The 115,073-nt window shown below is 37.2% G+C and overlaps 8 protein-coding genes and 1 non-coding gene across 16 annotated transcripts; 1 reads left to right on the top strand and 8 right to left on the bottom strand.

The window, feature by feature from the left end:
• The first annotated feature begins 10,353 nt into the window (after positions 1-10,353).
• On the top strand, positions 10,354-22,822 carry LOC113058389 (autism susceptibility gene 2 protein homolog). 5 transcript variants are annotated; one of them, XM_026226246.1, is made up of 15 exons: positions 10,354-10,865; positions 10,952-11,671; positions 11,983-12,030; positions 17,764-18,051; positions 18,135-18,328; positions 18,448-18,492; positions 19,227-19,322; positions 19,617-19,688; positions 19,798-19,827; positions 19,927-19,998; positions 20,107-20,236; positions 20,742-20,822; positions 20,938-20,991; positions 21,089-21,299; positions 21,554-22,822. In XM_026226246.1, exons 4-15 carry the CDS (start codon positions 17,955-17,957, stop codon positions 22,668-22,670), a joined length of 2,199 nt encoding a protein of 732 aa, XP_026082031.1. In that variant the 5' UTR covers positions 10,354-10,865; positions 10,952-11,671; positions 11,983-12,030; positions 17,764-17,954; the 3' UTR covers positions 22,671-22,822. The 5 variants fall into 5 exon arrangements, with proteins under 5 accessions (XP_026082031.1, XP_026082025.1, XP_026082026.1 ...); XM_026226240.1 differs by having other exon boundaries at positions 10,357-10,865; positions 18,135-18,349; XM_026226241.1 differs by lacking the exon at positions 11,983-12,030 and having other exon boundaries at positions 10,357-10,865; positions 18,135-18,349.
• Positions 22,823-22,845: 23 nt separating this feature from the next.
• LOC113058391 (histone H4 transcription factor-like) lies at positions 22,846-28,494 on the bottom strand. 2 transcript variants are annotated; one of them, XM_026226247.1, is made up of 10 exons: positions 28,218-28,494; positions 27,799-27,955; positions 27,430-27,656; positions 26,418-26,529; positions 26,189-26,341; positions 26,000-26,074; positions 24,769-24,889; positions 24,535-24,673; positions 23,888-24,012; positions 22,846-23,799 (listed from the first exon to the last, which is right to left on the bottom strand). In XM_026226247.1, the coding sequence occupies exons 2-10, from the start codon at positions 27,947-27,949 to the stop codon at positions 23,391-23,393; spliced, it is 1,512 nt and encodes a 503-aa protein (XP_026082032.1). In that variant the 5' UTR covers positions 27,950-27,955; positions 28,218-28,494; the 3' UTR covers positions 22,846-23,390. The 2 variants fall into 2 exon arrangements, with proteins under 2 accessions (XP_026082032.1, XP_026082033.1); XM_026226248.1 differs by lacking the exon at positions 28,218-28,494 and adding an exon at positions 28,037-28,190.
• A 935-nt stretch (positions 28,495-29,429) lies between these two features.
• Positions 29,430-37,456, bottom strand: LOC113058388 (microtubule-associated protein 6-like). The gene is made up of 3 exons (XM_026226239.1): positions 36,068-37,456; positions 35,109-35,325; positions 29,430-30,932 (listed from the first exon to the last, which is right to left on the bottom strand). The coding sequence occupies exons 1-3, from the start codon at positions 36,787-36,789 to the stop codon at positions 30,726-30,728; spliced, it is 1,146 nt and encodes a 381-aa protein (XP_026082024.1). The 5' UTR covers positions 36,790-37,456; the 3' UTR covers positions 29,430-30,725.
• A 1,277-nt stretch (positions 37,457-38,733) lies between these two features.
• Positions 38,734-44,622, bottom strand: LOC113058387 (52 kDa repressor of the inhibitor of the protein kinase-like). Its single transcript, XM_026226238.1, has 5 exons — positions 44,372-44,622; positions 42,514-42,634; positions 41,845-41,952; positions 41,637-41,673; positions 38,734-41,415 (listed from the first exon to the last, which is right to left on the bottom strand). The coding sequence occupies exons 1-5, from the start codon at positions 44,458-44,460 to the stop codon at positions 39,527-39,529; spliced, it is 2,244 nt and encodes a 747-aa protein (XP_026082023.1). The 5' UTR covers positions 44,461-44,622; the 3' UTR covers positions 38,734-39,526.
• Positions 44,623-46,367: 1,745 nt separating this feature from the next.
• trnap-cgg (transfer RNA proline (anticodon CGG)) lies at positions 46,368-46,439 on the bottom strand. Its single transcript has one exon. It is a non-coding gene; the product is annotated as a tRNA-Pro (tRNA).
• A 1,951-nt stretch (positions 46,440-48,390) lies between these two features.
• Positions 48,391-63,179, bottom strand: LOC113058386 (dual specificity tyrosine-phosphorylation-regulated kinase 1A-like). Its single transcript, XM_026226237.1, has 11 exons — positions 62,677-63,179; positions 53,977-54,173; positions 53,506-53,598; positions 53,095-53,283; positions 52,682-52,829; positions 52,277-52,563; positions 52,044-52,190; positions 50,821-50,961; positions 50,397-50,700; positions 50,162-50,286; positions 48,391-50,071 (listed from the first exon to the last, which is right to left on the bottom strand). The coding sequence occupies exons 2-11, from the start codon at positions 54,094-54,096 to the stop codon at positions 49,481-49,483; spliced, it is 2,145 nt and encodes a 714-aa protein (XP_026082022.1). The 5' UTR covers positions 54,097-54,173; positions 62,677-63,179; the 3' UTR covers positions 48,391-49,480.
• Positions 63,180-66,459: 3,280 nt separating this feature from the next.
• LOC113058385 (CD166 antigen homolog A-like) lies at positions 66,460-87,434 on the bottom strand. Of its 2 annotated transcripts, none has more exons than XM_026226235.1 (16): positions 87,233-87,434; positions 74,984-75,090; positions 74,495-74,699; positions 74,319-74,383; positions 74,006-74,093; positions 73,496-73,669; positions 72,847-72,971; positions 72,606-72,735; positions 72,407-72,519; positions 72,150-72,276; positions 71,901-72,019; positions 70,308-70,437; positions 69,246-69,275; positions 68,332-68,449; positions 68,112-68,225; positions 66,460-67,665 (listed from the first exon to the last, which is right to left on the bottom strand). In XM_026226235.1, exons 1-15 carry the CDS (start codon positions 87,285-87,287, stop codon positions 68,132-68,134), a joined length of 1,680 nt encoding a protein of 559 aa, XP_026082020.1. In that variant the 5' UTR covers positions 87,288-87,434; the 3' UTR covers positions 66,460-67,665; positions 68,112-68,131. The 2 variants fall into 2 exon arrangements, with proteins under 2 accessions (XP_026082020.1, XP_026082021.1); XM_026226236.1 differs by having other exon boundaries at positions 68,332-68,446; positions 87,233-87,433.
• A 14,393-nt stretch (positions 87,435-101,827) lies between these two features.
• LOC113058993 (zona pellucida-like domain-containing protein 1) lies at positions 101,828-105,940 on the bottom strand. Its single transcript, XM_026227231.1, has 10 exons — positions 105,731-105,940; positions 105,394-105,614; positions 104,939-105,123; positions 104,194-104,266; positions 103,997-104,094; positions 103,826-103,906; positions 103,092-103,260; positions 102,865-102,973; positions 102,709-102,729; positions 101,828-102,623 (listed from the first exon to the last, which is right to left on the bottom strand). The coding sequence occupies exons 1-10, from the start codon at positions 105,822-105,824 to the stop codon at positions 102,484-102,486; spliced, it is 1,191 nt and encodes a 396-aa protein (XP_026083016.1). The 5' UTR covers positions 105,825-105,940; the 3' UTR covers positions 101,828-102,483.
• A 1,533-nt stretch (positions 105,941-107,473) lies between these two features.
• Positions 107,474-114,623, bottom strand: zpld1b (zona pellucida-like domain containing 1b). Of its 2 annotated transcripts, XM_026226234.1 has the most exons (11): positions 114,124-114,623; positions 113,895-114,008; positions 112,805-113,025; positions 111,474-111,655; positions 111,271-111,343; positions 110,198-110,295; positions 109,862-109,942; positions 109,479-109,650; positions 109,286-109,391; positions 108,399-108,428; positions 107,474-108,124 (listed from the first exon to the last, which is right to left on the bottom strand). In XM_026226234.1, the coding sequence occupies exons 2-11, from the start codon at positions 113,998-114,000 to the stop codon at positions 107,961-107,963; spliced, it is 1,233 nt and encodes a 410-aa protein (XP_026082019.1). In that variant the 5' UTR covers positions 114,001-114,008; positions 114,124-114,623; the 3' UTR covers positions 107,474-107,960. The 2 variants fall into 2 exon arrangements, with proteins under 2 accessions (XP_026082019.1, XP_026082017.1); XM_026226232.1 differs by having other exon boundaries at positions 113,895-114,623.
• Between the last annotated feature and the right edge of the window lie 450 nt (positions 114,624-115,073).

Here is a 115,073-nt window from a genome sequence, read left to right as displayed (position 1 = left end):
GATTCTCTCTTTTGTCGCCGGCGCTATGTTGTGGAGATGCTGTGTTTTTCATTGTGAAAGCAAAACTACTTTGTTTGGACTTCAAGAAGAGGATGATATTCACTTCGTCATGCCTCGTCAGCTGATCCGTGCTGGTAGCTGAGGAAATACTTCAACTTCGCACTGTGAATAGCTGGATCGGCTTCCATCGTGGACAAAGCGGAGTCCAGCCCAGGGTCATCACATGTGGTTGCCTCAAGCTTCTTCGTCGAATCCCCTGGGCAATCACAAATGCAGATTCAGGATTCATTCATATGGCCGCTGTCGTCTTGCAAACATTTTGAGCTTGAGTCTGCGCAGTAGTGATCATGAGGACGAGCTGTGGTATCAAAGTCCCATTCAAACTCCCGTAGACTCAATCACAAGATCACAATCATGACAACACACCCTGTTTTTAATAGCATCGAATAACTAAGAGCAAACTTATTAGAAAAACAAACACTTAAACATTCATTAGTTTGACAAGAACTACCTATTATAACAGAAACCATCTTTGGGAAAAATTTATTTGAAGTGTAATTTGATTATTTATTTTGGCAGTTTATATGACCTATACTCCAGCCACCAGATGGCGATCAAAATGTAGTAGCTTCACTTTTCTGGTCGTGTACGCCACACTTGTAGCATAATACAGTGTTTTTAGTCATATTCATGGATCTGTGTGAATGGGGATCATTTTGACAATGTCTGCACATGAACGTTTTCAAAAACGCAAAGGAAAACCGTTTGCATTTTTTAGTACAATCATTGTCATATAAACATACTATATAATCTTAACAGTAATCATTCTTGATGCGAACGCACCTTTTGAGAATGATTTCTAGCAGCTGATGAGTGATAAAAGCATTTACAATTTATAAAATAAATCCGCAGTTCAAGTTTATAATAAACAATTCACACAATGTTATTGTGCATTGGTGTGACGCTATACTGTATAGTAAACATTCTTAGTGTAAACAAGCCTAAACTGGCAATATTGCATCTAAAATGTAATTTACTCTTTATTATCTTGTTTTTTTATTGAACTGTTAGTGTCTTGTTTATTGACTGCACAATATTACAATAAATATAAAATATAGTAATAACTACTAAATGTATAATGGTATTGAACTGAAATTCATTTGAAATATTGCCCAATCCAATCCCATTAGGGAGCCCCGGTCCAATAATACATTTAGTCTTACCTCCTTCACAGCTAAAAAAAAAAAAAAAGAGATTGGTGACCTTTACCATAAAAAATGAAAAGGATCTATAGAGTCAAAATATGACCCACAGATGAATAGTGGTTTGCTGTAATCTGGCCAAATGTGTTATAAAAACTGTGTGTGGGGGGACGTGATTGTCCTGTCCTGTCTTTTATTGGCTGAGATCATGTTTTATCAGGTAACTGGCAGCCGTGAAGCTTGAGCATTAATGTTATCTGAGACAGCAGTTTATTTCCTAATCCCTGTTATCCTCCCCAATTCGGCTTCACCTTGAGCTGACAGGCTCGCCGAGGAAACCTCTGTGATCTCTTTTGATGGTGGCTCCTTGGAGAGAGGTGAAATGAAAAAGTTGCACGCTCGAAACGGCCCCGATAAGACCTAATCAGCCGTTGTGGCGACTTCCATTTAGCACGCGGTGTAACAAATCATCTGTCACTAAGCCGCTGTGCAGCTCATGTCATTCTCCATATTCCTCCACTGAACACATCATTTCTCCGCCAGCGCTGGATTCATATCCCTCGTGAACCCTCCTGACAGGTTTGTTATCAGTCGGCCTGGCTGGCAAACCCCAGGGAGATGGAGCGTAGCTATTAAAGGACAGGAATCAGAGTGTGTAAATGTCAAGTAAGCTGTCATCCGTGGATTTCATTGCTTCCACGGAAGTCAAAAGACATCGGCTCATCTTCAGGGTGTTAAACACGGTGACAGTTCTCACCTGTCATGAATAATTGGCTGACACCATTTGGTGGAGCCGATAAAATCGAGAAGACAGGGTTTTTTTTTTTGTGAAGGACGCCATCCTTGTCTGCACTCAGACTGAAATGCTGGGGTGCAACAACAGATTTCAAGAACATATGGAGTTATATTGACACATCAACCGTGACCATCAGCCTTGGAAATTCTATACTGTCACTGTTGTTTTTGTCTTAATTTCTCTCAGTGAGAAACCAGAGGTAATAAAGCCTTTCTTTCCACTACATTGAGCATAAGGAGCCACTGCCACCCGCCATAAAGCTGATGGATGAACTTGGCTGATTCCTGGCCAAAAATTGGCACAAATAAGGGTCAATTGTTTAATGAGAGTCAAACTCAACTCTGAGTAATTCCCTCTCTGACCAATTTGACCATGGTAGTCAACTCATTCCTAAGGCTCTCTAAACAACACATGCATTGAAGGTAGTAGGTATTTCATGTGACTTTATATAATATAATGTATATATATATTTACATATACAGTGATCCTGACAACAATTGCTATTTGCTATATTACTAGATTAAACTAGCGCAATGTCATTCTTGACTTCAGTGTCTAAATCAATGTTTATTATTATTATTTATGTACGTTTATACTATTTATTAATAATTTGTAATAGCTTGTATTTTTATATTTTCAGTTTTCATTTGAATTTTCATTGTAAGTTTTGGTAATTATGTGCTTTTGTCATTTGTATATTATTTCTATTTATTTCATTTTAAATATCGGTTTCAAATTTAGTCATTTTCAATCTTAAAACGTATTTTATTTTAGTTACATAGCATCCCATATTTATTTTAGTTACATAACATATTTTGTTTTATTTTCGGCTTTATTTAAAAAAAAGTTTGTTTTGGTCGACAATAACAAAACTGGCCTAAACACGCCAGTTGTTGTAGCTGTCAGCCATAAATAAACAAAAGTAACACTCCAGTGAATGATTATTGAATTATTAACCTGACTAGTAAGCATAACATAGTAAAAAAAAAACGGAAAATACTTTCTTTTTTCTGAATTGTCTGCTGTCTCGCTTTGTAATGCAGTGTATCTGAGCACAGTGATGGGACTGCCAGATGGTAAGCATCCCAAGGACGTTAGTGAAGCCAAGACTCATGCGGAGCCATCGCAGAATACAATTTGTTTCATTGTAACAGCATGCCAAGGCAGGCTCAGCAGTGGGGTGGTGTGCTCTATGCTCTCATAAGTATGCAAGAACAGAATGAAGCAAAGCTCCATCATACATAAAGTATGCTTATGAAGACAGATCTCTGTAGCCAACATTAAGCAGCATATGCAATGACACAATAACGGATTATGAGTCTTTTCCCCTACAGATTAACGGAAAGAGAGGTGGTCATCTAGAAAGGGTTGTTTTAACCTGGATAGGTGAAGCATCTTTGCTTTCACAGATGGTAAGTGGAAACAAAGCGTTAAGTGGTATTACATGTGTTGCATGAAATATGAAGTAAATGAGTGCCAGAAATAATATTTCGTTTGTGCTCTCTCCACTGTTTATAATGGAGAGCGGTGTCATAGCAGGGGAGCAGTTACCCACAACAACCCAATTGATTCTTTCCGTTTAGAAAAGCGGAGTGCGTTGGCAGTGTTTTCCGGATCTGTCTCTGCTCTCTCCATAATGTATGAGGTGCTGGAGGAGCCCTTCATTAGTCTCTGTTGGGCCGGCTGGGCAGACTGGAGATGACTCCCGGGGCAGTGCTGGACAGAGCTGTAAATTGGATGGCCTGCCCCTGCTGAGCCAGCAGCCAAGACTGCGTGTGTGAATTAGGGAGTGTGTGCCAGAAAGCAGGCGGCGGTGTTTGAGCTCTGTAGGGAAGCTCATGGCTGTCAATTACTCTGCGCAAATGGAGCCCCAGCGCTGGCATGGTGATGGACCAGTCCACCGCTGCCATCATTACCAGCTCCAGTGGACTCCCAGCCCTCTGCCATATGCGCCCACTCAGGGGTCTCCGTCTGTTCAGCGTGGCAGGGATCAGGGATGAGGAAGTAAATGGACCTTGAAATTGATATTGGGTGGTAGAACTCACAAGCTCCTTTATTCTCTTCCCAACATCCACAGGCGAAATTTGAAACTAATTCATGGAGGATTTTTGTCATTTTTTGCATGGAAATAGCAGCCTGTTATTACAGTAAATGATGCATAATAATGGATACTCTTCATCAGCCGCGTGTTTCTCTTTGGTTATTAATTATCAGGGGATTCATTTTCCAAAGGCAATGAGAATGTGAAGAATGACCATGCTGCTGTGCCTTTAATTGTAAATTCTGTTGCATTACATAGGAGCAGCACGCAATAAAAGGTCTGGTCCCGCTGGTTATTAAACCATGTTATTCAATCCTCATATATATCATATCATATCATATCATATCAGTAGTAATTCAGTTTAATGTTTACATTTGAAATGTACAGAAAAGCATTTTATATTGAATACACCTTCTCCACTGACACTCCATTATTGGTGCTGAAATCATAAATGTGCATCATACCATATTCATAGCTAACTTTTCAACAGTACTTTTTCCAAAATATTAGATTATTATTATTATTATTATTTTCAAAATTGGAATAATCAGTTATTGGCATTTAAAATAAATATGAGAGCATTACAAAAAAAAGCAAGAATGAAAAAAAGTGATTAAATCTAAATATGAATATCTGTGAAAGATTTGGAAAAGAAAGTATAATGTACATTATAATCTATTTTTATATTCATGATTTAAAGTCGTGTTTCCATCTCTGCAATGCCATGGTCATGGGTTCAGTTTCCAGGGAATGCAAGCGCTGATAAAAATGTATCCCCTGAGTGTAAGTTAGTTGCTTTAAATAAAAGTGTCTGCCAAATCCATAATTTTAATAAATGTACTCTATATAAAATATATATAAAACTCGTTTACACTAAGAGAGTTGAAATGGCTTAAAAGCACAGATGGCAAAGCTCTTTGAGGTGATGATATTTAAGCATGGAGAAAACAAGGATATACTGATGAACGTAACCACCTATTAACAAATACAAACATTGAAAAACTGCCAAGATTAACAAAAAATATCAGAAAGGGCATAATTGGCTGCTAGCATATTATTAATTAATTAAAGCTCAATATAAAAAAAATGTATTTTCACAAAACGTATGTTTATAATGTATAACAATTAACTAGATTCAGATAAACAATGATAACTTGTCTTGTTGATATAAAAAATAATATGATATTTAAAAATTAGTGATAGACTATGGAAGACTAAAATGTTATTTATGGAAAATAAAAAAGGTAGTGAATTTTTATCTTGTAATATTAAGTTTATCTCTCAATTTTTTTTTTTTTATTTCCATGTTTGAGCAATTAATCAGAATGACAAGATATTAACTCAGAACTGCGAGATGTAAATTCAAAGTTACCTATTATTATGATTATTTTTTTATTCCATTGAAACGGGCTTCTATAATAAACCGCAAAATCTGAAGATTCCATTTCATGTCTGTCTTTGTTGGGTAAATAATCGAATTGCTCAAATGGGGGGAAATTAAAGTGCACAACCTTTCCTGTATATTTGCTTCTGCTCGACAGCAAGCGCAAGTGAACTTTAGCATCCTGTAGGATGGTGATTTCTCAGGTGGGTTTTTATCTGCGTTACACTGGGGGGCATTGTCACTGATGACATATCACCATCTCCGCACTAGCATAAATTTTTTTTTGCTAGTAATTTAAATGTGCGGAGCGGACGGTAATTTGTTCTTCATGGATAATATGACCCTTTGCTGAGCAAGATCATGGGTCGGCTGAAGTGATATTTTCTGGTAATGACGGTCATACATCATTCCTGACAGTGTGGGTTTAGAGGCAAACACATCACTGCCACGTCCTCTGGGACTCGCTGCCATAAACAAGTAAGACACGAGCACCCTGTGGAGGGCCGTGCAGTTTTTACAAGCTTATCCTGAGCCCTTGGTGGTAGGGGGCTGAGCCTCTCACTGTCGTGGTGATTAATACCTCTGAAGTCCTCTCATCTTTCTTCATGGTCCACTACTGGGGCACTACATTAGGGCTGGATGTCCTCAAGGTGATCTGCTGCAATCATTCTCACCATGTAGCAGTTGAGGACAGCCTAGAGTTCTCTGAAATATACTAGTGCAAGAGGAGCAATAGGTTTTCAACTTTGTGAGGGGTCGTATTGCTACAGAACGGTTGTAACTCTTGTAAATAGTGTTGCAGGTTCAAAAGCTGTCGACTTAAAGATGACAAACATCAGTTATCCAGGAAGGGTTGGTTTTTAAAGGGATAGTTCACCCAAAAATGAGCATTGTGTTATCATTTACTTACCCTTAAATCGTTCCAAATCTGCATGACTTTATTTCTTCTGTGGAACACACACACACACAAATATATTTTAAAGAATGTTTCAGCTGCCTGTGCAATGGAAGTCATTAGGGTGTAAAACAAATTTTTTTGGGGGGTGAACTATCTCTGGAAGTCATGGCTGGCTTGTTTATTGTCCATCTAAAAAACCTTTGGATCAGTAAAACCCCACATGCATCTTGGAGAGTGTTCTTGCTAACAATCGTAATAATAACATAGGTTTGAGGGTCAAGATTGCTTTAAAATGCAGAGACTTGTCGGGGGGTTTCATGAGCTGTGATTTACCTCCACTTTTGAACAGACTTTTATAGAGTTGTCCTGTTATATGGCGTGAAAGAACTAGGTCAGGCTTCACAAATGAGCTTGATAAATGCATGTTTATGGGATTGATTGTCTGGTCTAAATGATCTGTTATTTCCCTTTAGACATGAACAGACTTTGTAAATTAGGTGTCGGAGTAACAACCAGCATGTAATAAAAGCTGTTCACATTATTCTTCCAAGATCGCTAATAGAGAAGGTGCCTAAATCACCCCCTGCCATTTAATCTTGGAGCCAATGAGGAAAATGATTTGAAACCACAAGAAACATCCCATCTGCTTAAGTGTTGTCGTCATTTCTACAATTGTCTTGATTTGACAGAACAAATAGTCTAGTATATATAAAAACGATCAAAATTTATTTGATTAAGTGACTAATGAGGATAATCAGTATTAGTTTTTGTTTTGTATTGACATTGAAAATTAATGTTTATTAATAGTTCAGGATTTAGAGATTACGTAAGCACTAGTCATTTTTCTTAGAGATGCACAATATATCTACCGATATAGAGATTTTTTATTTTATTTTATCATATCGCTCAGTATTGGATTTACTTTACATGCAAATTTTGCCTATTTATACTTTTTGATTGCCTTTGTTGCCATCTCACTCAATGGTAATTAAATTAAATGATTTGATATTAAGTTAAAAATTATCATTTGATAAAACTGTCAATGCAATCTTTATTAAATCTCAAAATGAATATCCATTTTTTTATAATCTAGGCTACATTACAGTGTCATGATGCCTAAATTGATTTATAGCATTTATATTTAAACAAAATGTTATTTTAATATCTGTATACCATTAATTTGTTATCAGTTTTTCGGTATCAAGGCCCTTGTTTTTGCACGTGCAGCTCCCTAAATTACATGGGAATTTAATCATAATCTTTAAAGGCTTCGGTTCTAAAGAAAACCTTTTGGCTTTTGAGTTCGCCTGCACATAAACAAAGCTGAAGGAATGCACTTTGCCCCGTTTGATAGCTCTTTACCCACACTCCTCCTCCATCTGCACTCACGACTGCAGTGGGAGCCCGGCGATTATGATGGAAATCTCACAAGCCATTACCATGAAGAGGCTGGGCCCGATGCAGACAGCTTAATGGACTCATTTGTAATTGGTAGGGGGCAATGGCTAAGCTACCGTGGCCTTTGTGTGATCGAGTATAGAGGCATGCATGCAAATGTGACAAATGAATAGGAATTGAGCCTCTCAGGTTTTGTGCGGCTTTCTCCAGCTCTCCGTTCAGCCAGCGTGACCTTGAGAGGCAGTGCAGTAGGTGTTAAGAATCGTATAAAGAAGTGTTAACACTGGGCGCAGTGAACGGAAAGAAACAATTCATGAAGTCTGAAGTGGCAAATTCATTAGCTGCCATATGAATTGGTTTGGAAGGAAGCTGTTGTGCGAAGCCGCGAGGTACACATTGGTTATGAGCACTTCATAAGTGGCATCCGAATGCTCCATGGGCCTATTTATCGCCCTGCTAAGCGAGTATAAAAGGGCACTTTCTGTGCTCCCTGTATGTGCCAGCTCTGCGCAAGACCTTCAATCAAATCTCAAGACTTTTCATTCAATGGAAAACAAGTCCCCACAGGTGATCGCTGCAGTTTTGTAAGATTGAAGATGATTTGATATGCAAGTGCATGACATATTTTAGATGTTTCCCGAAGCCATCAACGTGAGCTTCATTGTCCTTGGTGTTTTCTGTGCAGCATTGGGAAGAGAGCCTGTTCGTCACAGATGTCCAGGGAAAATTACACAAGTGCCTCATTAATGGATGGCTCAACAGTCTCTGGAGGTGGTCTCAGAGGCAGCTCTTTAATGAGCTGGGAACTCAAACACTGCCAAAGTTTACCTCGACCCTGCCTCTTGCGCTCGGGTCAGTCGGAAGAGCAATTCAATTCAGGGCCACTGAAGCAGAGGGGAATGGCCTCACGCTGATTTCTCTCGCGCGGCTCCAAAGGCAGGAATAATACACTTTTGTCACACGCATCCTGGGGAATTACAGCTCCTAATTTGATTAGGGGAGATTTGATTAACTGGAAAATGGGGATTTCACTAAAACTTTCACATGCTTAATTTATCCCTTGCCGAGCAGATGCAACATTGTGTCATCCCAATGAAAGGGCGAATGGGAACCCTATTCAGTGGTTAGACACTCTTTGAAATCCAAGAATATTGGTCTTTCGCCATGGCTCTCACAAGTCAAATGCCTTTGATTATCTCTCCCTGGAAATAGCAGCGGCTGTCATGAGAGTTTGTGTATGCTCGCTTGCGAAGACTACGTCGATCTGACAGCGCGACAGCATTTCTGTTTATGGACTAAAAACTCCTGCAGTGTGGAGTCGTTCCATTCCATGAGCAAACGGATCACACATCTTCCAGTACATTAAGATTATGTATTTCATTTCAAGGCCAATTGGCCCTTAGTAATAGTCTCAGAAGGAGCTTGCCAATACAGACCGGTGGTTATGGAGGACAGAAGATCTTCCAAAGGGCAAGTATGGAGGAATTTATCCCCATTAAAAATGATCTAGTTAAATCAGCTTTCTCTCTCAGGGCCATCGGGCTAAACCAGCTCTTTGAAATTAATAGCCAGACTGGAGCTGAAGGGCTTCGGCATCAATTTACTCCTCCTTCAGACAGAAAATCAGTGAAAACAACCAGGCCAAATCTGCACTAATGACTTTGCCTTTGAGGCGAGTATGCAAGAATCTTTCGGTGTTTAAAAGAAGACAGACGAAAAACTTGGGTGTGCTAATTCTTCATTTGATTTCTTGGTGCTTTAGGGACTTGGGGTGTGGCTAAAGCTGGGACAGATGTACGTACGATATCGTAAACCGATTCTTTGTCACAATAATTACACAAAATGATTTAGAATGAGCTACGAGTTAATACAAGCCCTCGTTCCACAACTCATCTTCAGTAATCACATCTGAGTCCAATTATCTGCCTTTGATGATGATGATGATGATAATGATACAATTTAGCAGTGATTTACTATTTTGTTAGTTGTACACACTGTGCGTTGGTAATTATGGTTTATGGAAATTACTTAAACTGTAGTGGGACTGTTTAAATGTTACATTTTGTCTAAATGAGATTATGACGGAAAGTCGTGTGCAGTAATTCAATGATTTAAAACCTCGTCCCGAACAAAGTCCAGTTTGGGGGAAATTAATGTTTGATGTTATTTTTTATAAAAGCTGTTAAATACTGCGATTTGGGTGAAAATGACCATTCCTAACTATTAGCACTGGTATTGAAAATATTCATTTTGTAGTTAAAAGTAGGACCTGTATAGACAGCAGTATCCCATAATCTTTTAACTTGCATGTGATACAGAAAGGTCTATGAATATCAAACATTTTGAATGACACATTGCCATAGCCAGGATAATAAAGCACATCTATAACATCAGGCTCAGCTAGAACCAGTAGAAAGTGCATTGGCTTTTATTTGGAGCTTATAAATTATGAAAAGAGACCACCCCCAATCTTCTTCTGTTTGATGATATTTGATGGCCTGCATACGATTTGAAATCTCTCGTGTAGGTCTGTATAAATTTTTTTTAACTCAAGCCCACACATCTGCCTCCAGACCCACAGATGGAGACGGATAGTGTTGCTGCCACTCGCATATTCATCCTCCTATGAGCGCCCCAGCGCGTGCAGTCAGAAGAAGGAAGCAGAAACTGTTTTTCTGGCAAGCTGAAGATCCCCATCCCGCTGAGGAGTCGCAAATCACAGCCACGTCCCAGCAGGAGGACCCGCTTCAGCTTGAACAAGGCCTTGTTTTGTTCAGGGCCTGTGAAATGCAATTAGAAACTCCCTTAGGGCCAACGGGGCAACGGGTGAATGAGACCTCCCTGCGGTCCTGGCGGGCCGTGTACTTTGAAGTCTTCTGCTATCTCCCCAAGAGAGCCCATCCCCGGTTCAGAGAGGACACCGCATTAGCAACGGAAGACATGAAGCTGAAGAGAGCAGGAGCGTTCACGTGCCTCCTCCCATGGGAGTGTTGACGCTTCTAATAAGTTATGTGATACATCTGTTGTGATAATACCCCGTCTTGTGATTTATCATCTCACCATGGCCATTTCCCGCTGACATACACAACCCTCTGTCCGATGAAGAGTTTACGATTGGCTGATCTCACCAAGAATCCCGCAGCACGGTGTGCATGACATACACATTTATGTGATGCGTTTATACAAATGCAACTACTGCATTAAATCTCATTGTCCTTTTCTCACCCTACAGAAGAAGCAGGATGGCGTACCAGCACAGAAGCATTAATTGGAGCCGACACCGTCACCCAATAAGAGTGAAGTCTCATTTTTGAGGTGGAAGTGTCTCATCAGCATTGTGAACATGTCGCCTGTTCCCTCTGGTTATCCTGGGTCTGTAATTAAGAGGATGACTGTCTGTCCGCATGGGTTGAGCAGAGAGGAGGAGAGTGTTGTAATTGTTCTGTCACCAGGGTGCCGCTCTCAGGGCTGAGGAGGCGGTGGGAGTGTCCGCTGAGGGAGGGCTCAGGGGAATGCACGGTTCGCTACTGAGGGAGCATTCTCGAGCCGAGCTGAGTGAAGCCGGACACGCTCTGGAAAGGATCTCCTGTATGATCACAAACCTGCTTTGATTGGATTTGCGCTTAATCTGTTGGAGGTGAAGCAGCTCAAATCATCACATTTACTGTGTTTGGAGGATTTTACTGGATACTGATTCAGTCTTTGGAAAGGATTGGCTCGGGACGGACATGTTCAACATCATACATGCCCTGATATTCAAAGGGTAAAAATAAACACTCCTAGATTTTGGAGGGACCTATCTTTTTTGTTTATACATGTAAGGAAGCAACTTCTGATACTGGAGTGACTGAACTCTGAAAAGCGTTGGATAGAAAATTGCATTATTTTGGATGACACTGAGAGGGACAAGAGAGTTTATCATCCTCTTTTTATCGTATCATTGGTGTTTTGGGTAAGTGCTTCTAAAAAATCTAATAAAAAGGTCTTCACTAATGTAAGATTTGATTTTAGGTTGGTTGTTCTTGCTGTGTATTTAGATATTACAGAGACAAATGAGACATGCCTAGAAACATTCGTGTGTTTTCTTTTTGTCCATGTGTTTGTTTCATGTTATGAAGCATGGAAAAAATTTTTTGTGCATTTGCTTTTAAAAAGCATTGGGGCTTTGAAAGAGTAAAGCAGCTCGTCAGGTTCTGCGGTGGTGAAACAATGTCCTCTTGTGGTTGATGACAGAATTTTTACTGAAAATTATTAATATTACAGGTTGCTCTGACAAATAGAGACAGCCCCCATCCCTCCCTCCAAATGAAGGTCAGTAAACCTCTTCACATTTCATAACAACCCCATTACTAAATATGCCTTTAGCATTGTGTTTATTTGCTTGATTAGTAGGCATTATATATATATAACACATATTGATAGGTTTGATAGATAGACTCAATTAACCAATGATAGTGTCATCACATCACTTCCTATTCCAATGAGTCAGAATCCTCTGGGAACCTCTAATGGGCATTTGTATGTCTACTTTTCTCTTATATTGTGTGTAGCTCTTATGTATTGGAAATAAATCTACTGACTTATGCAGCTGAACTGGTGTTGCATTCAGTTAGATCACACGTGATTTGTGGTGCATATCTAAACCTCGTCACAAGAAATATAAACTAACTTTCTGGATGTTAAAGCTTGTCATATATTTTTAGATATCTGATAGGTGCAGTTCATTGCTTTCATTTTTTCTATGCTAAGAATGTTTCCACATTTAAAGATTCACAGCATTGTGACATTTGTGTTCTGATATATGATGAATCACAAAACAAAACATATAAAAGAGATGTTATACTTGCATTAGGCAGATGGCATGATGAGAAATCCTCTGGACTGAGTGTAGGATTTAAACGCAATACCCTTAGTGCCAATTAGCCTCTTAATAACTTGGGGTGGGGGGTGGATTCAGGCCAAGTACATGCGGTTGATCGTTTCCTTAACTGGATAGATTGTCGATCACTCCCGAGCCAGCCAGCCCGCCCAAAAACAAGACATTATCTGTCATGCACTTATTTTTATAGGCACACTTACACATTTCAGTCATGAAGCATTCATGAAAACCACTTTTGTTTCTCCCTATGTCACTCATCACCATTTACTTCATGCAGTTTTTGCTTCTTAAGAGTGCTGAAATCAAATTGGAGGCACTTAAGAACTTAACCGGATTACTTTCATACAGGCCCCAGCAATAGTTAATGGAATTTATTTCTTTTAAGTCAGGGTGGCTGCTTTGGAGGCTCCTGTCTAGCACCTTTTTTGAGCATGGGCCTAGGTTTGGCCACCAGTTTTCTGGACCGATGGGTCACGACCTCTGTCAAACTGCTGCTGTGTACAGAGCTCCTCATGTTCAATAAAGCTTTATGTTTAAGCACTGATCTTAAATGAAGGAATTTTTAGACTTTTATTCAGCTAAATCTGCAATATGATTGGCTGTCTAAGATAACTGAAGGATGTGAACACAAAATGTAGCAATGTTTTGAGAAGCCTGTTAAGCCTTAAGCCCTAATTTCCCTCCCTGAAGAATCACCCATATGCACTCGACTGTGTTTGGCCTTCTGTTGTTATGGCTGTGTATTGTAAACGCTAATATGAGCAGGATCGCTGAGGAGCTGAGTAATCTGTTCGCCCAACACTCGGCTGTCAAAAGTTGACAGCGTCCCTCAGCACTCACAGCCATAACATGTTCCTGCCAGGAATAACTGAACTGCTCTTCACAGAGCTGTCTTTGCTTCAGCCCACGATTCTGACCGATGTGCAGTGACTGGCCTGGATAGAGGGTTTTTCACGTTCTGGGGATGCTTGTTAAGGCTGTGTTAAGATGAAATGCTATACAGGGCCTAGAATGCATTTCACAGCCATGATCACTTTCAAAGTAGAAGTGAAACTATTCAAGGCCGAAGTATAATCTGTTCATCCCCTGTCCGTTAGACATAGGTATACATGTTAGTACAACGAAGTCTGTGAGATATGCAGTCAGAACAGAGTTGGCATTGTTCGCAGGGTAACCCGAGCCGGGACGGGCCCGAGCATCGGGGGATCGTGTTTAGCCGAGATCGGCGCTGTTGAGAGATCAGCGAGACAGCTGACTGTTTGGAGCTTTCAGCACAACTCAAATAAACACTTTGACTATCCAACTTTAGCATTCACTTTGCCCCCAGCTCTCACAGACGTCACCGCCGTGACTGACCACTGTGATAAGATTTACAACAAGCCCTTTATCATCAGTGATGTTGCGTTAAGAGTCTGTTATATATCTGAAGAACGGAGTATCTACTGTCCTCCACGCCGCTGATTGTTTAACAGGGGTTCTCAGAAGCAGGAGGAACAACACATCCCACAGACATCAGGAGAGATCCCCATCACTAATACCAGACTGAACGAAACCTGAGCGCTGAATAACGAAACAGGTCTACGCCGAGCACCACCGCCTGTTGTACTGAGTGTGGGAGAACGCAGACGTTTAGCTCACAGCATTTTATACATCCTTAGCCTGTGTCCTGAACTGGCCTTCCTCGTCATCTTTTGTGAAGCGATTACGTTATAATAACAAGAGATGACTTGATCAAATATGGCTGGAGTCTGTCATATGCTTTATATGGCCGATGAAATGTGGTTTTGGAGGAGGAATTGCACTTTTTTACAAGCTATTTGGATATAAAGCTTTAAAACTGAAGAGAAATGACAGAGGGGTGGAAATATCTGAAAATATTTCTGAAAAAAATGAGATTATTATAAAATAAATCCATGGAATCACATATTCACTAATAATTAAAAAAGTTTTCCCTTGGTAAGCTCCTAATTTGCTGTTCATTAATAGTTAGTAAGGCAGTTGTTAAGTTTATGGGGTAGGACTAAGGGATCTAAAATATGGTTTTATAGAATAAGGCATTCTATGAGCTTTATAAGTACTAATAAACAACCAATATGCTGGTGATATGCATGCTAATTTCCAACTAGTTAATAGTGAGAATTGGTCCTTAAAATCAAGTGTTACCAATTCCATTTATCCCAGAGGAAATACACTTTTATGGGTCACGGGATGTAATGAACATCTCGGTTGCATTCCCTTTAATTCTAAGCAAGCCCTGAACCTCTATGTGCACATATTTTAATGTTTCGCTAGAAGAAACCATTGAGACGTTGCAGAGATGTCATTTTTCCTATAAAAAGCACAGAAAACACATCATTGGCATTATGGTGAACTGTTGCCAAGTAGTGTTTATTGCTTACCTTTTTTGTTAAATAAAAATACTGAAACAAAAAAGATGTGTATCCCACTTTCATAGCTAAAAATTAGCCGTATTACTGATTTCATCTATAAAATCATAGTAAGCATGAAAATCCTGTGCATACCACCCTAGTTGGCTTTCTGCTTTGATGTTTTAACTGGAAGCGAGAGAGACAGACGGATAGAGAGTAAGAGAGAGAGCCCGGCCGTAGAGGAAGTGTTGGCTTAGTCCGTGAGATACCCAACACCACAGACTGTGATCCTGCAGACAGACCGGCAAGTTGAGAATACAGAGAGATACTGTTCCCCTGTGTCTTATTCAAGAGCTGTTGAACGCCTGCTGAACGCTGCACCAGAGACAGCTCTCTAAACCCGCCAGACTACAGCCTGGACCGCCTGCAACGACACATTTCTAGTTCCTACACGACTCAGAGGTGTGGACCTATTAGAGTGCAGAAACACAGAGGTAGGAGCTTTTTTAGCTGTTTTCAGTTGATGACTAATACTGAATGTAGAAGTTTGAGTATTTGTCTTAGCGCACTTCAGCGATACAAACCCACACTGATGAAATCTAACCACAAAGTGGTTTCTTTTGTCGAGATTGTTGAAGTGCCAAAGAGGTGCAGCCGAACAGATGCACCTTAGCTGAGTGGGCTTCGTTCACGGCAGGCTAAAAACTGTGTGGGAACCTGTCAGCATATAAGAACAACTGTTTCTCAGTTTGAGTCATCTGCCAACTGTGCCCTAGCAATAACGCACGTGACCCTTGATGCCACCGGATGATTTATGAGACGTCTCCCGCCATCTGTGAGCGCAAACCACAGCAGGACGGCTACGGTAAACATGCTCATGGTTCGAAGATTATGAGTCGTTTTTAGGAGGTCTTACCTGTGCTCCGCCTGAGCCGCGCTTGTCTACTTTTGTATGCACACAAAGCTCCCTCCAAATTCTCCTTCACGAGATTTAGAGCTTTCCCCTGGCACACTGTCAAGGACAACATTTAAAGAACCCGAGTGTTTAACCTCCAGCTAATCATGTCTTTGTGAGAATGGCGGGATTAGAGCATTGGTTTCTGCATGCCTGGAAGGGTTAGGCCAGTAATGGGCTTGATGAATGACAAAAATGGCTCGGGGAAGGGATCTGCCAACTGACACAGGAAGACAAATGTGCTGGTGGCCTGACAGCTCCGAAAAGAGGCTTAGCTTAATTCCTGACCTGCATCAAAATAGAGCATTACCGTGCCATGACACTAATTGAAAACAAGCAGTTTAAGCGAAACCAATCTTATAAACACAGGCCACACGGTTTCATTTCTTCGTTGTTATTGCATCGTCTGGTGGAAGGGAACCGCAGCACACGCTGTTCACGCTTTGATTAAACAGGATGCAAATTAGATTTAAACCCCAGCGCCATTATGACCCCAGGGTCTATTAAGGACTCTCTGTGCTTATTATTTAGCTTTACTCAATTAGTCTGTAACCAGTTGTGCCATGTGGCCTCTACCACTCATTACCGACTAGTCTGTTCTCCTCTCTGGAGACTTAAAGTCTCCTCCAGCATTCATCTCATTACAGATCTGGAAGTTTCTGAAGCATTGCATTCTGCAAGCTCCTTTAAACTTTTTTGGGATTCATGTTTAATGCGTTTCTCCACACATTTACTGTTCCCAGCGTTTGAATGACCCCTGCAGCTGTGTCATCCTGTTCAATACAAACAGGGATTTGGAGCGAATAAGTTGCTCCTTGTGTTTCCCTCCTCCGTGGACCCCTGGTGTTCAGGAAAGGCGGTCTACCCCTTGGAGAAGCTAGCAATCCATTATGGGCTCTCAAAAGACCTTTCACTATAGATACAGCAGCACTGGAGAAAAGGCCCAAATTGACAGCTCTACACAAAAGAGATTTACAGCTTTGCTTTATGTGCATGAGTGCTGTTCAAAAGGAGGTAATTGCAGCTTGTATAGACGGGCGAATCCTTAAGGGATTTCACCCCTTTATCACATTTGCATTCACTATTAGCGCCCCCGCCCCTGGGGGATCAATAAATGTCACAGTGAATCCAACATCATTTGCAGTATGGCAGTCATGAAAAGGCTAATGCTGTAAAAGTAGAGATATCCCTACTCTAATTTTATTTATGTTTTTACAAGATCTGCTTCCCTTATTTTACACTGTTGTGTTTTTTTGACACACTAACTGCAAGCTAGTGTGTGCTGTGCCACTGTTAATAAACCCCTGTTCCAAAGTTTTGTTCTTGAGTGGATGCTCACTAAAGTAAAAAGAGAGATATTGTGAAATATTATTACAATTTAACATACCTTGTTTTCAAAATAACAGTATTTTATTTCTGTTATGGTAAAGCTGAATTTTCAGCATCATTACTTCAGTCTTCAGTGTCACATGATCCTTCAGAAATCATTCTAATATGCTGTATTTGCTGCTCAAGAAACATTTCTTATCACGGTTGAAAAAATGTTTGCTTTCTTTTTTCCCCGAATTCTTTGATAAATATACAGTAACGTTCAAAAAAATTAAAATAAAATTGCATACATTTTTTCCGAAAGTGACTTTTCTTTTCGTGTGTGTGTGTAATTTGTCTTCACAGATTGAAGTGGGCACAGAGTGTAGCATTATGACAGTGAGGTTTGCCAAGGCAATTAACGTAATCTTCTTGTACTCAAAGTGACTGAAGCGCTGTTGAGTATGAGGATTCTCTAACGATCATCTGGCCTAGTCTACCGTGTGTTGACTCAGTATTTTTTTGACCTGCAGGTCTTGCTGATGTCGCTAACACCACAAAGGCGAGAGCAGAAAACAGTGAGCACAATGCCACGAGGAGGAGACATTTAGAACCCAAGAAAGACTAAAGGAAACCTGAAAGAAAAAGCTGTTTGTTATCACTTTTGGGAACTTGGAGTGCATCTGGACAAGTAAAGAAGAACATCGTCTCCAAACACCTCGCCATGTTTGCCCCGACGACAGCCCTGCCTCCTCCTCCTCCCCTCTTAACAGGAAGTGCTCTGCCAGTGCCCAGTGCACCATCAACTGCTCCCTACACAGGTACAGCTGCAACAAACAGTCTGAAAAAATAAATCACATATTTTCTAGCTGTGCTCTGATTTGATGTGCCGCGTGCCCTCTAGATCATGACCTACTGCGGCAGGAGTTAAACTCTCGGTTCCTGGCCTCCCAGACTGTCGATCGAGGAGGCGCACCAGGTCCCCAGGCCTACCTGCGCACGGAATTTCACCAGCACCAGCACACACACCAACACACACATCAGCACACCTTCTCTCCCTTCTCCCATTCCATCATGCCCAGCCCAGCAGCACCACTGGTGCGTACCCCTGCCAGACAAGTGAGGAGAAATACTCATAATAATCAGGGTTTCAAAATTCTACCAGTTGCAGTGTACAAAGTTGCTAAGTTAAGGTCTCTTTATCGCTTTTCTTACAGTTTGACAAATACCCCGCTAAAGTGGACACCTTCCATAGACACAATGTAAGTTATATTTCTTGTGCACATAATGGCCTTTGATTTGAGTGGCATTTTTCTTTTACTGAATTAATAAAGAATAAAAAAAATATATATAAAAAAAAAAAAAAAAACAGGTAATTGACTTTTTCCTCACAGTTCTTTTTTTTTTTTTTTTTTTTTTTTTTTTTGCAATTCTGAGAAAAGGCCAAATTGTGAGATATGAACTTGCAATTGCAAGGGGAAAATGGTGGAATTGAGAGTTGTGGCTAGGCTTTAAAAAAATAAAAAATTAATAAAAAAGAAGAATTGTGGGATGTAAACTCAGAATTTTGAGGAAAAACTGTCCGAATTGCAAGCTGTGAACTGAATTTCAAGAAAAAAGTCAGAATTCTGAGTTTAGATCTCACAATTATGATTTTTCCCCTCTTAATTACGAGTTTATATTTCATAACTCTGCATCTATATCTCACAATTCTGACTTTGTTTCTCACAATTCTAAGATGAGACAAAACCTGCAATTGTAAGAAAATTATTGTGAGTCATTACTTACCATTGTAATTTTTTATTCGGTGACAGAAGTTTAAAAAAAACTGAACTGAGAGATGTAAACTTGAGTTCAACATTGTGCTTTACTGAAATAGGGCCAATTTTGATTTCACTTTAAAGGCCAGAAACAGACATTCTTTTGTGTCCTAAATTAGCATGAACAGACTTTTGTTTCCTGACATTAATGACATTTTCCCGCTGTTTCGCTACAGTTGGTCCCGTCCTATCCGTCAGTAATGACTGGAATACCTCCAATGGTTCCACCTGCTGGACCATTCAGCTCTCTCCAGGGAGCTTTTCAACCCAAGGTTAGCCTGCCACTCTGTCTCTTAGCATTCTGTTTTGTTCAAAACCCACCATTCTTAAAAGGCCTTGACAACACTGATAGAAGCCTGTGAAAAACTTGATTTTTCTTGAGTTGAGATGACCTCCCACAAAGAGCGAGCAGAAAAAATAAGTATATGGTTGAACCAGCCACACTTATTACTTGTACAAGAGAGAATGTGGACTGAGGAAGAACAGCGCATCTTATGGATTTGTGATGATGATAATAATAATTTAAATAAATATGGATGCAATATTCACAAATTTTGTATTTGCAGGCTTCCAACCCACTAGAGGTGGTGCCAAGACCAGGATCAGTGGCACACCAACTTTTACAGAAGGACTCCAGAGTAAGTTTCCATGGGTCAAAATCTGAGCCACACAAATCTTGAAATATTTACAGCTGTTCTGTCTAACATTGTGAAAATATAAGGATAATGTGTTTTTGGTTTTTTTTAGCTTCTTGACCCCATGTGTCCTAAACCAAAGGTAATGTTTGCATGTGATTATTCAACTTTATTATTAAACTTGTAAATCAGAAACTCAATTCTTTACCCATCATTCACTGCTTTTTTATATTTTTCTCAGAAACCTGGGAAGTGGTGTGCAATGCATGTCCACATTGCATGGCAAGTTTACCATCATCAGCAAAAAATGAAGGTAAGCACAAAATAAACGATTGTTCTTTTTCAAGATGTGAAATATGTCTAGTTTTGGTCAAGTTATCTGTAATCTGCAAGTTACCATTTTCTATTCCTGGGGTTACAGAAGCAGATGGAGCCACATAAGTTTGACTTTGGGTTTAAGCCTGAGTTTCAGAACAAATCACCTGGCTCAAGCTTCATGGGATTGCAGCCATGTGATTTACCCCGTCCCTCCACCATCCTCTCTAATGCAGGTAGGAATTACAGCATGGATCAAACCCACACTAGTCACTGTAATTTAGCCAAATAGGATGTTCTTGGATCGCCAAGTTGTTGGTCCTAGAAACAACATCCCATCAACCAATTAGATTATATGGTTATGGTTTAACACTAGGTATATTCTTATCAACCTGCTCCTTTCCATTGATTTGAAGGTAGTACAGTCCTCCTGCTAGAAGGCCAATGTCCTACAGAGTTCAGCTCCAGCCATAATTAAACATCTGAACTAATCAAAGACTTCAGGATTACTTGAAGGATTACTTCCAGGTATTTTAGGGAAGGTTGGAGCTATATTGTGCAGAACGCTGGCCCTTCAGGAACAGGACTGAGTTAGGAACTACTGTCAGTGTCAACATTAATGAATGCCCATAAGTGAGCAGTGTCCTCTGGTTATATAAAACATCAATTTTATAAGCTTTATAAGAGGAATTCTGACAGAAACTGGACTGTGCTCACCAGTATCTGCATCTGTCTTGTTAGGTCCCACACACCCTTCAGTTTCCCCCTATGGATCCCCACCGCATACCCCAAACAATCTCAACAGTGTAGTCCCCAATCATGGTAAGACTAAATCTGACTTCAGAATTCAAATCATATTAGATCAACATTATTGCTCAAAATCAAAAATGTATTCCTTGTTGTGTAGAGTCTCTTAATAAGCCACTCACCTTTGCAGGCCTAAGTATACCGAGTTCATCTGCCTTTGGAGGACTAGGAAATCCATCAATAAGTAAGGACATCATTTATCCTCTCATGAAAGGATCTGCTTCTACTGTAGTTAAAAAAAAATGTAATCTTCCTCTAACTGATGATAAAAACATTCACAGCACCGAGTGCAGCACATGGGACTAAAGATGGTAAAACAGTGCCAACTTCAAGCGGACCACCAGAGTCCTGGAACAGACTGCAGCAGACACCCCCATCCTTCCCGACGCCCCCTCTCTGTTCAAGGCCTTCTGAAACTGAGAGAGCTCCCTCCATACTAGACAGAGCAGCAAATAAGAAAGATTCCCTAGAGAACAAAGATGACAAGGAAAGGTACGTACCAGCTATTTTTTCTAGTCTGACAGAGTTTATCTTAAACGCCTAAAAGAGCTAATTAAGATCTTCAGGATTACCTTAGGATCCTCTAGGCAAGTGAGTTTGGGCAGGTTGAAGATAAACTCCACAGGACATTAGCAGGACTGGAGACCACTGGTCCTAAATAACCTACCTGGTCAGGAATTCTTGGAGATGACCTCCTGATCAAGAGTTCAAATAGATAATGTTTTTTTGTTTTTCAATCATTGCAGGGAGCCTAAAGAGAAATCAAATGGAACAAGACAGCATTCGTCCCCCATCAGAAATAGTGCACTGGACAACAAACAACCAACAGAGTCCTTAAAAAGTTCCATTCGAAATGATCCCAAGGAAGAGGACCAGCCAAGAGAGAAAACACAAGCCCAAGAGCTTCCACAACAAACTCAAGAAACTGAGGAGCAAAAACACAAAGAGATCCAAAGTGACAAAAGAGAAAAGGACGTGAAAAGTGAGCAGCACCCCACTGATGACAAGCCGGCAGAAAAGGAGAGTTCATCACCCAAGCAGCAGAGAGAGGATCTCAAACGGCCAAACAGTGATAGCCAACCCTGGGAGCCAGCTGAGAAGAAGATTAGAGTCGAGTATGAAACCCATGCCAAAAGCAGCAAGGTGAGAGTGAAGGAGGAGAAGAAAGACGACCAGGACCGTGAGGTTACAACACACCAGAAAGTTTTGGAAAAAACATGGCAGGATTCCAGAGCCTCTGCTATTAACCATTCACCTCTTTCAACTATTCATTTGCCATCCTTTGGAATCGCAGCTGGCCACCCTGGTCTTGACAGAACTAGGCTGGTGTCACCTTTTCTGGGAATGGGACCATTACCTGGTGCCGAAAGGCTGCCTTACTTGCCTCAACACTGGGAGTCTATGCGGAATGTTTACCGGGGTTTAGATCTTCCTCGTAGGGACTCCTTGGGCAAGGACCTCTTAATAAGAACCGACCCCCTGCAACGTACCATGATGGGGCACCCTGCGTACTCACGAGAGCCCTTTCTGCAGTCCATGGTCCTGGAGCAAAGGAGTCAAATGGAGGAACGACAACGCCTGGCCTTCCTGAGAGAAGAGAGCGAGCGATGCCGCCTACTGGCTATGCATCATACTGCACTGGATCCTCAATTACTGCCTCCAGGACTCTTCGCAGCCGCTTACCCCAGCACAGGGCTCCTACATTACAGCTCGCTCAGTAGGACTCTACCTGCTGCTTACGTACACACCCAACCACACCCACTTTTCCCAATGCTGGCAGCACGTCCAGGGTCTCCGAGACGGATGACCCCTCTCACAGACAGACCTGTTTTCCACCCGCACAGAGATACTGAGACTCGGTGAACTGGACTTCATCAGAATCTGATGGACTCGTGTATGTCAAGCACTTCATGTGAAACAAAGTGTAGTCATGAAATGTACAGTGAAGGAAATGTTTTTTTTGTTGAGTTTTTTTCCCCCCAAAACAAAAAATGACTTTATTAAAATGACTTCTGAGAAAAAACGACTTTACTTGTTCTTTTTGAATGTTAATGATATATTTGAAATTAAAGGGATTAAAAAAATATATAAAAATACACAACTATTTACAAGAATAGCAAGGAAACAATGGAACAATACAGCACAATATACAAATTATTTAACAAATATCAACACAAATTAATTATATGTTAGCTATTTATGTAAAAAAAACTCATATTGTTCTTGATAATAATAAAAAATACAAGCAAATTACAATATTTTAAAACAGAGCTAGAAATATCAAAAGGTAAAAATTTTGTAAAACACTAAAAAATAAGTGTGCTACATAGAGCTTTCAGAAAGAACATTTTACAGATATGTATTAGACACCTGAGATCATGTAAAAAGCTAAAATAAAACACTAGCAAAATGCTAGAAATAAATTAAAAAAAGATGATGATGCCATACATCATCCTCTAAACTTTGCATTTTAGTTTATAATAACATAGATCAAATTTAAAATGCTTAATCTACTGAGGTTAAACAGGTTGTGTATTCCTACACAGATTATCTCTGATGAAACTGCATTTGATAGGTATGAGATTATACCACATCCATACCTAGACCTCTAGCCACTGCAGTCAGAGCTCTAACGGCCCCTGATGGCCCACCGGGCAGGGCCTCTTCCTCTGGATCCCCACTGACTTCAGTCACAGTGTTCAACACACAATACACAGATGTTTCATCACCTTTTAATCCACTGCCGTCGGTACACTCCAGGAGCTCTGAGGTTGAGGAAGATGAGGAAGGAGACGAGGGTGAGGAAGAGTGTTGGGGAGTGCTATTCCCACTGTCGGGATGCACTATGGGCTCCTTGGAGTGATTGGTTGTACCAGAGACCTTACGAGGGGTGCGTTTTTCAGCCATGTTTTTGATCAACTCTTCTGTAACCTCTACAGTTTCATAACGCACCATGTTGAGCCGCAGATACCCATCCTCGTCCTTCTTGTACCTGTTCAAAAAGCAATTTTTAGTACACAAAGGCAAATGAATAGCTCAGAAGAAAGTAAATACACTTGAAGATACTATTAATTGAATACCTAAAACGGGAGTGTCCAGATGGCCATTTGAGTTGATGCTTCTTTCGAAGGTGGAGGGTGAGAGTGTAACACCAAGAGAAGGTCTTGTCACAAAGGTGACACTTATACCTCGGAACCATGTTGTCCTATAGCAGACAGATATCACACGTTATTTTAAGGTAAGAATAAAAAGGGAAAACCATGAAAAACATGTTCATTACTCAAAATATAAACTAAAATGTGTATGTGTAAAAGATGATTAACACAATTGAACATCAACACACACAAAAAAAGTAAACAAATCATTTTTACAATGTATACAAAGAGAAAATGTCAGTAAGTGAAAAAAAAAGCAGAAATGCAAAGCTTATTATTAAAGCACTAAAATAAATCAGTAGAAAATATTTTGATTTTAGCTGTACAAGTGCATAAACTTGTAAATTAAAAAAAAAAACCCACCTGGTTATGTGTTACCGACACAATTAAGTCTTTACACATAAAAGGTCATTAGACACCATCACACTAGTTTTATACTTCGTTATGGATATGGCAAAATTATTTCCTGTAATAATCAACATTTTGAATCAAATGCTGTCAGCAGCGCTCAAAACGGTTCCTTTAAACATGAAACATGGCTGGGGTTATGGCACCCTCTGCTGCTGGCTGACCTCATGTACTCGTCTGTAGTGCTGGCTCATGGTGTGTGCCATGCGTGAAGAGTATCCACAGCCCTCTACTGTGCAGCGGTACGCTGCTCCCTCATTGTGTGTTTCCATGTGTCTCCGCAGATCATGCTGGTTCTTGAAGCTAAAAGGAAGGAGTCAAACCATTACATGTAAGAAATGTATTCTTCAGCACTTCACTGAGTGTATGTGGACAGTGTGCGAACTCTGAGCAGCCACCTGCTCTCACAGAAGTCACATGGGAAGGGCCTCTCATCGCAGTGACGGAATTTGATGTGGATCTTTAGGGTGGAAAGAGACGTGCAGGTCATGTCACAGAGAGGACATTTGATATGATTCACTGCAAAAACACAAACAAACAAAAAGGTAGAAGAAACTGAGGATTATATATAACACAACTGACACTACTGGATGTAAACAAAGCTGAGCTGAATAAAGACATTATTAAAACTGTTATTTTCTATCTTTTTTTCCATGTCTATCTTTAGTATTTTCAATAATATTCAATAATTCAACTGTATTCATAACTGAGGCAGTCCATCTGTTTTGTTGTTTGTATGTTTTTTTATTTTTATTTTCTTTCTGTCTGTTTAACAATACTTTTAAACCATTAATAAAATAATCAAAAAATACTGTAATTTTGCTGTTTTGAAACAATCTGTACTGAATAAAGCACTATATAAATAAATATGACATGATATACAAATCATCTTTAAATAACAAAACTATTTTTCAGATGTCTATTTTTATGAAGCATCCTAAATTTAGGGATGCATGACATTCTAATAATCATAAACTGATAATTATTTTCATCCTATAGCTGATATAAAAATATCATACTTAATAAATAAAAAATAAATACAGAACATTGAAACTAAAATGTATATTTTAGAATTACATTATAATGTACATTACATTATAATGTAATGTAAAATCAGGAAATGTGCAAGCACAACTTCATATCCAATAAATTTAAAGGGGTTATGACTTGAGAAATCTAACTTTCCTTGATCTTTTGAAGTTGTTGTACTATAAAAACATCCTGTAAGTTTAAGAGCTCAAAAAGTCCAAAAACAGCTTTTATTGAAACCAAGCTCTGAAATGAATCGTTTCAGATTTTGCCATTTTATTACGTAAGTGCAGTGAAAGACCACCTCTGACCACAGTAAACACTTTTACTGTAAGACACCAATCTGACAAGACTACCACAACATCTTAGTAACTGTGTTCATTCTAATGCTTAATCTGCGATCACTTCTATGTAATGATTCATGTACAGTCAGATGTTCTTTGTCTCAAAATCATTTATTGCTGTTTATGCGTCATCAAATCAAGCCAGTGACTACTACACACTGTTTCTCTTAGTAGCATGAAAATACTGTTATTTAAATTGAAATTAAATTATATACAGAAAACGTATCAAATAACGCTCCCTTAATAATTGCCTCACCATGCTGACGAACATGGTCTCTCAGAAGCCTCTCGTTGGCAAAAGCTTTGTCACAATGTCCACATGTAAGAGAATCTGTAATAAAATATAAAACAACTACAGACTTAAGTGATATTTAATGGACATTCTTAAACATCGGAGTTGCTATATGGTCAGCGAGTGAAGAGACGCTATCCTTAATAAACTGACCTTCTGGTTCTGCTTGTCTCTGGATATGGTCGAAAAACTTGGTATTGCTGGAGAACATACAGCCGCAGGTGGGGCAAGCGACCAGCCGCTCCTGTGTGTGACTGCGCAGATGCTCACGTAGGCGGTACTTGATTTTAAAGAAAGCATCGCAGCCTGAAAAAAAAAGTAAAAATTATTGACATAGGAACATTTGAAACGCTGGTGAAACCTTCCTGCTTTCAGCGCCTACCTGACCAGCTGCAGAAGAGAGCCTGCTGTCGATCAGGAAGGGGCTGGAGCTCAGTGCAGTGTGCATGCATGTCAACATGACGGTAGAACCACTCAGGGTTATTAAAGGAGCTCTGATAAAGCAAAATAAATAAATAATAGATAAACTCATTGTATAACGTCTACGTTAAAGGACTAATTCAACCAAAGATGAACATTTGCTGAAAATAGTCAACCTCAGGCCATCCAAGATGTAGATGAGCTTGCTTCTTCATCAGAACATTTTGTAGAAATTTAGTATTATATTCAATTCAAGTTTATTTGTATAGCGCTTTTTATGATACAAATTATTGCAAAGCAACTGTACAGAAAATTAAGTTTCTACAATATTCAGTAGTACCGTAGCTTATAAGTGGTGACTGTTAGTTTATGTGAATATGACAGGAATTTTCAGAAAAAGTAATACTTACTTTATATTATTTTCTCACCAATGGATCCTTTGATGCGAATGAGTGCCATAGAAAACATGTTCATCTTTCATTTTAAACCCTCAGTTCGGGCAAAAATACCTGTACATAATCCATAATAACATTTCATCCAGTGGAGAAAGTCCCTCCCCTGTTGTCCTTTCAAATCAAAATCCACTAACATATTTATTTAGGACTGATTTTGTTTGCATTCGGCACTTAAAACGTGCATATTTCTCTAATGATTCAGACATGCCTGAATTTTTTTCACTTGAGAAATCAACATTATAGATATAGGACTTGATGGATTGGAGTCGTGTTGATTACTAGTAGACTGATGTGAGGTTTTTATCAGCTGTTTGGACTCTCAATTTGACGGCACCCATTCACTGCAGAGGATACAATGCTGAGCAAGTGATTTCTCTAAATCTGTTACTATGAAAAAAAAATATATATATATAATTTACCAACATAATGGATGGCCTGAGCACATTTTCAGCATATTAAAATTTTTTGGTACACTATTCCTTTAACGTAAAACAGAAATCAATGTGCTACAACACTAACATCACAGTGCTGCCACTGACAGACGAATCCCTCAGAAACATCCGGGACTAGGCTGCTGCTGTGAAGGTCCTGAGTGCAACTAGGCAGTTCGGGGTGGGATTCGAGAAGCTGAGTCCCAATGTATTTCAGCTTGCTGTGGAAGATGTGGAAATGGGCATGAGCGATCAGCTCACTTTGGCTTCCCATCGCCAGGAACTCACAGCCCCTCCATAGACACGGATAATCCTCTATAACAGACAAGATATCATACAAAATCATCCTAATACATATGCACTGACTACGATTTTAAACCAATTCAAATGTTGTCACAGACATTGCATTAAAGATCTGCCTCATTTGCCTACATATGCATGCATTACAATGTCCTACCCAGTTCCTCCATTGCATCTCCTTCCCCAAGATGCTCTTTGAGATGTAGAGACATATGATCACTCAACTCCTCCATGCTTGGACTCTTGAAAGTACATGATGCCCACTCGCATGCCACCACTATTTTGGAGACATTTCTTCTTTTTGCCATCGTTACCTTTGAGAAAGCGAACAACTACATCAATGAAAGGCTTCAGTATACTAAAGATATTGGATTTGGTAATGACAACACTCTTACCGTGCCTTTAAAACAATTAACGTGACAAGACGTCAGCTCGTACGATGTAAACAAACGTTTAATTGCTCGTGATGTAAACAAGGTCGAGTTCTTGTTGTTTACTTCACGCTACACATACTAACAAACCTCATTACAACAACGTAATACACCAGAGAGGTTATGAATGATTAAAGTCACTTACTATGATGTTAATGAGTCACAGGCTGGTTTGAGGATCAGTTGCTAGTTCAGTTTCATTTATTAACTGGTGAAGATTTAGAAGCGCGAGCACACGTTCAAGCATCAATGTAAAGGAAACTCACATAGTTTTAAAATATACTGAGAAACCGGCCTCTGTTCATTAAAACTGCTTCGTTGTTTGGAAAAGTAAATTGCCTACAACTTCACGTCCGTAGAGCGGAGAGAGGAACGCGCGTGATTTGTTTGTTTGAGAGACGCAGAAGCTCGTGACGTGTGTTTCCGTGTCAGAGACAAAATAAAAGCCTGCCTGAATTTTTTTTTTTAAATTAAAAAAGCCTGCCGAATCCTTTGGTTGACATGGGGATTACAGAAATATTCGAGTAAATACAGCTTTACAACTGTGTGGCAGTGCATTGCAATGTATTTTGACAGAACATGAAAAAACACATTATGCAATTATTAGTAGTATTACTGGAGTTCAAAGACATAAAATTAATAAAATAATGTTAATTAAAATATGATAATAAGTAGTTGGAATTAAAAATGTGACTTTTTTGTGCTGTTCTCTAACTTTAGAGCTGGGATGTTGTACATTTGAAGAGTTTTACATTAAGAGTTCAGTGGAACAACTGTGTAAGAATATTTTTTTTAATTTGGAGCTACATTGTCTCATTGTCTTCATTTTCACAAAACCACACCCAGACAGTATTGTGCAGTGACTTGAATTAGCCAACACTATGCAGAGCTGGGGACTTGAATTATTTATTGAATTTTGTGAGGATGACCGAGTAGCTGCTTGGAGTTCTGTCCATCTGCAATGTTTCTTTTCTGACAATGACAGCAGGCAGCACAACCATCCCCATCTATGTTTTTAAAGTATAAGATTCTTACATAAACTCACATATATGATTTTATTATGTCTCTTTAATATATATATATGTGTGTGTGTGTGTAGTGGATCAGTTTTTCACAAGTGTGCTTCAGCCATATGTAGAAAATTCCCTTAAGTCAAAGAAACAGTTTTTATGTGGACATATATATGTATATAGTATAGTATAGTATAGAATAGTATAGAGATATATTTATGTTTTAAATAAATAATGACAATTTCCTGTTCTTTTAAAAGATTTATATTGCATGAGGCCATTTTCCATTAAAGGATGATTTATCATCCATGAAAGTTCAAAGTCACAAACCACATTGCAAATATATTGTTTTTACGATTTTAATCAGTTTCATTCAGTGCAAGCTCACACACAACACAAGCACATCACACTTAGAATTATCACTTGGACATCTGATGGCCCTGTGTTGCTCAATGTACAGGCACTACTGTTATGGAAAGCATAGCTTGAGGATAGCACCTAGAATAGTGTGTTCAGCACGTGTAGGACAACCCAGGAGGAGCTCGGGACCAAGAGGCTGGAGATTTACACTGAGAGGGCTCTCACCGCTCCAGACCAGATCGAGTCAGAATGATGATTAACATACAGATGACTATGAAGGGCATGCTTCTGTATGTCAATCACATGGACCTCAGCTGTATGCTTAGCAGCATTCTTCCCGATTCAATCATCCATATTACAGCATATGCAAGGAAAGCAGGCAGTTTTAGGTTTACATCAGTAAATTCTCTTATTACAAAGCATGATGCATATGAGAGCACATCTGAATGTTGCTTTATTGAGAGCAGAGCAAGCTAACCTTAAATATGTCTCCATAGCATAAAGCTCTACACCACATGGTTACAATAACACTTTAAGAGAGACCATGCCTTAGTTTTTTTTATAAATGACTGGCACTGTTGTCGAAAGATCTGAAATACTCTTTTTGATTCTTAAAAGTGAAGCTGGATCATGTTCATTTGTTGAACATGGTACTCTTGTTGACTTGTTAGGCTCCTAACTGCTAATTTCAAGTGTAACACTGTCACACAACCTTTAAACATGCAGTTTTAGATGTTAAGACATTCTAGCGTTCATTGTTGACCATTTGTGAGGAATACAACATTGTTATAATCCAAATGTGTAATGACAAATATTACATCTTAGTGTATGAGCAATGCTATTGATGCATTTAATTAGAGTGGTTCTTATACTTTAAATACAGTCCATATCACATTGCTTGAAAGAAAATATCCTTATTTTTGCACTAAATATTTTTGAATGCAAGAAAAAGCAAAAACCTTATCTTTTATAATAAGGCATTTTGGCCGTTTGCTCAGAGGCAGCATGCAACAAGGATCCGTGAATCATCTTTGCCACAGAGAAAGCTATTGATGTACATGGAAAGGGAGCAGACACAGGCCAAAAGCAAAGATAGATTCATAACAGACTGGACAGTGGCCACACAGTCAAGACAAATCAAGCAGACAAACCTTATTCCACTACAACACGTAGGTAACGACACCATCAGAGTCGGGCCATTAGAGTAAGGTCATGAACAAGGGGATGAGAGTCCTCTATTCCATATTATAGCCTCCTCAACCCCCCCAAACACAAAAGTGCACTTAATCTTTTGTCTCAGCTAGTCTGTTGATCATTTCTTTGCTTTTCTTAGTGACCCCTCCTTCTGGCTTTGGCTCCCGGTTGCTCACTGAGGTTTTCTTCTTGTCAGCTTGACTCCCAGCGATTGGCTTCTCCTTTGATTTTTTCACTGTTTTGCTATGGCTTGTTGTCTTTTTTGGTTTGGAAAGTAATATATTATGCTTCTCCACCTACAGAAAAAAATTTTTAGACAATTGTACATTATTTCAAACTGATATATACATACATACATACATACATACATATGCTATTCCTGTTTGTTTTTAAAAAGTAAACACGAAAAATAAAAATGTACTTTACTTTTACCATATACACTACAATTCAAAAGTTTGGGGTCAGTAAAATGTATTGATTGATTGATTGACTGATTCACTGAGAGAAAACTTTTATCAAGCAAGTTGATCAAAAGTGATATTTCTATTTCAAAAATCCAAAAGATTTCTGTTTTTCATTTGAACTTTCTATTTATCAAATAATCCTGATAAAATATTGCATGGAAAAATGACAACATTAGAATGATTTCTGAAGAATTGTGGAACACTGAAGACTGCAGTAATTGCAGCGGAAAAGTTTTGCCATCACAGGAATAAACTGCATTTTAAATGGAAAACAGTTACTTTGAATGATAATAATTCACAATATTACTGTTTTACTGTAGTTTTTTATAAAATAAATGCAACCTTGTTGGACATAAGAGACTTAAAGTATTTGAGTTTTTGAACAGTAGTGTAATGTAATTTGTCATTTTTACCCACAAACCTTAAGCACCTTCTGACCTTCTGACGGGCCATAGAGTTAGGAAACAAATAAATAAACAGGAAAATTGTGTAATTTACAGTCATAACACGATCACTGGCTCTCCAGTGCACACTGTACATTTACAATGTCAATAAAATAATTTAGAAAATGTGAATCATGATTCAGTTAGTACTGTGGCATCCAAGTTAGTATCTCATGACAGAAATACGTGTTAGGATGTGATTGTGGACCTTGAATGTGCTAAATGCAGATGATGTGTTTAAAACAAAATGTAATTTGTTCTACAAACTCAAAAAAAGAGATGCAGTCATTTGTGATGAAAGCTTGTGTTTAAGCCAAGTCCTTTAAAGCAAGCTATCAAAATTTGTCACAAAGGTTATATAGCATATATAATATGTGACTAGTTAACCTTCACTTTCCAATTATAGAACATTTCTGTTGTTTTGCAAGGTTTCCATATTCTAGCAATGTTGTGCTTTGCACAATAGCATTACCACAGTGGTCAATGTGAGCTTAGTTTTGATACTAATGGAGTGGAGCCCTATTAGTATCTCTTGGCACTCAACCACTTCTGCTCCATGTTTCTGAAGCCAGAAACCTTGCACAAATAATTTCTATACACTTGCAATGCAAACCAAAGAGAGCCCCTCTTGATAGTGAAGATACTACCGTTTCATGCAAAAGAAAAAAAACAGTGTTCAGAAAATCCTCATTGTAAAGGGGATTTAATCAGCAATGGTCCCACTGAGGATCTCTGTGATGGGGCAGCTGTATGGTGAAATACTCTAGATCCATGCTGTCCAAAAGAATCACTGAACACACCTGACTACAGAACAGAGCTTCTGTCACTGTCAGAACAGTCCTATGAGAGTGAGAGAGGGAGGGGCTACATCAACACATTACATGCACATCAACACTAAAAGACGGTCCTAGTTTAACATATTTGGTTTTCCATTAAAAAGGAATCATTTTAACCCAAAATGAAAAATCTGTTACTTTTATTTCCAAACTAGTATTACTTTCTTCTGTGGAAGACGACTCAAGAAATTTTGAAGAATATACTACTCAGGACTAGGGCTGTAAACAAATATTCTAAATTTGAATATGTATTTAAAAAACGAATTTCGAAGGTGAAAGTTAATATTCGAATAAAAAAAAAATGTGGGAAAAAAGGCCCGCGGTAGAAGAGGCGTGGTTGTCCGCTAGCGCGCCTGAGGGTTCAGGGACAGGTCACAGCCTCAAAGGAGTTGCACTGTCTGGCACAGCATCACTGCTGAAAGTTAACGCGTCTTCATTGAAGATGCTCGCAAGTGCAGAGCCCAACTCGACCGCAGCAGAGAAAGTGAGGTAAAATTGTTGGCCCCGCGAGATAAAGTTGTATGCAAGCTATTTAAGATACAGTTAGCATACCATGCTTCGACCACTAGCAAGATGAGATCACATCTCAGAAATGTGCACCTAAATGAGCATGGCATAATGTGTGGAACTCCAGCTAAACAGTCACGTCTTGACACTTAATGTTACTTTGCATCGCCCGCCGCAAGCTCTTTGTCTGCAACATGACAAGAGGCCATAGATAAAATAATTTCGTTTATTTGTAAGGACATGAGACCGATCAGTATCACGGATGGGGCACGCTTCGGGGAGTTCTGTCAAGCAATGGATCCGAGGTTTGATTATTTATCGTTTCATGTCAAGGAAAAGTTCCATGTTTACCACAGCACAGCTCACTCGGAGCATTCAATGTCAGTTCTATATGCTGTAAAACTTCAATTAATGTTAATAATATTTGTTTCAATCACTGAATGAAGCCTGCTATATTTGGGACAACAGTCGTGACCTTAAATTGCTTGCACAAAAATTTGTTTGTTCATTTAAACAGTTATGCGCAGAGAAGGGTGAGAGAGCGTGAGGTCTGCAGTCTTGGCCATTAGTTGATTTCCTTGTTTTTGTGTAGGTAATACATTGTCATATATTTGTTTATACTTAAATACACTATCTTTACAAGTAGTAATGTCTCTTTGTATTATTTTGGCCTGTTATTGACGTAATGCGCGTCATTGACAACATGCACAACCAGATGTTCGAATAGTTTGAATATTTGTGTATTTTTTAGAGGGAATATTCGAACATCATTTTTGAGTAATTTTGACAGCCCTACTCAGGACACAAACCTTAATCTATAAATCTTAATTCTTTACTTAATGTACTGTATGTAGGATTAACACAGAGTGGTTGAACTAGGTATTGGAGTCCAAATTAAAAATATTGGAGGTTTTTTCCACCTGGCCCCTCCTCCTCATATTTGACGGAGGTTGCCAGATTGACACCAACAGGAACGAAGGCACTTGACGATGAATGAAATGAAATACACTGTGTTTTCTGCCAAATGGCAACCCGGGTGCCGAGATACAATTGGGTGAACTGCCAATGGGTGAGTTTCACAAACCAAAACAGAGACCGACTTTCAGGCCCGGAAAGCACATTTTCAAAAGAGAATAACTGCCTGTAGCATTCTTTTTCAGATAAACAAGTGTGTTAACTTAGCATGTTTCTTAAATATCTGCAAACATATTATGGTTTAGTAGAGTCAAACTTACATACAGCACCTTTAATATTCAAAATGTTTTAATGATAGAGATTCTGAATAATAAAGCCCCTGATGTCCGTTCCATGAACAAATCGTTTCTATAAAGAAATAGTTCACCCAAAAATGAACATATTTACTCAACCACAGGACATCCATGATTAAGACATAGATTTGGAGAAATTTGGAAGTTTCTTACAAACTTTTCAGTTTTTTTTTTGTGGGGATTACTTGTGGATTCTTGTGATGTCTTTATCAGCTGTTTGGACTCTCATTTTGACGGCACCCATTCACTACGCCACTTTTTGTATTTTTAAGATGGAAAGTCCCATACCCATGGGAGTTAATGGCATTGCAAATAGCAACCAGTACAATTCTTCAAAACGTCTCCTAAGAAAATTAGTCATGCAGTCAGTGATGTTATTGTTAACTAAAACTATTATACATTTTTCATTAATTAAAATACAGTTTGAAATATAACAAAATTAAAGTAAAATATTAGATGAAAAACGTAAACATAAACAAATGCTTTGAAAAGAAATTTTGCCTCCACAACTAACTGAAATATAAGTTTAGATTGAAGAGCTAAAAATACTTAAAACTAAAATTAAAACAAAAATATAAAATAAAATAAAACTATATAAATTTTAACAAAAAATAATAAAAATTACAAAAGCACATTAATTACTTAGAATTAAATCTGAAAAGAACTTTAATAGTTTACAAATAATACTCAAATAGCACTGCATGGAGTGTTATGGGGTAAATTAATGGATGAACTATCCCTTCAAGACTTCGTTTTTCTATCTCAGAACTGATGGCATTAGAGTGACAGATGTTAGAGGCTCATATTAATTAAATATTTCTGAAAAATTCATAATCTTGCATTACAATTTCACCTCTCACAGTACAATTAAGTTTCTGATGATAGCCCTCATATCTGAAATTATTGAGTTCATCACTATGGTAATAAAACAGGGCACCTGAGAAAGCATCCTACCTTGCTGGACTCTTTGCTTGGTTCACTGTACAGACTTCGTATCCGACGGCGATCCAGCAGCTTGTTGTCTGTGGCATGAGGCTTGACCTGCTCTCCTTTATAGGTGGCACTGTAACTGGTCTCCAGGTAGGTCTTCTCCTCCACTAGGGGTTTGTACTGAGATTTGGCTTTGATGGGTTTCACTGGTTTGACATCTCTGTAAGCCTTGAACTCCCTCCTGGAGAAACACAGACATTTTGTAAATTAATCTTAGGCTTAAATAACTACACATAGTGTAATCATAAGTGGTTTATGGTTCATTGTCAGAAAACTAAAACAAATAACATGACTAAAGATAACAGATCAGCAACCATAAGGTAATGTATATGCTTTGTTTAAATGCCATCAAAAATTGAGGTACAGATCTATTTAAAGAGAGTAAAGTCAATATTCAGCATAATTACCCAACCAAAACAGATGCCTTGTAAAGAAATCAGGACAAACTAATTGGGACATTGAGGTCTTGTATTACAGCTTCATGCAGAGTGAGTGTGCACAAAATCATCTGAAGACTCTAGAATGACTTGACATATTTTGGTGTTAAAAAAATAAAAAAATAAAAACGCTTCAGGCACCCACTTAAGAGGAAATTACACTGGTAAGTTGCTGATAAAATGCAGATACACAATGCAACAATTAAATGAATGCAAAAGAATGATGCACACAAAACTGCTGAAATGAACAGTTTCATATAATATTTACTAAAAATTAATGTAAAAGTGATTAGACAAGGACATTGTTAGCAGATGCTGAAAACTAACCTTAGGATGTTCTGGGAACCAAAAATTGCTAACTAGGAATCAGCCAATCCCAATAAGATAGATATAGCCAGATAAGATATATATTGCCAGGCAATATGACCAGGTTTACTTGACAATGACAAAATTCATAAAAATGAAACAGATTTGTATTATATCTACCTATATGAACTTCCAGATGTGACTTCCTCCTTAATCTGCCTGTTGACAACATCTGCAGCAGACCTCCTCTTTCCCTCCACAGGAACATCTGGCTGCATTTTGATCCCCTCTGACACATGCTCTTTTTTGTCTAACTTCTTTCTCCTTTCTTTACTCTCTTTTTCGTGCTGTTTTTCTTCAATCTCACATTTTTCCACACCGGTCTCAACCTCTGAAGTGGACTGCTCCTGTTTGGAGAACTTGCTCTCCGCCTTACAAGGTGCAGCAGGAGTGGGTTGTTTGGGGATCCACGGATGATCTCCTCTTTTCGGAACGGGCCACGGTTTGTAATCTTTCTGGTACTGAGTCAAGTTGTTGAAAGGGGTCTTTGATGGCTGATACTCGTTTCTGGGTTTGCAGCTTCGTTCCGGACGCACACTCCATGCTTTGAAATCCTGGCGCATCACAGAAGCGCCTGAGCCGTCTTGAGATGCTGCTGCAGCGGCATCAACTGCGGCGAGAGTCGCTCTGGTCAACGCCTCGTGATGAGCGCCATGGGCAGGCTGGGATTCTGTGATGACCGGCTTTTGTGATATTAATGGTTTGGGTTGAGGGTGCAGATGTTGCACCTCGGCCACATCTGAATACTTCGTGTATACCAAAGGCACTGCAATGTCACCTTTGTCGAACTCACTCCAGAAGCGGTTGATGCAGCAAGCCCTGGTGATACAGGGCCATGCCATGATCGATAACGACGAGGCGAAGTCTTGAATCTTACGAGAAACGATTCAGAAATGAGGACTACAACGCATACAATCTTTTTTTTTTTTTTAAATCAGAACAACTATGCTGTTTCCATTAAATGTCCCTTAAAATAAGAGAAATCCGTCCAGATTGTAGATATTCCCTGTATCGTAGCGCACGCGCTTGCGCACTTCTCTCGGCGAGTAATTTCGACGCGCTTGTTTTCTCTCAGTTACGGATGTACATTAAAGATTTCTTTATAGAAACGACACCGTCCAGGCGAGTCCGTTGGCAGTTGTATGACAAGACACCGCCCCGGTTCCCGTGTTTCCTCGGAAATCGCTCGTGGTCTGCGGAGAGAACTATCACCTGCAGCCGTCAGCGTCTGTCCAGCATCGGGTGGAGACGCCGCTCGTTTAACCATTTCAAGACTGGAACACCTCCACATCCACCCACGACTTAAACCATTTCTACCAGCGAACGCTACATGTTTTTGGGACTTGTTGATCTGAAGACCGGTTAATAGCATATTACATGATATAAGGGTCTAAAATTAGTTGTTGGTGTATTTCACAGCTGTGAACTATAAAAACATATCATAATAAAGATACAACTGCCATAAACAATATTTAAAACTTCTATTATTGAGATTTAATAAAATTGAGCACATGTGCTAAAGGGACAACGGTGTCGATTTTAACAAAACGTATTACTTAATAAATTAAAAACACTTACATGTACAAAATATTCCCGCACTTATATGCAAAATGTATGTCATATACAATATCAAATTATGATATTGTATTGTTTGCAATTTTTTATTAGGTGTTATGGGCCAATTAAACATGACATGCATGTATAGTTTTAAAATCTGGGGTGGATATCGGACCCACCCTGCATGAATGAAGCTACATCCACTTTTCTTTTGTTCTTTTCATTCTTACATGTGTACAACATACCATCTAGTGGTGCCTGCATTGATAGCAGCATGTGTTGCATGTGGATGTGTTTCCTTGTGTGTAACCCATGGGGTGGGGCCCAGTCAGCTCAGTGCATATATCAGTGATGCCGTCAGTGCTCTGCATCTAACTTCCATTGCATCCACAATGCATGGGCAAACTGCAAAGTAATACCTTATCCCAATTCAAATACCATGTCAGAAATTTCAGAAGCAGACAAAGTGGCAAAAGTGACAAATAAGAAAAAAGAACTGACATCATAAACCTTAGTGCAAGCCTTTCTAATGGATTTCTTGGATAAGAGATTATTTGCACACATGCACAATCTGTTTGGCCTGCTGTTCTGTCTCCTCAAATTTCCTCTCTTTTGTCTTTTCCCCCTAATCAGTGGTGGAATGAAAAGTAAGGCAACAACATAGATTTTGCAGTTTTTTTTTTAGTTTGAGTGCTTTAAATTTGCATGGATACAAACCCTCTTGAATCAATAAGAGACCTGTAGCAGCTCCTTGGGTATTTCAGGTTTGGTACACTCTCATTAACAAACTTACAGTATGTATTGTAATTGAACCCACCCATCTATTGACGCTAGTTAAAAATCCTATAATTGTTTTAAGAAAATACATACTTGCAAATGCTGCTCTCTTCGGGAGCAATGTGGAATTGACTAAATACAAACCAACAGATGTTATCCATGAACTATAATGTTAACATCACTTTTCAATTTATCTTATGCATTTAGCTTTTGCATTGCAAACAGGATTTATCGCATTTACAAAATATTTACTAAACATTAATAAAGACAGTGATCCCGCGAAACCGATGGTGCTCACAAAATACAACAGAAGACAGAATGCTGTCTGCATGAAGCAGTGCTCTGCATCTTTTGTATTTTTATGCAAAACTCTTTAGTTGGATATCTACTGGAGCAAGACTAAAATTGATCTGGTTATTACCAACAATATTGATACATGAATGTCAAATCTGTTTCAGTTCCTGTTTTTCATAGGAATAAATATACCACTACATTTCCAAAGAGTAAATGGTAATGCTTCAAGTTTCATTTGTTGAAACTGGATATATACATTAGTCAGCATGAACTAGCAATGAATAACAAATGCTGTATTAATATTAACTAATGTTAATTTCAATGTTTACTAATACATTTTTTAAATTAAAAGAAGTATATTTTGATATCTTATGGAGCTATTAATATTTAATGGACCTGAAGAACTAATAAAGAACAGTTGTATTTTTAGTAAATAACACTTAAGGTGAACAAATACTGTACCAAACGTTTTCTTACTTTTATTAAATGCATATCTAAAGGGATCTTTTTGTAGCCACCAAGTAAATATAAAATGGTCTAGCCGCAGTAGTGTACACCTGTGACATTAGAAAGAATTTACATCCTTATAGAAGAAGGCATCAAAAGTGCTTTCATTTTATTTACACTTTGGGCCACTTTATACAAAAAAAAAACTTGTATTTAATGGTTGATTTTCAAAGTTTTTCTTCCGTCATTTATCAGTGAAGTCAAGAAAGTCGAGCAAACACAAAGCAAGACCACTCTGCAAATTGCAGATGCTTAACTGGTGAATCTTTTGAAGGTCCTCACAAATGTAAAAATAGTACTATATTTCGCCATGGGGGGAAGAGAAAATAAACAACTGGCATTGTGATGAAAAACAAAGGGTAATTTCAAATTAATTACACAACTCATTTCCAGCTTAAAGATTTTTGCGGTTGAAAACTTGGAGAGTCTATACATACACACACGTTAATCACTCTCACTTTCTTCTGGGTAAGTTTTTAAATAACACTGAACCATTTCTTCCAGGTCTGTTTTTATATGATAATTGATATTCAGCACAGCCAGATTCTTACATCTTTGGTTTACCGTGGTGTCTGTGAGGTAAGCTTGTAAGCGTCGTTGGGCGGTTTCACAGTGATTCCCATCTAGCTTCAGCACTGGCAACGTGGCTAATATTTTCAAAAATGCATTAACATTAGGGAAGAACTTGACATCAGAGTGCTGAAGGGTTTTGTGAATGGTGCATGGCAAGCTTACTTCCTTCCCTCTGTGTTTCCATTTTATCCTCCAACAATGTAGTTCAGCGGGCAGTGTGTCTGGATGGGGCAAATCACTCCTGTAAATGTCGGCATGGGTCTCCTCGGAAGTATTAAACCTCATTTGGCCCATGACTGCAGGGACGAGAGACAAGCACTTGAGCGCCTTGAGTTGATTCTCAGAGAAGACGTCCTTGACCTCCTGCGTGATGTACTCCATAACCGGCAGAGTAAGATACTCCTTAAAGAACGACTCCGCCTGTATTTCCATGGTCTCCAGCACCTGTTGCTTCCGAAGGAACAACCTCGGGACTTTCACTGGGATCTCCATTGCAGTCGCCAAACTGACTGCCTCTTCAAACCAGAATTCATGGTACACTTCAAGATTGTCCAATACCTCGTGCAATGAATGAAGTACAGCTGTTAAGCTGTTGGCCGCGAAAAACACATCAATGGTTTCTCCTTGTAGGTTCTTACCAAAAGCTCTGGTAAAAGACAATGCATTCTTCAAAATAACCAACGTCACAATGAACTCAAAGTCCGCCAAGGCCTCAGCAATGGCGTAAGCGTCACTGGTGATTTGGTCATTCCACTTCAGATCCTCATTGTCGTGTATGCTGTCCATGCACAGCAGAAGCGCCTCCATCAAATCGACGGCCATCTCAAACACATTATGAAGATCAGTCCAAGTTGAACGCGAGTCCTCTTTGAGAATGTTTTCTTTTTCTATGTTTCCCTGACACAGGATGGAGATAGCATTATCAAGTTCACTCTGCAGCAACGGAGATGCTTTAAAAAACGCATTCGTCTTCTTCAGAATGGACATCACATCTTGCACTCCAGTCAGTGGCATGCCGTTAGCAAGATGAACATTGAGTGCACAGGTGGAAGTGGGCGTGATCACCGCCATGGGATATTTCTCCTTGAGTTGGCCAGCGATGACCTTCATCTTGGTGCCAAGTATACCAGATCCCACATGCGCTTGTCCTCTGCAGTGCTCCATACTCAAGCCCCATCCCTTCGTCAACTGAGTCTCCAATCTCTCAGCAACGGTGACCTCCTCTCCTTCAAACGAGAGGAACTCTATGAATTCCTCTCTAAGAGTGTTTGCCTGGTCTACAAAGCGCAGGAATATGGGAAGGTGCTCTCCTTCTGGGAACTTTACTAACGCCCCTGTGATGATGGAAAAGAAGCGGCATTCTCGGACTTGCTGAAGGATCTCTTCACGGACAAATCTCTCGCAAACCTCCAGCAGCTGCCTCTGCTGGATGACCGAACAATATTCCTCATTAACAGCCGCTGCCTCAAACCTCCTCCGAAGATATTCATCACCTGCATTGATACGGTTCTCAATTAGCGCTTGAAAGTTACTATTAGTCAAATGCCGTTCCTCCTCCTTAGAGCGCATCTCATCTTCTCTTGCATTACTGAATGGAAAGTGCTGCCTTCCTATCAAAACCATGACTTCAAAGGAAGACCTTAAGAACTCTCTCAGGTCTTTTTGCTCAGGCGTCAGCTGAGGGATGGCGTCGGCTTTCTCGCTGTCATCCTGAGCATCACAGTCTTTTTTTGAGAGCAGCTGTTCAATTGAAGACTCCACTAAAGAAACAGACACACAAATGTTCAAAGCAATGATCATTCAGAGCTACATTTTTAATCAGGTTAATCAATTGATCAGTTTCAGCTTCACAGAGTGATACACAGTGGTGCCGTAGGCAAAGGCGAATATTAAAAATTATCTGCCCGCTAAATGTTGCAACTGACCAATCAGAATCAAGTATTCCACAGAGCGGTGTAATAATCAACGATATCTTACTCACATCTTCTTTCTTTGATTTTCCGAACCTCTTCATCTGTCTGAGTAAAACAGGAATGGAAAGTGTCACTTTATCACTACCATGCTAATTTATAGTTACATTTATTAACTTATTAAGAATGTGAAATATACTTTGGACTTTGAAATATGACACTTTTTTTTCGTTAAAAAAAAAAGTTTAATAAAAACAGCGATGATAAAAAAAATTCTACCAGAACTTTGATGCGTTTGCGATGTCTGCTGTGAGGATTGCTGAGGTGGCTGGTTAAATCAAAAATCGTGGGAATAGCAGTGTCCCTTAGTACTGTCCTGTAAGGGCTCTGAAAAAACAGTAACAATCATTATGGATTTTGACAGAAAACAAGACCTTTAAAGGGTTAATCCATCCAAAAATGTCGTTGCAAACCCGTAAAAGTTTTGTTCGTCTTCGGAACACAATTTAAGATATTTTGGGATGAAAACAGGGAGACTTGAGTCCCATAGACTGCCAAGTAAAAAAACAGTGTCAAGGTCCAGAAAAGTACGAAAAGCATCGTCAGAATAGTCCATCTGCCATCAGTGGTTTAACCGTAACATTATAAAGTGACAACAATACTTTTTGGACAAAAATAAAATAAAAATAATGACTTTATTCGACAATTCCTCTCCTCTGGATCTCTCCAAATCAGTGTAGCGCCAAACTATCTTAAACTGTGTTCCAAAGATGAACAAAGCTTTTACACGTTTGGAACGACATGGGTGATTAATGACAACATTTTTGGGTGGAGTAACCCTTTAAGTCTTTAGAGATAATATGAGAAAACATTAAGGTTTCTGTACTAAGAGTAACGTTAAATGCTTATAATCAAAAACAAAACAATTGACAAATTACAGTGCATTACAGTTTTGCATATCATGGCTGGTTCAAAGTGCTTGGCACACAGTCGGTAGTGCTTGTTCAGCTGATCCGGAGTTTTCTCCTCCAGATCTGCCCGGCGACAGTTCTCCACCCACAACCTACATCTGTGCAAATAAAGTTTTAATAAATACACAATGACTCATTTCTTGCATAACGCTTTTTGTAGAAAACACTTATTCACTTATTAGCCAGGAGAACTGAACAAATGAAAAAACACTGAACACTGCTGACGTTTATATTCATATGCTTTGTTGATGGAAACTACGGTAGCTGCTACATCATGGTGTTTTTCTCTCTCCAATTTAAACACTGGATTTTGATTAACAATATATATTTGTATTACAAAGTTAGAAGAGGTGAGATCTATTCAACACCTGCAATAAAACATCATAGTATATTACTAATATAATTTATCCAAATGGTATAATATCCAAGATACACATTTCTAGTAACTGTGCAGTTAATTCTCATATTGTATTTTCAGTTTTGGTATATTTGTCCTACTGAAAATAATAATAATAATTTAATTAGAAAAGTTATACTGACCTATTAACATTTTGTTTATATACATTGTGTGTGTGTGTATAAATCAATAATTACAATTTTAAGGATATTTCAAGTATTTCAGGTGATTTGTGGTATTCTGAATCCAATTTTTCTTTGTAAATGGCAAAACGTTCATCTTACTGATTTCAAAATTAAGGATTCATTAGAATATACTGAATTTTACAAAAAACTATCTTCTTAGTTGATAATTAAGTATAGTTATTTTTGACAAAACATCCCATGTTTCAGTTGTGACAGTAATGCTTTGGTAGCGACCAGATCACATGAAAGAATTGTACCTTGCATACTAAAACATTACTAAAATACTAAACTGCATAACTGTACTGAAATTTAGCTTATTGTCCCCAAATATGAGGATTATTTGTTCCTTTTTTTCCCACTACCGACACAATGATACAGAAACGCCACCAAATGTTTCGGTAGTGACAATATCAGATCATTTTGAACTTTTGATCTCAAAGATGCTAATCAGCACATGGTTAGCTAGCACAGTTCTAAACAGTTGTACACACATAAAAATGACAGGATATGGAATAACTCTCCAAAAAGTGTGCTTAACTGCAGGAAAAAACAGTGTTTTAGAGGTAAAATTAACTTAGCCAATGGACTAAAACATTCACTGTTTCGGTGGTAACATAGAAAACGTGGGACACTTTAACACAGTTTCATAATTTACAAAGAAAACATAAAATAAATATATATATTTTGTAACTTCACATTTTAAAAGAATTAAAAAGATATTTTGAAAAACAACAATGGGAAACAATTTAATTTTCAGAAATTGAAATGAAGGGGTTATGGTTCGGGGCAGCCACCTCCCAATAGAACGTATGCAATAAATAATGATTATTTTTATATATATTAAGCTTATTAATATTTTCAATATTTAGATAAAAGAAGGATCTTAATAAACATCTAAAAACTTAAATGCTTTTTAAACGTGTTTTCTGGTGGTGGGACAGCATTTTGGACAGATTTTGTAGAATGGCCCTAATTCAAAATGTTCAGTTAAGAGCAGAAGAACAGTCTACACTATCTAAACTTCTGTTAACAAGTGATTCACCAAAAACTTTAGCGAATGACATTATATCATCACGATGTGAGTGAGAAGCCTTGCACTGATCGTGTCGAGCACTAATTGCACTTCAGCTCTGTCCGAGAGATCTTCAGCAGCTTCAGGAAGTACTTTCATTTCAGTCGTCAGGTTTAGTAAACGCCATCTAAACACAGAACGATAATATTATGAAGCTGTATATATATATTTAAAGCCATACCTCTCCGGGTCCCTCGGAAACCTAAAGAAAGCTAAATCGGACTGTGTGCTTTTCCTGGTACAGTTCGGAGCGGCACAGAAATTTGGCATTGTGCATTTAATATCTGATGAAAACCTTTCAAATCTTTGTAGATACTCTATTAGTTATGATGCCATTAATACAATCATCTCAACATTACACAAATGAACAAGGCGCGCAAGAATGAAACACTAGTATTTGTTGGCGTGCCAACCCACAATGCAATTCGTTTCGATCCCATAATGCACCAGCCATTTGGTAGCGATTAGCGAATCGTTCATTTGAGTCGGATCTTTTCAATGATTCGGTCGAATCCGTTCACAAACCTGATTCGTTCGAAACGATTCTCGAGTGAACAGCTCTCTCTAATAATCATACTAATATCAACATCTCGTGAAGTTGTGGATTAAATATACATGGCGCTAGTATAAGATTTGTAGTGTCGGATTTACTTTGACGTGAAAACTACTACAACATAGTACAACTAAACTATTATATCATTTTAAATGTTTCTTGTACCTAGTTCTGTCTTTGTTTCTCTTGTTTGAAACACAAAATTATCTTTTTTCTACATTAACAGTTCATGTTACTATGTGTTGCATAATCTATAAGTTCGAAACTCTTTTAATCAGATGTGAATGTTTTTCACACAGAAATAATGACTACACGTTAGTTATGTTATACAGAAATAAACATTTCTGTATTGAAACCGTTATAGAAATAGTTATATAATAATAATAATAATAAAAAGAAGAAGATTGTTAAAGCAGCTTTACAGTAATCAGAATATATGTATGTATATGACTCACTGTGCCGTTTTCACATACTTTTCTTATAGCATACTAACTACTAATACATTTCTTCCGAATGTGTAGTTTTACAAGTTTACTAGCTAATAAAACTTAAATTGTGTGTTCAATAATTCAGTGTTGTTTAAAAGATTGTCATTCCTGTTTTAGGAATATTATTTCCCCAACAAATCTAAATTAACAAACAAAAATATATCTTTGCTGAGATGTGCGTCGTGATTATGTAATGACGGCATCGCGCAATGACGTCACAACATTGTTTAGCAAAAAAAAAAAAAAAAAAAAAATCCACCTTCCTTTAGCAACTTCCTCTGAAAATAAGTTGGCAACAATTGATTCTCTCATTAAAGCCGTGTATCCTGTAGATGGCAGCATCAGAGACCGGACAATTATAAGCTCTTAAAATAACCTATTTTCAATATTTTGAATAGTTTGTTTGAATATTTTGATGATCTCAGACATGTTTGTAGCAACCAAACCATGTCTCTGTGCAAGATTCAATGGTCATTTGTGATGTTTTTGAACATTATTTTCTCCTCAAATTGTATCTAGATTTGGCAAAATAGAATGTTACTGTTCTGCAAATATGTGTGGATCGACAACAGCCTTAATTAACACAATGATTAAACGTTATCAAATTAAACACTCGTACAAATATACAAGATTGAATAGCGGTACTAAGCATAACGTAACCACAACGCTAACACTATGCTACATTGTTGATTTGAAGACCAGTGATTTAAGCTCTTTAAATATGCCGCGTGATTTCATAACTACGTCATGACGTAAAGAATCACTGAATCCGAAACGATTTTTTAAAAAGAACTGTTCGAAAGAATCGATTTCATGCTCAAATTATTAACAGTCTCTAGGAATAAAAATAAGTCAAACAGCTATATGACACGCGTAACGTTACTAGAGGCGTTAGAATATGCTCATATTAAATGCTACAATCACAGATTCTCTCCTGTTTTCCGTGTTGTACAAAAAAGGTTCCCTGCAATGGAGTTTAAACTATAGAAAAAGAACACTGCTCATTGTTTGCGTGTTAAATAATTGTTTGTAGTATATCTACTAATCAAACTGTATTTGTATATTTTGTATCCAGAATTCATCACGGCAGATTTACACTGAACGCTGTGAGTCAATCAATTATTGAAAGAAAACTTGGGCTCGTCCGGGATTTGAACCCGGGACCTCTCGCACCCGAAGCGAGAATCATTCCCCTAGACCAACGAGCCGCGCATTATATAGACAAATTACCGCAATATACACTATGCAAACTATAGTGCAAACTTGATTTAACACGTTTGTCAAATTTTTGTAAGAGCTACAGGAAGAAGTGCTGAAGCAACAAGGGGGGAATGAAGGAAAAAACCAAGAGCGCATAAATTAAGTTATTTTTATATATCATACATAAGACTGTTTGAATATAATACAAAGGGCATTTTCATATACACAGCAAAGTCTTGACTAGATCTTACAATCTGTGGACACGTATCCTTTCCCCATGGTGTTGAATTACATAGCGCATGTTGCATGAAAAGGGTCAAGAATATCTGAAAAGAAAAAGGCAGAAGAATGCTGAATTAAAATCCACGATCGTGTGCATCTGTGACTGAGAAAGGCGGAAACAGACCCAGCACACCATGAGCAGCAGAAAAGGTGTGGACATACATGAGTCAGGCCTTGTGTAAAGTTATAAACCCTACCTTTTAATGTTGTCCTGTTGATGGCAAATGCCTCTGACTAAAAGCAGTTTTGGTCCAATGACCAAGTAAGACAAGAAGGGTTTAAAAAATAAAATAAACAGATAAACAAACACGTGTCAAATGTAATTGACATACCAGCAGGAGCAATGTACCGAGTTCTATACTTCCTTTATTTAAAAAAATATAAATATATACATAAATTCTATTTCAACTATTAAAAAGGGGCTGCATTTCATGTAAACTGCACTAAATCAAGTCTCATTTAGTAACAGCTGAAACAAGTGCACGCTTTAAAAGTTTCTGTAATGTTTAGATTTTTTGGAATGTTTGTGTCAACTTCAGCAAACTGCACTCGAGTGTTTGTTTATACACATTTTGAAATCAAGCTAACATTCAGGTCAACTTTTTCATTTTTTATTTTGATTACCACTAGCCACTGTGAGATTTGTAAATATACTAAACATGATTCTGACTGAAAGTGATGTCTTTGTGAAAAGGAAAAATCTGCGAATGTGAACGCTGCACACTTTCTGGCAGGATAGTGTCCCACGGTCTGTGAAAACTGCTAGATTGAAAGTGACAGCAAACAGGGATCCTTTGAAGAATTTCGACCTAAAGTTAGAAACTAGGTGGTGGCGGGGGTCTCACAACCTCAGATATAAAAATCAGAGTGAGCAAAGCTATCCTTAATGTGACTGAATGGTGACTAGAAACACTTATCCTCTTCAGAACATGCATGTGTGGCAGGCGTCACCTCTAGTTTCCCTTTGAATAGTACATCTGATGCAAGCATCCAACCAATCACTTGATAACAAATTCAACTCAGACTCCGAGGTCACAGTAGCTACAGTAGACTGCCTAAATAAATAAAAGTAGCCACTTAGATTTAAAAAGGTAGAAATTAGCATGTTCATCAAATTAGGTATAAAAGGCAGCATCACTGACTGATCAGGTAAATACAAATCAAAAGACTTTTCTCTCCTCAGAATAATTTGTGATCTCTCAGCTACTCTGTAGCCTGCAGAGTAACCTTCAGTGTGGCTTCCCTCCCCTTGACAGGAAAAACTAATGAAAAAGGTAACAAACCGGGGAGGTTTATCCATATATTAAACCAATTTCAGTATTTTGTTAACATCAAAACACGAAGTTCATCAAAAGTTCCAGTTTGAGAGAGTATACAGACTAATATGGACTTTGATGAACCTTGGGCTGAAGTGGTGAACTGCTACATTATTTCTTACAGACACCTAGTGCTATAAAAAAAACTGCTTTGGTATATATATAAAAAAGAAAGACTGCAATTAAAAAAAAAAGTAATGTGTGTAAAATTCACAGCATAATTCAAGAGGAGAAAAAAAGGCAGTCAAATAAATCTCATTACATGTCTTGTGTTCAACACAAAGAGACAAATTTATGCAATGTATTTTTCAATGGGAACCACATGCTTGACGGGAAATAAAAAGAGCAAAAAAAAAAAAAAGCCAATTAATGGGATTTAATACCTTCTGTGTGAAATCCAACCTCTGCAATTCTAGGAAGTCATGTTAGGGATGTTTGAGCAAGACCCTGCAATTTGGAGTCCCCTAAATGAGAAATCTGCTAAATAAAGGCCTCTGATTAACCATTCTCCTTCACCTTCTCGAACCAATTAAGGACTCTTTAAATGTTAAAAATAGAGGACAGCCATCATCTCTATTCCACACTAAAGTCCAGCTCCTTTTCAGTCAGTGTCCAAAAGTCATAAGGCCAAAGGGTTCTCGACAACAGCCCAAGATCCATCTGGATCTGATCCGGATCTGTCCCCCTCGTCGCTCCTCAGCGCACCTCCTCCTCGAGTTGCTGTATGTAGTCGAAGTCCTCCGGTCTGGAGGGCTCCAGGCCTGAAGAGTACTGCACCTGCCGGTCTAACACCCGCTCCTTCTCGCCGCTGGAGCTCCGCAGCTATGTGCTCCCTCTCGAAGAGTTACACGATACAGACAACACCAAATATCACTGCAAGTTCTGCTTCCTTGACACGCTACAGGTTTAAACACACACAGCTCTTTAGAGAAGTTTCACTTAAAGGGTGAATAAAAGAACGACCAGCCAAATTATAATGTCCAATGTATCACTTGCTTGAACTAAAATGTTTTGCATTGCTTCACATAAAAAAGCTGTAAAACAGCTCTCAGCTCTGAAATGCTCACTGTATTGAATGAAAATAAGGGACAAATGGAAACAAATCTCCTAGTTTCCGATGTAACAGATGGTAAATAAGTACTGTACGCAGGCGAGTGAATCGGCAGATGAATGTCTCAGTTTCACCATGGTTCTTTTCAGTATTAATAACTTATCTAGAAATACACAATGTAAAATTATGGAAATACATATACTTTTTAAATACTCTTCAATTTGTAGCGGCTCAGTGATATCTCCCCTCAGAAGTGAGCAGCTTTTATTCTCTATGCACCTTTTGAAAAAAACTGAAAAAAATAAAAGAAAGAAAACAGGAGAAAACGAAAATACGACCGTAAAAAAAAGGGGAAAACAAAATAAGAAAAAAAAAAAATTCACACCCATTTCTGCTAAAGTCACGAGCTGGCCAGCGAGCTCTGCTGAACACAGACTCCAGTCATCGGAGAATCTTCCCTATCGATGCCTTGTCTCATGCCCAGGTGTCCCTCTGCTATAAAGTGACCAGGTCCTGTGTTTGTGGCAACAGGGTACGTGGGTTGCCCGGCCATACCAGTCTCTTGGCGAGGATTTGAGAAGGCACCCAAACCCATTCTCATACTCCCATTTTGACTAAAGTTCAGGGTGCTGGCAGGAAGCTGGCGGAGCTGGTAAGCCTGGTGGCCTTGGTGTCCTGTGGAAGAGGAAGATGTTGAGGAAGAGGATGCTGAGGAAGACAGGGATGTCATGGACAGATGACCGTGCACCACCTCCATGGAATCCTGGGTGGAGGCGCTGTTGCTGGGCGAGTTGTAGAGTCGCGGCCGTGGTCGGGTTGCTATGACCTGTCCATGGTGATGGTGATGGTGATGGTGAGGGGGGTGCAATGCTTTGGGGTGCTGGGGAGGCACATGAAAAGTGGTTTCCTGGACTGGATGAGTTTCTACAGGGACAGGTTCTGTTCCTACGACTCCAGGCCATACTACTGGCGGGTGATAAGGCGGTCTCGCCTGTACAAACGAGGAAAAACATTGTACAGTCATGAACGCCAAACTTTGATTTGTTTTAATTACTTGACAAGATTAACCAGGTGGGCTCACCTGAGGGCAAAGGTTGTCACAGTCTATGGCTGGCATGGCTTTGCCAAAATGACCGCCGCTGTGCCGGTGGTGATGAGATGGATCGGATCTTGCTCTGCCACTGGTGCTAGTTCCAGTCGATCCTCCTGGAGCAGAGCAAATGAACTGCGTTAAGCTTTAATCGACAAACACACTACTATCAAGCCAGTTACATTCAAGAGCTTAGAGACCAGAACAGATTCAGTTGTAGTAAAACCTGAGCTTGAGGATGTACTAGAAGTGGTCCCTGATGACTGCGACTGCTCGAGAGCAGGACTTGTTGACACACTACTGCTTGTGTTGGTTCCTTCATCCGTGGTCTTCTTGAAGAAGCTGTGCTGGAGGGCATAGTAGGGCTGAATTCTGGTCTTGGGGTCGTAGTCCAGCATTCTGAGAATGAGGTCCTTGAACTTCAAGTAGTCAGCTACTGCGTGTCCGGATTCTCCCACCCGACGACTGCCTGGTCCGCCACATTCAACTCCCAAGATGACTTGGAGCTTTCGAGACGCTGGAGGTTTGTACTGCTCACAGAAAAACAGAAAGATGTTCTAGCACAACAACAACAAGCATTCCCAGAAAAGCTGCATTAAAACTAAATTCTCACAGCAGTGATTCTACTTTAAAATATTGATGACACATACCCTTTTTCCGTCTTTGGTCTTCTTAATACTCCATGTCCCATCTGACAACTTCTCAAAGAACTTCCTGGCTTTTGGTGCTAGGTCCATAATGTGATTGGGTGGGATCCCAAGTACTTCAACAATTTTGTTCATTTGGTCCACCTTTCATTAAAAGAATAGGCTTGTTTTATCAGACTGCATTTTTTTCTATAACAGTCCTTATGTAGAATCTGACTCCTCTTTTCTGTACATACATTAAACAATAACTTAGGGGAGGGGTTTAATTTGTTTACAATATGCAAAATGTAAACACTTCAACCCATTATGTGTGGAAAAAGGTGACAGACGACCCATGGGTATCTCTGTTAATGCGGTCTCTCCAGAACTGCTCTGAGACACTTCATGAGCATTTGACCGTTTGATTTGATTAAAACTAATGTCATATCACATACACAGAACTGTAAAGGTATTCACGTCAACCCGTCAAAATAAAAGTCTGGCTTAGTTTAAAGACAAGTTTTTGCCAGAAATGTATTACTACTGTTCAGCAGAATGTACATAGCCTATTACTACTAAAAAGAAACAAACAAACATTATTTTAAAGAAATTTAATAGTTTTAATTTTAATAGTAAATCCTCTTTGTTTACCAAAAAATAATGTTTGCTTAATTTTCAGTAATTAAAAGATAAATTAAATGAATGTTTTATGCCTTCATTTTATATCTAGAAAAAATTACTGTAAGAAAAAAATTATAATATAAGTTTTTATGCTTTTAAATAATTAGACATGCTAAAACACAAAATTAAAGTAGCAATAAAACAAAGAAAAAATTTCATTTCATAGGGCCAACATGTAATTTTTGTTAAACTTGTAATAAATTTGTGAAAATTTATAAGTTTCCTGATTTTAATTAATTCAACATGCTTTTTGATTAATAACATCTTAACCATAAAAAGAAAAGAAAAGAAAAAGTAAAAAAAAAAAAAAACTGATAAAAAACGGAATTTGGGAAAAAAAATTAATGGATTTCATAGGGCCCTAAATGCGGGGCGGGGGTCCTTGAAAATGTTTCTCTCCTGTAAGGGGTCCCTGGTTCCAAAAAGTTTGAAAACCCCTAACTTAAAATTTAAATGTAGTTGTCACTCCTAACACTTTGTATTTATGGAGTTTAAGGATACAGGAAACATAAAAATTATATTTGTTCTAATCATAAATAATAATAATAAATCATAGCGCTCATTACCTCATTGGCTCCACTAAATAGAGGTTCTCCTGTATGCATTTCCACCAGAATACATCCCATAGACCACATATCTATGGCCAGGTCATATGGCATTCCCAATAACACTTCAGGGGAGCGGTAGAATCGACTCTGGATGTACTGGTATATCTAATGGAGAAGGAATACGGAATTAATAACTTTAAGCATTCTGTGACAATTTCCACGCATACAAAAAATAAGACGATTCACAGTACCCTTTGTCCCAGTTGGCAGGAGCTCCCAAAGTCCACTATTTTGATGGCACTTCTCTTGGGGTTACATAGCAGGATGTTCTCTGGCTTAAGGTCACAGTGGATGATGCTGAGCTCCGGTGTAGCGAGAAACAGTAGCGCTGTACACAACTGCTGGGCGAACTTCCGCGTCAGATTCAAAGAGACACCTCTGAAGTTCGTGTTCCGTAACAAGTCATACAGGTTGTACGACAACATTTCAAATACTAAGCAAAGATGATTCCGGAACATGAAGTGCCGTTTCAAATGTACTGAGGCCAAAAAAAAAAAAAAAAAAGAACAAAAAAAAAAGTTTAGATTTAAATTTGAAACAATGCAATGTATGCAAAGATTTTGAAATTCTATCAAAGACCTGAACAGATTCCTTACCTATATAGTATTTCATCTCTGTGTCATGTTTGTTCATGAGCTCGAGAAGACGTACTTCAATCTGAGCTTGATTCAGAAAGGCCTTCTTGTTCTTGATAATCTTAATTGCTACCCACTCTTGCTCAGCACGGTCGTAAGCTTTTACAACCTAAAAAACAGCCATCAATTACATTCATAAGACAATACTTAAGTTTTGTTTACTTCCAAGATATTCAAAATACTCTGAAATAATGAATACACAGTGCATTATTTTGGCAGCTATGGATTTTGTGTTCTAAGTCCAAAACAATAATTTAGCCTCTATTTTGTCAGGGCAAGCGCTAATAATATCCCCATTTCCTACCATTTAAAATCTTGAAATAAGTTTTCTTCCTTTCCAAAATAAACTACTTAAGAGACTCTTGACGTCATACCTGTCCAAATGACCCTTTTCCAATTAAAGAGTCAATTTCATAGCGGTCCATCCATTTTTCCCCATTCTTGACAATGTAGTCATAGTTCTCATCATCGTAGCCATCGTTGAAGACTTTCCTCTCTTTCTTGTGGCTGGAGTCCTCACCTTGACCCTGTTGATGCCGTCGTTTCTTTTTTGCATAATACACCTAAACAAAAGGAGAGCAAGCAAGCTTCACAACATTAGACTCAATACAGAAGTCACTGAGCATTGTTGTGCTCAGAACTTTATCATTAATTAGTGTTAAAACTTGCTAAAATACTTTTCAGATAAATGTCTACTTATGATCAGTTATCATAATTTTGATCTTTTTTACTACTTTAGCTTTATTCTATACTGTAATACTGCAAGGAAAACAAAGAAACATTACCTCATTGATGTGTTTGTAGGTTTTGATCAGGTCTATGGAGAGTTTCCTCAAAGGAGCTAAAGTGGGATCACGAAAGCTCTGGGGCATGTGCCTCTGCAAAAAAAGAAGGGAAAACGTGGATTTTAAATGTGACATACATATATATATATATATATACATATATATATCTATATATATATATATATATATATATAGATATATATATATATATATATATATATATATATATATATATATATATATATAGATAGATAGATAGATAGATATTTTTTTATTATTATTATTATTATTTTTTTTACAAATCCAAATACTTTTGATTAAGAGGTAAAATAATCCAAAGGCTAAGCGTCGAGTAACAGGAAGAATTAATTTTACAAAGTGCAATAATTGAGCGTACTTCAGCCATGTTTATTCACAATGCAAAAAAAAAAAAAATACTAAGTGCATAAACAGGAGCGGAGCATCCAGTACCTGGCTGGCAGTGAGTGCTTGTGCCTGATCACTGTATGGCAGTACAGTGACAGACTGGTCTGTACTCTGCTGTTGACAGTCACTGTACTGCTGGTGTGAATGAGGCATGGGAGCAGCCATCTGAAGACCAGCAGCATGGAAAGAAAGAGAGGGTGCAAGCCGGACAGACGAAGGTTTGCATGCTGAGGTCTCTCCCCCTAAAAAAAAGTGAAGCTAAATTAGTGTGAGTGTTAGAACTAAATTCTCCTCTCTCTCCCTGTGATCCTTTGAACCGCAAACCTCTTTCAGACTATCCTTTTCTCTCTGTTTTAGGAGAGCAAAACCATCTCAGAGATTTTTATTAGGGGTGTAATGGTACACAAACATGACGGTTCGGTAGGTACTTCGATTTTGATGTCACGGTTCGGTAAAGTTTAACTACAGCAGGGGAACATTTTTATTTTATTTTTAAACAGTGGTTTACTGAACAACTTGCTCTTTCTTTATATAAACTCAGTTTTAATTAAAACTCTACAATTAAAAAATTGACCTCAGCTTATGCCCTAATATAGTGAGCTTTTTATATTAGGCCTACTTTAAGGTTACATTTAATAACAGAGGCAAAACTTAAATTTGATTGCTATCTATTTCTTTAACAAAGGTCAGAACTCCTGTTATAATGTAGATTTTTGAGGGTGCACTCTTGTCATACATTAATCTATTACTTTTCCTACATAATTTTTAACAAAAAACATTGGTAAAATATATATTTTGGATTCTTAGACCTTTCCAACGATACATAGTTTGTCAAGATTAGATTAGATTTCATTGTAATATAGTGAAGTAAATGTAGGCATCCCATATACGGGACGGGGTGACAGTTAAAGGGTTTAAAAAAAATAAAAAAATAAAAAGGCTTCTTCATTGCCTTTTTCTCCATCATATTTTTGAAATCATCAGAAATTATTTTTCTAAAGTAGAACTTGCATACACATTTGAAAAGCCAGAAGTAAACGTCAGTTCTGCATTAGGATGATTATTTTTATTTAATACTTAATTTGATTTTAAAGTCACCTGAAATCACCTAAAAAGTGTTTCATTCATCCAATTAAAAAATTTTAAGGTAATGATTCACATATATATTTTAAGACAATAAGTTATTTATTTTTAATTGGCTCAAGTAAAAAAAATATAGATGTTAGGGCTGAACGATATGGACAAAATTTCATATCTCGATATCGATACGATATGACTACGTGTTCTTTTGCTAAGCACGACCTGCACAACACGTCACTCTGGTTTACATCGTCTTTTCTGAATCCAAAATACTTCCAAATTATGGATGATTTATGTTTTGGCACCAAGTCAGATTCTGCACTGCCACCGGCCGTATTATCTCCCGCACGCATTTCTTTCTTTCTAATTTATCCACTGTCTCTGTACAGTGTGCATAGATGTTGGAACAGGGGGGGCTGGGGGGGCGGCCAGAGACAGGCGCGCTCAGAGCTAGTGCTATCACTTTTGTGAAAAAAATCATTTTGGATTTTTAAGACATACGTGTTCATTGAATCGATTGTAAAATCGATTTTCCATGTCAAAAAAAAAGGTTTCCTTTTTCAACGTCAAATAACGGACAAACTTAAAGAGAGCGCTGGAAACACAAGAGTCAGCAATATTTCTTATTTATTGGCATGAACTTTCATGAAGAATAACAAACGGCAACAGGAGTGCAACATTCTCGAAAAAATATATATGCAGAGGGGACGACTGCCATAACAAAAGAAAAACATCACTGCAGGCTTCATTTATGATTTAGGCAATTCAAAAATCTCCAAGATTATTTTTAATAATTCAATCCATTTAAAAACACTGTTCAAAAAATGAAACTTTAAATGGACTTGAGAACAGGCCATGCGTGTTTTTTTTATTGAACGTAACCGACACTAGGTAGGCATATTGTAATGCACAAAAAGGCGCAAAATAAAGCTATTACAAATTCATTGGACAGGAAAACAAGTCGATCAACATTTTCGGAGTCCAGAGCAGAGCGTTTTTTATTCACTATATGTCCAGCTGTTTAGAAGACGTGCTCCGACCGCACTGATGTCCCAGGGACACTCAGGTACAGCTGCGCAAGGTGGGGGTATTACTGCCAATTTCCACCACAAAAGCCGGTCGCTCTCAGGTCCTATTCATAACTCATAACTCGTCTACTGCACCGCAAGACTTTACATTGAAATCATTCGCGCGAATCGCGCCAGATGAAGAGGTCACAACTTTTCAGTGTTTTCAAACACATACTGTTTATTTTAGTTTTCAAACAAATAAATTCACATAAGTACTAAAAAACTATACATTTAGAGTTTATAAAATAAACACTGATGTCAATGGAAGAGGTAATAATAATCCTTTCTATTATAATTTGAGACGTTTTATTTGTGTAAGTAACTTCAATGTTTACTCTATTCTATTCCCAGTTCACCAGCCACTTACTTTTAAGTATTTCGGGATAAGTGGATGAATTCACATGTTGTAAACATAGAGGTTGTAAATCCAACAGATCCGATTCTCTGAACTGCGTCTGCGGCACAAACGGCGGCGCCCATCGCGCATAGAGCTCAACTAACGCGATCGTTATAAAGGTGTTTAAACAACAATATACTTCCACTTGCATGTATTTGACAATCGGAATATCAGATATTTCATGCCATAACTAACACATTTGTGAATATTCTGAATAAAAAAGGAAAAATGATATAAAAGCAGATCATCATTCATTCAGAGCTGTTGTTGCTGCAGTGTGTCACGCGACAAGCAATGACGCGTCACCATGGAAACGCCGCCCCCCCCTCTCGTGTGTGCGCGCTGGCTTTAGCGGTGCATTCAAGGGCAATCGTAAAACTGATGTTTGTTGTGACTGCCAGAGTTGTATGCAGGGCGAGCGCGGAGAGGGGAAATCTATACTGTCTATATCGTTGCTTTTTTCTATATTAATATCTTGAAAGTTCATATCTAGATATAGATACGATAACGATATATCGTTCAGCCCTAATAGATGTGAATCATTACCCTAAATTTTTATTTTTTTTATACTGGATAAATGAAACACTTTGCATCTTTGATTTATTTGCACCAACATTATTTTATTTTAACATTTGGAATAATGTATTTAAATAGCATACTTTTATTTAGTCTCACTGGTAAAGACCAGCTTCCCCCCGATAAATCAGTATCGGAATCGGCCATGAAAAATCGTGATCGTACATACCTAAATTATTTATCAACTGAAAACTTAAAATCTCAAAATTCATCCTTTAAAACCAGACATTGCATTACCATTACATCAATATCATGTTACAAAATGTTTTCATTCATGAATTATAAAAATGTAAGTTTGGAACGTGCACTATAAAGTCTTTGTTCAAAAATGTGAGTGACAGTTTAGGGGTTTATAATATAACAAGCTACACTTGTAAATGTAACATGTAAATTAACCATAATGCATCTCATCAGTAAAGACGCTCCTTTAATTAGAAGTATATCTCCAGCACTCATTTTCTTGTCACATACAGGGGTAAATGCAATGAAGTCAAAACTTTATTGTCAGGCGTTTACAGAATTTACAAAATATATGGTAGCATATACTGGCAATATAATATTATATAATATAATTCTAACATTGTTATTATCATTCTTATTATTATATACGGTTAGCCTTTATAATGATAATAATAGCCTAATATACACAAATATTACATAAAAGACAAAATATTTGATCAATCTCTGATAATCTCAGGTTGTTATGGTCACATGGTTTTGTTTATACTCTTGGATGTTAGACAAAACTAAACCAAAGATTTCTTTTTTTTAATCTTACAGTGACAGTCATTTCTTAATTCATGCCAGGAGTTATATAAATGCAAAACGAAGTTGAGATCGATATGAAACTTGAGTCGTAAACCTTTTTAATGATGCAAGTTATAGTTTATGAAGTTAATTGCATTCTTTTACATTGAAACTATCAGTAACTCTGAACTAATGTGAACAAAACAAAAAACTGCCATCCTCCCTCAAGATTTTAAACACTGTTTATACACATTTAGTTAACCAAATGAAACCATACACATTTTAATGACCATCCCTTGACTCCACCCCCACGTCAAAGCAGTGCCAGAAAGTCAGATGCGCAGAAACATGAAGCGCAAGGGACAAAACGGTATCGCAAGCACAAACCTGACTGAAACGCAAAATAAAAGAAACGTTGCAAATAAATTAGTAGATATAGCCATGGAAAATATGTATTGCAAAATCATTGCTTTTACACGGTTTCATTTATATTTTGCAGTTCTTTATTTTTGTTTGCAAAAACCAAATTTATTTTTCTCGATACTTTCGTTTTCGTTTGCAAATTTAATTAAACATTTTTTTTGCATATATATGCAGCATTATATTGACTCCATACTCTGCTTCTTTTAAAAAAGGAACAATATATAAAACTAAGTTTCCAATGAAGTTCTGCTCGTGCACTGGTTCAAACAATGCTGTATGTGTTCAGTACACATGCGTAGTGTACCAAACCGAAAGGCCTGTACTGAAAATTTTTAGTACAAATGTGTGTACCGTTACACCTCTAATTTTAATGTAACAAAAATTACCAATAGGCTTGTAGCACTAAAACACAATTGAATAGAAAGTGCATATATAATTAAGTACAAAAATCTATGGATTATGAATCTTGTTTATCAAAACATAGCAAAACACATTACCATGATAAATGCCAGAAAAAATAAAGGCACTAACAATTAAACCGGACCCACTTTATATTAAGTGGCCTTAACTACTATGTACTTACATTTTAATTAATAATTTAGTACAATGTACTTATTGTGTACATACATGTTTTTACATTGTACTTCTATGTAAAAACAATACTCGTAATTACATCTGTATTTAATTTCTGTAATTACATTTATAATTACACTGTTGACCCATACTTTACACCTTAACCCACCCTTAAACTTAACCATACCTCCAACCCTCTCCCTAACCTTACCCCTATCCCACCTCAATAGCAGCAAAAGTGTTTTACAATACAATATGAACACAATAAGTACATTGTACTTATTTTATTATGTAAGTACATAGTAGTTAAGGCCACCTAATATAAAGTGGGACCATTAAACCATAGTAACAAAAAGACAAAAATTGTATATAACTATACATAAATGGGGGGTGGGGGCAGTTCTCGTCTCACTTTTCAAATAAAAAGAGAAAGGAGAACATTGCAAATTTCATGTCAAGTACAAAAATATTTGGTCAGAAATCTGTCCCTTTTTAGCTGTAAATTGTGATAATTATAAAGACTTGTTCATATACAAGCATCTCTTGCCAGGCAACACAAAGCACCACAGTCACACAGAATCCCACCACTATTCAGAATCCCAGCAACAGCACCTAATTAGCATAGCCTATCACCAAGAAGATACAGTGTGATTTGGCAAGCCCATCAATGTTCAAGCCAATCACAGAAGAGTATGCAAATAGCCTACTTTTGTTGCCAGGGCAGAGCTGCTCCCATTTTCCAATAAGAAAACAAGAAATAAACAAGAAATAAAATTGAACTTTGGCACACTTAGATGAAGCATCCACCACATTGAAGCCTGACAGCAAAATAGCAGCTCAGACCCCACTCATGGTGTAGGAGCGGAGAATGATTCAGCTGACCTAACTGAGGCAGGGCAAAGAATTCATGTGATCCACAAAATATCAGAGGATGGAAACACTTCAACAGCCTTAAATCGAACGACCATTTCAAAAGACTAAATCAATTGGAAAAAACAACAACATTAATTTACAGACATTTTAAATTGATAATGTATATACATATACATACATATATATATATATATATATATATATATATATATATATAGTGAATAGTGAAATTACATTCAGCCAAGTATGGTGACCCATACTCTGAATTTGTGCTCTGCATTTATATATATATATATATATATATATATAAATATAACATTAAAATATTGAGATAAATATAGGAGTATTTTTTTTTTGTTCTGCTAAGGCATATTTCTCAATATGATGATTCATGTTGTCAAGGACTTCATGCAGTTCACCAAGAGAAAAACTAATGTATGTCACAGTAAAAACAGAAACAACATAACATTCTGCACCAGACTCTGCATTCAGAGTTCTGTTTCTTTGTGGTTTATAAGCAGCTTTAGAACTCAGGGGATATAAGAATTTATAGGCCTGTATAAAAATGTTTAAAGTTTGTAACACACAAAATATGTGAACAAGGCTTTGCAAGTATAAACATTAACTATGACCCTCAGAGATGTATTTCATTATTCTGCTTGTCACTCAAATTTTACATGTTTTGTACAACTAAGATAGACATTTTATTTCTAAATCTAATTCAACGTCCAAAAAGGTATATTAGTTTTTTTTCTGTTTACTGATCTGTGATTATTCTTTTTTAAAGTGAATAATAATAATAATATAATAAATTATAAGATTTGTTTTTAACAACCTAAAACAATACTAACAAAGACTAGTGATGTATGTTTTGTAATAGCTAAATAAATAAAAAAATACATTATCTTCAGTAGCTTTAGACATTTCATTCATATTTTTCTATGGCATATCTGGTTCTTATCAGGCCAGGTAAACATCACACATACAACAGATTCCCTGGACTACTGTACAGTAATTGACTGTGATCTTTAAATGACCTTTTCACAACAAAAACAATTATGGCTTTACATCAATTAGATTTTCCAATTTATAATAAAGGGCTGTAACACAACATAACTGGTCCTTACTTACAGTGTAATCAGTAGTGGGTCAGTTCCCTGTAATTTATGGCTTTCAAAACGGCCAGTGACACCTTCTCAAACTGCAAAGTTAAAATGTGTTACATGTCCCAGAAATGATTTTACTTATTTGGTGAGGACCACAAGAACAAAAGTGTAAAGTAGGTACAGCAAACTGAGACCAACTTCACTCAAGTTATGACCAAGCCACAAAAAGAAATAAAAAAATACTTGTTGGTTTTTTGCTACCCACTAGATATTCCACTTCAAACTAATTTCAGAGTGCCTAAATGGAGCCATGCTAAACAATGTTCAACTTAAACCATCATTTTACACAGTGAGATACAAATACTTAATTAGACAAACACTACCACAGGCATCAACAGAGTAAGATGGGCATAAATGCACAACAGTTTCAGCTTCAAAACAAGAACAGATGCAAAAAAAAAAAAAAACTAACCTGGATGCATGATATCCAATATAATTTAATTTCATCTTAATTAGTTGTAAAACGTTTTATTCACTTGTAATTAGTGTTAATAAACGCATCTCCCCACATATCAAAATATCCTTTGAGTGCTACATGAACAGAAGGGCTGCAAACAAACTGTGATGAACAGACATCACAATAAAAGAGGAACAATATAGAAAAAATACAACTCATCTCAATACTGCGCATGTAGTGCATGCATTTGTACTTAGTTTTCTGATCGCTTTTTTGATTCAAACATGGGTCACATTGGTTTTTACAGGTAAGTCTAGGTTTTCACACCTACTACTAAACAAAACCTAATTTAACCACACATACTCAAGTGTTTAATAAGTTATTCCCTAGGTTACATAAAGTTATAATTAACCTAAATGTTGACTAATTTTCTGAAAAGATAATAAAAAAAGAAGCCCTCAAACAACACTACAGCAGATTAGTTGCATTTCAGCAACAATGAAACTCCAAAATGATGTCAATAAAATGGAAAGAAAAGGGATATTGGATTGTGCATGAAGCGTAAAGAGAGAGAAAATGAAAGCGTAAGCTACAGTACAGACCCTGGTTTTGGACCCTTTTGTGCATGTAGGCCTATACTGCATATCCAGGTAAATGCATACAAGTGTGACTGAAATAAGGTTTGTGCAAAACAACAAATAATCTGCATTACAGGAAAGAACAAAAAGCTCCTGTTAATATAGGACCACTGTCAATCACACTTTCAGACTGCTGTGGGAGGAAGTGACATTGATCTACCTATAAAATCTCAATAGAAAAAAGGCAACAAACCATGAGACTATTTAAGAGACTTTCTCTGTGCACGATGCACCCACATCTGTCCCGGATGTACTTTTATCATGTATTTAACAGTACCAAAGCTGAACCTTTAGGTGACACTGAAGGAAAAATCTCACAAACTGTACTGTACACCTGGTCAGAGACCATTATTAATCTGGAAAAGACGAAAGCATCCTTCTGAAAGCCCTTACACTGATCAACAAACTCAAATCTGAGTAGCGTGCCATCACGGTCTTCACATTAACTACAAAAAACTTGATTAAAAGTCACTTAGACAACTAACCAGAGTGATAGTGATATGTAAAGCGGGGGTTACACGGGGTTAACGTTACCGGTTAAACGACTGACAGATTGTCCTAAAACCTGAACAAATGTTCAATACTTGGACTTCGGGAGTGTAAAGACAGATTCCGATTATCAGATAAGCTATCTGGCATATGAACAAAGATCGCTAACTAACGTAAGGAAAGTTGTTAATCGGCTAACTTAGCCATCTAGGCCAAATCAAGCTAGCTTGTAGCTTCTAGCAAATAAAGCGGATTGTAAACAAACTTACAAAGGCCATACGAATCGCTTAGACCTCTACAAATGTCAAATACTCACCTTTGATGGTGTGATCTTCATTTAAAGTACCAGATCCAGTAAAGTGAGGCGACTGATCCAGTTTCTCTACGCTGCATCCGACGAGACACCGCTAATGTATTGAGCCAGACGGAGCAAAATGCCTTCCTATTTCATCTGACAGCTAAAACAGCGTCTTTCCGATGCGTTTTTGCCCATGTCAGACCTCATTTCTGTAGCAATCATGGTTTGTAAGTGGTAAAGTGAAGGCTAACGGCTAGTTAGCGCTCTTTCTCAATGACTTTAACGAACGCGGCTAACCAGCTAGCGCTCGGAAACGCGCATTGAAGATTATTCGCTACTGGAGAGGCGGAGAAGCAAATTAATTGTTTTTAAAAGCAAAATTAGTCGCAAAAAATATCGACGAAGTGCAGATATGATTGAAACAGCTATGTGAAAAGGTGGAGAAAAAAACACAATAGGTTTCTTGCGTAACCCCGGTTTTCTGATAGCATTAAGTGAGGTGTCTCACTATGGGATACGCCCCTTCCGCTTATTCCTCAGAAGACCTACTTCATTACACCAGCAGCGATTGGCTGGCAGACGTGACGTTGTGTCTGGGCGTGGCCTCCTCAACCTATGGTGATGGGAAAAACGAACCATTTCGAAGCTTCGAATCAATTGAACCAATTGCTTCGCAAAATGATTCATGGTTTCGAAGCGCTCGAAACACCCGTTTTTAAGGTTTTTATACAGTCTATGGAAACACCACACGTTGGTGACGCCTGCTGGTCAAAACTGTGTAAATGCAACAAAAACACGGACCAAAAAATGCATAAAAGAGTCATTCCTGGTGTGCGGTAACATTTTGGCTTCGTAAGTGTTGGAAAAAAAGTTACATAATTTTTTTTTTTTTTTTTTTTTTTGCATTCTACCAAAATAGTGACATGTTTAGCTATTAGGAATGGATATTGGTCAAGCTCGGGGACTCAAAAATAAGAATTATGGGTAGATTGTTCAGACACCTGGACATGAAAATATTCCACCCTGTTAGGGACATATACATAGTCATCAAAACATGTTAATAATGTAAATGTTAAACAATAATGAGCTTTTCTTGGATGGTATATGTCCCTTATGCCAACTTATTATTTTTTTAATTTATTTTAAAAATAATAACAAAAATAATTATTGATCAATAGAATGTCTCTTAATTATTAAGAACAGGTACTTTTTGTGCCAATTTTTATGGAGCCCCACACATGAAATGCAAGAAAAAAATAAATAAATTGTGTGCACGATTTATATAATTCATTCCCTCAATGTACTAAAACGTGCAAACAATTACTATTGCGTTCTCTCGATTTACTATTGCGTTCCCTCGATTTGCTAAATCGGAGGAAACTAGGGGTGCTCCTATCACGATTGGCCGATAGTTAATGCGCATCTCGTCAGTAAAGCCGGTTCTCTAATCAGCGGTTAATGACGAGATGCGCTTAATGATCGGCTGTTTGTGATCGGAGCACCCCTAAATGAAAGGAATTAGTAAATCGTGCACACAATTTATAAATCGAGTGAACGTAATAGTAAAATCTTGTGCACGTTTTAATACATTGAGGTAACGAATTAGTAAATTGTGCACATGATTCAGCCCATGATTTTTTCCTGCATGTCATGTGCGGGGCTCCGTAAATTTTTGCCAATAGGGTTGTAAATAATTATAAAAACGGCTTGCATTTCCAAATAGTTTATATGCAGATTGATCAATAAATATTGAATAAAGTCATTTTCGTTTCTTCACTTACAAAAAATGTTCCTGTCGCTATATACACCCCATATTGAAGATCTGCTGGCAGATGGAGTATTCTAACAACAATTTTACATACCTTTTATTGACCTCTGTTATTTACTTGGCATTCTATGGGACAGTCTCAAGCCTCCCAGTTTTCATCCAAAATATCTTAAATTGTGTTTTTTTTACTGGTTTGGAATGATATGGGGGTAAGTGATTAATAACAAAGTTTTCATTTTGGGGTGGAGTAACCCTTTAAGCTTTTGTGTCAGTTTTCACAAAATGGCGCAAGTTCCAAACCTGCGCAGCAGACCAGTCTGCCGGACCCGAGACAGACTGAATATATTTCTGACCTTCCGATTCTTTGTCCCAGTGTTGTTTTCAGACTTTCCAAAATTGTCACTGCTACAGGAACATGACTGCATTATTCCGGCGGGAAGCAAAAACATTTGAAAGATTAAAAAAGCAACTAACAAAATTTCAACAGCCTGGTATGTTGCTATGGCAACTGTCAATCAAGCAGTTGGGTGCCCAGATGTTCAAAGGACATTGCAAGTTTATCTTGATATGGTGTTTTGTCAGTCTTACCTGGCTGCATGAAAAAAAAAAAACTTTATGTAGGCATACAATATGACTTTTCTCAGGTCTCATTATTTATCACTTTTCAGGCCTATTATTTTTTACAGCCATTTGATTGTCTGGGTAAAAATGCATTTATTGTGATTTGAGGTAATATTGATTTTGTTTTATTAAACCTGCATAACTCAGCTGCATATATGAATCTTCAGTTGGTCATTACAGCACCATGGACAGCAACAGCTGAGGAATAAAAAAAAAAAAAGAGACTGAAGTGGTAACCATTGGAATACATTTCTACCATTCTTGAATTTATATAAAGAAACAGTATACTTTACAGTGAACTAAATCCCTAGCGTCCAGCTGTCCTCGCCAACTTGTTTTCTATGAGCCATCAAATAATGTGTATGACAAAATCAAAGTGCCTTAACTTTTTAGATGAGATGGATTTGGATTATTTCCAATCCTTTTTATGGGATCATTATTATGGGATTATTATGTCTGATCCTGATGGCATGGAACAATTATTTTAAGGTACCCAACCATTTCTATTGCTCTTTCAACTGAGTAGCTCTTTCCTTATAATCGTCTTCTATTTTCGTCTTTGTAACACTGCAAAATAAAAATTAGCATGGTGTTAAAAAATATATTTATCAAGATTATTAATACTCTCACTACTTGTAATGTTGTCAAATACATCTACATTCAGTCATGAATGGTGAAGAAATTAACAACCTTTACAGAATTTAAGAAACATTTTATATTGTCCAATTTTAAATGTAATTAAATATCCATCAATGATAATTTTGTTGTCATTTTATTTAAATAAATGTTTAATGTCTGAGACCTGGATGGGTACAGTTGAATTTGTAAAGTTACATGCTTTGATCAATATTGATGTAATGTGATGAGTGACAACTGAGCAGTCAAAACCTAATGGAATAAAAACTGCAGTTGTGAAATTACAGGACAAACAATGATCATAATTAATCAAAAGTTACAATAAATAAATTCATAACGTTACAAAACCTTTCTTTTTCAAAGAAATGCTCTTTTTAACTTTCTACTCATCAAAGAATCATGGAAAAGGTATCTCACAGTTTCCACAAAAATATGAAGCAGCAAAAACAGTTTTCAATATCAATAATAATAATAATAATAATAAATATTTCTTAAGCAACAAATCAGATTAAATGAATTTTCGAAAGATCATATGGCACTGAAGACTGTAGTAATGGCCGTTGAAAATGTAGCTTTTCATCACAGGAATAAATTACATTCTAAATGATCTTAAAATAGAAAAAAGTTATTTTAAACTGAAACAGTATTTCACAATATTCCTATTTTAAAGCATTTTTTGATTAAATAAATGCAGGATTGTTGAGCACAAGCAACTTTTCAGAAACAGTGTAAAACTGCAGTATATAACAGAGCATACAAAAGAGAAAAAATAGTAATTTTCTAAAAATGTACACTTTATTGGAACTAAGTGTACAAAACAATGGTCAGTATGTACAATACTTGCATGGCCACATTTAACCTCTTTGGTTTTGACAGTGAAATGCAGGTACAATACACTGAAGTGTGGAAATGCAGCAACCACTATGCAAACTGAAAGCTTGAATTTAAAATCTGCAAGTAAATACCATTAATTGTACTGTAACATTCAACAGCAACAGAGGTATATATATATATATATATATATATATATATATATATATATATATATATATATATATATATATATATATTGAGAAAAACTGACTAAAACTAGCTGATTTAATGTCAGAACACTGGCATTTAGCTAAACCTCAACAATATAAATAAAGCAAAAACAAAAAGAAGTTAACCATATTTACAAGTAATGCATGAACCAGATCACATACAATTTTGCGGTGAAACAATGAAATATCAAAGAACACACAGAAACGGGTGATAATCTGAGAAAAGAGTAAGTGTCAATATATACATTTTTCATTGTCCTGAAAAAAGGCAACATAGGAACACAAGTGTGACAGTAAGAAACCAATTTAACATGGTTTTAAGTCTTTGAAATCTGTATGGTATTTCCAAGCAAAGGGCATAGTTTTCATTAAACAAGCATCCGTTTCTGCAATATTCTCTTACCTCAGAAATTACAAATTATGTAATGTCCCATTTAGACATTTTAACTTCAAATTGTATGTCACAGTATTTATTAAAATCCACATAAAGTCTAAATTATAGTAAATAATGGTCTTCTAAATCCAAATAAGTGCAATATTGGCATATAATTTTGCTCACTGACTGACTTGAATACTAGCCAAGTGCTCCATATAAACGTGAATATCATGCTCCACATCATGCCACAGATTATGTACTGTGTGTAATTAGGGCTTTTTCCAGACGGTTCAAATATGAAACCCACTAATATGAATGAACACTTTACAGACACAGGTTTCTGAACAGGCTTGTTCAGAATGCATAAGATTCACATACTTTACAACATACAGTATTGATTAAATCCCTACCACAGGGGAGGCACAGCCACATTAAGAAAAGATGGTGGATATGTAACTGACACAGCTACTCTGGTCCTCCATTACAGCTTCTGATTATTTTTCACAGATTTCACCAATTTTTCACTCCTTCTAGTGGAAAAAGGGATTTCATTCAAATGAATCCTAAGGGAAGACAAGATTTATAAATATTTAAATATATACAAATGACCTGAATGTCTATAAAAATGTATATATGTGACACAAAACCAGTCTTAAGTCACTGGGATATATTTTAAACAATAGCCAAAAAAACATTGTATGGGTCAAAATTATCGAATCTTTAGGAAATAAAAAAGTAAAGATGACGTTCCATTAAGATATTTAGTAAATTTCCTTGCTTAAAAATCATTTGGACAATTTGGAAGATGATTTGTTTTTGTATTTTGATTTTTTTGCACCCTCAGATTCCAGTTTTTCAAATAGTTATATCTCTGACAAATATTGTCAGATCCTATTAAACCATACATCAATGCAAAGCTTATTTATACAGATTTCAGATTATGTATGAAAATATTAACACTTAAGACTGGTTTTGTTCAGTTGGCTTCAGAAATCTTTTGTTGTCTCACCCTGAATGGCTCCTTTGACATTACACGTCAGCTTTTTGGCTTTGATTCTCCTCTAGTTTTTTGCTCTCTTCCGCTGAGCCATCTTCTTTCTCTCCAATTTTCCAGGATCCTTGCCTACGTCCAGATTAAATGTTACATAATATTCCACTTTGAAGAAATCTGAATGACATAAGCATAGAGCAAATGTGCAAAATGTGATGAATGGTAATGTCTTCAGTACCTGAACTTCTTCATATACAGCCAGTAGGCCAGTCCAATCGCGAGAACAGCCAGCGTCAGACCAACAACTATGCCAACAGCCAGAGCCGTCTGGTCACTGTACTCATCTTTCTGATCTGCTTAAGAAACACAGAGATAAAACATTCAGAATAGGATATGAACTGGATGAGTACTTAAAGGGATAGTTCACCCAACAATCAAAATTACGTCATTAATAACTCCCCCTCATGTCGTTCCAAACCCGTAAGACCTCTATTTATCTTCAGAACACAGTTTAAGATATTTTAGATTTAGTCCAAGAGTTCTATGACCCTCCATTGAAGCTGTGTGTACGGTATACTGTCCATGTCCAGAAAGGTAAGAAAAACATCATCAAAGTAGTCCATGTTACGTCAGAGGGTCAGTTAGAATTTTTTGAAGCATCGAAAATACATCTTGGTCCAAAAATAGAAAAACTACGACTTTATTCAGCATTGTCTTCTCTTCCGTTTCTGTTGTGAAAGAGTTCAAAACAAAGCAGTTTGTGATATCTGGTTCGCGAATACAGTATACCGTACACACAGCTTCAATGGAGGGACTGAGAGCTCTCGGACTAAATATAAAATATCTTAAACTGTGTCCCCGGGTTTGAAACGACATGAGAGTTATTAATGACATAATTTAGATTTTTGGGTGAACTATCCCTTTAAATAAACCATTAAATAACTAAAATGCTGATGGCCAATTACAATATTTGTCAGGACGCTGGGCATCTCAGCAACTTTGATTTAGTTTTCTTAAAAAATACAGACTTATTCTTTTACCCTGTGCACACAAAGCATTTATTAAATTGAGTAAAGACACTGTCCCCTCTTCCCGTTAAATGCAAAGCCATACACAGATCAGACCTGATTGTATAACAGTTCAGTGTCTTACCTTGTTTGTCCATTGCCACGTCCTCATCAACTGTAATCACATATAAAGTCATATTAAGTTCCATTTGTTTTGAATTCTCATGGAGTGAAAAGTCCATTGCATACAGAACTGGAGAAATTATACACGCATCTAAATTCTAATAACAAAATGGATTAAATGGACATTTGCATGTTAATTCGTACTTTTTCCCAAATAACCCAAATGAAATGGCAATGCACATAAATACAGGAATCCAGATGCTTACAGCTGTGGATGGTTTTATAATAAAACACATTTGTCTAGGGTTAGCCAAAAGATTTCAGTCATGTAAAGTGAAAGTATGTGTCAGAGAAAAGACCAGCATCCCGACAAACAGAACAGAAGAAGAGAAGGAAAGGTGACCTCAAATAAAGATACAAGAGTTTTTCTGTTGTATTATGTTCTCATGTTATATTACCGAAGCTTGGAAGGTAATGCCCACCAAATCATTTAGACAAAACTTTAATTACTTCTTTTTAAATTGTATTTAATATTAAATTGTAAAATTTTAAGGCCAACACATAAAAGCTACTGTATTATTATAGTTAGTATAATAACAATTTACAAAAAGGTTTTATTTAACATTACTTAACATGAACAACAATGACTAACAAAAATAAAGCATTAATTAATCTTAATATTAATTTGAACATTTAGTAACATATAACGATTTTTTTAATTGTAACATCTTTTTTAATATTAACTATCATCAACAATTATCAGTAAATACTGTTACATAAATTTGTCACTGTTGGTTAATTTTAGCTCATGCATTAACTAACAGGACCTCATTGAAAAGTCTCGCCATTATTATTTTTGATGCAAAGTAAATTTAAAACAAATAAACATGATTTTAGTGGAATGTGACTTTATATATATGATAAACATCCTTTCAGATGCAAACTACATTTGCAATATCAAATATTTGGTTCTTTAACAGTTTTGTCTTAATGATTTTAAACTTCTAAACAACTTAAAAGAAAAATCTTGTGATGCACGAGGGTTCAGAAGTCAGATAAGAGAGTGGACAGAAGTTCCACTTACGTGCAGACACATTAATGCTCTTAATGTCAGAGCCCAAGACATTGGAGGCTGTGCAGGACACGGTGAGATTGTCCTTTGGAATGATAGTGATGCTGTATGTGACTTTCCCATGCTCATAACGACTCTCATCCTGCAATTACAGCATGTAACATCCATTAAATGACATCAGACTTAAACATTACTACTGTATTCATGGCTATGACTATGGCATCAAGCTTTTTTGTAAAGGAATATAACCACCACTAGAGAGCGATATTGCTTTGTGCACAAGTAAATTCTCTTCTAGGGAAGCTTATGCTTAGAAAGAGGTAGACTACACACAGGCAATGAGGTAATGCACTTCTGACATCCAAGGATTTGCACTGACAGATCAATTTGTACCAATACAAAACCACATGATACAGGAAGTATGTAAAAGCCTCATCATTTTTAATAGCTTCCTCTGTACACACCCACTTCGGCGAACGAGTCGCCTGGTGTGTTTGAATAGTGACCTCATTCTGGTGCTTAAAGATATGAGTTATATAGCTGCTTTGTTTAACAACTGACATGTATGTTGTCACTGTGAGAACATCTTTATCAGCTCAAATGTGCTGCTGGCTTATTCGTGTTCTTTCATTTTTGAAAGGAGCATTAAAATCTGGAAGGTGTATTCAAAAAGAGCCATAACAAAAGCTTTACGGAAGGCTCAGTATCAGGTTTTAATAATAATAATAATAAATATTTCATATTTATAGGTAAAAGAGCTGTTAGACAATACATTTGGTTAATACACAGAAATACTTAATTTTAAGATGTAAATCATGTTAGTTTTCTTATATACCAGCATTACAAATCACAAGAGAACATAAATGATTCCACTCCATAAAAAAAAAAAAAAATACATTTTGCCTTGTCCCTTGGTGGTGTGCACTGAATAACATGAACACCTGGCAAATGGCCTGTGGGTTTTTTTTTTTTTTACATGAAAACAGACAATTTATTAAGAAATATTACAGGTGTGTTTTGTGTGTGTGTGTTTTTGTCCAAAACAAAGCATCCTTTCTTGGGAATATCATTTTCATTTGCAAGAATTTCATAGGTTTTTCCTGTCCTCAGTTTCACTTTATATCATATTAGTCTTTTGTTAAAATATTTTTAACTAATACAAGTCAGCTCCCTGTCACATCATCATCATCATCATCATCATCATCATCATCATCATCATCATCATCATCATCCTCATTCTGCTCCAGAAAGTCATTAGGTATGAGCATTGGATTTGATGCATTCTGTGTTATGTATTTTGTGGTGTATTAGGCAATTTCTCTAATTCTAAAACATTTCATTCTCTTTGATAAAATGGCATGAATCTATGACAATAAAAATATATAAAGCTCAACTTCAAAAACAGATTAAAATCATCTGAAAATCAACAACACTGTTTAGAAATGGTCAGTATGTAATAATACTGCACAAGATTACTGCTCTCATTGTATTTTTGATCAAATACATGCAGCCTTGGTAAGCATAAGAGACATTTTAAAAAGTGCTAAAAATGACTTTTTAAAGGTAGAGTACTTCATAATAATGTGTCAGATAGTTCAGACTTACACTTGTGCCATTGACACTCCACTGTACTGTGGGTTTCGGAGAGCCTTCAGCCACACATTTCAGGACCTTGGCCATGTTATCACCATGCTCCTTGATCAGGTTCTTAATGGCTGGAGGACCTGCAAAAACACTCATGCCATCATCCATCAAAAAATGTTTCTCTGAAACCTTTTTGAACTGTGCTCAACTGTTAAAGCAGTTTAAAATTCAACTTTATTCAATTATATATGAACTGCACTGCAAACTTACCTTCAACTACTAATTCAAATGTCCGTGTTTCCTTGAAGCCAGCCATGGAAACAACACACTCGTACATGCCAGAGTCTGAGTATGTCAACTTGTCAAACTTGGGAAGGCTATTCAGCTTGACATTGCCCTAAAAGAGAGTTTAAACGTTTCAATAACTAGAAAGTAACAAAAGGATTCATTTTTAATAGGGACGAGCAATCATGAATGCCATAGTTTTCAAATGGCATATATTTTACAAAGAGACATTTATTTTCTACCTTCTTCCAAGTTGTTTCTGCCACTCCTGAAGCTTTAACATCTACAGTCACCTCCAAGCTCTCACCAAGTTTCTTAACAATTTTACCAGTGGTGCCAAGGACCACATCCAGATCTTTGAGCAAAGAGAAAGAGAGATGATAGTCGTGTAAGGTATGTCCAAAAAAAAAAAAAAAAAAAAGACTGCAAGTATTTCCTTACATTCAACTGTGATGGTTACAGAAGCTGCAATATCCTCGTTGTCCACTAGTGAACATTTGTAATCTCCAGTGTCCTCTCGGGAGACATTGGTCAAGGTGTACGTGTTGGAGTCCACACTATTTTTCTCTCCCTACAGATAAAAAAGACCAGTTTAGCAGTGGCTTAAGTAGAAAAGCAGTCTTCAATTTTCTGACTGAAGGCGAAGGAACGGAGAGAAATATGAGTTACAGAGCAGACTTACGTCGACGTAGAAGTTGAAGCTAGAGGGTGGAGGGTTTCCGTCTGCTGTGCATTTGAGGATCACACTGTCCCCTTCCTTAAAAGGACCCTGGGACACAACTTGGAGAGTGACCTTCTCAGTAGGGTCTGTGGAGAGAGGGTATGTGTAAAACAAGGCCCATGCAGATAAAAGCACTTCAGAAAAGCTCCTTATGAGCCAGAAGAGGCCCTTCAGCTCAAGGGTTGAGGCTTTGAGAGTGTTTTTATGGTGAGAACTGCTTTTGAGAGATAGCGTTGGGGCTAGTACCTTCACTAAATAGCCAGAGGCAAGACAAAACTCCATTCAACATCTACAAGCCCTGCTCCAGAAAGGCCAAATTACAGATCTTAACTGGACAAAATTCAACGAGCCATTTGATTCCGATAAGGCCTCTTTCTCGTGGCTACTTCAGATGGAAAGAGAGTCATTCTGAAGAATCCAGTAAAGTATGTTCAACATTAGACCATTAACAACTTCAGTTTTTGAATACGTTTGCTCTCAGCGACAATGTTTGGAACTGAATTATGGAGTAAAGTGGAAGTGTTAGGATTTAAAACGTGCTAAAATGGCCCAAATAGGAACAATGTTAATGTAAAGAATTTCTATGAAGAAGTATATGAAAGAAACGTACAGTTCACAGAGAAGACAAGAGGTGAGGAATCCATGTTTGCAGACCAGATGTGCTGAACCTGACAGGTGAACTTGGCATCGAAGTCTCCCTTCACTGCTGTATACTCGAGGGTTGAAGTTGTCGTGGACAGTCTCGTCTCTTTATCAACATCCAAATTTGTGTTGATTTTAATGGCTGACACGAAAACAGAAAAAGAAAATGATGATCAAGGGAAATTAAATATAGTACCAAAGAATACAAATCTCTTTGATCATTTGTAACTAACTCTCATGCTGTTCCAAACCCATATGACTTTTTCTCATTGGAACACAGATGGAGAAAATCTGAACCACCTTTATGCTATTAATATTGTGCTTTTTCATATTTTTCATAGTTTTCTTTAAAGTTTTTTTTTGCAATTGCATGGAAAAGAGCTTAGAAAACAGTCTCCTTTTCTTTTGTCATACAGATTTAGAATGAACTAAGGCAAATTATTGGATGAACTATAACTTCCACCACATTTCACTCTACCTGCTCCATCAGTCATAAGAGGAGTTTTATTCTTGAACCATGTGATGTTGGCAGCTGGACTGGCACCTTCAGTACGACACTGTGCTAACTGAAAGGCAAAAATTAAAACGGTTGTGCAAAGGAAAATTGATTCTTAATGCAGATATTATGAGAGGAATTACAAAGCACTGCATTTCATCATATATGGCGCATACAAATTTGTTGAGTTTTTAATGCATATTCAAGCTGTATTCACTGCAAATAACATTTTATTCTGTTGTCCTGTTTATGTGTATATGATATATAAACCAGAAATAAATTTCACACAGCCTACCATTGTCGTTTTGCCAACTGCCATTGCAGACGTTAGGTTTGTAATCTCGGGTTGCGATGGAGCCTCTAAAAAATAAAAAAACACAGAGGAAACTGTTGAAGAAAGTAGTTTATAAATGCATCCAACTATGAAACTGTTCTAGGTTTTTGGTCAGTGCTGTTGTGTACAATCCTTACTGTAAATGGTCAGTTGAACAGGGTACTCTAAAATGTCTTCTTTCCCCACAGCCATGCAGGTGAAGGTTCTCTGGTCGACCATGGTCACTTGTGTGATGACAAGGCTGAAATCTTTTTTAATGCTGACTCTGTTCTTGTAATTGACATCAGCATGAATACTGGCATTCTGATTCTGTTGTTTCACCAGGATGTTGCCATCTTCGTCCTGTTGTGCAAAAAAAAAAAAGTATGTTTAACAAAGACAATTACAACAAGTGTTAACACCGTGGCTCTGTAGTGCTCTCAAAAAAAATCAGCCAATTTTGAGGGGTTCTAGCCATTTAGCTAGGAATAAGAGTAGTTTGTCTGAACAATAGCAGAAGAAGAAGTGGCAATAGTTTTGGGGAAACCTGTTTGGAAATAGTTGCAATTTTTCTAATTCTAGTAAAATTTCACATTGCCGGTTTAAAATGAGCCAAAATAAATAAAAAGAGTGGACCTCAAACTTACATATTTCCATTTAACAAATTTGACATCTGTTTCCTTGAGTTGCCCTTTGTTGCATGGGATTTCAATGGTGTCTCCATACTTGCTGGTGAGAGTTTCCAAACCACTCACTAAAATGCACAATAAAAAATAAAAAAACTATTACAAAAGAAAATCACTGTAAATACAATGTGTTTGTGAGGACATCCTGTAAAGGTCACATGCAATACATAGCAGACAAAACCTTAAGTGAACATTTTTGAATACAAGTACACCATTGTGCACATGAACACATTCAAATCATATTGTTATAGGGTTGTTGTTTTTTTGCAATTACATTTTTGATTGAAACTTAAGAGGGTGTTTGCAGTAGCTTTTTATTCTTACCCTTAATATTTTAATATTATTTGAATGAACAATTTTGCCTGGCTGATTTGCAGGATGATTTGATATTCAAATTCCAAGCACTCGTGTTTTTTAAAGGTCAAGAGTCTGTACTTTACTGATAAACAGTCACTAAATACTACAAGAAATTTAGTATTTGTCATACAGTTTAACATTATGGACAGGTAATAAAAACAAACTCCAGGTCATACATTTTTAATCTAGATTTTTTTTATATATATTGGTGCGTTTAGGGAGAAAAAGAAGCAACCGTTTTCTGTGCATCTCATTTTTGACACTACAGCTGCGTTTGATGGACAAATAAATTGTATGCTTTTTCAATCATGACTCATTACACAGGAATTTGACATGGGCTTCACCCTAAAACTAAATATTCAAATTTCAAAAAAGGATCTCAAAACAATCTCTAGACAAACAGCGAAGCCAGTTCAACTGGTTGTTGTGTCACCGCTGCACTTCTGAGAAAGGGTCGCCAACATTTGGGATGGATAGCTCTCAACAGAATGTCTGATAATTGTAGTATGAGATAAGATTGAGACACAAAACTGAATCCTTTCACCAAAATTCCACCGAAACACATCAAGAAACTTAACCTAATGCTTGACTGAAACAACTTGTTTTGGATTTTAAAACCGAAGAAAATCTCTGGCTGTTGTGACATATTTCATGAATGAAAAAAATATATACTATAAGCTGCAAAGGAATTAGCTAGCATTGCTACCAATTATGATTACAGAGCTATTTCTAGCATTTTGTATAAGGAAACAATAATTCTCCAAATAGTGACACAGTATATATTTTACTATCTGTTACATTGTATTTTGAATTAGTGGTTATATTTTGTTTTCATCTGAAGTTTTACTAATTTTATGTGCCTGTAAATTTTTATTAGGTGCTCTAATATTACTACTTAGCTTTAATTTTATTTCAGTAATTACTTATTTTTCTATCAGCTTTATTTCAGTTAACTAAAATTATGAAAGTTTTATTATTAAAGTATTAAAGTTGTCAATAACATCACAGTAGAGTCAGAAAAAAAAAGTATTTCTCTTTTATAGTTTGTCCTAAACCCAAAATTAATCTGTAGCAACTTGTGTTCCTTTATAATCTTCCCGTCTCCGGTCCAAAAAAACAAAACACATACTTATTTTATAATTTTATCACAAACTGACTGTATATTATCCCTTGAATGTAGCAGAATATTTCTGGACACAACTGGATAATCTACCTCACAAGCTTTCTGTCTTAGAGCTGTCTGTTTTTCACATGATTTATAGTTGTAGTAGCAAGAAAGCACACAGATGCCGGCTGAAATACTAAAAGAGAAAAGGATCGAGTGTCGCCGTGCCCTCAGAGCTTCCAAACCAGCACCAGGTGAAGTAAACAAATGACACTGCCCTCCCAACCCCCTCATGGCCCTGCTGCTCTTTGTTTCATGAACAGGTGCCGCTGCAGAAGCTTCTTCATGCACCTGTTGTTAAAACTCTCCATTGGAAACACTCTTGATGGAAAACATCCCACAGCCAGCGGCATGGTACCAGATCAGTTGTTGAAAGCATATGGACTGCAGGGCTTTCAAGTGTTTTTACACTCTTAAGAGCAATGCTCAGTGAAAACAGTGCTGACGGTGTTGTTGGGTTGAGACCACACTGAAAACTGAGAATATAAAATCGTATTTAAGCCTGTAAAAGTTTTTGGATTTTGAAAAATAAAATAAATCTAAAATTGACATTTTCATTGAGATTTTTAGGGGGGAAATAAATAAATTAAATAATTACAGTTTATGAAGAGTAGAAAATGAATGTTTTTGTCTTCATTGGGATTGGGGTTGAATGCTTTGGGACATTTTTGGAATTTATTCTCAAGAGGAGAGCAGGTACCTGGGACCAAAGAATGAGACACACAAAGGGTGCAGTTCATTCTAAGATCAACTTTATTTTGCACGGTGCTGCATTTTCAGAACTGAAAGACTAGTTCGTCTGGAAAATACAAGCTGCATAAGCATAACCTCATTTGGCAATAATCAGATAATGTTTTAGTCTATCACATAAAGATCAGACAGGTACACAATGTCCCAAGACAGGGAGTGTTCGAGGGGTCAAACAGAATCTCACAGTAATAAAATAAATTATATTCCCTATCCTCTCCCAGATATACCACTGGCAAATTGTTTTTCAATTTTTCTTTGCATAAACACCATTAAAGCGATGAAAGCTTCGGATCCTTCAATGTTTCTCTATGGCGCTGAACCCTAGAGATGTCAGAGTTTCGCTCCCTGTGCAACTGATACTCGACTGCCATTGGCTTCTCTGCGTTTGAGGGGAGGGGCTTACAGCTAGGTGAATTAGGAGGCCAAGCACTACAGAAGCAAGCATCAGACCAACTGCAGAAAAGTAATTGAAGCCATTTTAATATGATTTTAGTAAAAATGGCTGAACATTTTAAGTACAACCAGGAGTTATCCGAGTTATTGGCTTATCACGTTTGACCAATAGGTTGCGCGTTCGATGGGGTGTGTTCTGTTTGAGTTGACAATGGCACACACAAAGTTTGGTGTCAATATGCCAAAGCATTGCAGAGATACGGCATCAAGTGTCATTTTGGTATCATGCCTCAAATTTGTTGCTGTGGTATGCAAAAACAGTGTTATCTTTCAACACAAAATCAACAACTTTTGTCAGCATGATTTGAAGATGATATGATTCAAGTTTGGTCAAAATCAGAGCAACGGTCTAGGAGGAGTTAAAAAAAGTAGGTTTTCACTGTTCTCAGCATGACCCAAGGAATCAATTAATACCAGTCTCACGACAATTGGCAAAATTCACAGAAAGCTATTAGTATTTATTTGAAATTTAGTTTTACTTTTGACCACAAAGTGGCACTGTCTCAAAACTGAGTACTTTCAGGTCATGGTCTTGATAGTACATATAAAGTTTCGTAGATGGTACACCAATGCATTCATAAAATATAGTATTTTATATCATAATGCTCTTTTGTAGTCAATGTCAATTTCATGTTTTGTTCAATTATAGTGCCACCAAATGTGGGATGTGTCCTTAGAGTGTGTCCATGTGTGTCAAATTTGCTGAAAATCACATTTTGTTTTGTAGTTATAGACATTTTTATATATGAGAAGAGAAAAAATTACTGATGGCCGACTTTGTTTGTATTTTTTGCCACTTACTATCAAAATGTTGGCAATTGGGCATTAATGTTTATCTGACAGGCTATGTTTTAGAATTTCCTATGGTGGTTTTGTGTCGATTGGAGTAACGGTTTCTAAGATATTGGCAACAGTTTTTAAGTGCTAAAATGCAACGTTACACAAACCATAAGGCAAAACCTGGCATGCTTGGTATCACTGGAATCGCCAAAGATTCAGGAGTCTAAAAAGGTTACAATAAGTTGACCACACCCAAAGTTATAAGCATGTGAATATTTCATTTTACCACTAGGTGGTGTTGACTCAAATTCTCAGGCTCCTTCAGATCATCATGCTGATGACCCATATCAAGTTTTGGAATGATACACCAATGCGTTCATAAAATACTGTATTTTAGTAAAAATTTCTAAATGTCTTATGGCCAGAATGGCTGATATGGGACAATTGGATATCAATTGACTCAGCATGTTGCCCTGAATCTATTGAGACAACAAAAAAAAAAAAAAAAAAAAATTGGCCAAACCGTACAGGAGTTAAGCAAAAGTAGCCATTTTTCCTATCTCCAGACCTCTAGGTGGCACTGTGCCAAGACACAGCAGGTTGCATCAGGTCATGCTTGTGATCACACACACCAAGTTTGGTCTCAGTGAAAATCAGACAAACTGTCTAGGAAGAGTCTGAGAAAGTATGTTTTTCTAACTATTAAAAATAGTTAAAAAATAAACCCTACGATTTAGTAATTAAAAATTAATTCGTCTAGACCTTACGGTTCAAAAGTTATTAGCAACATGAGGAAAAGGTTGGACAAGTGGTGGCATGAAAGAGTTTGAGTTAGAGACAACAAATTTGTTGTTGTTAATGATGAGACTATACTCTATCAGTGTGCCAAATTTCACAACTTTCCTGTAAACGGTTCTTTGGGCTGCCATAGGCTCAAAAACAGAAGAAACGGAAGTAGGAGAATGCTTACAGATACAATAGGTGCCTATTTAGCTTTAGTGCTTGGCTCCTAATAATAATAATAATAATAATATAGCCATGAAAATTTTATAATATAATTGAGGAAAAATAATTTAATTGTAACAAATTGAATAGTGGCTTCAGACTTATGGATCTTACCTTATACCTGCTGGTTTAACTGACAATTATAAAGAAATATTCAAATTTTGACTGAAGATTTTGGTCATTTTTTAATAACATCTCACCTATTAGCAGACAAACTGAATGCCACAGAAGGCTAACCGTAATATAAAGGGTGAATGGGTTCAAAACGGCTCTCACAGGCAGAGAGGATGTTCGCAAACCATTAACCTTAGGATGAGTCGGTTAAGTGATTGTGTGAGTTATAAGGACAGCCTGCCACAATGGTGAATATCCCGGAAACACAGACATCCCAGGAATTGATTTGGAGCCTGCCTTATTACACTCCAACCTGCAGGAGCCATTAGGCTTCCTTGAAAATGTCATAAGTTAAGTCTACAACGGGTCTGAAATTACCCATCAAGCAGGTTGGACTCATAAGTGATAAGTGCACTCAGAAATCACATCCATTAAGTTCTAAATTATGTATTTGATTGCAGGGGCCCCTGGGACCTTAAAAAATGTCTGTGTCTGACAGCAAATCATGGCAGATTAAATACTGAGACAGAGGATTCACCAACAGACCCTATTCGTGAGCAGCTATTAAACTAACAGAGAACTATTAACAAAATAGTAAAATAGTTTCGATAGAGGTCCATTAACCCCAAAATCTATTTCCTTGATGAAGGTTATGACAGTGTTCATTCTACTGCAGCTGGAGAATGTAAATCTATAAGTGTCCATAATAAAGGAAAGGAAAAAATCTTTTATAAGGTAGTATAAAACGTACTCAAAGTTCATAATTTACTTTTTATATTCATGGTGGTTTCCAAAAAAAAAAAAAAAAAAAAACATACAAACAAACAAAAATGTCGTGGTGAAACTATCAAGTAAACAACTTCCTTAGACATTGAAAACAAATGCACGTAATTAAATCATTGTTTCCTAAGTTTAAAAATATTATGTAAAAGCATTATTTAAAATATTAAATTACTAATTCATAAATAGAATTTATATGAAGTTGCACCACATTACATTTTACAATCATAATTAACCTTAGTTTCTCATAAAACGGTAACATTATCTGATTATCTTTCACGTTTAGTTTTTTTGATGACTTTAAAATAATAGTTTTCAAATATTAATAATCTTTAATCAATAATGCTTTATTACCAATTATTACAAATCTAGTCTTTTATCAGGGCTTTTTTGTTTATTATGACATGAAAACATTTGACCTTTATGCCCTCAAAAATATTAAATTTATTTTAATTCAGATATTAAAAACCATGCCAATCATAAAAGAGGCATCAACTTATTTTTGAATAAATTATTAGACAGCACAAATAAGAAATTTATGAGTTACAACCTGCTAACAATAAAGAAATTTAGGAAAAAACTGTTGCAGCAAGTTCACCTAGGTTATCAGTTAACCATGCATAACTGTACTTAGATATGCATGACAGTCTGTGTAAAATGAACCTATACGTCAAAATGTAAAACTAATGAGCATGTTGTGGCAGTCAAAGAATCTTGACTTCAGATCTTCACAATTTATGTTCAAGCAAATAGACTTTATTATTTTAAGCTTTATGTGGTCTTTTGATTAACAACACTGCTAACATCAAAGTTGTTCTGTTGAACATATTTCCTGACAGCGAGGTGTCTCATATTTTTGCATAGACAGAGAGAGTGCCTTTATCTCCCTGCTCCCAGATGCATCAGGGCTTCACACATTTGCATTCCACAGGATCCTGCAGGGCCCCTTCTATTCATAACATCAGCGTTTGCTTGCAGCCACTGAGATACCAATCAAATTTGGTGCCCAAACACAGAGGTCAGCGAGCTTATATTAAGAGTTAAATAAGCTTTTTCACCGGGCTGGGCTCTGAAAGGGCCGCCTCCCACGTTGTTTGAGGGCCTATAACAATTCGGCTATGTATACAGACCAGCTTTGGCTGTGTAAACAAAAGCAGAGCAAATACTGATTTCAGAAAGCATGTCTGGTGGGTGTGTGATATGCAACGGTTAACTCCCCTCTGCAGGGAGTGAAACAACAAAAAATAGACAGCGGAACTTAAGGAGTACAACCTCAAGGCCTTTTCTATCTTAGTGATTAACTCTCATGAATTATGTTAGGTTTAAAACTCTCTGACATGATAGTATATCACTACTAATTAGCCGGATCTCTATTTTTTTTTTTCTTCACTATGATGCTGTGATACAAGAGAGTAAATCTGTTTCACATTCCTGTGTAGTTCAGGGACTGGCCTGGTCTGTAAAAAAAGGTCACAAGGGTCCTTAACCATCTCCTGCTTCATGATTCCTGTAGCCTCGGAGTCTATATCTGCAGAAAGCTACCTAGAGAAGAGCTTAAATGCAATTTATATGCTGCATACTTTGAAGGAACTTCATGAAAGTAACATTGAAACAATGCATTGAATAGAACAATGGTATTTGATGACGAGCTACCAGAGCAGAGACCTTTTCTCTCTTACAATAGAGAGGACATGATCCTATTAGCTGCTGGCACGGAAAATACCTTCTTTAGATGAAAGACATCATCATCTTAAACATATAACTTTAACTGACCCACATACTCAGGAAGTGGAAGCCACAATACCTTATTAACCTGTTGCCTCTTGATGTTACTTAAACCTCAAATTTAAACCATGCGGATGTTGACAACAACACTTGAAATCTGTGCCATTTAAGAAAGCCACCAGGTATGGCTCTCATCATGTTGACAGAGAGTACAGACATCTGGGACAGGTGCAGTTGCGGTTCGCTATGACTTGTGCAGGCTTGCCAGCTCAAAGCAGATGACATCAAAGTTCCCACAAAAGAAAGAAAACTAAAGACAAGTTTAATCTCCTTTTCTAAAGCCAACTTCAAAGTTATGATGTCAAAGGATTACGTGAAAGAGACAGAAGTGCAGAGAAAAGGAAACATTTCCAAAGAAACACAATCAAAGAGCCAGCCTTTTTACTATCGGTATGTGTTATCCCATGTCACGTTATAGTGGGGGTCATTAAACAACTGACTTTTGAACTGAAAGATTTTTGTCTTCAAATTCAGTTTGAATTGCTCTTTGCATCCCACTTTACTACTGACTTCGGATAGGAATCTAAACCTTAATGGCTTCCTGGCATCAGTTGATGCTCATGCTGATATTACAATACAAAAGCACTCCTGCTTGTGCCAAACTGCTTTTTAACTGATAAGTAAACTAATAAATATTATGCGGAAATGACAAAACATATTTAAATTGTCCACTTGATAACAAACGGGTACAAATCTGATAAAATGCATCTCACAGATTAGAAAGGCCGTCAATTTTAAGGCCAGGCAATCATTGCAAACTAGGGATGTAATGATTTCATTCAACTCACGGTTAAATTAGATTCACGATTTTGATTTCACGATTTTATTAACAAAATGAGATTGAAGACATTATACAGTAAATGAAAAGGTGTGGTTTAATTAAGACTGTTCTGGCTCATTTCTTTGCGAAATTGAAATATAACCAAACTAAATTGAAATTTTCAATCAAACTAGTTAGTTATAAAAAGAAAATAAAAAAAAATAAAAAAATAAGGCTTTGTCTGTGCTCTTTCATTTTAAAATTAGAGGCAACCACTAGATTTTAATCAAGGTCCAAACAAAGATGAGGCATACATGTAGTTTTTAATCTAAATTAGAGTGTAGAATTAAGAAATTTGAAGCAAAAAACACAATGGTCTAATTTTAGTTTTGTGAAACTATACATAAACCACATCTGAGCGAAACGCCTAACCTGATTTTACCAAGTGAGACATGTTCCTGGGACAACATCGTTGTTGACCCTGGAACAACATTGTGATTAACCAATCAGATTTGAAGAACCAGTTTATAGATTTTGTGAAGTTTATGCTTAAAATCAGTGTTTGGTGCTTGTACATCAGTGTCATTCATCTATCATTTCCTCTGATTTTAGGGATTACTCATGGTTAAGGTTAGGTTTAGGTGTAGGGATGTGGTTAAGAATATATTTTTGGAGTAAAATGTTGTTCCAGGGTCAACAAAATATGTTGACCTAGGAACACATCGGACTTGGCAAAATCAGGACGTGCGAGCGAAACAGCAGACGAGCTGAATGAGATGCAGATTCACTATCTGACAGCAGGTGGTGCTTATGAACAGAAATTATACAGTTTTTCCTGGGTAAGCCTCTGTAAACAAAGTAGAACTGCACTCATTAACACTACTTTAATATGCATTGTTCAGAGGCAAGATGAAAAGAAAATTGAACAGAGATAGTTGCTTTTAGATCTGCTAACATGCAGTTCAATTTAACTGATTCAGCACCCGTGCGTTAGTGTTAGCCTCAGAAGTTACGTCCACAGACCGTTGGCAAAACGTCTGATGCATATGCGACACAAAAGTGGAAACACTTCAATAGTGTCAAAGTCGTCATCAGATTGGCTGAATTCTAATTGTCACTGAATTGTCGCGTTCTTTAACGTTCCACCTGAAAACAAAGATACCGTGGTGCCAAAGCCCCTAACGAAAGAAGAAAGCTGTTGTGTTTACAACTGTGATGATGAGCGCTTATCAGGATTAACTAAATGCTGGATTTTCAAAAGTATGTGAAATATTTAAAGTTTGCGACATAGAATCTTTAAATATGTTGAGAGTTTTACACACCAGTCTGTTATTGTGGCGACATTTCCATACCTCGAAACGTGACAATGAACGAAACAAACTGTGATTGGTTGTTTGACATGTCGGTCAAGCGGCCTCATGGGCGGGCCTTGGCCAATGAAAGCTGCCATGAATTCCAGACCTTCAGTCTGAAGGTCCCGTGATAGGTGATAAGTCCCGTGCATTAACGTCACTGGTGAGAAATGCAACCAAAAACAATGTAGAACGCGGCTGAAGCCAATGATATTTAGAGCACTTCTGCATTATGCAATAGTAAAATCAACGCATTTCAATACGACTGTAATAATCTGTCAGGTTAAGCCTTAAAAAAGCCTTCTTCAGATATAAATTTAACACGTAAAGAAACAAGCAGAAGTGAAGGGCAGGAGTAAAAATGCTTCAGAAATCTGCCTGTGGCATCACCTTTCCAGAGATAATGAAGGGGGCTTGGGGGGGGGGGGGGGGGGGGGTAGGCGGCGGGTTTATTGTAATGGCTAGTTTAATTTCCTGAGTCCCGGTGCAAACAGTGCGGGATTAAGAGCTTTCAATCGAACATATACAGTACAGATGCTTCCTCTCAGCTGCTACTATAAAAACAAAGCACTGCAAAAGAGGCAACAAAAGTCCACTAGCAAAATTAGTCAAACTAAAAACAGAATTTTTCAGGTTGGAGACAGAAGATAGAGGTAAATAGATATTTGCAAATCAAATTCAGTCACGTTGTCACTCAATGGGGTTAGCACGCATCTCTTGCAATAAATACAACTTAAAACTTCAGCCTCAGTGTCCCTTTTAAAATGCATGATTGGAACAGAAGTATGTGCTACAGTAATTCATATGGTAACCCAATGTCTTTTTTTAAATGCAGGGCACGTAAAGGAGTTGGGCGAGATAACGGCCTCCCGGTGGGGAGTATTATGTTGAATTTACTCACAAATGGAGAAGAGTCCACAGGAGATGCTGTAATCGTACATGCATTAGTTAAAGAAAACCTGCTGGACAATATAGTCAGCAGGGGTTCAGAGGAGGTCTTGGAGAAGCCAAATAACAAGAGTCAAACAACCTGACTTTTAGTCCAAAAATGCACAAAGGGTGGATCCAAGCGGTGGTAAAACATTGTGTCTCCCCTCTTTAGACCAGACAATTGCTCTCTTGTCTTGCCTGATGACAAAAACTGGTTCCTATGAAGGCCACTGTGAAAAAGAGTTGCTTTTGCAGTAAAGAAAAGAGTACAAGAGGACAACAATAGTATTTCTATTTCCAAAGTAGTGCTTTCACTATGGGAAGCATATTACTAAATGTTTGAATGGATGAGTCATTCTAATCTTAGCAAACAGTCTTTTGTTGAGCTATATTTGCTTTCTTTTATAATGGGACTATAAAATGGATTTAGATGGTTCAACAGGGTAGACAGGTAACTCTAAGTGGATGATTCACATTTGAATAAAAAAACATGAATACATTTCTCTTTACATAATCTCAATTTACTCAGTAAAGCCAATCAGTTAAAAGCAGGATTTCTGCCTGTAAAATGGAATTGAAATTATAACTAAATTTTCAGTCTCATCAAATATGGTCATAAAGGAGGGTATAAGAAGCAGAGCATTTCACACAATAACGGAAAATAAGCAAATAACATCTACAATACAAAAGTCATAAAAAATGCTAAGGAGTCTGGAGACAGTTTTGCACTAATATATATATATATATAAAACTGAACTCATAAACAGTGATATTTGTTATCAAAGCAATGTTCATCAATGAAGGACAGACTTCTCAAGGGGAAAAGGCAAATTTTTTGCAGCAAACTGAAAGAAACCCACCAGCTAAACTAGTAAAACCGGGTGTGACATTGCAGATGGTGTGTTTTGGGGGAGGGGTGGAAAGAGAACAAAAAACAGATGCAGCACTAAACTACTAACCTTAGTTGTAAACTCAATTTGGCTTTCAAGCCAATCTAGAAGAAAAGCAGCCACATGCACAAATGAAACATCATTACCTAGGGTACTAAAAAATGACTTATCACAGGATAACCATGTGTAAAATTTGACTCATTAGCAGGATAAAAAAAAAAAAAAAAAAAGTAGTTGCATTGTATAGTAATATATTAAAATAAAAATGTGCATTTTAATAAGTAAAATCAAACTTTTTCAGCACTGGTTTAAAGAATTTTTTTTTAAAAATCTTACAACTAAGGACAAGACAAGGTGCTCAAAAATCTCAACACGTTGAAGTCTGACTTCCAACCGAACAACCTTTTAAGCACCAGCCCAAAAGGTGAATGAGTCTCTTTAAAGTTGCATTGACAGATGGGCTGGTGCCTTAAAATAGCCAGACGGTCTTTTGTTTCCTTTATTTAATCACCTGAATATGCTAATGTTGCACTTACGATATATTGCTATGAAAACCAACGCAATTTCAATCGCTTCACAATGAGAGGCAGATGTAGGCTCCGATCAGTTATTAATTACTTTTAACAACCAAAGCATCAAGGTTTCATTTGTGCAGCACAATATCATACCATTTTTCCCCTCACTAGCGAAACAGGTGCAAGGAAGGAGGAGGGGGCGGGGACAAAGAGCCCGTTTGGAAATAAAGCTTACTTTTATACGGAGAAAGCCACCGATGCTGGATATTTTGTTACTAATAAAGATAGAAAATCAGAAGTCTGTCAAATTAAAAACTTTGTAAAGAACTCCAAGTTAAATTGTGGCGCGTTTTCTTTTTAAAAAGACGATCATTCTCAGAAGATCTTAAAAGTAGCACTATTCAGTTCATTAACTGATCAGGCTCATTGGAAATATCAGAAGAGACGATCTAAAATTATGCATCCCAAAATTCTAAAATGCAATAATAATAATAATAATAATAATAATAATATATATATATATATATATATATATATATATATATATATATATATATATATATATTTCCCTTACCTTGATTCATCAGTGATATTGTGAGCAGACACCTCAAAAGAGCGGTCCCGTGCATCTTTGGCAGTCTGGATCTCTCCGTCTCGACAAGTAATATCCTTATGTTAAAGCGCACTTGCTAGTGGAAAATGTTCTAGAAAGCTCAACATACGCAGTCAGTGCCAGTGTCAGGAAATTCAAAATTTGAGGTTGTTCCCCACGTGATAGATCTGCCAAAGCCCTGATGGGCGGTTATAGGTCTGTCCTGAAGCCCCTCCTCTGCACTGTGTGTCTAAACTAATTTAACCTGCTAGAAAACACATGATGACACATCTTTTATCTTATCTGCTCCTCTACTTTACTATACAGTAGCATTCTCGTAATGTTTGATATGGATGTCCTGGAAAACAACATGGCTTTCATGTGTAATTCTCCTTGAAAATCTAAATGCTTAGGATCTCCTCAGAAAGTAGGAAGTATTTCCAAAGTGGCTGCAACTTAATTCAAACCAGAGTAAATTTTTCCTAAATGTTAGATCATGATTTGCCGTCCGAATAACTGGAATTCTGCATGTTCTCTGAAGTTTTTTTTATGCGAACGTTACATTCTATCATTTTGCAATATTATAACATTATTAAAAACCAGATGCTCCTGAATATTTGTTCATAACAAGTCAAGATTCAGAGAACGTTCCTTTTTAGGCAGGTGTTATATATTGCTTTGTAGGTGACGAGCCGACAAGCAAAACATGATTTCCAATGGCTATACATGCATTGACATGCTTTTTACACCTCAGAATGTTGTGTGCCTAAGGCTGCAATAATATAGAACAAATAATATAAACTATGCTCATGTTAACTAATCAAATCATGTGTGAAACATGCAATCAGTCAAACAGGTTAAACTGGTAATGAAAGAGCCTTTAGATAAGAGAATATCTTTCAAAGCCAGATTAAATCTAGCAGAGCTGTGCACAGACATTTTAAGGAGCAGTGGCCCAAAACAAAAAAGGGGGCACAAGGAGGGTGGGTGCTTGTTAAATGATCCAGCTGTTACAAATATACAATTAAAAGAGAAAATAGCACACTCTGTAGTAATTGACTTTATTGTAGATGTTTTGATAAGAGTGGGCTCTCCCTCACTCTCTGAGCCTGCTTCTGTCTAATTCTCAATGGAAGTAGGGGAGAGTGGAGTAAGTTGAGCCAGTGGGTAAATTGACCCACCCCATGCATTTTTGCAATTGTGCAATGTACTGTCATGTGACCATGTATTTTGGAGCCACCCATCATTTCTGCCAGACTGTGAAAAGGAGAAACACATTGGGGGAATGGAAGGCACCACGGCCGTAGCCATGCAGGGTTTGAAAATTTGTGTGGTCTGGGTGGGAATTGTGCTATATTAACCCCACTTATTATATACACTAAATACTTTAAAAGACACAGATATGTAGATGTTTGTGAAAGATGTTTTCTCTGTTTTGGAGGAATGAGCATTGTTAATTCACATTGTAACATTACTGTAGGTAAGGGGTATATCATTTTATCAGTTGTTTATTATTCATTCAGCAACACATAGGCCTATTACTGTTATAGTTTTCATTAATAACCATTGCTGTATAGATGATAACTTTGTCTAGTGCCCTTATGAATGTTGTTGGCATGACTTTGTGAAAATTTTAAATACAATATGAAATAGGATAGACGTGTTCTGAAGATCTCTGCCCTAAGGATATATTCTACTGTTTTGATAGCATTGATAACGTTTCTGACAGATAATATCATGTGTTTTTTTTTTTTTTTTTCATTTGCTTTACATAATGTGGTATCCTGTCAGCAATAACTTGCATGTGGGCACTTTTGATTACTATCAGTTAAAAGGGTTAGTTCACACAAAAATGTTAATAAATGTTAATCCTATGTGTATGTGAGTTTCTTCTTTCAAAGTAATCCAATCAGAGTTCTGTTACAAATTTATATACTTCACATACTGTTTACTCTTCCTAATGGTGGTCCAGAAACATTCATGTGTTTATTTTGTTGAGCTGACTACTTCACTCAAATTATGAATCCATGACCAGCCCCGCCCCAAATTGTTCCAGTTTGAGAATCCTCATGCATCAGTAAAACGCAAAAATATATTGTAAACAATGCGTTGAAAAAAATGGCATTGCTAAAGAGAGCATGTGCACGAGGGAGACATCTTGTAATTCAAAGTCTGAGGCTGAGAGTTATTCTCACTGGGATTCTGAGACGGTCCACTGCAAAACACAAGGTCCAGGGGGCCTTCCACATTACATATACCTAAACCAACCCGACTCCACCCACTGTTTCCTAAAACCACAGATCTCCACCACCGCGCAGTGGATAAGACACATGTCTTTGGTGTGAGTGACCCGGGTTCGAATCCACTGTGAGACACCAATGTGTCCATGAGCAAGACACTTAACCCCTAGTTGCTCCAGAGGCGTGTGACCTCTGACATGTATAGCAATTGTAAGTCGCTTTGGATAAAAGCGTCAGCTAAATGAATAAAAGCAAAAAAGCAAAGCAAAGCACTCAACCCACCCAACTCCCAGAACTCCACCCCTAAACCCACCAATCTCCTCCCCCTAGATGTGGATCCAACCACACCTCCTGGTTCTTGTGTTCTGCAGCGAGGAGCTATTGGGAATTATTTCTGAAAAACACCGAAACTAGAGTATCTTCCAAAGATTCCAAAGGCTGTGGGCTCTAATCTTTGAGATTTGTACATCACCTGGACCAGATCTTGTGCTGGATTGGTCCCTCAAACCTCACAGCACAACAGCAAGAAATAAAAGGGGTGATTGATTATCTGATCATAAAGGCTCTGTGAAAAATTATGTGTTTCACTTTTTTTTTCAGGGTTTATGAGGTCATTTTCATTTTCTGCTGGATGATGTAATGATCAAGTACTGGTTACACCTGAATAGTGTCACAGAAACCTCTGTTTAATAAATATACCTCCCTTCATAATCAAGCTCATAAACAGATTTTTGAAGGTCTGATGTAAGTAAATAAATCAATACATTTCTTAAGTAATAGATTTAATTTCTACAGATTGATTGTTTGAGTTATTTTTCATTAAAATTAACAAATGTATGTATATATATATATATATATAGAGAGAGAGAGAGAGAGAGAGATAAAGAGAGAGAGGGCCTCTTTGTTCACAAAATAAATTCTTAATTAAAATTTGTAAAATAATATAAAATTAGTCTTGACAACTGTGCTGTTAGAAGCAAATGCAAAGTAAAGAACAAGTTAGTCTTCTATGTTCTCACTGCCAAGCACAGTCAGATGAACTAAAGAAACATTCGTGCATTTGAGTCCGGCTATTGACGGACACTGAGCAGGTCATTAAGGGCATCCACACCTCCCACAGACCTGTAGATTACAGTCAGGGTCGAAGTGGCATCCTCCACTGTCGGCCTCCTCCCTCCAATGCATTCTGTATAATGAGGCTGTGCTGCTTTGAGGCTCTCATCACACTTTGTGGAATGGCTGAATGTCCTCTGAGCATATTAGTGGAGACTGTCCCTCTCCCTCACTCCTCGACAGCATCATTTCACTCTATCTGAGGTGTCAACATTACTATGAATCTTTTTGACGACGCTTTAGGAATTTGTTTGTCTAATGCAAAATTTCATGGCTTTGTTAATTTGCTTCAGGCAAATCTTTACCTCACAGAGTTCATGCTCACAGCTTTTGACACCAAAATATAACTTTAATATCAGGTATATGTAACCCCTCTCTCCCGGGTTCTCTCTGACGCTGCTCACACTCACTCCGAGCGGGGCTCGAACCCGGGTCTCCAGCATGGGAGGCGGACGCACTAACAAGAAGGCTAAATGGCTACAGCCACTAACGTGTTTCTTGAGATCAGGGAGTGAGGTTTACCCGCACAGCACCACTCGCTGGCCTCTGTTACACTCACCCCCCAAACCTCACTCCCATCCGGGTCACGGCACCAATGTAACCCCTCTCTCCCGGGTCCTCTTTGACACTCCTCGCACTCGCTCCAAACAGGGCTCTAACCCGGGTCTCCGGCATGGGAGGCGGACGCACTAACAAGCAGGCTAAATGGCTACAGCCACTAGCGTCTGTCGCTAGTGCGTCTCTTGAGATCAGGGAGTGAGCTTTACCCGCACAGCACCACTCGCTGGCCTCCGTTTAAATATATGCATTCAATAAACAAAAACATAATTATTTAATTATATCTCTTATTAAGAGGCCTGTTATATTAACAACAAAACTAAACTCTAAAATAACTAAATTGTTAATGAAATACTGCGCCCTGTTTATGAACTCTCTCTGAGCTGTCATGGGCTCTCCTTTGAGAAAGAATCGTCATGGTTTGCCTTTGTTCCTCATGTAGGCTATTCAGTCTTGTCTCTTTAGCAGGCGAGCCATTAGGAGGTGTGAGAAAGTACAATACAAACAGAATGAGTGTGTGTGTGTGTGTGAGAGAGAGAGAGAGAGAGAGAAAGAGAGATGGGGGATTTCAGCTAATATTGGGGCAATAAAATTTAAAAGAGGAGAAAAAGTGTCTTGGTGGATAACAGGCAGAAGGGATAGATAATGGAGGGAGAAAGGGAAAGGTGCAAATGATTAATGTCTCTTTATGTACCAGGTTCACTAGATTTCAGGGCCGTGCACAGGGGGGTGACCCGATGGCTAAAGCCACTGCTCCTTTGCCCTCGTCGGGCTGAGGTGCCCCTCTCACCAATCCCCCCATTAACCCCAGCTCAAATCTGTCTGTTACCCCTCTGCTAAAGATCTGCTGATTCCACTAATCCGCTCTGTGTTTCCTGCCCGCTCCGCAGCATCACTCACAATCTGTGTGCTGCTCTCTGGACAGTGGAGACCATAGTCTTGAAGGTCGTTGCTTTAACAGGTAGATGCATTAAGATCCACATTAGTCAGTAGTTGATCAGCTGAATTAGTAATTAGTTGGTAGTTTGCTTTTATTTGTTTTTGTTGGTAGCCTTATGACTCGGCCTTCTAAAAGTGTTGTACTTTTGTAAAATATCCCTGTTCTTAGAATTAGAATGTCTAATCAAATTATTATACATGATCATATATATTATAGATAACACCAAATTTCCTGTTGTTGGCACACTTTTTAGACAAAAAAAAAAATAATAATAAAATTGCCTTCACAAAAAAGAAGACAGAAAGAGAAAGAGCGGCTAAAGACAATTCAAAAAGCTCCTGCAAGACAGAAGGCAAATCATGATATGGAATATTTAGTTTGTCACACTTTAATTCTTGTAATTAAGTATATTTCCCATTATAACTTACATTGATACTAGTAATCTATAACACTTCATATTTTATTAAAACCATATTAATAGTAGGCCTATAAATAGTTAAAAATATAGTAAAAATGTTCTAAATTAGTTGTTTCTTAGTCGTGGCCTAATGGTTAGAGGGTTGGACTCCCAATCGAAGGGTTGTGGGTTCTAGTCTCGGGCCGGACGGAATTGTGGGTGGGGGGAGTGCATGTAAAGTTCTCTCTCCACCTTCAATACCACGACTTAGGTGCCCTTGAGCAAGGCATCGAACCCCCCACTGCTCCCCGGGCGCCGCAGCATAAATGGCTGCCCACTGCTCCGGGTGTGTGCTCACAGTGTGTGTGTGTGTGTTCACTGCTCTGTGTGTGTGCATTTCGGATGGGTTAAATGCAGAGCACAAATTCTGAGTATGGGTCACCATACTTGGCTGAATGTCACTTCACTTTTTTATATAATAAAGAGTTATGCTTATAAATATTAAATTAAATGTATAATACTTATAAGGGAGAGGGGTAAGATTAGCCACTTTTACTATTGTGGAAAAGAGGAAGGAGTACAATGAAAATATCTATCTTATCCAAATGAAAGTATTCCTGTCATTTTAACTGATCAGAATGTATCTATGACAAAGGGTTCTAAAATATGTCTTCTTATAAAAAGTGTTCCCATGGTTCAGTTTGCCCCGGGTTTGGGGTAAGTTGACCCAAGTCGAGTCAGTGAGTAAGATGCACCATCGGAGTGTAAAATTACCATCTGAAATAAATAATCATTTAAAAACGCGTCTAATAATTTCCTTTTACAGATAGTCATATTTTGTTTCTTAAAGATAACTTTAACAACATAAAAAACCAACCAAATTAAGTTATGTTGAACACCAAAGTTGTAGCCTTCCTAAACTATACAGAAAGTTTGTTGGCCATTAGGTGGAAATATTTCTGTATTTATTTTTATTTGGTTTCATAGCAATATCTGGCAACACTGCCAGAACTTAAAAAGTTAGTTCACCCTAGAGTGAAAAGCTACTAGTGAAAAGTAATTAAGCTGCCCCTATGCTTACAGGAATCAATCTATTTGAGGTCTGTAATGGTTGGAGACCATCTCGAAAATTGTGAGAGCTTTAGCATGACCCTGTAAACACAAAGTGTCCATTAACACAATGCATCAGCTTTGCTCTACATGAGTTCATAGCCCCACTTTTTCTCGGGGTTCCCTTTTCCCCTTTCTTCCCTGTTATATGGATTATAGCCTATCATACTGTGCCATTATAACATTTTCGATGAAGAAGGCCTTTTTATTGAACCTCCACTTGCAATTCAATTATAAGGCGTTTTCCTTTTTGGTCATTTATTTTGTATTTAAAAAAAAAGGTTGAATGAAATAATGTAACATAAAACAGCTTGCTCTTTTTTTGTAAAATTGTAAAGGTTTTTTTGTTTGTTTGTTTTTTGTCTGCTGAGGTAATATATGACAGCCAATTAGGAGAGGATTTTGATGATATGGGCATGTAAATATTTGATAACTTCTAAAAGGACCTAAAAGGCAGAGCACATAGAGAAGCTTTGATATAAAGACATCATTCACTGCAGTGAAATCTTGCCTAGTCATAATAATATTGATAATTAACTGAAGAATATATAAGATGAAGAATATTATATTTCACACCTTTCATGCTGTAATAAAATAAAATAAAATAAAATAAAACTGAAGGTAATATCATGGCTTCATTCTTGTCCCCCTTTAAAAAATAATTTACATAAACTGTTAAATTTTGTTATAACATATAAATGACGCTACTTGATCATTACATCATCCTGCAAAAAATAAAAATGACCTCACATGCCCTGAAACTTGAAAAAAAAACCAAACAAACAAAAACAAATAAATAAATAAAATACACAAAACATTCTGAGTTCTTTTAGCAAATACAATTGTCCTTATTACTTGAATTTGCATGTTCAGTCAAATGGACAACGCTACATTTCCTTTAGAATAAACTCAACAGCAATTTAGCGAATCAATATGCAACACAAGTACATTACATTTCTCTTTCACATTATCTAAAATAAAATTGTAAAAAATTAAATAAATATTTGCCTATAAGGAAATAGTATCTTGCCATTTTTACAACATGAAAATGTTTCATTTTAGACCTTAATAAAGTAAAAACAAAAATAACAATTTAAGCATAAAATAAACAACAGCATTAGTAACGGTTAATTTATTCATGCTGTAGTGCATGCTGGTAGCTCACAACCCAGTTTTTGTTGAGATGACTTTCAGTTATTTTAGTTCTGCCAACATTTAGGTGAACATTACTGCCCTAATGTTCACACAGACCTGTCCTGAATGAATGCTTAATGCTACTTCCACTCCAAACCAGGTTTAGCTGCAGGTAAAAGGTTATCTTTTTTAAAAGCCATATTTTGTGAGAAAACCTCAAAGGGACTGTGTGAGGGGAGTACTGCATCTCTGCACCGTTTGGTCTTTCATGTTTATTTTTTTTATTTTTCACTCAGATTAATTTCATAACAATCTCCAGAGCCACTAATGAAACACTTAGACTTAGCAGTCTCCTTCATGCCACACATACTGTATACCCTGGTTTATGTTTATTACTTTCGTTGGGCATCAAAGCATGCAAGAGATTTCAACTGCTCTGGTTTCCTGATAACTGGAACCCTGGAGTCTGTCAAACCAAGACCAGACGTCCAGACAAAGACCTTACATCTAAACCAAGTTATGTAGACTGTAGCCCAAATAAACAATAATGGAAAGCAGTATCAGTTGAGGGTTCTGCTGTTGTTTTTGTTTTTCTTTGATTAGCACAACCTTTTTTAGTGACAGAAATCAAGACCTACACAACAGGGACGACAAGCCCACTGATCTCTAAGGTCTTGATATGAGAACCTCAGTATTAGTGTAGTTATACTACTTTGAAATGGGACATTTGACCACCTTTAACTATTTAGAGGCTCATAATGCTTAGATAACAGGGTGTGGCTAAGCTAATAAAAACAAGCATAAAAAAATACTATTATTATTGGGATTATGTAATTGACAGGCTGCGATATTATCCCACATGCTTTTTCTACCACAATAAATGCATTACAGTAAGTGCAAAGCACTGAAAAACAAGATAAAAGAGGCTTGAAATGCATTATTAAGTAGCTTCAGTCATAACACAAATGAAATGAGCATCTACTGTACAAAGGAAGCGAAGGAGCAAATTGTCAAACATCATGTTGTTATTTGTGTTTAATGGCATGGGTTTAATCATGGTGGGAGGTTTAAGACTTTCTCAGAAAAGATGAATGCTAAGAATTAATTTCCTCCCATTCAATTAGCAGGATGCAGAACAAAGTAAAAAAAATCACCAAAAGCGATAAGGGATTAAGTTCATTTTTTTTTTTAATGATAATTCTGGAATTCCCTTTTTGCTTTAGAAAGCAGTGAGAAAGAAACTAAACAGAGCAGAGACTGTGCAGGATCTGAAGATGTTCAATATACAGTGTTGATATTACTAAAACTATTAAACATTGTTTTGGGAAATGAAGCTGAAAAAAAGTATTAGATGAAAAACTTAAATGAAAGTTAACTGAATGAAGTTGAATGACTAAAATAACTAAAACTGAAATAAAAATGTATTAAAGTGATATTTTTATAAATAATAGTGACAACTAAATTAATATGGTGAAATATGAAAATATACAAATAAAAAGTAATAAAAAATATTTTTCTAGTACAATTACAGATGTATATATTGTGTTATATGGCATATAAACAACACTATTATAACACTGCATACTCACTAGGAAATACAGAATGAAAAATGTTGTAAAGATTAAAGAAGATGCATATGTTGGTTCTTCTGAGCGTGTTTCGTCCTGTTGGGTTTGTAAATCTTTGCAGGTCTCTGTTGTGGAGTTATTGAAGTCTGTTTGAGATCTTTTCATGCCACTGACTGAATATCACAAGCCCTCAGGCAGTTTTTCAGACAAAAAATGGGTGCTTTGCACTTACAGACATGGTCTCATTCCAAGCGGGGTCAAACCGCTCCAAATTTTGCAACCCCAAACACATCCACAGCCAAAGATCTGCCCAGATACTGTCACTTGTAATTCACGAAACACCCCTCCTTGTCTTTCACATTCACAGTGTCCCTTACAAACATTAGAATTATTAGCTAGCGTTCATACAGTAAGTCCATGTAGACAGAATTTCCGTTTGCAGAATGTAAATCTAAACCTTTGTGACGACAAACAGGAGTAAAACTACACCGTCTGAAAGAAACTCTTTAATATGGAGCACATATTCTTACTGAATTTGCTGGACAATACAGGTTTTTGTATTCTGAACTGAAATGTCTTTGCATCTCTTGAGGCTATAAATATTTAATGAAGTGGTTTGTCAAAGTGCTCAGATCCCTTCATTCCTCAAAACAGAAGAGTGTCTAAGCTCCTTTGTGAACTGGAAAGACTTGTATTGAGTGACTCACAATGACTGCAAGAGTTATTGCTCAGAACTATGTATTCTAACTATGTAGGAGAAGGATGTTGGAAGGAGTCAACAGGATTTAGGTTATTTTTGCCTGAAGACAGTTTTATGTTACTCTAAATTTGTTCTGATATGAAGAGTCTGTCATTATTTATTCACCCTCATATTATTCCAAGTCAAATAAAGTCACATTTATTTATGTAGCGCAATATAAAATGCAGGTTGATTCAAAGCAGCTTAAAAATAAAAATAAATAAATAAATAAATAGCAGTATCAATGTTGTAGAGTTCATAAATTATTAAATGAATACAATTTCAGCTTTAAAGCTTCCAAAAATTAAAGGAATAGTTCACTGCAAAATGAAAATTTACTGAAAATGTACTCAATTGCTCACCAATGGTTTCTCTGCAGTGAATGGGTGCCATCAAAATGAGAGTCTAAACAGCTGATAAAAACATCACAATAATCCACAAGTAATCCACACAACTCCAGTCCATCAATTATCATCTTGTGAGGCAAAAATCTGGATATTTGTAAGAAACAAATACATCATCCATATCGAGACAGTGTTGATCCATATTGCTTGTCTGAATCAGAAGAGAAATATACAGATCTAGCACCATTTACAAGCGAAAACAGTACAAAACAGTTATAAAAAATAAGTACATGGACTTTTTCACTTAGGTAATTGACTCATATTTTGTCCAGAAGTGCTGGTTTAAAGTTAAAATGTATAAATGGTGGATTTATTTATTAAAAACATGCAGCTTTTCATTTCACAAGACATTAATTGATGGACTGGAGTCATGTGGATTAGTTGTGGATTTTTGTGATATTTTTAGCAGCTGTCTGGACTTTCATTCTGACGGCACCCATTCACTGCAGAGGATCCATTGGTGAGCAAGTAATGACATGCTAAATTTCTCCAACTCTATTCCTATAAAAAAAAAAAAAAAAAAAAAAAATTTAAAATAAGCACATTTGAATTTTTATTCCTCTAAAATCTATTCCAATGAAACATCTAAGGCTCTTATGTGTAGGTTCAGTAATTTCACTTTAATGGCAATGAATAGGCTCTTTTCATTTCCATTTAAGTAAAATAACTGAACATAAACATAGGAACCTGATTAAAATGCTCATTTTAGAAGAAATGGCACTTAGAGGCTTTTGCATCTGAACTCTTCATATATAAAAGTCTTCATATACACACACGCGCACACACACACACATATATATATTTATTTATTTATGTGTGTGTTTTGCAGAAGAAAAACATCATACAGGTTTGGAACAACATGAAGTAAATGACGACATTTATTTTTTCTTCAACACAATGAGACCTTTTTAGTTTTATCCCTTTGGTTTAAGAACATGTCTATCCTTGTGTAGAATTCAGTGTGGTGACAGTTTCATGCTGACCTGGCGTTTTGGTTGTGAGGAGCATTTTCACAAATCATCTGGGTCACCTAAATACAAATTGACATTTGTCCTCTTTGCCACTCACTCAGTGATTCAGAGGCCAGACTGTCGCTCGGTCTGAAGCAGAGAAAATAATGCATCCTATGCATAATGCAACACTATTTACATCATAACACAGGCTGTAGGCAGCAAGCATTGTGTCTCGGTCCCCTGTAATGAATTATGAAAGATTAGCAGCTTCCCTACAGCTGAAGCAGGTCGGTAGACGTGTGTTCGGGGCTGGTCTGTGCTCAGCAGGGGGTATGCTACAGGACACACTCAACCATCCTATCTCTTACTGCTGAAATGGCAGGGCATTCCATTGGTGCAGTTTGTCCTGGTAAAACTACACCCTGCTGGTGTCTAAAATCAGAGCAATCTGAGATAAAAAAATTTTAATAATAGTCTGATTGCCAAAAAATTGGGTGGCATTTCCTGTGTAATTCATGACTGTAAATATGAATTGCTACATTGACGATAAACATGATTTCATTATCCAAACAGCCTTTAAGCATCTAAATAGAGTTACACTACTCGTTGAACTAAGCAAGATTTAAACATTTGCCTTGAATACATCCTCCTCCTGATGGAGCAAGAGGAGAAATACACTCGAGGGCCACACCAGACTGTTCCTGGTCCTGGCAGGCCTTAACAACTACCCGGACGATGTGCTCTGTGCATTCTACGATGCCAGTCTGATTATTGCACACCATCTCCCCGTGTTATGAAGCATCAACCCATGCCCATCGATGATGGACAGCCATTTTCCATTTCGACCCAGGAGTTGAACACAACCGATTAAACCAGGTGTGAGAGCTGGCTACAGAGCCCACCATGAGAGAGAAAGACACCAGACGGTGTCACCCAATTAGAGTGCCCTCCAGTGCCTGCTCCTAGAAATCACCCTCCAGTGCCCGGTCCTTGAAAATGTCCACCCTCTCCTGCCTCCTCCACTGCTGTCATCTGGCAGCCCCTCTGCTCATCCTCAGCCCACCATCATTACGGTGCGAGCCCAGAGGTAATGCCATCTTCAAGAGTCACTGGAGTCGGAGTATCTCTCACCTCCACCTCCAGCCTCCGAGGCCCGAATGCTGCCTCAGCCGGTAGACCCAGTGGATCCACCTTGGCTCCTAGCTTCCTTGCCTCCACCATCACCCATCTATCCATCAGCTCCACTGGGCTCCATCATCCCTCCGGCTCTGCCTTGGTTGGGCAATGACCCACCATTGCCACTGGACTCCTCTGCTCTGACTTTGCCTTGTCACTCCGTACCACCAGCTCCGTTGGGCTCTATCCTCCCACCAGCTCCAGCTTGGTCCTCAGTCGCTCTGGCTCTGCCGTGGATCCCTGGATCTCTGCCTCGGTTGCCAGAGCCCTCGGCTCGACCCTGGCCCCCTGCATCACCCTGGCTCGTTGGAAGAAAACCAAAAACACACAAGAGAAAAATAAAAACGAACAGATAACAAGGACAAGATTGGGATCAGAAGCAATCGCAAGACACCAGTAACAAATAACAATTAATACAGCCAGACAGAGTGGTGTGTGAGACGAGAATATATAGTCCATGACAATGAGCAACAGCTGTGTGTGTGATTGAGAGACAGGTGTGCAGAGTGAAGGTAAATGAGTCCAGGAGCAAGGGAGAAACACAGGTGTAGCAATGATGAGGTAACAAGATAGGCGGAGTAAGTAAAGAGACTGGTCTTAAATTACAGGCTGTTTTCAGTGAGGACTCTTCATTCACATTGTTATTCAGTCTAGGGCTCTTCGTCTGGGGATTTTGCCCTTAATGTTTTGTTTGGTTAAAACGTATTAATTTTCCAGCAACTGATTTTACAGTTTCCTCATAGCCAGAACAAAACAATTGCCATTATCTTGCAAAAATAAATAAAAAATAAATAAATAACACCTCATAGCAATATTGCACAGTATCTAACAGACTTAGTGTTTCATTCACTGCTTGCGTTTTACACAGTCTCCAGAGATGGACAGCAGCAGATAGGCCCATCTGTCTGGAAATGGTACAGAGCATCAATGTTTCATGATTCCTCTCCTGTCTGGTAATTTCTCGCAAACTCCATCTCTCAAAATGACACTACTTGTCTATTTCAAATATATCTTCTCCATAATTAGATTAACCCCGCCATGCAATTAAACATTACATCAAATCGCATCATAGAGAATTCCATTACAACACAATAAATCACCGCTCACATATTACTTTTAGCCATTGTAATTAGTGCATTGCGCTGCAACTGAAATGAAGTCATCTTTCTTTCTAACTAATAAGGTCACACCCGCATCCTCTGAAGATCCTCTGCCCTGTCTCACCCCAGCAGATCTTTCTCAGGTATTGCTCCTGATGACATCCTCACTCGCACACAATTAGAGATTTACCCAATGGAGGACCGGTATATTTACTTTCATCTCATATCCCACTGTCCCTCCTCATATAGTATTCTCATGCACTAACTATCCTCATCACCATATAATGAAAGTCATTTTTCTGTGCATTTATCAAGACTTACTTAGCACCATGTAAATTATTAATTTGCAGTGGTTCTGACATTACAGCAAGGCATCCTTAATATCACTCTAATATATCTTACCATACTAAATTTGAGGGGTCATGTTGTATGAACAAACATTACCTTTTCTACCTGTTTATCCAGAGTGAATAGCAGAAGATACCTTTTTTCCACGACAGGAATGCCAAATTCTGAGGGGGGTGGGGCATTTATTATTTATTTCTGATTTATTTAAATAGTTATTTTATACAATATTACAAAATACTGTATGTAGTCTTTTTATATTTCTTTTTTGGGGAAAACTGATGATATGCCTCATTTTGTCTGTCAGCACATTAACAGACTCTTTGCCCTTTTTTAAAAAATGTATGGCATGAGCACAATTGCATGAGTCTGAAGCTGAATGCGTAAAAGATGGCATCCTTGTTCCACATTGCAAAATAATGAATCCAAAATAAAGACAATAGGAGAATACAAATACAAATATTGAATAGCTTGTAACTTTTGTAGTTACTGAAACATTTCAAACCACTAAAAAACGAAATTATATAAAGTATGTAGGCCCTATATGTACATAAAGATAATGTACTTTGAGACTCCACTTTAATTTGGACTCTTTGGAGTGGGGTGGCAGAAAAACTATATAAAAAATACCCTTAAACCGTGTTTTGTAAAATAAACTAAGACAACCATAAAGAAACCCCCCTTTTGCATCAGGACTAAATCAGGGTTTCTAGCCAATTAGTTTTTTCAAACCATGGTGAGCCTCCCTCTATGGTGCTGCGTTTTAACAGGAAAGGAACTCAAGACTGTTCTCACAATCCTACAAGCCTTTATTAATCACATTGCATGCAATAAAAGTAAAAACTCAACAAATACAAACAAACATGTTTCACAAGACAACTCTCTCATTTCGCAACACATTGCATATGCATAATTCCTTTTCCAAAATGAAACTTTTCTTCCTTGATAATAACAAGTTTGCTCAAATCAAAGCAAGGCTCTTCGTGCAGCTGTTATAATGACTTTATTAAATATTTTTTGTTGTTGTCACCTGTTCTTTTAAAGCTGTCAATCCTAAAGCCTTGGAATCTTGCTTTAATGTAGCACAACTTGAGCACAGATCCATTACACTGAACAGTTTTAAATGGCTAAAATTATTTATCTGCACAGAAATCCTTTTAAAACCATTGCTGCCTTTGTAATCCTCCTTCTCACACCTCTTTCTCATACATGTTTGTTTTAAAATGAAATGTAGCTCATTTAAACTTTGCGTCTTAAGTATATAAGTTATTATATAATATATATATTTTTTTTGGTTGCAATATTTGCATTTCAAATGACAATCGTGTTGTCTGCTATGCCGACAAAGCTTTTTAATTTAAAAAGTCAGATATTAATCAAATGGATCCCTAGTTCCCACCTCCACCAGTGCTGTTGTATTGGTCCTACATGAAAAGAGCTCTGGGATCACGGAACGTTAACGCAGCATCCTGAGTTTGCGGTAAAATGATACGGCCATGAGGGCAGCAACGGTGCCCACAATGACGAGGACGGCCAGAGCGATGCCCAGTCCTACAGATGCCCCATTACCACTGGCCTTCTGTGCGCTGCTCTGGGCTGTACAAGAATACAAGAGACAGCATGTCATTACCAAAAATGACCTGTCTTCTGTAAATGAATCAAATTAACGAGAGAGGCTTACCTGTTTCCTTAGAGCCAGGAGCTGAAAGAAAGAACAGTTTGCAGTTATTATCATTTAGCCACATTTATGTGTCTTAAAATAACTTCTGCATAAAATGTTTTTTTCTATTACTATTATATATTATGACAAGGACAGTGAGGTAGAAGAGATCCATACATGTGTCTGCTTGAGTCCTAATAGGTCCTGAGGTGATGAGGGTGGTGTCCGAGACGCCATCTTTTATTGTCGCTGTCTGCATGTCTCGTCTCCTCCTCCTGTTGCATTGCTGGTCAATGAAAATGGATGAGGGTTAAACAAAGCAGGACACATTTATCTGATGTTTCAGTTAAGACCCCCATTTTTGTAGTCTTATAGGCTAGTTTGAGGAACGTGTGCTACTGTACCATGAACTGGGCGCAAGTGCTGGTTTCACAAAGTCTGGTGATGCAGTGGAGGTAGTAGGTGGAAATGGTCTGGTTCTGCTGCTCGACAAAGCGGAAGGCCGGGAAGCTAAAGCGAGCCTTCTGACTGTTTCCATTCTCCAACATGGTGGTCATCTGGTCCTGCGAGCACCTTTAAGAAAAGGAGAACATTTCAAGTTACAGAACTAGTTGACCCATGAATTTCCATGGCTTTGTGGCTTTGTTTCTGACTCATGTAATTTGTAATTGATGAAATGTTATGTCAGTTAATTTTTTTTAATTCAATTTTATTTTTGTTATAAAAAATACTTTTTTAAAATTAAATTATACACATTTAATTATTAAAATTATGAAATTATAGATTATTAAATTTATAATTTAATTATTAAATTATTAAAAGTTTTATAGAGACCAAAACCACCATTTAAATTGATTAAATATTCTTTAAAATAATTATTTTTGTTATATTATTGATTTATAATATTTATTATAAATGTGGGATATATAAAATAAGTTTTTAAAAATAATCTTAAAAAGACATTTCTCATTGTGATATATTCTTAAAATGTGTATTTTATTAAATAAACATTAATTTTATATAATTTTAAGTATAATATATAAGAAATAAGTAAAATAAATTATATTATAAATGCTATTTGTAACAAAATTCCTTGACATTTCAAAACGACCCTTTATTGACCTTGTTTTAGACTTACGGGACGAATAGGTTGAAAAAGGTTGAATTGGTGGGTAAGGCTGAGATAGAGGCATAACAACGATCCAGCAGAACATGATACCTGTGGAGGAGGAGGAGGACAGAATCAGTCGATTTCGACATTAACTAACGGAGGAATATCTTAGAAGAAACATCAGCAAATGTTCCTCACTGTGAAGTCAAGTTTGCTGCAATGACTTGCACGTAGATTCTGGTTCTGAGCTCAACACCAAGAGCAGGGATAACGAGTGGAGTTGTGTAGTTTATATCCTAGAGACACAATTAAAGTATGAAGCTATGGACATAGTATGACATAGCATAGAAAAGACTGTAGATTTTGGAAACTTTTTCCTCCCGTGGGGTATTTACTTTGAAGAGCCGCATGCTTAAAGTGCTGATGAAGCTACCATTGTTGTCAATCACTGCAATGGAGGAGGATGACCTGAAGAGGGAGGTAAAGTATAAAGATTACAAGTGATGCATAGCTAGAGGCCTTGAAAATAGTGATTCACTACTCAGGTAAGAATGTCAGCAAGCTGCATGTTTAATACTGTAGCCTACATTACTGTTTTGTTATTCATTTATTTATTTTTTAAAGTCTATTATATTCACCAAAGCTGCATCTATCAAAAATACAGTAAATCAATGACATTTTGAAACATTATTGCAATTTGAAATGATAATTTTTTTAGTTTAATATATTTTAAAATGTAATTCATTCCTTTGTTGGCAAAGCTGAATTTTAAGCATCGTTACGCCAGTCTTCGGTGTCACGTGATCCTTCAGAAATCATTCTAATACACTGATTTGGTGCTCAAGAAACTTTTATTATCAATGAAAACAGTTTAAACAGTTTCATCTTTTTGTTGAAATCGTGATACATTTTTCATTTTTCATTACAGACTATTTTATGACTATAAACACACTCTTTACACTCACTTTTGACCAATTTAATGCATCCTCGTTGATTAACAAGAGTAAGCCAGAACATGGGCCAGTCCTAAAGTTCACTAAAACTCTGACTAGACTGAGAAACCAGCTTAGGCTGGTTTAAGGTGTATTATCATTATTATTTCAGAAGAACTAATCTTTTAAGAGAGTTAAAGGAGCTTACACATCAACTTGTGTATTGTTGATCAGGTACTCCAGAGGATATGCACAGGAGTAAAAATAGCTCAGCTCGGCGTTGTAGGTCACTGTTCCTATTGTGGGGTCGAAAGATCTGACCACCCCACTGATGTTAACTGTCTGGATGTTAGAGAAGTCCGAGAAGATGCCGGTCCCTGGAGCACTGGTGGTCTACAAATGAACACAACGAAATGAATTAGACTTGAAGTGCGAGAGAGATATCAAAATACAGAGCAAATGGAAGGAACTAGGCCTAATTATCTATACTGACACGCTGTCAATGAGTAGCCTATGTAAGAGAAACACCTGACCCATCTTGGTAGCCTCGCTAGTTTGCTGGCTTTGGTCACTTTTCAACTCGCCAGACAGTGGGATCAGTTTGGTGTTTTTAAGTAGCCTAGAAAATATTTCAGTACTTAATGTAAATATACTAATACTCACGCGGAAGACGCTGCCGCAGGAGTCTAATTGTCTCAGGGGGAAGTTGAAGCGCACAACCGGGGGATTTGCGGTCTCATCCAGCGTTCCCCGACACGACGGGTCACTTGCGACCCGATTGAGAATCAACAAACTCGCGTTGTATCCAGTGTAAATGACCGGGCACACCTGGATGGCCAAACTAATAGACTCGGTCCCGCAAAACACTGCGATGTCGGTGTACGCTGTAAGACAAAAACAAGACCCCTGATGTCTTCCCTATACAACTGATCAGTTATTTTTGTTTTAAAAGCAGTTACAATAATTATTGGAGAATAACCATGCAGGACAATAGGCCTACCTGGACGCCTGTAGGAAGTCCCACAATCATTAGGAGTAAGAGCCAGGTGGCCTTTAACCAGCACACCCAAAATCAACAGACTGAGTAAAGCCATGTCAGCTATCTGCTCTTTATCAATGTTCAAAAATGACCATTAAATGACTCTTTAAATGAAAGAAAATCTTGAAGCGCTTCTGAAGATATCCTTGCTGTTTAAGATCCTTTATCTCCTCAAAGTCTCTGTTGGATTGACTCGGACAGGCTTCAGTCTGTTATTTATACACATGTGTGTGAAGAAGAAGTTAATTAGAGTCCTTCCTCAGGATTGGGCCAAAACAAGGTCATTTGCCATTTGGTATGCTTGCTTGAGTTCTCAAGAACAATTCACTTTTGTGGATAAGGTACCATTACCTTGAGGCAAACCTTGAAACCTTACACATCACCTTTAAAGTTAGACCATAAACAATGACCACTGTCCTTGTCACCTTATACATCCTGAAACATATTAACATGTAATTTAATAAACTAGGTACAAACTCTTTTTGAAGAAGTACACAATATGTGGGAGGTCCCGTCTTCTCTTTGAACACAAGAGTACAAGTCTGTCAGTCTGACCTCTGACCTTGGATGCCTTTTAGGAGGTTTGCTACCGTAAAATCTTGATGGTCATTGCATAAAATCTCACATTTAGAGACGGTTTCTACACACCTGGTTGGCAGTTGTGATAATGATTGTCAAATGGATATGCTGAAGCGATTGATTGTAGAACACAAAAGAAGATATTTGGAATAAAGTCTCAGCGTTTTTGTCCATATTTTGAAAGGTAAAGCAATCTAAAACAACACTGGACTTTCATAATATTTTAAACTGTTTCAAAGAATAAAGTAAGTTATTCAGGTTTGGAATGACATGAGGGCATGGAGTAAATGATAGAAAACTGTTAATTTTGGGGTGAACTAACTATCCATTTGAAAGTAAGCCACAATTTAGATATTTTGAAGCTTTTCGAATAGTAAAGTTTCCTTAAAAATGCAAGAGTTTTGAGTTTCTGTGCTTCTTATCTACAGCATATCAACAGCTAATGAGGTGAAATCTGTAAAAATGAAGTACAGATTCTTAGAAAATACCAATGGAATTGTAATATGAACCTGTCAGCTGAGCTACCTGGGAAGGACAACACTTTCTAATTAGGGTCAAATCAGGGTGTTGGGTGTTGGCCTTCTTCTATTGTCAAGGACATAAAACCATGGAAAATATTATGGAACTTATCATAATATGATGCCGCCGGCCATGACGTATTCAGTTAAATATTGTAGCAAAACAACACTTCATAAGATCAAAGCGAACATAAGAAATGAGAGGGAGATAAACCGATTTTATTAGGTTTTGACCTCGCTGCAGGCCCCGCAGTAATCTGGGATTATGTAGAGAAAGGATGCAGATTTAAACGGGTGCTTTGTGTCAACAAAAAGATTGTTAGAGTTTGATTTTAGATACAAATATGTTGAAAATGATCTATAAAACTGATACAAATGCAGATATATGATAAAATTAGTGAAATGAGACATTGATTTTGATACATTTTTATAATAAAACATTCAATTATGTGCAGCTGACAAAATCTGTTTGGGAAAAACATCAGGTTGTACATATTTACAATGAATAATAAAATAAAATAAAAATGATAAGAGCATATCATTTTAATGACACTATTTAAAACTATATCATGAAAAAAAAAAGAATAATAAAAAATAATAATCCAGGTTAACAGCATCTGTGGCGGGCTGTTTATTACCAATCAAAAATAATTGTGATTTGCCCCCACAATTGTAAAGCTAAACAAAAATGCATTACAATCACTGTTTATTAGGCGGTATTTTCTGTGGGATTCAATCTAATCAGTTGCTGTCAACTAATATTTAATTTGGAAGGCCTCGGTTAAATTTTTCTTCTGTTTATTCATTGCTTATCTCATTGCACATACATTGCATACATGCACAGTTCAAAAGATCAACAATAATTCATCAAGCAAATAATCTGACATCTATATGTGAACAATCTACATTTGTTTTGTGCTCTGCACTTCAAGACATAAAGGATCACAGACCCTGAAACGGACAGTAACAAACTGAGGTATTTTAAAAGGGACTACCAGATTAATATAAATTCAAATGAGAAAACTTGTTTGACAAAGCAGCCCAATGCCAATTTTGTGGTGTATTTCAGGGCACTCTGGATTGGGAAGTCATGGTCATCTGAAGCTGGGGTTCCAGACCCCTGTCAGACCAGAAGGGCTGGGCTTCCTGAGCAGCCTGAGGGAGAGGACGAAGAGGCCCAGGCACGTCACACCTAACACAGACACACCTGATATCAAGGCACTGGTTACAGCATTCAGATGCTGCGAGGATCCGCTCACTGCTGGGGCACAGAGAGGGGGGAGCGGGGGTCAGCAGAGGATTGTGGGGGAGAATGGGGTCAAAATCAGACAGGATAGTTCTGTAAACCACAGTTGTCATCAATCTCATTTGCAGAACTTGATACTGTTGTCCATTGTTTCAATGTGAAAACATAGTTGATGTCTCACAGAAAGGACACTGTGGGGTGGGGTTGGGGTATTTGGGGTGTCTACTAATGAAGAACATTTTGCAGGCTACTTAATCTTTTTTTACCCTCTTAAGAAACATCTTACCAAGTTGTGAATTGTTGACTGGAGATTCATCTGCAGAAAACAAGCAAGATGTATGTGATTTTAGTTTTTGTGGTAAATAGACTGAATTACATCAATTACATCTCAAGCATTAAATTGAAAATATTAAGCAAATTCTACATTTGAATTTAATTAAAAGGTATCTAAAAATGTAAAACAAATTCACTCTCAAAGGTACAACTAAATACATAAAATCTTCTTAACATTACATACACTGGGGCATGAATAATTAATAAGTTTGCCTTGTTTTACTGTTTGCTTTTGCACCATGTTGTTATTGATTTTGTTGTCATGTTTAGAAAAACTAGCCATTGATTATTATCATGATCATACTGTGTACCAAGAGGTGTGTGAGGTCTGTGAGATCAACTACAACTCGTTTTTTAATATATCTTAAAAACATATTATATCACAGGGTGATGTTGTCTCACAGAAATGAAAATATGGATTTTTCATATGGTTTATTAAAATATGACTATTTAACATTTGTATGTATAGGGCTACATAAACACACATTTAGTAAGATTTTTTAAAAGAATGTAATACATTTATTCAGCAAGGATGCATTAAATTGATCTTATAAGGTTTCAAATAAAAACTTTCTAGTCATCAAAGAATGAAAAATGTATCATGGTTTCCACAAAAATATTAAGCAGCAGAACTTGTTTTCAACATTGATGAGAAGAAATGTTTCTTCAGCAGCAAATGAGCATATTAGAACGATTCTGAAGGATCATTTACTTTAATACCATTATTAAATTTAATTATATAAACAAAAAACTGTGTAACAACTTTTAAAGGAAATTCAATTTGATTTGTCTTATTCTTCGGTGCATTTAATGGACTATAAAGCTGAGGATGACTCTCACCCCTCCTAGTGATTATAGGCCCTGCGGTAATGACGGCATCCCCTGAGGATGAACCTGATACCACATGTTCATCCACAGTGTCTCTCCTCCTGCGTTTTCCACAGATCTGCCAGGAGAGATATTTCAGTCAGCGCTTTTTCAGTTTGTACATATATAAATAACCATCAAATATTTCAACATTATGACGTTTTACCGGAATTAGTATTGTGCAGTCATCTGCTCGACACAGCTTTGTGATACAGTGCAGAAACACGGTGGACATCTTCTGGTTCTTATGTTTCACAAAACGGAAAACCTCAAACGCAAAGCGGCCCATTTGACTTTTCCCGTTCTCGAATACAGTGGTCTGTGGATCCTTGTAGCACCTATTTAAACCCCCACAAAAATAAAGCCTCTATAAATATACTGAAACCTACAGATAAATAAATTATCTTCAGTCATTCTCAAACAAAATTGCAACCATGCACGCACACACAAGTGATTTCTTCTAAAAGGCCTTTGTGCATTGCATAGTTGAGCAGGTAATGAAGACTCACCGAGTTAATGTGCACATAATTTCAGAAAGTACTCAATTACCCAAAGAAAAGGTCATAGCGTATCCCATCATTAGGGTTCCCAGAGGGGGTTGCGTAACAGTGATCCATCAGAACATTCCACCTGTGGGGGAAAACAGTCATTTCTGCTATTAATGGGAATCAAATCCTCTGATCGCAAACAAAAAAAAAAAAAAAAAAAAACAGTTAATAGGGGCTCAAGATCTACCCTCTGTTCTCTATTAGAATTACCCAAATATTATTTATACTAGTAAATTGTCATAGTTTATTGTAATCTGCCTTAACAAACGCAAAATACTGTGAAGTGTTTCAATAATGAGTTTATAATAAAACATCCGTTTCTCTGTATGATATATACCTCCTGTCCAGATTTGTAGCCTTGACTGCAGCAAACACACGAGTCTTCAAGGACAGGCCGGACATTGGTATAGAGATCAGCTGACTGAAGGTTGAGTCCTGTCAAATATGAGACAAAGAAAATGAGGTGCTGTGATGGTGGTCTAAGCCAGTCTTCATTGCAACATGCCATTTTTACATTTTAATGTAAGTTTGAGAACTACGTTCACATTTTTGTACACATCCACAACATGAAATTGATAATTGATCCTAAGGAGAAATCATTTATAATTAAAAGGGTCATATGATGCTTTTTTAAAGATCATTATTTGGTGTATTTGGTGCAACAGAATATGCTGACATGCTTTAATGTTCAAAAAACACATTAGTTTTCAAATACTGTACATTATTGTAGGTCCTCTATGCCCCGCCTCCCTCAGGTAGTTTTCTACAAAGCTCCTCCTTCCGACAAGTGCAGTCTGCTCTGATTGGCCAACTGACCCAGTGCATTGTGATTGGTCGAACACTGCAAGCACTCATTGGAAATGTAATGCTCCTTTACATAATAGCAATCTTCATTTTTCAAAATAATTGTAAAGACAGTTAATAATGTCCTTAGTTTTACCATCAGTTCAAGCACGAAAGAGGAACAGAGTGGCATGACAGACACGATGCGCAAAACTAGCAAATATCTCTTTGGATTTGTTATTTTAGTCTTTGCATCTTTACAGATCTTAAATATGCACTAAGAGTTTGTAACCCTCCAAAGAGAAAGGAAAAATTTAAATTGCATCATATGACCCCTTTAAGTCAATAAGTCCAATTTAATTAGCAATTCTAAGTTAATTAATTTCTAATTTTTTTATTTTAAATTAATATAATTTTAAGTACATTTTTTATATACATTTGTTTTTGAAATTTTAAGAAATTGTGTGTATTTTTATGAATATTGTGAATCGTTTTAAATTACTTATAATAATAATAACAACAACATGTAATAAAAAATGGTATAGAAAATGTATGAATGTATTGTGTTGCATTACACAGCCATACTTTAAAATGCATTTTATTTGGTGAACTTCAGAGATCACTCACATTGTAAAGCACCAAACTGAGAGTGCTCAGGAAAGTGCCATTATTTTCCTTCACTGATATTGTAGCAGATGAGCTGGTAAAGGAGGTTGAGATTAAGACGAGATATTATGGCTGTTTACAGCAAAGCATTGATTATTCTGATAAATGCAGCACAGTTCTTTGACTAAAATAGTTGTAGTTGCTACATCCGAAAACAGACTCACGCTGCCAGCTGGCTGTTGTTGAGCAGGTACTCCAGAGGATAACTGCAGCTGAATTTATACACCAGACCTGGCAGGTAGCTGATAACAGTTGGAGGGTCTGGGGTGTCAATGTAGCCCGATATATTACCCATCTGTACCCTGGAGATGTTCCCATAGGCATTAAAGCTTTGAGATGTAGAAACCTGATTAGAGAGAAAAAAAATAGTTTTTTTTATATCGTATATTTGTTCTTTAAAATCACATATCAGTTATGTTATGTAATACACTGTTAAAGAAAACAGTTCATCCAAAAATGAAAATTGGCTGAAAATGTACTCTCAGGCCATCCATGAATTAGATGAGTTTGTTTGCTCATCGCAACAGATTTGTCCAAACAGCTGATAAAAACATCAGACCAATCCATAAAAATATATCTGAATATATTGATTTGAGAGTACAATAAACATCACAATTTTCAGGATATGTATACACAGAGAAAGGCCGTACTACTACTACCGCGGGTTGAAGCGACCCCAATTATGTTATTTTAGCACTAAGAATGATATTTTTACAAAGGGACCCCACTCGAAACACGGTTAGTTTGGGCTAGTTTTGTTGTAAACACCTGGAAACCCTTTCCGTCAAGCAGGTAACGTACTATTACTAATATAGCGGACTCATTGAAAAAGACATTGGCATCACGTATTAAAGAGAAAATAATCACTTTTAAGTGAATAAAATAGCCGACAGCCTTACTTACTGGAGTTCCTCAACTATTGACGTCTCTCATACCGGACTTGTCTGTGTGTGTGTGTGTGTGTGTGTGTGTGTGGGTGATGTAAAAGAGCAAAACAGGCATTTGGACCAAAGCACTGTGAGGCAAAGGAGGAGAGACTAAAACATTTATTATAACACAATTATTGAAAGTATAAAACATTATTATTTACAATGCACAGCTTGATTTTAATAATAATTTTAGGGGGGACAACCATCAGATGATAAACTCCCAACTACACCATCCCCCCCCACCCCCCCCCCCCCGTGATTTAAGCCTATGTTTCACAAGATGTTAACTGATGGATTGAAGACGTGAGTTTATTTGTGTATTATTATGATGTTTTTATCAGCTGTTTGGACTCTCATTCTGACGGCACCCATCCACTGCAGAGCATCCATTGGTGAGCAAGTGATGCAATGCTACATTTCTCTAAGTCTGTTCCAATGAAAAAACAATCTCATCTACTGCTTAGATGGCCTGGAAGTACATTTTTAGCAAAAAGTGAAGCTAATGCAAGTTAAGATATACAGTATTCCAATAAAACATGTTGTGTGTAAGTGAATGCATCCCTCACCTCCAGCGTGTTTCCACAGGACTCCAGTGTGCTCAGGCTGATACTGAAGAGCACAGCCGTGGGGAAGGTGTTATTGTTTATGAAGCCTCGGCACTGGACATCTGCATGACGACCGTTCAGGGCCAAGTCAGCATCAGTGTATCCAGAGTACAGCACAGGACAGAGGTTAATCTTTAGTGTGATTGTCTGAATGCCACAGTATACGCTGATATCTCTCTCACCTTGAGGAATAAAACAAAACAATATAAATAAATGAATCCTCATAACATGTGTCACAATTGGAGACAGAATTCTTTACTAAACATGATCTTACAATAAAATACAGTGGAGTCAAAAAGAGGAACTGCGTCAGTTTAGAATTCTTTTCACATGCTTTTCATTACAAATTATATCAGTGTGATAATGTAAGTATTACTATGAATAAAAATATTGTTATTCATTTCAAAATGTTTTAGTCCTCTGACAGCAGATCTTGTAAACTGTAAATTCTAGATTTTCAGACTTAAACTTTTGGACCTCTCTATATATAATCATTTTCTCTAGTATAGGGACATTCAAATGGAAAAACAAGCATTTATAATTTTTTTTTTTTAAAGATTACTAAATTATTTATTATCTAAATAGATTTGTTTACACGTCTGTTCAAAGGTTTTGGGTTGGTAGAATTTTTATTTATAATAAAATAAATAATAATAATAATAATAAATAAATAAAATAGAGTCAAAATAATAATAATAATAATACAATTTCTAATAATAATCAGTAGTCATTGATATTGTGAACTATTATTACAATTTAAAAAAACTTTATTATTTTTATATATTTTTAAATTGCAATTCATTTCTGTGATGGCAAAGCTGAATTTTCAGCAGACATTATTTCAGTCTTCAGTGTCACATGATCTAGAAATCATTCTAATATGCTGATTTGCTGCTCAAGAAATATATTATTAATGCTTAATATTTTGGGGAAACCATGACACATTTTTTTTTGCAAATAATACAATTTTTCTTTTTGCAAAAGAACAGCATTTTTTTCTTTTTAACACTTTTGAACTGTAATGTATTACTGTTTATTTGGCTCTTCTTACCAGGGAATCTGCTGTGGTAGTTTGGATCACAGTTGAATCCACTGAACTGTGTAAAACCGAAATGAATCCCACTGAAAACCAGAAGGGGAACACATATCCACTCCATTTCAACACCTGGAAAGGAAGGAGAACAAAAATTAGAACGAAATCAATTCAAACAATGACTGGCATAACAGTAATATTTTTTGACAACACAATGGCATGTAAAGTGCTGAGATCCCTCTCTCACCTCAGTCCCCTGATGCAGGTGAGCTGCGCTCCATGCGTTTCGGCCTGCTGCCGGTGAGTGAATGCGCAGCCTGGCATCTCCACAGGGCCTCCTGCACCACGGGCCTCTACCGCCGCCAAAACAATGAGCCATTTTCAGAAGCCTTAAACAAAAAGAGCTGTCCAGGACAACATGGGAAAATCCATCACAATCTCAATGCGCTGAACAAATCTTTTTTTATGGAGCCAGAAACATGAGCAGCTTTTACGATTTCCCACTCGTCTCCTCATAGCTTGATCTGCCTCAGTCATTGCTCAGTAATGTCTGAGCTCAGTGTGGGACTGAAGGAAGGAATTATGTTTTCATCGGCGGCTGAAGTGACTAAAGGGCCTATTCTCTCTGTCAGTCCATACGGGTTGATAGTGAGTGTGCTGTTATTGTCTCTGTGGCCTCCCGGTTCCTCACAATTATCTCGACCAGAAAGCAGATGAAGATACGATCACAGACTGCCCATTTTTGGGCATTAAATACTAAAGATAATAGATAATAGCAGATAATTGCTGTCATATCTAATACTCAGATTTAATCAGTTTATAGTAACATGTTAATATGCAGTAATAAGTACTTTTTTAAAAGCGGGAAAAAAACATTTTTATATATACATTTAGTATTCTGTCTCAAGAACATGAATCCAATATGCAAATTTGATGATCAAGAAACATATCATGATCAGTGTAAATTTTATTTAATTTTTTTTGGAAAAGAATAACACTGATTTAAAATAGAAATATCTTTACTGCAAACCTTTGATCAATTTAATGTGTCCTTCCTGAATAAAACTATTCATTTATTTCAGAAAAACCAACAAAATCTTACTGACCCCGAACTTTTCAACACTACGTGTATCACTGCTTACATTCTGCAGGTTGGTAAGAATACTCTAATTATGAGTCATAAACAATATTGAATTC

This window comes from Carassius auratus, chromosome 40 (assembly GCF_003368295.1).
Source record: "Carassius auratus strain Wakin chromosome 40, ASM336829v1, whole genome shotgun sequence".
NCBI lineage: Eukaryota > Metazoa > Chordata > Actinopteri > Cypriniformes > Cyprinidae > Carassius > Carassius auratus.
The sequence above is the reverse complement of the archived record's forward strand: the minus strand, read 5'-3'. Positions and strand labels throughout refer to the sequence as shown.

Excerpts from the sequence above, each read along its gene's own strand:
- LOC113058389 (XM_026226241.1), top strand. The coding sequence starts at position 17,955 with ATGTTTGCCCCGACGACAGCCCTGCCTCCTCCTCCTCCCCTCTTAACA. Across the intron at positions 20,823-20,937 it reads CAGTGTAGTCCCCAATCATG|GCCTAAGTATACCGAGTTCA; the intron begins GTAAGACTAAAT and ends TCACCTTTGCAG. Across the intron at positions 20,992-21,088 it reads ACTAGGAAATCCATCAATAA|CACCGAGTGCAGCACATGGG; the intron begins GTAAGGACATCA and ends AAACATTCACAG.
- LOC113058391 (XM_026226247.1), bottom strand. The coding sequence starts at position 27,949 with ATGGCAAAAAGAAGAAATGTCTCCAAAATAGTGGTGGCATGCGAGTGG. Across the intron at positions 26,530-27,429 it reads GTCAGTGGCAGCACTGTGAT|AGCTCCTTTAATAACCCTGA; the intron begins GTTAGTGTTGTA and ends TTGCTTTATCAG. Across the intron at positions 26,075-26,188 it reads GAGACAAGCAGAACCAGAAG|ATTCTCTTACATGTGGACAT; the intron begins GTCAGTTTATTA and ends ATTTTATTACAG.
- LOC113058388 (XM_026226239.1), bottom strand. The coding sequence starts at position 36,789 with ATGGCATGGCCCTGTATCACCAGGGCTTGCTGCATCAACCGCTTCTGG. Across the intron at positions 35,326-36,067 it reads ACATCTGGAAGTTCATATAG|GAGGGAGTTCAAGGCTTACA; the intron begins GTAGATATAATA and ends GTGTTTCTCCAG. Across the intron at positions 30,933-35,108 it reads CAAGCAAAGAGTCCAGCAAG|GTGGAGAAGCATAATATATT; the intron begins GTAGGATGCTTT and ends TTTTTTCTGTAG.
- LOC113058387 (XM_026226238.1), bottom strand. The coding sequence starts at position 44,460 with ATGCCAAATTTCTGTGCCGCTCCGAACTGTACCAGGAAAAGCACACAG. Across the intron at positions 42,635-44,371 it reads TTTCCGAGGGACCCGGAGAG|ATGTAGGTTGTGGGTGGAGA; the intron begins GTATGGCTTTAA and ends TTATTTGCACAG. Across the intron at positions 41,953-42,513 it reads CAGCCATGATATGCAAAACT|AGCCCTTACAGGACAGTACT; the intron begins GTAATGCACTGT and ends CTGTTTTTTCAG.
- LOC113058386 (XM_026226237.1), bottom strand. The coding sequence starts at position 54,096 with ATGGCTGCTCCCATGCCTCATTCACACCAGCAGTACAGTGACTGTCAA. Across the intron at positions 52,564-52,681 it reads AGAGATGAAATACTATATAG|TACATTTGAAACGGCACTTC; the intron begins GTAAGGAATCTG and ends TTTTGGCCTCAG. Across the intron at positions 50,701-50,820 it reads AGACCAAAGACGGAAAAAGG|TACAAACCTCCAGCGTCTCG; the intron begins GTATGTGTCATC and ends TTCTGTGAGCAG.
- LOC113058385 (XM_026226235.1), bottom strand. The coding sequence starts at position 87,287 with ATGCACGGGACCGCTCTTTTGAGGTGTCTGCTCACAATATCACTGATG. Across the intron at positions 73,670-74,005 it reads TCTTATGACTGATGGAGCAG|CCATTAAAATCAACACAAAT; the intron begins GTAGAGTGAAAT and ends TTTTCGTGTCAG. Across the intron at positions 70,438-71,900 it reads GGAGTGTCAATGGCACAAGT|GATGAGAGTCGTTATGAGCA; the intron begins GTAAGTCTGAAC and ends CTGTAATTGCAG.
- LOC113058993 (XM_026227231.1), bottom strand. The coding sequence starts at position 105,824 with ATGGCTTTACTCAGTCTGTTGATTTTGGGTGTGCTGGTTAAAGGCCAC. Across the intron at positions 105,124-105,393 it reads CCTGCGGCAGCGTCTTCCGC|ACCACCAGTGCTCCAGGGAC; the intron begins GTGAGTATTAGT and ends GTTCATTTGTAG. Across the intron at positions 104,267-104,938 it reads AACAATACACAAGTTGATGT|GTCATCCTCCTCCATTGCAG; the intron begins GTAAGCTCCTTT and ends CTCCCTCTTCAG.
- zpld1b (XM_026226232.1), bottom strand. The coding sequence starts at position 114,000 with ATGGAGTGGATATGTGTTCCCCTTCTGGTTTTCAGTGGGATTCATTTC. Across the intron at positions 113,026-113,894 it reads CTACCACAGCAGATTCCCTG|GTGAGAGAGATATCAGCGTA; the intron begins GTAAGAAGAGCC and ends TTATTCCTCAAG. Across the intron at positions 109,943-110,197 it reads GCTACAAATCTGGACAGGAG|GTGGAATGTTCTGATGGATC; the intron begins GTATATATCATA and ends TTTCCCCCACAG.